Source organism: Oryza sativa, chromosome 1 (genome assembly GCF_034140825.1).
Source record: "Oryza sativa Japonica Group chromosome 1, ASM3414082v1".
NCBI classification, from domain to species: Eukaryota; Viridiplantae; Streptophyta; class Magnoliopsida; order Poales; family Poaceae; genus Oryza; species Oryza sativa.
In genome coordinates this window covers 25,523,593-25,662,004 of record NC_089035.1, presented here as the reverse complement: position 1 = coordinate 25,662,004, position 138,412 = coordinate 25,523,593, and the positions used below count along the sequence as shown (strand labels likewise).

Sequence of the window (138,412 nt, the reverse complement as noted above, 5' to 3'; positions counted from 1 at the left end):
CGGCTATTCGAATAGTTTCAAAGATATTTTATTGCAGCAGATGTACGCTTTACCCGCAGTCCACGACTTGCTGATAATCGTCGGCTTTAGTCATGGCCTAGTATTAAGTCATTAACAATTGTGGCACCTGTTCCATGAACTTATATCCTTATATGCTCTGAACGTATTGTTAACAGCAGCAAGAGGAGTTCTGGCGTTCCCGAGATATTTAAGGGGAACTGATCGTATGACACCACGTCATCTCGATCAGGGTTTAGAAATATACCATATAGTTTATACTCGAGTATCACAAACCATTTACCTGTACATGGTAATGGTTAAAGTTGCCCTTCGCGGCTATAGTTGCCTCTTGCGCGAGGACTTAAAAATAAGAACCACTATACAGAGGTGCCATATTGCTAATTAACATAATAACTAGGTTTGTCCCCATTCTAGAAACTGCGGTCGTACCTGTTCGTTCGACATAAGTACCTGGTAAAACTTATATCGATCGAGACAGTACTAGCCACCCGGAAATCATCCAAATCTTACGTACTGTGCCAATCTAAGTATAAGGTATTTTAACCAGATTGTAAGCAAAGTAGGCAATACTAAAATTATCTGGGTTTCTATGATTGATTTATGCATATAAAATAGAATATTGAATAGAAGGCTATAAATAAATAATTTGTAAAATATAGGTCTAAATGATCAAAAGTTATATGGTAACTTGCCTTGCTCGATGTCCTGAGATTCATTGATATTATCTATTGAGTCAGAAGAATCCTCAAGACCTAGGGTTAGACATATAAAAATTCAAATTTAAAAGAAATTCAAATAAAATCCAAAAATAAGAAAAATGGAGAAAATGAAATAAAATGCAAAAATAGAAAAAAGGGGCTCAAAAGATAGAGAATGATTTTAGAAGAATATTCGTCCAAATTTCACTGGAATTGGATCTATATTTTAAAAGATATGGGCTTCTAAAGTTTTGAAAATCAAATAAATGTGAAATAGCACTGTGTGCGGATCCCACCTGTCAGTCTCTCTCTCTCTCTCTTCTCTTCTTCTACCTCCGGCCATTCCCCAAATCGGGCGATGGAGGGGGAAAGTGGTTGCGGCCGAGGAGGGGAGGGAGCTAGGGTTCTCCGGCGACGGCGAGCGGCGGCGGAGGGGTTAATTTGGTTTGTGGTTGAGCTAACGGCTAGGACGGCAGTGGCATAGTTAAGCCGTGAAGGTGATCGGGGTGATGTGAGTGAGACATGGCTAGGGGAGGGCTCCTAGAGCATCTACGAGGTACTTAGATGGATTCCAGCAGCTTGCCGATCTTTGGCAAGGTACGGAGAATACTTGCTGACGAGCGCCTCCATTGGCAGCGGTCGTGCTCACGTCGGCAGCCCAGAGGGCGACATGATAGTGCAAAGTGATTGCTAAAATAGAATCTAGGGAGTATGTAGATGGTTAAAACGGAAGAACTCACCGAGATCGGTTGAAACGGAGGATTGCGGCCGGAAAAACTTCTCGGGGGCGAAGAACAGAGCAGTGCGAGGGCGGCGGTGCTTGGCTTGGCGCGGCGAGGTAAAACTCGACGCAGGGCTTGGGTTAGGGTCTAATATACTATAACATAGTTGATATAAGGTGTTCTAAGGGGTATTTAGGGCGGAAGATGGATGGAGGGATGTGGAGTCGATCGCGCACAAGGTGTTCGACCGACGGGCGATTGGTGAATCAAAGCTTCGGGGTTGTGGGGCTATGGTTGTTGATGATCGATGATGGACAAGGAAGGGATTGGGGTCCTATTTATAGGGCTAGGAGGAACGGATGAGCTCGGACACCGTCATCGCCATGGATGAGCTCAAGGATTGGATATGGCTGGGGCGGCAGAGGCTGTGAGAGGACGGGCAAGATCAATTTGAGTGGCGGGAGGCCACGTTTGAATACTTACCAGCGAAGGATTGGCTTGACCGCGTGCGAAATCGGCTGGCGACGTGTTGGCGCCAATCCGGGCGCGATGCGCAGTGGCGGCGAGGGTGAAAACGGCCGACTCGGGGGTGAATGGTTTGAATTGTGAGAGGGGATACCACCGTCTATCTTCAATCCAACCGTGCGGCAAGAATTGGCGTGATTCACCATGGGTAGAATCAAAATCGGACTCGGCGGCGGCTTTGGACGGGCGCGCATGGCGTCGAGCGGCGATTTCTTGCGGCTGTCGTCGTCCTGGCTTTGTCGTCGTCAAGATTTGTGCGGCGGCGGCGGTCTGAGGGCGTCGGACGGGCGACGACGCGCCAAGGCGGTCGGGCACGCGCAAGCGGCCCCGAGGCCGATGCGCGGCGACACGGCGCGCGGCTAAGTCGGATGCCCGGGCGGCGCGCCAAGGGGAGGAGAAGGCCAACTAAACCACAGTTTTTGAGTGGGATGTGGGCCCCAAGGATTCAACATAGACTTTGCAAAGGATTGGACAGGGATTGGGCTGAGTTAGTTGGGCTAGGCATTCTGCCGAACACCTTGAAGGCAATGAACAGTGAAATTCAGTAAATTTGAGTATTTTTTTCTAGAAAAGATTGAATTTGAACTATGAATTTGGAAGAGTTTTACTAGGGTTTGGAGTGTAGTGAATCCTCACTAATGTTAAGGTAAACTTAAGGAAATAATCTAAAGTTTGAAATTTGAGAGAATTTGCTCAAATTTACTAAGGTTTGGAATAAAGGGAATATTTAGGGTAAATTAGTAGGGTTATAAGGAAGTAACACTTGAACCAATTAAGAAATCAAATAAATTTTTAAACACACTAATTTAATCAAAAGTCAGCATGATGCAGTCAAATTTTAGTTTAAAATTTGAGGATGTTACACGGGGCCGGGAGGAGAAGTCGGGGAGCGGGGGCGGGGGCGTTCTGGCCCAACCCGTACCTGACCCGCCCCGTTGCCAACCCTATGTCTACGTGAGTGTTCAGTGCTTCCTTTACGGCCCAATTATGGATAATGGGATATGGTCCATCATTAATCATGTTAACTAGTTGGGCCGAGATGGAAAATGTGTCTTTGGTCTTTCGTGGGGGATAAGTCCACTAACCATCTCTCATCTTTACGTTATGTTTAACCGACATACTTAATTGTAAAACTAGAAAGGTTCGTTCAATCTTGGCAAAACAGTCTAAATTAGATCTCATGGAAATATAAATAGTTGGTTTTCATTGATGTGGCATCCTAGTAAAAAAAGATAGATAAACAAAGCATGTGGGGCCACATGTCAGTGTACAATTCTTTCTTCTATCTTTTTCCCCAACTACACACGCAGTTCAAGGGTGGCAGCTATGGACGCAGAGACGGTCGGTGAGCCTGTCCTAGAAAAGAAGGGAGGTGAGGGGCCGACAAGCTTATACTCCTCCTCTGCAGTGCGCATAGCGCGCAAGCCTGACCTTAGTGACCTTGGGTGTCACTGTGGCACCAACACGGGAGGGCCATGTCCTGTGACACGCACAGCCGAGAGGAGGATGCCGAAAAGTACGCCAAGGCCAACGCCCACAAGGCCTCCCGCATCAGCGCCCAAGGTCACCAAAGTTGAGCTCGCATGCCGGCTCCCTCGCCTCCCTCTTCTCCTTCACAGTCGCCCTTGGCCAGCGAAGATAGGGGGGTAGCCAGCGAGCTCGTCCGCGGGAGGTGACAACTGTGGTGGGAGGTTGGCGATATGGGGGCTTCAATGGTCCGTGATGGGGGGCCTCCCTGGCAACGATGAGGTAGCAACACGCCACGTCATCTGGTTGGCAGGACGATGGCTTGGAGGGTGAACCAGTGGAGCATGAAGAAGTCGTCGAGGTGGCGCTTGTGGAGGAACGTGGTGTGGACAGTGGCACATGTGATGGAGGAGGGGGTGGCAGTTGGAGTGGAGCGCGTGGTACATGAGGTCAGCCTCCCGTCCTTGGAGGGGGACATGAATGCAAGGATGTTGTTGTGGAGCACAGAGCGCGAGTGACGGGAGGGGCTCCACAAGGTACACCGTGCTAGGGGGCGGCGACGATGTGGGGTGCACTGCGGCACCGCGCTTGGTGGGAGGCTATCGCCAAGGCGGCGTCGGCTGTTGAATAGTCCCACATTGGTCGTGGAAGGGCAAATGACCTAACATATAAGTGAGGGAGCCCCTTACCTCAATGGCTAGCTTTTGGGGTGGAAAAGACTCTTTACGATCCTACAATTTTGGCATCAGAGCCTAGCTAGTTTAACATCTTTGGTCCGATAGACATAGTGTGTGCAGGCCTGATGGACCGTGGGTGCCTGCGGGGCCCGTATACCTAAGGGACCGTGGTGAAACGGTGAAGGGGCGGTGAAGGGTTGAGGGACACCAATATGTGAAGGGGGAGATTGTTGAATAGTTCCACATTGATCGTGGAAGGGTAAAGGACCTAACATATAAGTGGGGGAGCCCCTCACCTCAATGGCTAGCTTTTGGGGTGGGAAAAGCCCTTTACAATCCTACATCGGCATGCACGAGCGGGAGGAGTGCTGGCACAAGATGGCGTGCTGAGAGTGGCTTGGACAACGGCATCTCTCGTGGCATGAGCCACTTAAATATGTGCTCCCACATAGTACTTTTTTATTTTCTCCTTGATGACTAGGATGCCACATCAATGAAACCAGCCATCCATATTATCATAGGACGTAATTTTTGCAAGTTAGGGGATCAAGATTTCTGGTATTACAGTCTAGGCAACGATTTTAAACTCGATGAAAATGAGGGACATAAAGTGGACTTGTTCCTTCTGTGGGTAGATTTCATTGTTCAATGAGTAAATACTTGGGCCAATCAAAAGCCCATATCTCCTTGAATTTTTATTTCCAACATCCATACAAGTGAAGAAAGCATCATTTCATAGGGCATTTCATAGGTACACCGTACGCAAGTCACAAGAAACAATAAGTATGTTACGTGACCGAATATCACGACCAGATTAGATCATCCTAAGCTTCATCTGCGCGCCGTGCATGGGATGCAACGTCATGACGGTGTGCGGTGCGTGGGTGTAGGACGCAGCGAGCTCGAACTCGAAGCGCTGGAGGATCATGCACAAGGCCATCTTAGCCTCGAGCAGCGCGAAGTTCTGGCCGATGCAGACCCGCGGCCCCCAGCCAAACGGGAGGAACGCGCCGCGGTCGTTGGACGCCCTGGAGATCCCCTCGGCGAACCTCTCCGGCCTGAACTCGTGCACGTCTCTGCCCCAGATTTCGCGGTCGTGGTGGATAAACAGCACAGGCAGTTCGAGGATCACGCCTCTGGGGTACACGACGCCCCCGATCTCCATCTCCTTGTACGTCTTCCGGCTGAAGACGATCGCCGGCGGGTACAACCGAAGAACCTCGTATAAAACCATGGTGACCTGAAAGCATAAATGCAGAGACCGATAAATCGATGTCTGAATTAATTGTCGACACTGACAACATGAAAGGAAATACGATATTCAGTGTAGTGTTATTGTTTCTCCGAGTACTTACCGTCTTGAGTCGGCTGAGGCCTTCGTACTCAGGTTTGTCCCTCCCAAACAGACCAAGAACCTCCTCCCTTGCACGGTCTTGCCATTCCGGGTGCATGCTCAGAACAACCATGGTCCATGTGAGCAGCACTGACGTTGTCTCCATTCCTGCGAAGTAGAACAGCTTGCACTCCTCGATAACATCTTCAGTTGTCATCCCTGGGCTGGATCGTCCATTCTCGTCTGCGTGCCTCATATTGGACTCGAGCAGCAGGCCCAGCAGATCATCGTTGGTGCTTTCGCCTTCCGCGATGGCCTGCATCCTTTTTCCAATTATTCCTCGCAGAATGGATTCAACCTCACTGTTGATCCTCCGCATCCTTCTGTTCTTTTTGGTAGGCAAGTACCTGCAGTATAGAAAATCATTCAACTTGACATTAACAAGTTCGATTTAAGAAGGGAATAGTCAGTGACCAAAATGTAGCCTGCTGTAACAGCAGAGTTAAACAGAGTATGCCCGAGGGGACCATGGAATTTGTTGCTCACATGTAACCCGGAATGACGAACTTCTGAATGGCTCCTATGAAGAGCTCAGCTTGCTCAGTCTGCAGCTGGAAGATCCTCCTTCCTTCACTGTAGCTGCTGCCGAATGCCGTGCGAGAGATGACATCTCCGGTGAGACTCTGCATCTCCGGCCAAACATCCAGCTCGCACGAACCGTCGGGACCAAGGGAATCCATCCATTTCCCGACAAGCTCTTCACAGCACGTAGAAAACGCCGGCAGCATGAGCTACAAATCAACCCATACCGCATTACTATACAATCCTACGATCAACCTAGCGTACGTACGTCTGTACGAGTGAGACGCTTTCACGTGATGTACCTTGAGCTTCTCGAGATGGAACGCAGGGTTCATGATCCTCCTGTGCTTGACCCACTTCTCACCGTCGTGGCTGGTGAGGCCGTCGGCGAGAAGCTTGGTAAGTGCCGGGAGCTTGGGCTTCTCGAAGTGGCCGAGCTTGTTGGACAGCACGTCCCTGACCTGGGCGGGGTCGGTGATGGTGACGCTGGGGATGGGGCCGAACCAGGAGAAGCAGCACGGCCTGCCGTTATCCCGCACGTTGCGGTGCACGAACGGGGTGACCCGGGGCACGATGTCGTGGCAGCCCAGCGGCAGCGGCGCCGACGACCACGCCTCCTCGTTGAGCCGGCCGAACTCCCTGAGGTCGCCGAGGAGGAACCGGTACGCGGTGCCGCGGAGCCCCTGCGCGCGCAGCGCGCGCTCCAGCCGCCGCGGCCGCCACCACAGCCGGTCGAGCAGGCGGCCGGCCTGCCACAGAAGCACCGGCCCGACGAGGCCGTACGCCAGGAGGCTCCATGGTGGTGGCAGTGAGGCTCGGCTGAACAACTCTCCAAAAACCATTGCTGTGGACTCTGAATAGCAAGAAGCTGATGCAACTGGACTAGTACTTAATTTGACCGGAGAAGTGGGGATGGATGAGGTACGGATTTCGCGCCATGTTATATAGAGTTGTCACTGGGTTGCATTAGTCTCCTGTGCTAATTTGTTTATGGTTTCTTGGAGTGTAAACAAGACTAACGAACATTTGGGCCAGCTATGCCCAAATGAACTTGGTGGAGAAGAAATTCCAACCCAGAAATGCCACGATCGGGACGACCATGAGGTGCTGTGAGCCTGTGACTACTAATAAAATAAAAGAACTCATTTACACACCTCAGAAATGTTGAAATTCAGAAAAAAAATATTTATGAGTTGAAAAGAAGATTTGTATCAGAACTAAAGTCCATAGCACCACAAGAATGAAATTTGAAATAAAAAATAACAGAAATGGAAACTTCAATTAATGGGAACTCAGTCCAATTACGACGGTATATTTATTTATAAGAAAAAAAATAAAATGATCGATGGGGAAATTATAATTGAATCAGAATATACTATATTTTTTGAAAACTCTTTTTTCACATACAAGTTGGTAACTATTATTCCGTATGAATAATTACATTTTAAAAAATATTAATTATATAATAGAAAAATTGATTTGGACAAAAAAAATGTATTTCTGCTTATATAAATTAAAAAAATAACTCAAATAAATACATGTGTAAAACTATGTATTTTAAAGTGAAAATTATGAAAGAAAAACTATTAGAATAATCTGTTTTTTAAAGCTAAAACGATTTTGGCCAATACACATTTAAAAATATAAAAGAACAATAATGAAATTTTACGTGCTTCTTTTAAGATATAAAAGAAGTTCTTGAGCTTGAATTAGATTTTTTTTTTGTTGGACTTAATAAGCCGATCGAATTGGCTTCTTAGTTAGGCTTAACAAGCTAAGCCATCTTTGTTGTCAAAACCTAAGCATGTATTAGGTTCGTATAGTTTCCGACAAAAATAAACAATTAATAACCTAATTCTTATGTATTCTCGACAAAAAGGCCTATCCTATACAAATAGGATTGTACAATCTTTTACCAACTTTGTATACACCAGAATAATCTAGACTAATATAAAAAGCACCAGTTTTCTTTTTAGTACACCCACCTATTCTTAATCGTTAGATCCTCTCATCCAACGATCCACATCGTGAGTTGGATTAACACAGGAATTAGAACTCAAACTAGAATTAGATTAACGCTCCCACGCCTCTTCCCGTCGCAAAATCCCCGCCCACGTCGTCAAATCCCACGCCGCGCCCTTCCCTCTCGCTCCAAACCGCCACCGGGCGGCACCCACCCTCCCGAGTGGCCGACTCCCGACGCACCTCCTCGCCGGCGCCCCACCCTCCCGACGCCCCTCCCCGCCGCCGCCGCCGCCGCCGCCAGCGGCGCCTCCCGCTCGGCCCCGGCCGGCGAGTCGCGTAGGAGGGAAGCGCCACCGGCGGCGGCCGGGGCGAGATGAGCGGCAGGGGAGGTGGCGGCGGCGGGGAGCAGGGGACAACGCCATCCTCTGCTCCACGACTGAGCAGGGGACGCCGATGCCCAATGCCCTCGCACGTCGCTGACGAACGCCCAAACTTTTAATCTCCTGCTTTCAACAGGTAAACCTGCTAATTAACAATGTGGTTCATTAATATATGCATGCTTGCTATGTCTTTGACGGAATGCTTGCCTACCAGTCTACCACTGCCAACTTTGAGGTCAATTTATGAGCCTTGCCATATGTATGCTGTGCTATCTAGATATCGTACATTGAGGTTCCCACGTGCAGTGCCAAATAATAATTGTTCTTCTAATTCATTAATAATGGTTCTTCTAATTCAGTGCTTAATAGGATTCTTATAATAATGTTGCAAATTTGGAAGGCAAGAAATGATCTTAAATTTCAGGGGGAAAAAATGGAGCCTCCTCAAGTCTGCATGGCAGCTGAAGCTATGATCAACACTTAAAATAAAATTCTCTTCTTATAATTCAATACAAGAGAATTTGCAGGAAGAACAAAGGGGGAGGGGACCTGGAAGACTGCCAGACGGAACCAGATGTTACATAGATGCAGCATGGGAAAATGGAATCACAGGAATGGAAATTTTCTTTCATATGCCATCTACTCATAATGCCATTTTTCTTAAAGCCTCCTCCGAGGTTCCTTGCTCTTCCTTGCAGGCTGAGTTAATGGCGCTTCAACTTGCTTTGGAGGTGACTGTCTTCTTAACATTGAAGGAGTGACTCTCCTCTCTGATAATTCTACCATTGTGGAAACCCTTAGAAAAGGAAGATTTCAAACGGAGCCAGGTCATTGGAGCTTAAGACCTATTTGGAGTCAGATCGTTGCCACAATTCCTGAATCTCTTTTGCAGGTCATGTGGATTCCTAGGGGCATAAACAAGTTAGCTGACCAACTAGCAAAAGAAACCAAATCCAGTGTTAATACAGCCCCTGTCTATGTTTGTCAAAATATATCGCATTTGGCTTATCCTACCAGAAGATGTCATGCTAATGACATTAGAGACAATTTCAATTCCAGGAACTTTGTAATCCGGCATGTTCTATGCTTCTAAATAAAGTGTTTAAGGTTTTTTAAAAAAAAGGATAGATTAAATCACTTTCCTTCACCTGATTTGCTTATACCATGGCCAACTGAAAGCACTGCTATTTTTCACCTGATTTGTACTGAGGTCACAGCAAACTAGCAGGCAGCAGGCTTGTTTTGTTGGTAACATTTTGCTTCTATGAATTATCATGTATGCATGAAGTATTTAGATCTAATTATATGTTTTTGCCTACTGTTATTAATTTATTATGCTTCTGCTGATGCGGTTTCTGAGGAGGTTGCTCTGGCATCCTTCATGAATTCTCCCTGTTGAATTGTCTGTACAATGCACATATGTATTCCACTTTTACTACCGTGTATTCCCACAATTTGTAGCAACCTTACGAAAATAAAGGGCAAAAAAGATTAAATATGGATGCAGATTTTATAAAAGCTAAATCATATCTAAATATTAATGGCCAGTTCGCCAGGCCAGCAAGCCATACATGCACAGCAAACTAAAGCTTTTTTATAAAGCACCATCACTAATCTCTCTCAATGCACAGCCAAAATGAAATCTACTCCCTTACAGCTAGAATAAACTAAGCATTAATATTTTGTTCATGACTTAAGTGTTATTCCATTCGATATATGCATTTCCTGAAGGTTTTCATACAGTAACATCACTAATCTTTCTCAATGTACGGTCTTTTATACGGTAACATCACTAATCTTTCTCAATGCACAGCCAACATAAAATCTACTCCATTACAACTGGAATAAACAAAGCACCAATATTTTGTTCATGACTTAGTGTCACTCCATTCGATATATGTCGACATGTCTTGCACCTGCACGCTAACTAGTACAATAAAACAGAGGACTGTTATACATCTCTTATCTGTTGTCCAGTTGATGTTTGTGTTCATTAATCCAAAGATCAGCAGCGCAGCCACTCATAGCACTTCTGACCCCCCCCCCCTTTTTTTTTTGAAAGTAATCCAATGTGTTAAAATTCTTATGCTCGACAAGAAATCATTTATAATAGATAGCTTCTAGTTTTATTTCAAAGGTACAAATATCACAACTCATATACAATAGTTGTACTATAATGAATACATGCTGAAACGATCATACAACTACCAGAAAAAAACTATCATATAGCTCTAAGCTTAATCTGTGCACCATGCGTAGGGCGCAAAGTTATTATACTTTGTGGTGCATGAGTGTATGACAGAGCGAGCTCAAGCTCCAAGTGTTGAAGAATCATACACAACGCCATCTTGGTCTCAAGCAATGCGAAGTTTTGGCCAATACAGATTCTCGGGCCCCAACTAAATGGTAGGAACGCGCCTGGATCCTTGGATGCCTTGGAAATCCCCTCAGCGAACCTCTCTGGATTAAACTTGTGCACATCACTTCCCCATATGTCTGGGTCACTGTGGATGAGCAGCAAGGGGAGCTCGATGATCACGCCAGCGGGGTAAGTGACGCCTCCAATCTCAATCTGCTTATATGTTTGCCGAGTCAAGGTCACGGCCGGTGGATACAGCCGAAGAACCTCGTAGAGGATCATTGTCACCTGCACCATATACGTACAGATCAACGAGTTTTAATTTGTAGTAGTTTTACACAGCTACGAAATTGTTGACGTCAACCTCATGGTATTATCGAATCCCACAAGATACTCATGATTTTGAGGCGGCTCAGACCTTCGTATTCAGGTTTGTTTTTCCCAAATAGTCCTAGGATTTCTTCCCTTGCATGGTCTTGCCACTCTGGGTGCATGCTTAGCAGCAGCATGGTCCATGTGAGTAGCACTGATGTTGTCTCCATTCCTGCGAAGTAGAACAGCTTGCATTCCTCGATGACCTCCTCGATCGTCAACCCTTGGCTTGACTGACCATGCTCTGCCGTGTGTCTCATGTTTGACTCGAGCAACAGGCCCAGTAGATCATCCTTGGTGCTTTCACCTTCTCTCATAGCTTGCATTCTTTTCCCAATTAGACCCCGTAGAATCGAATCAATCTCTTTCTTTATTTGATGCATCTTCCGGTTGTTTTTAGTAGGTAAGGACCTGAAATGAAAAATCCATTCACATTTTTACAATGCGAACTGATTAAACAAGGAGGTGATATTTCTTAATGTCATACAGTCATAGATAAATTAACAGTTATTTTCTTGTTTGCAAATGTCATTTGTAAGTAGTAAACTCACATGTAACCCGGAATAATAATCTTCTGAACGCATTTCAAGAGGCGCTCAGCTTGCTCTGCCTGCAGCTGGAAGATCCTTCTCCCTTCAAGGTAGCTGCTTCCGAATGCGGTGCGAGAAATGACATCTCCGGTCAGGCTCTGCATCTCCGGCCAGACATCCACCTCGTACGAGCCTTCAGAACCAAGGGACTCCATCCACCTGCTGATCAGCTCTTCGCAGCACGTGGAAAACGCCGGCAGCATGCGCTGCAGAGTCTCGCACGTTCCAATATTCAGATACAGAAAACAGCAGAGAGAGAGAGAGAGAGAGAGAGAGAGAGAGAGAGAGAGAGAGAGAAGAAGCAAGAGTTTACTAGTGCAGTGTTGTGTGGTTCTGTACTTCTGTGTTGTGTGGTTCACCTTGAGCTTCTCGAGATGGAAAGCCGGGTTGAGGATCCTCCTGTGCTTAACCCACTTCTCGCCCTCGTGGCTGGCGACGCCGTCGGAGAGCAGCTTCGTCAGACCCTGGAACTTGTGCTTCTCCAAGTGACCGAATTTGTTGGACAGCACGTCCTTGGCCAGGTCCGGGTTGGCGATGGTCACCTTGGGGATCGGGCCGAACCATGAGAAGCACGCCTTGCCATGCTCCCTGACGCTGCTGTGGAGGAACGGCGCGACGCGCGGCGCGATGTCGTGGCACCGCAGCGGCAGCGGCCTCGCCCAGGCCTCCCTGTTCAGCCGCCCGTGCTCCCCGAGGTCGCCGGTGAGGAAGCGGTAGCGCGTGCCGCGGAGGCCCTGCGCGCGCAGCGCCAGCTCCAGCCGCCGCGGCCGCCACCACAGCCGGTGCAGCAGCCGGCCGCCCTGCCACAGGAGCACCAGGCCCAGGAGACCGTACGCCAGCGAGCTCCATGGCACGGAGGCTGGACACCTCAACCCGGCTCCAAGAACCATTGCTGGGGTCAGTCCACGAGTGCAAGTGTGCAGATGAGTGGTGTGAAAAGAAGCTTTTGACTACTGGAGATGGATATGGTACGGTGTTGGGCGAGGTTAACAAAAATTTTGACAATTTGGTCCTTTACAAAAACTATTTTTATAAATAAACCACCGCCAAAATTTATTTTAAAAATGACCCTTCTATTTAGTGTCACATCGTGTGGCGCTGAACTTAGACACCTCAGCGCCAAATAGCGTGGCGCTGAATGTGCGTTGCCACGCTGACTTAGCCTCCCATTTGCGGTGGCACGGCATTCAGCGCCAATTGACGTGGCGCTGAGGTGTCTAAGGTCAGCGCTAGATGATTTGGCGTGGAAAAAAAATTATTTTTAAAGTAAGTTTTAGCGGCGGTTCATTTATAAAATTAGTTTTTCCAAAGGGTTAAATTGTCAAAATTTGTGTTAAATAGAGGTGCTACTTGGTTGCATTAGTCACTTGTGTTGATCTGTTCAAGCCGATCCGAGTTGCTAGCATTGGTAGGTAGTACTCCCTCCCTCTTTATAGGGACATTTTAATTGCACTATTTGACCATTTATCTTATTAAAAAATTTTAAAATTATTATTTATTTTATTTGCAACTTACTTATTTTAAACGTAACTTTTCCTTTTATTATATTTATATAAATATTTTAAATAAAATGAGTGGTAAAACATTATAAGAAAGTGAATATCTCGGGAGACGAAGGTAAGGAACTTCGTAGAGAAGAAATTCCAGCGGGAACTGATATTCTGATTAGTCAAAGTGCTCGCGGATGGTGATGAGTGACGCCCCGATGCTACTCCCTCAGGTTGATAACGTCGTTTTGGATAAGGGCACGGTCTCCAAAAAAAATAACTTTGACTATTATTTTCTATTATAATTCGTATAAAAGTGTTAACAAATATATGATCTTATTAAAGTATTTTTTAAGACTAATCTAGATAAATATTTTAAAAATGATTTATAATCAAAGATTCTCAAGTTTAACCTCACCCTTATCAAAACGACAAGTATTATTAGACCGGAGGGAGTATCATTTTAGGATTGTTTCGCGGCTGCTTCGTTTTGCACTTTTGCTTGCTTGGTTACTATTGTGAAGAATATCAGATGAATTGGGCTGCATGAAAATGGGCCACGGGCCATGGGCCACATGCCCATACAGGTAGTCTAAGCAGAATTTTGGAGTCCTTGTCATACTGGCTATATTGGAGTATTTTGTAACTGAACTAATTACTCACCGAGAAAATTCTCACAAAATAAAAACAATACTACCAATTTTTTTAATCATAACAAAGAGACTATACACGCGTCGTCTCACATAGCATTAAGTGTCATATTAGAAAACGAGCGTGCCTGTTAGCACACCAACAAATTTATAGCCCTGTGTGTATTACTATGTGTTTTGCTGTTAAATTATTGATTTCTACCTAGCAATTGGTTTTGGTTTTCTAGAATATAAGATATGAACATGGTAATAGTATTTGTCTTAACTGTATTTATCTCAATATTTTCTTAATATTGTAGGAAAATTCTTGGGGTTACTTGCATAAGTACTTGTAATTACGCTTGATTAGTCTTAATTTTCAATTAAGTCTGTAGTAGATTGTATTTGTTCAAATGATAAATCTGTAAGGCTGTAACTCCTTTGGTTTCACTATTTAATTTATGTTTTATTTTCTATTCATATAGGATGTTACTATCATGGAGTTACTTGCCTGAATTTTGATTTAACATGTATTAATTGCTTTTAAAGAAAAAAAATCATGGGTTAGAAATCCTAATATTTCTCCCGTTTCTCTCCTTTTTTTAAACAAAAAATATGCAGTTTTCTCGATCTCTCTAGATGCAAGCGAGCACTTTCGCATGTTATTTTGCATGGAGACCAATTCCATGAATAAGGACATGCCACATGGCTTATCTCTCCGGCGCTTAATTTGCACATATTTCATGTTATAAGATAAGCTAACTCCAAATTTTGCATGAAAGGAATACAATGTGTCAAAAAAAAGGGAAAACGAGGAGAAATTACAATGGCGTCCTGACCCACCTCAGCAAAAGCAGCACTACTGTGACTCGCTGATTTGGAATTTTTAGGGCCTGAAACATGTTATAGCCAATTGTTTTTGCTGTTCTAATTTCGGATATATCACGGCTGACAGATAACTACACCAAAGAGCGAGTGCAGTGATGTATCTTTGCGCTACGGTTCCCATCATACCACCATGCCGGAGGCTCACACGGGTCATGAGAAATTTGAGCAAACGATGGAAGAAATCAGTGAAAACTGAAAACTGGAAGGAAGGGGGTAAGTTGGAAGAGAAATTGAGTGGTGGTTTTTTTTTTACCTATTGAGTTGTAGAGGGGAGAGTGAAAATACATGTGACTTGTAGAGGGTTATTTGGACTTTTCCCATAAAAATTAAGCTTAAGAAATTTTATTATAGTTAACTCCAAATTTGGTTGTAAATTACAAATATGCCCTCGTAACCAATTGTTGTACTAAAACACATGAATCTGAAATAATCATATAGCTCTAAGCTTAATCTGCGCACCATGCATCGGGCGTAAAGTTACCATACTATATGGTGCATGAGTATACGACGGCATGAGCTCAAGCTTGAAGCACTGTAAGATCATACACAATGCCATCTTGGCCTCAAGCAATGCGAAGTTTTGACCTATGCAAATACGTGGCCCCCAACCGAATGGGAGGAACGCGCCCGGATTCTTGGATGCCTTGGAGATCCCCTCAACGAACCTATCTGGCTTAAACTCGTGGGCATCACTCCCCCAGATGTTTGGGTCATGGTGTATGAGTAACACCGGGAGCTCGACAATCACACCAGCCGGGTAAGTGACACCTCCGATCTCCATTTGCTTGTATGTCTTTCGAGTGAAGGTTACGGCTGGTGGGTACAACCGAAGAACCTCATAGAGGATCATTGTCACCTACACAATGCACATATAAGTGAGTTTTAGTACTACTTCTAGCTGCAAATTGTTTAAGTCATCTCATGAGAACGAAGTGGTATTGTCGAATTCTACAATATACTCACGATTTTCAGGCGGCTCAGGCCTTCGTATTCAGGTTTGTTTTTCCCGAATAGTCCAAGGATCTCTTCCCTTGCACGGTCTTGCCACTCTGGGTGCATGCTTAGGAGCAGGATAGTCCAGGTGAGTAGCACTGACGTTGTCTCCATTCCCGCGAAGTAGAACAACTTGCACTCCTCGATGACCTCCTCGATTGTCAATCCATGGTTTGATTGGCCATCCTCTTCCGTGTGTCTCATGTTTGACTCAAGCAACAAACCCAGTAGATCATCTTTGGTGCATTCACCTTCTTTCATAGCTTGCATTCTTTTGTCAACTAGACCCCGTAAAATCGAATCGGTCTCTTTCTTTATTTGATGCATCTTCCGGTTGTTTTTAGTAGGCAAGGACCTGAGATGAAGAATATATCCCAACACAATCATAAACAGGGAGAATCATCAAAAAGAAGATGACCAAACTAACCCTCAACTCATACTAAATTATTCGGTATATTAAGTGCTGAATTCTCACATGTAACCAGGAATGACAATCTTCTGCATGCATTTCAGGAGACGCTCAGTTTGCTCGGCCTGCAGCTGGAAGATCCTTCTTCCTTCAAGATAGCTACTTCCGAATGCAGTGCGAGAAATGACATCTCCGGTGAGGATCTGCATCTCCGGCCAGACATCCACTTCGTACGAGCCGTCAGAACCAAGGGACTCCATCCACTTACTGACCAGCTCCTCACAGCATGCAGAAAATGCCGGAAGCATGAGCTGCAGAGTATCATTCGTACATTATATTCCAATGCAGAGAGGTGCAGAAAAACAGAAAAAATAAATCTATCTAATACTACTAGTAAAAATAGTCTGGGTAGGTACCTTGAGTTTCTCGAGATGGAAAGCCGGGTTAAGGATCCTCCTGTGCTTGACCCACTTCTCGCCTTCGTGGTTGGCGAGGCTATCCGAAAACAGCTTCGTCAGAGTCGGGAACTTGGGCTTCTCAAAGTGGCCGAACTTGTTGGACAGGACGCCCTTGGCCAGGTCGGGGTCGGTGATTGTCACCTTCGGCGTCGGGCCGAACCAGGTGAAGCACGCGCTGCCGTGCTCCCTGACGGCGTTGTGGAGGAACGGCGCGACGCGCGGCGCGATGTCGTGGCACCGCAGCGGCAGCGGCCTCGCCCAGGCCTCCCTGTTCAGCCGCCCGTGCTCCCCGAGGTCGCCGGTGAGGAAGCGGTAGCGCGTGCCGCGGAGGCCCTGCGCGCGCAGCGCCAGCTCCAGACGCCGCGGCCGCCACCACAGGCTGTGCAGCAGGCGGCCGGCCTGCCACAGGAGCACCAGGCCCAGGACACCGTACGCCAGGAGGCTCCATGGCACGGAGGCTGGACTCATCAACCAGGCTCCAAGAACCATTGCTGGAGTCAGTCTATGAGTGCAAGTGAGTGGAGTGAAAAGGAGTTGATGCAAGTGTGCTTTGACTACTGGAGGTGGATATGGTATGTACGGTGCTGGGGGTGAGGTTAAATAGAGGTGTCACTTGCTTGACGGGGCCAATCAGCATTGCTAGCATAGCATCGATCCTAGGAGGTACCTTGCTGGTAAGGAACTTGGTTGAGAAGAAATTCCAGGGGGAACTGATACTCTGATTGGTCAAAGTCCTCTCGGATGGGCGACGCACTGGACGGCTACCCGCCATGTGAGGAGTGCTTCGCGGCTGCTTCGTTTTGCTTGATTTTTATTTTTCGAGTGGTCGTTTTGCTTGATTAGTGGTTACTGCTACGCATTGGAGAAAAACGAATATGCGGTGAACAGTGATAATTCGAATAGGGATATTTTCTCCCAAATACGAATACGAATATGATATCAGGGTTTCCGACGGGTACGGATATCCGGTGAACAGTGCTATTTAGATATCCGCTAAAGCCATAAGATATACCACATTTCTTTATAACTCTATGTCTTTCAATGTACATTTTTAGAATTTAGTAGTAACATATCTCTTAACACTAGTCAACACTATTAATATTATTTAAACTTTTAAATATGTTTATAAATTATACTATATTTTATATAAAACGAGCTAATTATATATGATGATATTCGTTTCTATTAGAAGTTGAGGTGGTTTTCGTGTTTTGATAAAAAAATATTGCCATATTCATATCTGATTATATTCGATCCTTATTCGTATTTGAGATAATTTGTATTTGTTTCTGTATCCAAGCCATTCGTATTCGTTTTTACACCCGGCAAAAAATATGAAAGCGAATATGGTATGATAATTGTTCGTCCATATCTGCTCTGTTTTTATCCCTGGTTACTATTGTGAACTGAGTCTAATATGACTTGGGCCGCTTGAAAATGGGCCACAGGCCATATGCAGGTAGTCCAACCAGAATTTTGGAGTCCTTGGCTACTACCTCCATCGCATAATGGATTAGGTTGTTTTAGAGAAAGAAAAAAAAAGGAAAAGACTATTATGTCCATAATTAAATGAGGAGTATTTGAAAAGTGGGAGGTAGGTTGGGGTAAAGTGTGGAGAAATTTGAATGAGAGTTGTTGGAGGGAAAAGTAATACTACTTAGGGAAAACATTTGGTAAAGTTGACAAGTGTTAAGCTATGGGGGTTGTTCACTTTGATGCTTAAATCAATATTTACTAAGTTTTTGTGAAAGGAAGATTCTAGAATTATCAAAGTTTAATAGTGGAGGCAAGTTTTTGGTAATGTTTGGATTGTTAACTTGTAAAATTTTGGTAAAGCCAAAACTTGGTAAGGTTTATTTTGGCAATAAACTAAACATCCCCTATGTTTTGTTTCTTTTGTCATGTTTTTGAGGAAGATTATAGAATTACCAAACTTTGGTAGTGGAGGTAAGTTTTGGCAATGTTTGGATTGTTACCTTCCTAAATTTTGAGAAAGCTAAAACTTGGTATGGTTAATTTTGGCTATAAAGTGAACATACCCTTAATCTCTTACATTTTGTGACAAAAATTTGAATTTGAATACCCCAATTCTTTATATTATATTATGAACGGAGGTAGTATAGTGGAGTAATGTGTATACCTGGACTAATTGCTCGCTGAGGAAATGCTCACATAATCACATTAGGGGAAAAAAACATACCCGTCCATCTAGCATATACTCCATCTGTCTCATACAATAGGACATTTTGACTTTTTTAAGTCGATTTTTTAAAATTTGATCAAGTTTAAGGAAAAATATAATAACATTCTCAACATCAAACAAACATATAATATCAAAATATATGTTAGATTCAATGAAACTAATTAAATATTGTAGATGTTGTTAAACTTTTCTATAAACTTAATTAGTCAAACTAAAAGAAGTTTGACAAGGAAAAAATCCAAGTGTAAAACGGAGAGGTATATACCAAGTCATAATGAACGGCAGAGATATAAAATGTGAGTTCCTTGTAAACTATCAAGTAGAATAAAAATTACAAATTCACAACAGGAACAAATAGTAGTAACTTGCCACCTACTTTTTCAAACTCCAATACAATAATTACTCTAAAGTTGAAGTCTTTATAAGAAAAACGAATTGGATAAAGATAAAATTATTTTGAGACAATGGAGTACCGACCAACTTCAGTAAATACAACAAAAGTTGGAAGGAAACATAGAAGATTAAAACAATATTTTTTGTGCAAATTCTAACTACATATCGAGTACAATAGGTTGAATCATTGAATGACACCACATTACCACATCGATGATACTTCACCTAAATTATCTCTAAATTTGGGTTTAGAATAAAAGGAGAATTGTTTAGAAGTTGTCAATCGAAAATCAGTTAGGCCATAATTGAGAGGTTATGAAACAAACCCTTTTTTAGATTAATGTTTTATATGTCCTGTCCTGGAATAGATACTAGGAGGTGTCACAAATGAGTTTGAAAAAAGTTTAAGATTGAAATATGTGATACAATCTCAGGGATTGCAAAATAACCCGAGTGATTAAGTGTACGATTGCATAATAAAACAAAAGAACCAAAATTTGCAAAAATAAAATAAAATTTTGTTGTATATCCTCAACAAACGTAAAAATAAGTGGAGTGATTAAGTGTACAATCGCAAACATATATTCAATTGGCTTTCTCTAGCTCTATAAATTTTCACCTCACCATATTCAATTATTTGTTTGCTTTATTTTTCACGCTCATCAGCACGTACAAGTTCCCCTGACATCCACACATACTATACCGTGTCAACATACGTGCACCTAGTTACATACTAATGTATGTGATTATTGTGAACCATTTTTCTGTGTCGATCCATATATTAGCCTATGGAAAATCGAAAATGACATATATATATATAAGCGGATTCACGGGTGGCCGCTGCTACCAAAACCAGATGATCATAGTCTTGTGAGTATAATTTGTGCACCATGCTGCGGATGTAGCGTGACACTGGCGTAAGGAGCATGGGTGTACGAGGGCGACAACTGAAACTCAAAGTTCTGAAGTATCACGCATAACGCCATCTTGGCCTCAAGCATCGCGAAGTTCTGGCCAATGCAGATCCTCGGGCCCCAACCGAACGGGAAGAACGCCTGCTGATTGGTCTTGGTCGCCTTGGAGATCCCATCCGCGAACCTCTCTGGCTTAAACTCATGGGCATCCTTCCCCCACACATCGGTGTTGTGGTGAATCAGGATTATGGGCAGCTCAAGGCCCACACCAGCCGGGTACGTGATGCCCCCAATCTGAATCTCCTTGAATGTTCTTCGGCTCAACGTGACCGCCGGCGGGTACAGCCTGAGCACCTCATGCAGTATCATCGTCACCTGCAAAAGATAAACAGAGTATCTAGGCATCGTGAGCAAGTTAACATGTGTACTACCACTTGTGATCAAATATGGATGAAGAAATATGTTCAGGTTTTGACAAGCACTTGCCGTTTTCAGTCGGCTCAAGCCGTCGAAGTTGGGTTTGTCGCGGCCGAACGCGCTCAAGACCTCTTCCCTGGCGCGGTGCTGCCATTCGGGGTGCATGGATAGCACGACGAGCGTCCAGGTGAGCAGCACCGACGTGGTCTCCATGCCGGCGAAGTAGAACAGCTTGCACTCCTCGATCACGTCCTCCGTGCTCATCCTCAGGTTGGACGGCTCACCGCTGTCCATGTTGGACTTGAGCATCAGCCCGAGCAGGTCGTCGCCGCTGAGCTCGCCGTTCTCGACGGCGCGGCTCCTCTTCTCGATGATGCCCCTCAGGAGCCCTTCTATCTCTCGGCTGTTCTCCTTCATCCTCCTGTTGTTTTCAGTTGGAAAGTACCTGCATGACACAGGAACAGGATAGCAACAACTAATGTCAGAGATACAGACATACGTATACTGTACGATGACAAGTGACACACAGGGGACGGGAGCATTGGTTAATTAAGCTGGTTCTCACAAGTAGCCTGGGATGTAGATATACTGGATGGTCTTGATGATTCGATCAGCTTGCTCTTCCTGCAGCTGGAAGATCCTTCGCCCTTCCATGAAGCTGCTGCCGAACGCCGTCCGGGAGATCACGTCTCCGGTGAGGTTCTGAAACTCCTGCCAGATGTCTAGCTCGAACGGTCCATCAGAGCCAGCTAGTTTACTGTCCCAACGGTCGATCATCTCGCTGCAGCACGTCGAGAAAGCCGGCAACATGTGCTGAAAACATCAAATTCAGTTCAGTAAGCATACACGCACACACACAGGTATTGAGGTATAAATCACTCCCTGCTAGCTTGTAACAACTAACATATACAGTATGTACCTTGAGCTTTTCGAGATGGAAAGCAGGGTTCAGGATCCTCCTGTGCCTCGCCCATTTCTCGCCTTCGTAGCTCGCGAGCCCGAGGGCGATCAATTTCCCGAGACTTTTGAGGGTGAATTTCTCGAAGTGGCCAAACTTGTTGGATAGGATGTCCTTCACTAGCTCTGGCTCAGCGATGACCACTCTCGGCGTTGTGCCGAACCAGGTGATGCACACGTTGCCTACATTCAGTTCAGTGTTCTGTGCCGTCAGATAGAGCTCGATGAACAGCGTAAACTGAACATAACAGCACGCGCATACTTTCTGAAGTATATATGAACTTGTGTTCACTATTCACGAAACTGGAAAAGTCATAGCAATAGAGGCATGCATGGAGGCATGTCAAGATGGATTCTAATAGCTCGAGTGGACGTCCACCCGTTTATTGCATGTCAACTAGATGGCTACGAAAAGTTTTCAAAACAATTGAGAAGATAGATCAATATGTAATATATCAATCCACAAACATGCAAGTTCAAATTTAACTTCTACAAATTATAACAAAAATAACAAAATGTAGAAGTTGAATTTTAACTTGCATGTTTGTGAATTGATATATTACACATTGATATATCTTATTTATATTTTTTTAATTTTTTTATAACTATTTAGATGATATGCAATAAACGGGTGGACGTCCACTCGATCTGTTAAAACAGTTTCCCTTATGCATGGAGCTTACCGTACTCCTTGACGATGTCCTGAAGGAGCGGGGCCACCCGGGGGACAATGTCGTGGCACGGCGGCATGGGCTTAGCCCGCGCCTCCTTGCTGCGCCGGGCGTTCTCCGGTAGGTCGCCGGCGGGGAACCGGTACGCGGTGCCGCGGAGCCCCTGCCCCTGGAGCGCGCCGGCGACCCGCCGCGGCCCCAGCCAGCACCTCTCCGCCGCCCGGTAGAGCGCGCCTAGCACGAGCAGGGCCGGGACGCCGTAGTAGAGCATGCCCCACGGCGCCGCCGCCGGCTTACCTGCTTCCAGTGAGACTCCCACCTCCATTCCCGTGGCCTCCTCCATTATTACCGGTTCCCTAGCTAGTTGGCTGACTTGTTGAGACTGCGACCACAGCTGCCAAGAGCGCGCAGTGAGTGGTTTCTGTTGGTACGAGTGGCAGACGCGCGAGCGTTTTATAGGCATACGCTTTGCTTGGCGTCACATGTTTTTCTCCGTCTTTGTGAGGTTTCTTGGCGGCCACGGTCATACATACGTGCCTGGATTTTTTTTCAGCTAGCGCGATTGCATCGACAAAGTGTGGCAGATAGCCAGTGTGTGATTTGCTAGTTAGTTGTTTGCTAACTTGCTGCAGAAGCTGCTAGCATTTTGGATTTTTGGTGCTGTAAAGTTAGTAAATAAATGTGGATTTGTTGCTTTCGTTCCTCTGGAGTAAATAAAACGGCCGGAGAGCTCAAAGATGTTCTGACTCTAGCTAGAGTGTACGACATCCTGACGTGCGCAGAAACGTAGGCAGTGCCGGGTAACGGACCGGGGCCCAACGTCCCAGTCCATTACTTTTTTGGCCCATCCGGAGTCCTGTCCTCCTGCCCCTTTAGGCACTGGAATAAGTTCATTTGAGGTCCCTTAATTTGATAACGAGTTTGATTTTCATCCGTCAACCATAATACCAGATACAACGGGTCCCTCAAGTGTCAAAAAGGATACAAACAAGGTCTCTCAATAGTTTGGATAGCGGTTTTGGCTGCCGTGGCACCTACGTGGCTGGTTTCACTTAGTCCTCGTCCTACGTGGTGGTAATGTGGCATTGGAAGCAAAATATAAAAATTAAAACAAGAAATGTGGGGCATATATGTAAGTTAGACAAAAGATAAAAAATAGTGGGACCTCTCTCTCTCCACGGACGAGCATGCACAGAGGCCCAGAGAGGGTGAAGGGTGGCGGTCGATGTGCCGAAGCCAGCCGAGCGCGTGGATAGGGAGGAGGCAGGGAGGCCAAGCGAGTGGGCAGGGGAGGGAGGAGGTTGGCGAGGGGGGGGAGGCTGAGAGAGGTAGGAGTAACCGCCACCGCCCTTCTCAACCTGGCGCCGCTTTCTTGAGTGGCACTTGCAACCCAATGGCAGCCTCTTCCTCGAGAGGTTTAACGCGATGCCAGAGTCATTGGAGTCATCCTTGATGCTCCCACCAATGGCCTGATGATGACCCATGTGCCCCACCGCCTGCTCACCGAGATTGATGGCTGGAGGCTGCGGTCGTGGAGGAGTCCGACCTCGCTGGCCTTCTTCCTCCCCTGCCCTCTCGCCGACCTCCCCTCCTCCTCCCTCTCCACACACTTGGCTAGCTTCGGCTTGCCAGCGGAGAGAGAAGGACGGCGGTCGGCGGAGGGGCGGCGGCCAGCCCTTCTCGCTGTTGAGGTCGCCCCAAGTGAAGGGGAGCGGGAAGGGCAAGCACGCGGCGAGGTGTGGAAGGGGGCTTAGGTTTCAGTCCTCCGGCGGCTAGCGTCGCCCTCGTAGCGAGGTATGTCGCGACGCACGATGGCCGCCACCCCCACCCTCTCCGGCTCTCTGCGCGCGCTCGCCTGTGGAGGTAGAGAGGAGGGTGGAACCATAGGTACCACTATTTTTTTATATTTTGTTTGACTGACATGTGGGCCCCTTTGTTTTTAATTTTTATATTTTGCTTCTAGTGCTACATCATCGCCACGTAGGACGAGGACCAACTCAAACCAGCCACATAGATGTCACGTCAGCTAAAATCGCCATCCACACTACCGAGGGACCTTGTCTGCATTGGTTTTGACAATTGAGGGGCCCGTTGTATTTGGTATTTGCGGTGCAGTAACGAAAATCAAACTCGTTATCAAGTTAAGGGACCTCAGATGAACTTATTTCTATGTTGAACCTTTCCGCTGGCCCGTGAACTGGGAAGTAGATAGGCCTACTAGACTGTTTCACCTTAGGTATGTATTTTAGCCCGACCCATCTCTCTGTTTCACTTACTAATTCCAGTTCACTGAGGCATTGCGTTTGCATAGCATAGCATCAGGGAGAACCTGTATAGTAGAAAAAAAATTGTCACTGTAGTATAGATTCACGGCGATTTGCAATTTGATTTGCATTTTATATAAACATAACTGTGTTTTTATGCTTACAGTTATTATAGTATGCTTGTTGGGGTATATTGGTAAATAATCGCATAAAAAACTAAACTTTTAATTCTAAGTCATAAGATCCATTGTTTTACCCACGCATGAAATAAACAAACAAGTATATCTTTTTTTCTCTAATGGAGGGACGAACAGTATGTACTAGTTACACATGTTAATATAGTGGTTACAAAAATGTTTGACAGATAAAAATAATCACTCATTCATAAGGCACGTACGTAGATGGTCCGAAGTCCCAACTTAACCTCTAATTGTTTTTTTCCCAGAGGAAAACCTTTCCTAATTCTATTACCAGAAATGACGTTTATAACAAAGTCAACATATCCCAACTTACCTTTCAAAAAAAAAAATTTATCCCAACTCATGATAGTTACATTTAAAGTGGGCGAGCCCCAGACATATTCTGAGCTCACACAAACAATAATTCAACACCACATGGTGGGTGCCCCTTCCTTGATTTTCTTCTCCACCAAGTTCCTTCTGATCAAGGTTTAGACCGCCCAAGGCTTTGACCAATAATACACTATCAGAGGCAACCAAGAAAGCTAGCAAGCAACTTCCTTGATTAACATCGATAACCTTAAACAAATGAGCACACGAAGACCAACTGTCCCAGCGACACTCCTATATAATCGGATTCGAATGCGCTGAATTCACATGTACACAACACCGTATACTGTCCCTTCCGGTCAAAGTACACTGCCCGCTGACAGTGACCAGAGATTCTACTCCAGCTTGCTACTCATTTTCGAGGGTGTTGATCATGGATCCGACCTCGGTGCCATGGAGCTCCATGGTGTACGGTCTCCTGGGGCTCGCGCTTCTGTGGCAGGTCCACCGGCTGCTGGTGCGGCTGTGGTGGCAGCCGCGGCGGCTGGAGCGGGCGCTGCGGGCGCAGGGCGTCCGTGGCACGTCCTACCGCTTCCTCACCGGCGACCTCAAGGACTACGGCCGGCTGAGCAAGGAGGCATGGGCGAGGCCGCTGCCGCTGCGGTGCCACGACATCGCGCCGCGCGTGGCGCCGTTCGTGCACCGGACCATCGCGGAGCACGGCAAGGCGTGCCTCTCCTGGTTCGGCCCCATCCCCAAGGTGACCATCGCCGACGCCGAGATAGCCAAGGACGTGCTGTCCAACAAGATGGGCCACTTCGAGAAGCTCAAGTTCCCCGTGCTGTCGAAGCTGCTCGCCGACGGCGTGGCCAACTACGAGGGCGAGAAGTGGGCCAAGCACCGGCGGATCCTCAACCCTGCCTTCCATCTCGAGAAGCTCAAGGTACACGAATTAAATTACAGTACAGTTTTGTGATATCTATATATTACAGCACAAGTATTTACCGTGATAGACTGTGTGACTGTTTCCTTGAGTAATGTATCATGTATGCTTCTGCAGCTCATGCTGCCGGCGTTTTCTGCGTGCTGCGAAGAACTGGTCGGCAGATGGGCGGCGTCTCTTGGTTCTGACGGTTCGAATGAGATCGATGTTTGGCCGGAGATGCAGAGCCTCACCGGAGATGTCATTTCTCGCACCGCATTCGGCAGCAGCTACCTTGAAGGAAGAAGGATTTTCCAGTTGCAGGCTGAGCAACAGGAGCTTTTCATGGGTGCCATTCAGAAGATCTCCATTCCAGGCTACATGTGAGTTTGTTTTTCTCTGTTCATCAACACTGATTTAGTGGTTTATGCTCCACGCCTCTATTGTAACACTAACCAGACCTTACAGTTATACATAATTTCTATCGAAATTAAATGTTTGTTATTCAGTACTCGTAGTTCCTCTCTGTACTGAAAATCTGAAGCGGTGTGCCCTTTCAGGTCCTTGCCTACCAAAAACAACCGAAGGATGTATCAAATTAAGAACGAGGTTGAATCAATTATACGAGATCTGGTCCAGAAAAGGATGCATGCTATGAAAGATGGCGAGAGAACCAAAGATGATTTGCTCGGGATATTACTAGAGTCAAGCACGAGGCATGCAGACGAGAATGGACATTCAGGCCCGGGGATGACCATCGAAGAAGTGATGGAAGAGTGCAAAGTGTTCTATTTTGCAGGGATGGAGACGACAGCGATACTCCTCACATGGACCATGGTTGTGCTAAGCATGCACCCAGAATGGCAGCACCGTGCAAGGGAGGAGGTCCTAAGCCTATTTCAGAAAAACAAACTTGATTATGAAGGCCTGAGCAAACTCAAAACGTGAGTAATAAATGTTGAAATTAAGTAACTTTTTTAGGAAATCCATGTTTAAGTTATCTTTTAGATGTAGAGATGATATTGAAATTACTAAATCACATGGCAACTAGAGGTAATTAACCTTTGGTACATACAGGTGACGATGATACTTTACGAGGTTCTCCGCTTGTACCCGCCGGGAATTGGGTTTGTCCGGCAAACATACAAGGAGATGGAGATCGGTGGCGTCAAGTACCCTGCAGGCGTGATGATCGAGCTACCGTTGTTGTTCATCCACCATGACCCAGACATCTGGGGGAGCGATGTGAACGAGTTCAAATCGGAGAGGTTCGCCGAGGGGATCTCCAGGGCGTCCAACGATCATGGCGCGTTCTTCCCGTTTGGCTGGGGCCCGAGGATCTGCATGGGCCAGAACTTCGCGCTGCTCGAGGCCAAGATGGCGCTGTGTATGATTCTCCAGCGCTTCGAGTTCGAGCTAGCGCCGTCTTACACTCACGCTCCCCATATTGTGTTGATGCTGCGTCCGATGCATGGGGCACCAATTAAGCTTAGGGCAATCTGATCGTCGATCTTGTGATGTTCATATCATGCATTGTAGGCTTTTTTTTTAAAAAAAATGGCATGTTTGGTTTATACCAATCAACCATGCCACCAAAAAATAATTTAGCCATATCAATAAATTAATTCTCCATTTAGTTTGTAAAGAAAAGGTATTGTCAAATATTTGGTTTGATTGAATCGACACTTTAAAAATATAGCAAAACGAATATTTTGCAACTTCATCAAAATTGTACTACCTCCATTCCAGGTTATAAGACTTTCTAGCATATGTGAATGTGGGCAATACCAGAAAGTCTTATAATATTAAACAGATGAAGTATAAATTTTATAGTAAACTAATAATAGCGTGACCAATCTTAATAAAATTCCGAAAACAATCCCAAATAGGGGCGGACCCAGAGAGGTTCCCGGTATGCACCGGCATACCCAAAAATCGCAAAAAAAAAAAAATCAGCAGGTAGTATATGCATCAGTGGGCTGAAACTTGCCTCCATGAACCAAGGCCCAAGATGCCCACTTTTACTGAACTTGCACAGCCCATCAAAAGTGCCAGTGCGCGTGATGCGTTGATGGGGAACTCTAGTCTAAATCTAATCGATTATCTCTTCAGGATAGAAATTTCTAGTAAGGTGAGCCATGGTTGATGACTTGGCTTATCGGTTCCGATTTGTATTGTCTTGTATTGACACCTCAATAGGCTTATGATGGCTTGCCTTGGTTACCCTCCCTCCTAGGAAGTGTTGATTCTAGGGTTGTCTTGTCCAAAAAGAATTAGAGGCCCATTTAGGATATTGTCTTGAGTAGTCCTAAGCTGGCTTTTGAGTTAGTTGTGTATATCCACTTATGGATATAGATGCTAAATTTCTATCCACTATCTTAAAAAAGTCGGCTTCGGGTTGGAAGTCTTCTTTTCTTGTTGGAAACTCCTTCATTATCTGCTTAAGACTATATCCCTATTTTGGGGCTTTTTCCATATAGAACCTAGTATGCAATAGTCCAAATGAGATATTTTCACACCTTTGAGGTACTCAATATTTCGTACATTAATAGGAACAATCATCACAATACATGAACAAAGTCATTAACATCCCAACTACTCAAGGAATAGAATGAATTCAACTCTAATTCCCTATCCATTCCTAACTATATCAAGTTGAGTCTATGAGAACTATCATGGTAAACAATTGCGAGGCACGAGACACCCTCACCTATGTTGAGCGGTGTCGCCCTTAGCTCCACGTTGCTTGCACCCGAGCGTCACCTCCTTCGCCTCCCTACCACACCGACACTGGTACCCAACGCCTTCCTCGACCACCTCAGGTCCCCTCGTTGTCTGAACCCCTACGAGTCTCTGATCGGGTTTTAGGGACCCAGCGGGGCCAAGGCCTATTTTTGCCCTTTCTCATTTCAGTTCTAGGCGGCAGCTCCGTTCTTATCCAACTGTCATCGGCTCCACCTGTTGCCAATCCCAGTTAGCACAGATAAAAACTAAATAAACACATTATCTTCTTTCGTATTCCCTCCATCTCAAAATAAAACAACATAAGATAATATGGGACATAATCTAGTATAATGAATTTAAACATATGCATATGTATGTCTAAATTTGTTGTGGTAGGTTATGTCCTGTTCTATTCTAGATTATTTTATTTTAGGATGGAGATAGTATAAGGCCCAAAGATATCAATATCTTGTATTGCAGACCATTTAGCCCACGGCTTGGACAGCCCATTACCTGGCATTGCTTCTAGAACGTCTAATTACGCCTAGCTTCTAGAATGTATAATTGCATTATTGTGGGGTAATCCAAATCAATGCGGTTCTCCGATGGAGCAGAGCCATACAGTAGTTAGCACGAATGGCGTCTCATGAATACGCTCCCTAAAATGTACCAGGGTGGCAGGGTGCCCATCCATGCGTCACTCCATTGCTGCACAAGCGCCGATTCCCCGCTGTCCGGCGGCTGCATGTCTGCATGTGCGTAGGGATGAAAATGGTTTAGAAAGTTTTAACATTCCGGACATATTTTCGAAAATGGAAGGTATTGGTCAAATTTTTTCGAAAACTTTCAGAAACAAAAACGAATTTAAATTTTTTTTCTCAGAAACAAAAACGAATATGATAAACTACTATCTTCGGAATCTGGAATCCGTTGGAAATATTCTGAAAACGAATTCGGATCTTTTCGGAGTAGTAAATGACAGTTGTTTGGCTTCAGCCTTCTCTGCTCTAGTGTTTACATTTACATTTATATATATTGTGTATTGAGGTGTTTAGTTAAATGGAGATATTTTTTTAGTCCAATGCTTTAGAATTTTTTTGCCTAATGAATATTTTTATTAGGTCATGACATACTACTTATAATTACAATTATAGATAAATATATTTCTTTTTCTCCAAAAAATTTTCTAAGAAAGTAAAGTGTACAACTAATTGTATTGCTATTAATTGATAAAAATTAGCAATATTGATTTATTGTTTTAGAAAAAAAAAAAGAGTTGCATTTCTTCGTTGATTTGAGAAGTTCTGTTTAAAGGATTTTTATATTTTGTTACCGTATTCACTCGTTTTCGTATTTGATGATACAGTATTTGATTATGTTTTCAAACTTTTGGTTTCCAATTCTAATTTCAATTCCAAAAAAAGAATGTGAAAAAGGGAAACGATGGAGATGATTTTCGTTCATTTTTGAGCCGTTTTCATCCTAGATGTGAGCACGTGACAATGTACACGGAAGGAGCCTCTTACGCAAGCGCTTGGGTCATCCTCTCAGCATTGTGGAACGCAGACTTGGAGCCTTCCCTACCTGACGTAATGCATGACACAAACCGCCCATTAAAGCGGAGTAGTATATATGATGCAGGCGAGCGATTCACTTGTTGACAGGGAGTGATTGTGTGAGGCTTTCAACTTGTGAGATTACTGGGTAATTGAAGCTGGCATTATTATATACTCCCTCCATTTCAAAATGTTTGACACAGTTGATTTTTTAAGCACATGTTTGACTGTTCACCTTATTAAAAAAATTGTGAAATATATAAAACTATATGTGTACATGAAAGTATATTTAACAATAAATCAAATGATATGAAAAGAATAAATAACTACTTAAATTTTTTTTTGAATAAGATGAATGGTCAAAGACGTACTAAAAATCAACGGTGTCAAACATTTTAAAACGGAGAGACTATTTCCTTGATTCTTTGCTTGGGCGAAAAGAACACGAGCATGCCATCTTCTCTTGAATAAAACGGGAGAGGACAAGCACGACTAGCACACGTACCAGCTGCGACGCTTTCATTTAATTTAAAGCCCTGACGATGTCATCGTCCGTTGATAGTTCCATTTAGCAAATCAGAGATCCACGTTTTCGAGGGGAAACTGGTAGTAGCCTAGGAGAAATCTTCGTGTGGTTGGCTCATTGGGGTGCATCGCTATCAGGCATAGCGCCTGGTGCCCTCGATCTTGTAGTAGTATTTTTCTCCGATCCACATCTTTACATGTCTCCGCGCGACTTGCACGATTGCGTCCGATTGAGTCTGGAAGAAGCGGCCGCCTGTATAGTATACTTAGAAAATCAGCGTGCCAGATGGCACATCAACCTATTTATAGCCCCATGTGTATTACACTTAAATTAATTATTTCTATCCATTTATTTAATTTTCTAGAAACACATATGATATCAACATGGTAATTAATAAAATATTTGTTTTGATTGCATATCTAGATATTTAAACCTCCAAGCAATGTTCTTGCTACTACTTACTTCTGTATTATTTTTCATAAAAAAACGTTATGCTTGAAAAATACTATCATGATGTTACAAATTTAAATTGATGATGAAAATTCGAAATTCTTTCTGTGGTATATGACGTACCCACTGACAGCAAGTTGACTTTATTTTTTGTTTGACATTACAAGTTGACTTCATTAATCTTCAAATATATCAGCTCATCGTTTTAGAGGTGCTCATAGGAAGGAATAAAGTGTATATATACGTGTGACCTTAATTAGTAGGGGTTAGTGTGGTGAGTGCTTGTGTGTTGTAATGTGTTTTCTAAAGAAAAAATTCAAAAAGTTTTACAACAACTTAATTTAAATGTTTGATATGTCATTTTTTACATGTAGGATGCACGCATTCTACAGACACATCATTGTGCGCGTGCATATTTTTTTTACACACGGCAAGAAAGAGATCAGATATAACCAAGCTTGTAATTGGACATGCACGCATTAGTCATGTACTTCCGTGCTAATGTAGGGCATGTTCATTTTGATGCCAAAATAAATTTTATCAAATTTTGGCAATATTTAAGTACATTTGCTAGATTTTTGTGAGTGAAAGATTTTAGAATTGTCGAACTTTAATAGGGGAGCTAAGTTTTGTCAGATTGTTATCTTGCTAAATTTTAGTCAAGCCAAAACATGGTTAGGTTAATTTGGTAATGAAGTGAAAAACCCTGTAGAATTAGCGTTTGGTGGAAACTCTTGTGCGCAGCGAGTATGATGTTGCAGCTCCATCACCCGAACCAGTGCTCAGTCACTTAATTAGGGTGTGTTCTATGCTCCATCTCCCTATCTTCTCATCTTATTTTTCATGTGCACGTTTCCCAAACTCATCTCATACTCTCTTATTTTTCACATGCACGTTTCCCGAACTGTTAAACCGTGCATTTTTTTAAAAAAAAGTTCTACAGAAAAGTAGTTGTAAAAAGTATTAATCCATTTTAAAGCTTTTTAGCTAATGATTAATTAATCATATGCTAATAAGTTATTCCGTTTCTCGTGTATGTGTCACTAACTTGTGGGGTTTATATCAGTATTAATATATTTTGTTTACAATGACATAATCAAATTAAATTTACAATGACATAATCAAATGACAAAAAGTTTATACTGTAATGTATTTCTAGGAGACTGATTCAATCTATGAAAATCTATAAAATTTTAGTCGACGAGATTCTTGGAAGGAAATCTAAGCAATTCAAAATTCATAATTAATACAATGAAGTGATTAAAAGAGAACATTTTCCTCTATTTTAGTTTTTCTAAAGAATCTAGAAACGGCTATATTTTGAAAAAAAAAGGACCGTCTCTGTTTTTTTTAAGTATATAACATGATTAACTATTTTTATCAAACCTCGACTAACAACATTTATTAATTACTTATAGTTAAATAAACATAAAAACACCACTAGATTTATCGTCAAAATAATTTAAGCATAACTAGTAGCATGTTTGTCTATTTCTTGAAGAGATGAATAAAAAAATCAACTGCGTTTCTAATAAACGCAATAGTAGTACAGTAGTAGTAGCAGCTCTTTTTTTCACCCTGAGAGGAAAAAAGGTTTGTAAGTACATACAGCCCGGATAAGTTTTCAATTATTTTTTTACTTTTTTACCTTTTATTTTAAAAGCAAAACTTCTAAAATTTATTTTCAAAGTCTGAACCTTTTGGTGGCGTTAGCTAGCTTGACGTGGTAAAATAACACTATTACGTAAACATAGCAACAACTATTATGTAAACATAGCAACAGTTTTATCCTCCCACACCAGCTAGGATAGCATGGCAAGACAACACTACCATGCCAGCAAGATCGGCTAATAAAATAACATTATCACACCATTCTGACATACATGACAATGTTGTTTTGTAAGGCAACCTAGCTAGTGTGACCAAAAGGTTCAGATTTTAAAAATAAGTCTTTAAAAAGTTTGTTTTAAAATAAAAAAAGACTTAAAAAAAGAAAAAAAAAGTTCTGTGGACCATTAGTTTGGCTCTCCGTAAAGCTACGGATTATAAGTTTTAACAATTTTGGATTTTTAGTTTTGATTTTAAAGAGTAACTTATCTTTTTTACTCTCTTTGTCTAAAAGAATAATTTTTTAAGCTTATCTAGGTACATAGTTAAAAAGTATTATGTTTAGGTTTAGTTAAAGATACTCTTTTAAACAGCAAAAGCAAGATAATGTTGGATGAAAAGTGGAGTAGATAAGAAAATTACATAATGAAGGATTGTAATAGGTAGGAAAGAGTATATTGGTGGAGCTGTTTATATTTTAGGACAAATCTTAAAGGTAAAAAATGTTATATTTTGATAATAACTTATACTGATATTGATTACTCCCTCCATCCCTAAATATAAAGGATTTTAATTAGATGTGACACATCCTAGTACAACGTCATATCTAACCTAAATCTTTTATATTTAGAGACGGAGGGAGTACAAAAATGGTGTTAATCCTTTTCTATGCACGAATGCTTTACTTAGAGCCTAAGCATCTTGATTTCGGCTCTATGCTTGATACTACTACGGAGAAAACAACGCATGTTTAAACTAGGGTTTGCAAAACTGTAGGATTATCATGCGGTTATCACCGTTATTATATGTAGTAACCTTATCAACTTCTGAAACCATAGTAAATCTGGCGGTAACCGTGTAGTCTAAAACAGTAAAACCTGGTGTAGACTCTAGTACCAGATGTCGTGGGAGATTTTTTTTTTCTTGTGTAATCTTGGAACGTGTCATCCCACCTATCCTACATATTTAAAGGCCACACATCACCGTCGAGATCATCAACAATATCGGCTATACGGTTTCGCGGATCACCTGTGGTCCTGTGCAGCCGTACCGTACGCCTCTGCTTTCCTCTCACCCCACCGCGCCACCGGCGAGCGGCCCGCGAGGGAGGAGGCGCTGCCGCCGCCTCTGCTGATGCTGATGATGCTAGGGGCGGCCTCCCAGTGGATCCTGGCCGCCGCCGCGGCGGCGGCCGTGGCGGCGCTGCTGTGGCTGGCCGTGTCGACGCTGGAGTGGGCCTGGTGGACGCCGCGGCGGCTGGAGCGCGCCCTCCGGGCGCAGGGCATCCGGGGCAACCGGTACCGCCTCTTCACCGGCGACGTGCCGGAGAACGTCCGGCTCAACCGGGAGGCCCGGAAGAAGCCGCTGCCGCTCGGCTGCCACGACATCATCCCGCGCGTGCTGCCGATGTTCAGCAAAGCCGTTGAGGAGCACGGTATAGTCCTCTCCCTCCAGCGAATTTCCAGTTTTAATACGAAACAGTACTGAGCTAACATCTGATGGTACATAAAAGGCTAATCGGAGTTGAGATCGTGCTTGCAGATTAGCTTCGGATTTTACCCTTTTAGGAAACAGTAAAGTTCTTCTAATTTTCAAAAAGAGATCTTACCGCTTCTTGTTCCAATATACTCCCTTCGTTTCGAAATGTTTGACACCGTTGACTTTTTAGCACATGTTTGACCGTTCGTCTTATTCAAAAATTTTTGTGAGATATGTAAAATTATATGCCTACATAAAAATATATTTAACAATGAATTAAATGATAGAAAAATAATTAATAATTACTTAAATTTTTTGAATAAGACGAACGGTCAAACATATGATAAAAAGTCAACGGCGTCAAACATTTCGAAACGGAGGGAGTATGTTCTTAATATTTTGGGGGAAAAACATTTGAAGTTGATGTAAAACAAAATGTTGAGGATGTATGTTCATGTGGAATAATCATGTGCATATGGTTGACAAGAGCTACTGTCTAATTGGAATGTGCGCTTTGATTAAGATTGTCACCTACACATGTTGGGTATAGTTTTCAGTCTCCTTGCACCTTTTAATGGGATTGAAAACGTAACTGCAGGGAAACCATCATTCACTTGGTTTGGCCCAACGCCAAGAGTGATGATTTCAGACCCTGAATCAATAAGGGAAGTTATGTCTAATAAGTTTGGCCACTATGGCAAACCAAAGCCTACCCGTCTCGGAAAGTTGCTAGCCTCCGGAGTTGTAAGCTATGAAGGCGAGAAATGGGCAAAGCACCGGAGAATTCTGAATCCTGCCTTTCACCACGAGAAAATAAAGGTGAAATTCATTTTATCACTTTTAGATTGCAGCATTCCATATTTCTTATTGGGTAATGTACCAAAGTTGGCTAACAATGTTGTCTCGTTCACAGCGGATGCTGCCAGTTTTTTCTAACTGCTGCACGGAAATGGTTACAAGATGGGAGAATTCAATGTCTATTGAAGGAATGTCAGAGGTAGATGTTTGGCCTGAGTTCCAAAATCTTACAGGAGATGTCATATCAAAGACAGCATTCGGTAGCAGCTATGAGGAAGGAAGGAGAATTTTTCAGCTGCAAGCAGAGTCAGCCGAACGCATAATACAAGCCTTTCGGACAATTTTTATACCAGGATATTGGTTTGTTCTTTCTTCTTACACTATAAAAGAAATCATTTGGACATGCATATCAAATATCTTACGAACAATCCTATGAGTTATATAATATCTTTATTTAGTACTTATGTGATATATTACAGTTGCCGAAAACCGTTGTCAAAAATGCCCCTCTGAGGATTGTGAAATTAAAGTATAACCTTCAGTCATGTTTTTAGATACAGGGGAAAACAATAATATGCTGAAAAATCATTCAGAATATGGCAGTCATTGCCAGTTGACATGTGAGCCAAGAGTCAGACAAAAAGATATATTCGATCTTTGGTTTAGAAGAAAATTTTGCAGTCTGAGCACATGCAAGTTTTCAGATAATAGAAAACACACACTGATGAGAACAAAATGCAGTTTTTCATTTCTTTTGTTTGATGAATTAGTTCTTTAACAGTCCTTTTATAAATGTATCAATGGTACGACAATTATGACTTGGAATATACCAAAATATGGTACATCCTCTAAGTACTTCGGTACTACTTCGGAAGGTAGAACTAATAATACATATCAGTGCAATTTGAATGATTGCAAGAAGAGTCTACGTATACATTTTTTTAGACTAAGCTAAATTTATACAGTAGCAATTGAGAGTTTACTCTTGCATGATTGAAAATTTTACAGGTTCTTACCAACTAAAAACAACAGAAGGTTGAGAGAAATTGAAAGAGAGGTCAGCAAACTTCTACGAGGAATAATTGGAAAGAGAGAGCGGGCTATTAAAAATGGTGAAACCAGTAATGGTGACTTGTTGGGCTTATTGGTGGAGTCAAATATGAGGGAGTCAAATGGGAAAGCAGAACTAGGAATGACTACGGACGAAATTATTGAGGAATGCAAGCTATTTTATTTTGCAGGAATGGAGACAACATCAGTATTGCTCACTTGGACATTAATTGTGCTAAGTATGCACCCAGAGTGGCAAGAGCGAGCAAGAGAAGAAGTGCTACACCACTTTGGAAGAACCACACCAGACTATGATAGCTTAAGTCGTCTGAAGATTGTAAGTATAAGATGAACACTGTTCTCTTATTTTGCCAAATATGCAAAATGCAGTCTATTAATTAAGACACTAAGTTTGTACTGGATTTGTTTTGATCAGTTACTTATATAAAATCTGAAAATATTGCGTTGAAATGATAACTATTTGTCACCAAAAGTAACAGGAGCTTATGCCATGTATTTTCCATATGCTTCTAGAATGTTTTTTTTTTCCATACAGTTCAGATGATGTTATTTTAAAGCTTTATCAGTTATCACCGGTAATAAAATTGAGGGGGGTTGAATTGCCAATATATGTAAGTGAATAAAAGATTCTGATTGTTAGATTAAGCAAGGATTTATTTGAAGCAAATGCGTTTTAATTTCAGATTAATTAACAACAGTCATGATCTCTGTTTTGTTACTGCAGGTAACAATGATTCTGTACGAGGTTCTTAGGTTGTATCCGCCAGTGGTGTTCTTGACCAGACGAACATACAAGGAAATGGAGCTCGGCGGCATCAAATATCCCGCTGAAGTGACCCTTATGTTGCCCATTTTATTTATTCACCATGATCCCGATATTTGGGGAAAAGATGCAGGTGAATTCAATCCAGGGAGGTTTGCTGATGGCATCTCCAACGCAACGAAGTATCAGACCTCTTTCTTTCCATTTGGATGGGGTCCCCGAATCTGCATCGGCCAGAACTTTGCACTATTGGAAGCCAAGATGGCTATCTGTACAATCCTTCAGCGGTTCTCCTTTGAGCTTTCACCATCGTACATCCACGCACCATTCACTGTGATAACTCTCCACCCACAGCATGGTGCACAAATTAAGCTGAAGAAAATCTAACCATGCTGCTCACTTGCTCGGATTGGTCAAGGAGAAACAAGTCAGTTTGATAAGTTATATATCTTTCTCTTTTGTAAACAGAGGTAGTCTACAGGTTTCGTATTCGAACTAGAAAGATTTTACTTATTGATATACTAGCTTTTATGCAGATAAAAACATGGTGAGTGAAATAATATTCCGAGTTTTTAATACAATACAAGAGTGATTTTTAGGCTCTTGAGGATGTATCATATTTTATAGTGTAAAATTTAATCTCTCTAATACAATGACATATGAAAAATTTGCATTAAAAATTTTAATACCTTTTGATACCTCTCGAAAACAGTAAAATATATCACAACACAATCATTACATAGTGACACCAGCCATTGTGAAAACAGAGCAGGTCTTCTAGGCACCGGCAGGTACGTCCCACAGGATTTCCACCAAATCTGCGGTTCGCAAGAACAAAACCCCTTCTTTGTGATTGCTTCAAGTCTTCAACCAACTCCGCTGGGCTTCGACAGACGACTCAAAGGTGCGAGTGTTTCGGTCTTTCAAGGTCATCCAACTACCGAGACTACGAGCTGATCATTGTTCGTTACCCATTGTAATGACACAGCTTATCAGCTGTAGGGCAGGCTCCTCTCTTATGGCCAATAACATGAAGAGTTTGCATCTCGCTGGTGCATTATTGTACACCGTTCCCACTCGGGGCCATGAAGAAAATGGAATAAGTAGATGAAGCAGAGTAAAGTCCCCTTCCCTAACAACACAATCCGTTGTGCCACCCTAAAGGCCTAAAGTACCCTTTTGAATTAGTACTTGGCCCTTTTGAATTAGTACTTGGCAAATCATTTTATATTTTTTTGGAATACGCAAGCAGCACATCATTGTATTAAAAAGAGTAAAGTTTATATAAAAGGAAAACCGAAAAAAAAAACAGGAAGGGGACAGGGTACATGAGATACAAAGAGATTAGGGCCTAATCTCCAATCAGATTCTGCGAGCGGGGGAACATGCTAGGCGTGGTTAGTTCTGTCATCACCGCATTTGTTAGGCGTCATAGCTCAGCATCAGCAGCCATACCCTTTGCCACTTCGACCCAGGGCTTGTGATGCTGATTGAAAACCCTGTTATTCCTCTCCTTCCAAATCGTCCAGGCAACCAGGGCTGCGATGGTGTCGAATCCCCGTCGGTGAGCCTTGTCAACCTTCATGCGGTTATCACAAAGCCACAAGTGGAAGGATGCTTCATTGAATGGCAGGAAATTGGGCAATCTAATTGCTCTGAGGGCAAACCACCACCATTGCCATGATTCCGGACAAGCGACCAGAAGATTATTGATAGTCTCGTTGCATTGATCACAAAAGACACATCGATCAAGGTGTGGCAAGCCGCGATTGTGGAGCTGATCGGCCATCCAACATCTATTGAGATCCACCAACCACATGAAGTAACGACATCGAGGAGGCGCCAACGACCTCCAAATCGGCTTGTCCTAGAACTGCACCCTTTCCAGTTCCCACAAACAGAGACAGGTAGGCGGAATATGACGAGTATTCCCCTGAAGACTCCCACCACCAGATGAGGGAATCGGGCTCCTTGGAGAGGTCATCCAAGGAGTGGATTGCAGGCCACAGATTGAGATATTCGAGGATTGCCTAGACCCCTAAGGCACTGGTGATGTCCTTGATCCATCTTCTATCTTGTAGTGGCAAATCATTTTCTGGTAGGTTTGGGAGTGTTGTCTTGCCTGAATGGAATACTAAATAGCCTAATAATTCGAGGTACAAACAAATGTATTAAGTAAAAGAATGGTTTAAATGTAATATTTTAAATAACTTATATGTAACTTTTAAAAAAAATCACACCAATAGAGAACATGTATATTCTTATTCTATTTTATTCTCGGGGAAAGAACACACCTTAACAGTTTAGGATTTAAGAAGACCAGCTGAATACCCGTGATATGGAGTACGGATACTCATACACTTCAACTATGCAAGGAACTGCAGCAGCGGTTGTCAGCAAATAGTGTTCTGCTTTCATATCAGAGATTGAGATTTCAGAGTGCCGGATGCCCGGAACATGGAGCTTCCAGTGTTTATCAGCAAATGTGTTCTGCTTTGATATCAGAGATTCAGAATGCCGGATGCACGGATCTATACAGACGATTTCATTTCATTTCATCTTTTTTTCTTTCCCTAACCCGACGATCAGAGTCGGCGCAGCCTAACCGGAACGCCGTGCTGCGGGTGCAGCGTCAGCACGGTGTAGGGCGCGTGCGCGTACGCCGGCGACAGCTCGAACGCGAAGCGCTGCAGGATCATGCCGAGCGCCACCTTGGCCTCCAGCAGCGCGAAGTTCTGGCCGATGCAGATGCGCGGGCCCCAGCTGAACGGGAAGAACGCGCCGGCGCCGGGGTCCTTGCACGCCCTGGCCACGCCCTCCGCGAACCTCCCCGGGTCGAACTCGCCGGCGTCGTGCCCCCACGCGGCGGCGTCGCGGTGGATGAACAGCACGGGCAGCGACAGCATCACGCCCGCCGGGTACCTGACGCCGCCGAGCTCGATCTCCTTGTACGTGCGGCGGTTCATCATCACCACCGGCGGGTACAGGCGCAGCACCTCGTGCAGCACCATGGTCACCTGCCAAAGATCGGCTCCATCGATCATCAAATCGTGAACATCTTTTGCAGAAAACGGTGCAAAAATTGCGTTACGGGGCAGAGTGCACAACTCACGACTTTCAGGCGGCTAACGCCATTGATATCAGGTTTGTTTCGCCCAAAGACCTGCAGAATCTCCTCCCTGGCGCGATCCTGCCACTCCGGGTGCATGCTCAGGGCAACCATTGTCCAGGTGAGCAACACGGCGGTTGTCTCCATCCCGGCGAAGTAGAACAGCTTGCATTCGTCGATGATCTCCTCGACGGTCATCCCCTTGCTGGATTTGCCGTCCTCGTCGCTGTAATAATCCATGTTGGATTGTAGGAGCAAGCCGAGCAGATCGTCCTTGCTGGCTTCGCCGTTCTTCGTGGCCTTCTGCCTCTTTTCTATTATGCCTCTTAGAATACTCTTTATCTCTCTGTCTATTGCCTTCATCCTTCTGTTGTTTTCTGTCGGTAAAAGACTGGAGGGAGAGTATTATGTTAGTTCTATCATCTATGGATGAAACGAATAAGTGGATACAAAATGAATTTAGTTTTTTTCTCTACATAAAAGTTGGATATATTCCCGAAACAATGAAAGTTGGACACAAATAATGGCAAATGTAAGGAGCACTTTTTGGTCTTTGGTGGTCCATCCATGTTTTTCTCACAACTATTATGTTGTCCTGTATGTACTTAATTTTCTCTTGATATTGATAAATTCGGCAAAACAAAAACAAAACAAAGAAAGATTAGGAGCACTCTGAACTTTAGGTAGTGTTTTAAATATATACTATGCAGGTAAAAGTTGATGGATGATCCACTCGTTTGTAAAGATAAACTACATATTATATATTATAAAACTAACAAATAACTTAGAATAAGTGGTGTCAACAATGCAGTAAAAGAAAGTTTATTAAGAGCATTTTTAGAAGTGTGAAACAAATAATCCAGTTATAAATTACTACTTCTTTCAGGTTATAAGGCTTTCTAGCATTAACATCTATATGAATGTGGGCAATGCTAGAAAGTCTTATGTAGTAATATGAAACGGAGGAAGTATAATCCAACAGATGAGTTGAAAAAAGAAAACGGGGACTGAAACTAAAGATGTTGGGACAGTGATGAGAACCATACGATAAGCCTGGGATGTAATTACTCCGGAAAGATTGAACAAGGCGTTCAGCTTGCTCGGCCTGAAGTAGGAAAATTTGTCTGCCTTCGTGGTGTCTGACACCAAATGCTGCTCTTGAAATAACATCTCCTGATAAATTCTGAAAATCTGGCCAAATGTCCAGCTCGGCTTTTCCAACAGAAGCAGCAACCGCATTCTCCCATCTGCCAATTAGTTCGCTACAAGATGCGGAGAATGCTGGCAACATCCGCTGCAATTAGTTCCAAGGGAATATATAAGTCAGGGAAAGGGGAAAAATACCAGGAAAGTAAGTGTAACCAAATTGATCTCCAGTTCTAATATGTTTAGTTCGACCTGTTTAGTGACTGCAAAGAATGCAGGCATTCATCAGATTAATTTAACTTCTGATCAAATAGCTAGGCTAAACGATCGTCTTACTAAATGATAATTCTTACACATGAAATCCTGAATACTAAATACAGTAGTCAGGTCTCATATTCACGAATTCTTTCAGTAAATCCTAGTAATAATACCTTTAGCTTTTCTGCATGAAAGGCTGGATTCATAATCCTCCTATGTTTGACCCATTTTTCACCATGAAGGATCACAAGCCCACCAACGAGTAACTTAGAAAGCCGAGTGGCCAGCTTTGTCTTCTCAAAGTGACCAAATTTGTTCGATAGAACTTCACGGACCAAGTCCGGATCAGTGATTGTAACCCTTGGCATTGGCCCGAACCATGTAAAAGAAACCCTACCTGTATTTTCATGCGCACAGAGATCAGAACATGGTACAAAGACACTGAAAAAAACAAGATAATTGATGATCAAATAGTGGCATTTCTAGATCAACTGTACGATGAACTTAAAGTTGCATAACAACAATCAAATCTTGGATGTGTTCGCCGAAAAACAAAACAAAAGAAAACAAATATTGCAGAAGTAGAGCGAGTACAGTACCGTGTTCCTCCAAGGCACGGTGAAGCAGAGGCGCGACGCGCGGGATGAAGTCGTGGGGCCGGTCCATGGGCACGGGCTTGGAGCGGGCCGCCGTGACGAGCCGCAGGTCCTCGGTGAGGTCGCCATGGAGGAAGCGGTACTGGGTGCCCCTCAGGCCCTGGGCCCTGAGGGCCCGTTCCATCCGCCGCGGGGCCAGCCAGGCCCACTCCAGCATCTGCGCGGCCCAGACCAGCAGCAGCGCGGCCACCGCGCCGCCGAGCAGGCTCCACGGCGAGGCCTCGCCGAATGGTAGCGCCGCGCCGGTGCCGGTGCCGATGCCGATGCCGATGCCGATGCCGATGCCGATGCCCATTGCTTCTTTTTCTCTCTGCATGTACCGAGCAAAGCAAATGTGTTGTTGAAGCAAACGGGACGGAGAGATCAGTACGTGTGTGCAGAGTGCAGTGCAGATATACTAACCAATTACTAACAAAGTAACAATCAATGATTGCCTTCTCCTGTTCTCCAACACTAAAAAGAAAATGATATCCTAAAACCAAAACCGGAAATTAGTGACCATCCTGTCCCACAGAATAACTCCGAAATCCTATCTGATACTACTGACGTCACTGATTACGGTAGTGAATCACTCCACGTGACGGCGCCACGTAGCCGGAGGTGAGGTGAGGTCACAGCGCGACCTCCGCCGCATTGCCACGGTGGAGGAATTCAGCAAGACACGTGTGTGCAGTATGCATGCAGATGCAGTACCTGGTACCTTGTACGCGGGCGAGGCGTCGCCGGCGTCGGCGTGGTCGACGGTGCTCAGGTTGGAGATCAACGAAGGGGGAGGCCGAGACCGGCCGAACGAGCAGGCGGGGAGGCTGGGGGCTGCCAGCCGGTGAGCGTTTGGGAGAAAAGGCGAATGGCGCCGGCGCCGCCGGAGAGATGGGAAGAAATTAAGATGGGGGGAGGATTTGGAAGGATCTCAAACAGAAAAGACGTGGCTAACATAGGTGTATCTCTTGCAGGAGCGGGACAACGACATGGGGAGCATGGGCGCCGCTGCGCATGTCGACGCGACGCAAGCGGGGGTTCACGCATCTTGGCGTGGTTCTACGTGCCTCGGGCGGTGGTACACGACTGGCGCTTTGAATGGAGGAGAGGATGTATGGTTGCAAATCCCGGAGATACCGCACCGCGCGATAGGGCCGGAGGAAGGAGAAGCTGATCCAAAGACAGACCCCCCAAAATGTTCAGTCATCAGTGGGCCTGGAACGGAAAACATCTTCCGGCCCATCAAACACCCCATGTTGATGCACACAGGCTATAACCAACGAGGCCCATGGATGCGTAAGGTTTAGCTGAAGTTTTGATTTCTGGGCTAAACCTTCTGCTTCAGACGTTCTGATTTCTCAAGCTGACGCTCGAACATTGTGTTTTTTTCTTTTAAGAAAAGAACATTTGTGTCATTTTACTTTTTTTTAAAAAAAATACATACAGAGATGGGCATGTCGCCTACGTGGCACCGTCCCACCACCATTACACTGTCCTCCACCTCACTCATTGCACTCACAGTCGTCGTCCATCTGACCCTTCCCTCCAAAAAAAGGTCGGCTATGACCCTATCCAAGAGCTACTGGTGCCGTCCTCGAAAAGCCAACAAGAGAGTGGAGGTAGCGGCACCCCCAAGAAGAGTGCATGAGGAAGACGAGGCTATGTCTTTTCTAGGAGTTCACCGCCTATGCCTATTCATAATCTTGTGTTCTTTGGTTGTTTCTTCAACTTCATGCTTAGGTTAATGGATGGATGGGGCAACTGGCAGAGGAGGCACAATGTGTGGGGACAGGAAGAATATGACTTGCTTGGTTCTATGCGATACCTTCATGTACATTTTTTTTGTTGGTACCAGACTTGATATGCAACAACTGGCCTCGATACCTTGTGGGTATTAGGTATGATACCAGTATCATAGGTACCAGGTCTGGTACCCAAAGCATCAAATCTGATACCTCAGGTATCAACTTTGGCTCCTGACAAGCGTGGTGATCAGATACGGACATGCGGTAGGCATGAGATAATGCATGGTAAGAAATGCGAACACGTGGGTGTGTAGGGGAGCAGTTGATGGGGGTAAAGACTCGTCATGATAATCTATCCCATTAAGAAACATGATATCAGGGGCTAGCACTCTTTTTTTTAATTGAGAAACACAGTTTATATGAGCACCCATGAAAGTCTAGACCTACATATTTTGATATTAATAAAGTTATCATGAGCGACTCGCTACCAACGTGTGCATTACCTACGACTAAAACAATAATAACCGTAAGTACACTTGTGGACATTACTTCACCTTTAGAAGACTTGATGTTTGTCGGAGTGCGAAACTCCTCTAGAGGAGAAGCAAGGCACTCCCCCTATATGAATTCGTCTAGGATACAAGTTTTGAGCTCGGGTCCTGATCACACGTGAGAATGAGCACAAACAAGTATATAGGTTCCTAGTTCAAAAATCAACCTCAGGGGCAAATTCGATGCTTTTTTAAACAAAAACAAATTTAAAACAGTAAGTTCGATCGAAATTTCGTTGAAATCTCAGTTTTCAACGTTTCGCGGGGTTCCAAATTAATCAATGATAGCGTGAACCGATCAGAGCACCCCAAAGCATCTTTACCAGTAATCAGGCCTCCAAAACCTATTCACGCATATGCTCTCCCTGCAGCCTCCAAGGGCGATTGATATGGATTTATCTGGACTGTTAATCACAAAAGTCTGCATCATCAGCATGCGCATCGCCTATATACGCACCTACTGACCTGACCTGCAACCTAGGCATGCCCGGGCCTCATTTTTCTATCCGCGACGAATCGCGCATGCGTTCCCTGCAGATGACAGCGATCTCCCCTCTCCTCCTCCTTGACGAAAAAACACCGCGGCCGGGGGCGAGACCGGGAGAGGGGGGGTTTTCAGTTCACCGGAGTCAAACACCGGATCAGCAAAGGAAATAAAGTTTGGTGCCATGTCGCTCTCGGCAAAGGAAACGCTTGCCTCCTGGAAGGCACGCCTGCCACTTCGAGATCAATTTTTAAAAAAGGTGTTAGACTACGACTTATACGCTGTCTACGCATGTCATGTATGAACAGGTTAATTTTTCTTCATAGAAATTTTACAACAAAGTCGCCTCGCGTACTCTCACCGGTAAAAGAGAAGACCAGCTCTAGCAGGGTAAGCGTGTTTTCTGTGTTATTAATGGACTTGCTCTAGATCAATCTCAACTTTAAGAGGACAAAAAAAAGCATATGGCTGCGGTAATATCATAGTATCATATAGGAGTATTACATCATGCAGGTGTCTTAGCTTTCTTATTTGTTGTTACATGACCTTGCTTATGTCGACACTTCAGTCTGTTATGTCGACACTTTGGTCTAAACACATCCTGTGTACTGTACAGCGGCGACCGTCCTCCCCCCTTATATGTCAATAACACCTTAAATAACAGTACATGTGAAAAAAGAAAGTTTACAACATAAAAGAAAAGAAAAACAAATACTCCATTTGTTTGCAAATATTTGTTTGTTTGGACTAAAACCAGCATTTTTTAAGTTTAAGATAAAAAGTCGGCAGGAAAATTAAAAGGGGTGAGCTCCTATATAACAAATGTATTTTTAACTATTATATTTGAAGTAAATAGCTTTAAAAGTATATTGCAGACTATTAAGAAAGTAATTTTGGTTACATAATTATATAACCTAAAAATTTTTGTTGAGTACAGTAATCAGTTTAAGTCAAACTAAAAAAATATTTACGAGGAAGGGAGTACAAATCAAAATAAAATATGCAGCAATAAAGATGAAAGCCCCAAAAAGAAAGTCTTGAAAAAATGTCTCAAATCAAACTTTAAAGCTCTGAACATCAATATCTTATAAACATCTAGGCTATGGTCAGTGAAAATATGGATGACAATGTTAGAAATCTAGTTATTATTTAGCATATTTTAATCCAAAAATTATAGCATAATAAATATGACATAATAAATATGACATGTATGCAGGCGAGTGATCCAAAGCTGGTGCTAACATTAACATGCTAACAGAGACAATAGCATCTAGACATATGTTTAACACCAGAGTGAGGAGAACATACCCGCAGAACGCTCTGGATTCAGAGGTTGTGGTGTTGATGTTGTCGTTCCCGATTGAGCCGTTGCCGTTCCCTCCATTGCTATTCCTGTCGCAGTTGTCGTTGACGTCGTTTTCGATACTGATCGACATGATCCGGAGGTTGATGTAGAGGAAGCATATATGACTTGATGCCGAGGAAGTAGTGCTGATGTGAAGCAGAGGAAGAAGTAGAGCAGTCGCGCGAAGAACACGCTCCCAAAAATTTTATCGCCCACCTAACCGTGCATGTACTCTGGTGGACGGAATTCTGGAGGTCTACTCGTCCCAAATACCCGTATGCGCAAGTACTCAGAACTAGGAAACAACCATAGGAGCACATAAGCAGAGGAGGTGTCTACACAAGAAGAACCAAAAACTGAGGTAGATAGAACCGAGAGAGAGCTCTCTATCTACCTAGAGGTGGAAGATAACGCAAGAGAAACATTACTACGTTAATCTCGATTGATTGCACTATAGGCCTCGTCTGTTACCGGAGTAATGAATCATGCCGGTTATGCTTTTACTCATAAAAACAAAACGGCTGAAAACGAGCAGCCCGTCCGAACCCGCCGCTTTGACGCCCTGGCTGGCTTGGCTTGGCTCGAGCGCACGCGTGTGACATTCCCACCACCATCTCAACCGCTCAGTAGGTATTCTCTAGTAGTCTATTTAAGTTAAGATCATTTTTCATTGGTTTTTAATGTGGTATTAATCTCTTAACATTAATTGTGAGCCCTTGAAATTACAAGAATTAATTTGGGCCTATCCCATTTAATTCTAATAGATAAGACGGAGATACATAAATAAAGAAAAAACAATTTATATGTAAAACATTTTATATGTGTATTATCAGTTTAAAAGTCAAGGCTAAAAACTATAATATGGTGAAAATAATTCAAAAATCCTATTGTAGAATTGTGTTTTATATTAAATATTTAGTTGTGTCCGATAAGTAAGGCTTAGATTGGATGTGCAAAAATTATATGCGTAGATTTATCTTGAATAGTACTTTTATGGTGCTATAAATTATATGTAGATTTTAAATAGTTTGTAATAATAATATGTGGTGAAAGTTTTATTTTAAATACCATGGAATGTTTATTCTTTCATGAACGGATGGAGCAACTGGCTAGATAATATTTTTATATAAGTATCAAAAAAGGAGTTGAAAAATGTGTGGTAAGGCTCATGCTCGTAACTTGGCTAGATAACTGTTCCAAGTGTTTGATACTTTGATTGCTCCTAGTATTAATCTAATACACTCCTCACCACCTGCAAAATACAGTCAAAACGCTAGTGATGATCTCCTAATGGCCCGATTAGTCGTCACAGGTCAACCATTTGGTACCTTATTATGTAACAAGCATAGTGGCCCGCGCAGATTGCGCGGCTAGCATCATTATATTTTCTCTCATATAATAGCATATATGTTTTCTCATTATATTATTCAAATATATTAAAATGACAACATAATTTTAAATTTTGCAATAACTTTACAAAACTACTAATGTGTAATATTTATATTATATTTTATATACGTGTTAGTTATTAATTATTTTTAATATTAAATTTTAGTTATTTGTAAATTATATATATTCCTATATGGACTCTAGACTCGTCTTTTAATATTTCTTTTTTTAATTCCGAATTTTCTGTAAATTGTATTTTTATATAGAGTCTATGCTCTTCTTCCAATATTATTTATTTTTATTTATGAATTTTTATTATTTCTAATTGTATTTCTATGTGGACTCTAAACTCATCTTTCAATATTCTTTAATTTTTAATTTCGAATTTCAGTTGCTTCTAAATTATATTCCAATATTTGTATTCCTATATTGACCTTAAATTCTTCTTCCAATGTTTTTCTTAATTTTGAATTTTAGTTATTTGTAAATTGTATTTTTATACAGACTCTAAACTCTACTTTTAATTTTATTATGTTTATTCCAAATTTTAGTTAGTTTGAAATTCCTATATGGACTCTATACTCTACTTCTAATATTCCTTATTTTTTTAATTCCGAATTTCTATTTTTTTTTCTAAATTGTATTTCTATATATACTCTATACTTTACTTCTAATATTCCTTATTTTTAATTCCGAATTTATATTATTTCCTAATTGTATTTCTATATGTACTCTATATTCTACTTCTAATATTCCTTATTTTTAATTCCGAATTTCAGTTATTTCCTAATTGTATTTCTATATGAACTCTATACTCTACTTCTAATATTTCTTTTTTTTAATTCTGAATTTCAGTTATTTCCTAATTGTATTTCTATATGGACTCTAGTCTCCTCTTCTAATATTCCTTTTTTTCATTCCGAATTTCAGTTATTTCCTAATTGTATTTCTATATAGACAGACTCTAGTCTCCTCTTCTAATATTCCTTTTTTTAATTCTGAATTTCAACTATTTCTAAATTGTATTTCTATATGGACTCTAGTCTCCTCTTCTAATATTCCTTATTTTTTAATTCCGAATTTCAGCTATATTTAAATTGTATTTCTATATGGACTCTGTCTTTTCTTTTTCTCCGATTAATGTGAGAATTTCTAGGCCATGAGAGCGAACTTGGAGGTTCCTTTTTCTATTCCTTTAATTATATATTTAATTCCAAATTTCTTTCTAAATTGTATTTCTATATGGACTCTAGTCTCCTCTTCTAATATTTCTTATTTTTAATTCCGAATTTCAGCTATTTTTAAATTGTATTTCTATATGGACTCTGTATTTTCTTTTTCTCCGATTAATGTGAGAATTTCTAGGCCATGAGAGCGAACGTGGAGGCTCCTTTTTCTATTCCTTAAATTATATATTTAATTCTGAATTTCTATTTTTTCCTAATTGTATTTCTATATGGACTATATAGTCTACTTCTAATATTCCTTATTTTTAATTCCGAATTTCAGTTATTTCCTAATTGTATTTCTATATGGAGTCTATACTCTACTTCTAATATTTCTTATTTTTAATTCCGAATTTCAGGTATTTTCTAATTGTATTTCTATATGGACTCTAGTCCCCTCTTCTAATATTCCTTATTTTTTAATTCCGAATTTCAGCTATTTGTAAATTGTATTTCTATATGGACTCTAGTCCCCTCTTCTAATATTCCTTATTTTTTAATTCCGAATTTCAGCTATTTGTAAATTGTATTTCTATATGGACTCTGCTTTTTCTTTTTCTCTGATTAATGTGAGAATTTCTAGGCCATGAGAGCGAACGTGGAGGCTCCTTTTTCTATTCCTTAAATTATATATTTAATTCCGAATTTCTATTTTTTCCTAATTGTATTTCTATATGGACTCTATAGTCTACTTCTAATATTCCTTATTTTTAATTCCGAATTTCAGTTATTTCCTAATTGTATTTTTATATGGACTCTAGTCCCCTCTTCTAATATTCCTTATTTTTTAATTCCGAATTTCAGCTATTTGTAAATTGTATTTCTATATGGACTCTGTTTTTTCTTTTTCTCCGATTAATGTGAGAATTTCTAGGCCATGAGAGCGAACGTGGAGGCTCCTTTTTCTATTCCTTTAATTATATAATAGATTTCCAGATATTCTTTTACCCCCAAATTCCAAGTAGTAACAGAGAAAGAGGGGCAAAGCTAGTACAAATTACAAAAGCAATAGCACTTGAGAGAAAAAGAAGGGGAGAAAAAGTAAACACACATCCACCCAGCTAGTGCTTAACCCCATTGTGTGTATGGATTCAGTGCAGCAGCTGCAGGCCAAGCAGGCAGCACAGCACTACACATACAAGGCACACACATCCCATGCTACTAGTGCTGTTGCCCTTTTGCTCCTGTTGTCTTCTCCGCTCCTGTCGTCTCCTCTCCTCCCCCCCAAATCCCCCTCCTTTTTCTTGGTGCTGCTGCTGCTGCACGAAGCCACGAGCGCCTCGCCACCTCGGGATCGCCTCCAAGATCCGATTTTGATCTCCCCGCCGCCGACGAATTCGTCGAGACCCGCCCTCGCCGTACCTGCCCAACGGTGCTCGATTTGGTTGTAGCCTTCTGGTTCTGGTACTTGGCTCCATGGACCTATCTTTGATCTTATTATGATTCTTATTACGGTTTTAATCTTCTATATATATCGGTTGTGGCTTGTAATTGGGGGAATAGGGGGATCGTATTAGAACAGTGAAAGTTTGGAAAAATTTTCCATGGTTTGTGTGTGCTTACCAATCAAGGAGGCAGTTGGAGGCAAGCCTGTTGTTTTCTTGATTGGACACTAAAAGCCGGTTCTTGCTTTTAACTGTGTTGGAGTTTTATTAAGGATGTTTTCTGTTGGTATTTAATGAAGTCGATTTGGTATTCAACAGTAACTTAAACACTAATCACGATCCACTTATCTAATCTCGTGTAGAACTCTGCTCCCCGGCTCTGGGAATTAGTTTTCCCACGAGAACAAATATATAGTTGAAGGTAGCACGAATGGATTGGGTCTACCACTACCACCAAACAGATGACATGCTTGAAGTTGTATATACTAGTTAGCACTGTATTTTCTCTATCCTTCTGTTGGTATTTTTACGTGTTGATAACAAATTCACAATCAGCAGGATTGCAGGAATATAACAAAACTTAAGCACTGAGCAGCAGTATGCCTTGGACCCCTTTGTACTCGACTTATTACAGCAGCCGAAAGTCTGTTCACCTTGCTGTGTTTTTCCGTGTGATTGTGTATGTCTCTTGATCTCCTGAAACCTTTCATATTCATGATAATAGAATCTCATAATTCTCACTGAATTTTTAATTTTCCATGCATTGCAGGTGAGGCGGTCACATTTACAGGAGAATCCTTTTCCTTTGTGGTTCTTTGTTCTTGACGACATTGGGTGTGTAAAAATTGAGAATGTATGTTAAGGTTGAACTTAAGAGATTCCGCATTGTGAAGGAGGTGGGAACAATAGTAATGAATGTTAGGATCTTTGCTTATTACCAGTTGATGCAAGTGTGCCAGGTGAGATATTTATTTGTTGACCTAAAGAATCCTGTTTCCAAAATGATTCATAGCTGTTGCTAAACAAAAAATGAGAATCAGGTGTCATTTTTCATGGAAACATTCTTGGTACTTTGTTTGGGATTTTCACAATAATCTCGTATAGTGAAAAGTACCACCCATCAACTATCTACACCTATGTAACTGTTTGAGATCTTTCTATTATAGCATAGCTAATTAATTTAGTTGGGTTTTGGAATGCATATTGTATAGGTGATCTGGTCATGTTCTCATTGTTAACCTGTAATCCTGGACCATGTAGTGCTATTGCAGATGAAATTTAAAATGATGTGGGGTTTCAGTCTCTTCCCTTCCCTGTCCCTCCCCCAGTGACCCTGATATTCTTGAGTTATGCTAGAAAGTTTTGATTGATCAATCATTATTTCTTTTCATGAAATTGAACGGTGTTATCGATAAATGATTATTTGATTACCATAAATAGATATTTTGTTGTTTTGTCCTCAAGACTTTTTACATGATTTGCTAATGCATACCTGAATCAAATAATACATATACTTATCAGTTCACTTTATTTTTTAGTATAAATTTATTAAGTTATTCAGGCATCTTTGTATACCTTATTTTACTATGTGTCTCTTCTGTATTTTAACAAAATATTCTAAATTGCAGGCTGAGTACTTCCGTCAATTGCTTAAGCCTGTCACGTAGTCCAAATACAGGAGTCGAGATTAGTCACTTTATCTGCTATTTATCTTTCGTCTGGTATAAAGTCGCAACAACAAAAGCAGTGCATTCATGATGGCTACCTTGTGGTAGGGTGTTTAGTCTCTTGTTGTTGCGAGTCGCAAACATATTGTAGAATTCTCGTTGTTTTTGGGTAGTGTAGCTACTACATCAGATCAGGTAGAGGTCTGTACTTAAGTGCGTTCTGTCCAGTATCAGCCATTGACTCATGCAGAGGGATCCAACAGCATTCACTGGAAACCCTTCCTTTGCTTATGGACATGAAGCAGATGGTTATATCGCAAATGGACCCTTGGGTGGTCAGTGCAACTACAGGGTTCCTGTTTCACCTGCCTTTGGTGCCCCTTCAGGCATGACCAGTCCTCAACTCCGAACCTCACTCGGTGGATTTGAGTTTCAGCCTTCCAAGGTATGCCCCAGAAACTTCATCATCTTTGATCAAACTGATGACAAAGGGCGCATCATGTGTCATCCTGCATTGGTGAGCAAGCTAAACCCTTCAGCCACCAATGCTTTCCCTTCCTATCCCGAGCCAATTTGCAGAAGTTCCGGCCAAGATAACGGAAACCTGGAAGAAGTTTCCTCATCTTTCAAGGAGGATACAAGAGAGATTGATGCACTGCTAAGCTCTGATGAAGAAAGCGATGAAGATGATGTCAAGAGTACTGGGCGTACTCCGGACTGCTTCGAGAGTGATTCCCTTGATTCATCTTCACCACCAAGGTCTAGGAAAATGCATCATTCTTCTAGCCAGAGTTCAGTCTTCCATGGATCCATGGACACTGTTACTCATGAGAGGATGAGAAATATGGTCACAGTTCTTAGGGGAATAATCCCTGGTGGAGACCAATTGGATACAGCCTCTGTCATTGAAGAAGCTGTTAGATACCTGAAGTTTCTCAAGATGGAGGCGAAGAAACTTGGCGTGGAGGTTTCGGATAACTAGAACTGGCAACTGGTACAGTGGCGATACTAAAGCTCACACATAAATAAAATCTGAAGGCATCAATGTGTGTATATATGGTCTTTGGTAAGGCCCTTATCATCATTGTTACTTGATTGACTTTGTGTGGGTGTGGAAGGTAAGGCAGGCAGCCAGCTTTTGCTTCTTTCTGCAGGCCTCAAAAGAGGTATTGTTTGTGGGATTCTGATGCTTGATGTCTGGTAGCATGGTGTTGCTGCGCTGTGAGCTTTCCCTCCCTCATCATGGTGTGGCACTATGGTTAGATCGTCAGACGAAGTTCTGGATGATGCATTATGTTTTCAGGCTTACCTTTGCCTTTTGTGACTTAAGCACCTCAGCTCTACCTATCCTATGGTCAGATCACCGTGCTTTGCTCTTTTTCAAGCTCTGCTTATATTTGTTGCACTACTTAAATAATGTACATACTTGGCTTGTTAAATTGTAGTATTGTGTACCGAACAAGATCATGTCATTGTGAACTAAATTACGATATGAAATAATGTACTTTGGATTTATCATACTATTTGTCAAGAGGAATCTGTCTCATTTTATTTGCTTTGGAAATGATGATGATGATGGTTCTCACCATCGAATTAAGCAAAGGGAGATGATTGTGATGATGGTGTCCAAGAGATAGCACGACATTTGTGCATTCATTTATTCCCTGTGCTTTTTTCTGAAAGCTATGAAAGCGAATCGGGCATTGGCACAAACGTGCAATCTTTTGCAAAGGCCAATTATGTTGAACTAAAGGTTGGTGTTTCCCATGCTTTTGCCTTCAGTTGGCTTGGCTATTGAAGTGGAAGAAGTTTGTTCAACATTGCCATGCAGAAAATATTCTTATAGTATATCAGTATATGTATGCGTGTTGTGTGTATGCATATATAGTGGCATATGTTCAGTAATCGAAAAAAGAAAGATGTGTGTTCCTAAAATAGTGGACATAGCCCCTATCAAGAAAAAAAAGAAGTGGATATAGCTTTCATATGAATGTCTTCTTTTTTCAATTTTGAACTTTTTGTCGAGTAAGCGTGCATAATATTTTTTTTCCTTAAAATGAGGCTTGAATTTTTGTTAAGGTTATTTATCATAGAAGGAAGCCATTGTTACCATATACCAGTGGTTCTAATTCAAAGTTTTACAAACTGAGGGATGGACTATTAGAAAAGAGAAAATTCCTTATATATCTCTAAAATATTTAGCCGATATATTCCAGAGTTTTGCTCACTCTTGTATGCCTTTCACTTTTGACTTTATTCTTTTTCATACCATTTCTATCAATTAACTATTAGTTGACCGTTTAATGTGTGAACAAGTTGGTTATACCATTGGACATGAAGGAACGTGGAAATTTATTGGCATCCATCGTTGGAAATATTTATGGTAATTTGTTGTGTGACTAATATTCTTTAACTTTGTTGTATAACGGATTATTATATGTGGAAAGAATATTATGTATTAAAAAAATGCATGTGTGGCATTTTTCAATATGTAAACGTAACAGTTAGTTTCTATTCGAAAATATATAATAAGTAGAATAATAAATATTGAAATTTTTTTGCCATTATATAAAAGATAAAAAAAACTTGCCACTAATAAAACCCTACACAAAAACGCGAATATTAGGGAATAACCTAATATCCAATAATTAGAAAAGGTGAGACTTCAAACCCAAATCGACTAGCGCAAGAGCTGCCTGAAGGCCCTAGATGTTTCTCAATAAAACCCCACACAACAAAATCATAAATATAGTAGTCTCATAGAACAAACTCCTGCACACTTCCAATAATATACTTTACAGATTTCTATATTCATTTCATAACTATGGACAAATTTAGCCTTTTCATAGCTATTACCTAGTCAGCTAATAGACAACTGGTGAAATGGGCATAAAGTAGATCAAAACCAAATTCGAGGCCATAAAGTGAGCGAGCAAAACTCAGAAATATATAAGAGATCTTCTGGAATTTAGGAGCCATAAAAGAAATTTTCTCATCAGAAAATGAGGTCACACCATGTTCTTGGTTTGTACGCCCTGCTTGGAGTTCCCTGAGAAACATGTTCCCTTTTTCATCACTTCCTCATCTTTCTTTACCCATTTCATTTCGGTTTATTACTATATCTCACAAGGGCTTAAGGTCGCTGCAAACTCATGATTGACGTTGACATTTGTAATCTTGAGTTGGTGTCGGGCCCAGCTGGCCTACTCTTCAGCTTCCTATAGACTTCTACACGACGAGCAAGCCTAACATCCTAATTCGTTTTACAGCTTACAAGCCCGTTTATCGGCCCACAAGTTTTGTCACGTTGCTTACTGGCTTAACCTGCCACATTTAGGAAAAAGTACACCGAAGGTCCCTCAACTTATCATCGGGATAAAAAACGTCCTCGAACCGCAAAACCTGATATGCGAGGTCCCTTAACTATACAAAACCGGTCACCCGAGGTCCTTCGGCGGTTTTGACCCTAGTTTTGGTCTACGTGGCGGCGGAGGCAGTGTGGGACCCACGTGGGCCCCACATTTCAGGTGTCCACGTCACCTCTCTCTTTCCCCTTTCTTTTTTCTCTTATTTTTTTACTTCTCGTTCCTTGCTAATCACCCGCCCGCGCGCTCGCCCGCCTGCCACCACCGCTGCTCCGCGCGCTCGCACGCCGCCTTCGCCGGCCGCCGCTCGCTCGTTCGCCGTGACCAGCGCGAAGCTGATGTCACCGCCACCGCGTACGCGCGGCCGCGCCACCGTAGCGTGTTCCCCTCGGCCACGCACACCATCACCTTCTCGCATACCAGGTTCTCCAGACCCGGCGCCCCCGCCGCGGTCGGGTTCATCTGGGGGTCATCCGCGCCGTCCGCCGCGTCGGGGCACACGAACTCCCATAGCCCCTTCTGCTCCCCATGTCGCCGCCTTGCCGCCGATGGGCTCCTTGCCCCAGAACCACGGGTGGATCATCACGATGCCCTTTAGGCGGCACGAGAGGTGTTGGCTGGTCAGGCCGTGGCACATGACAAGGTGATGGTAGATGTTGTCGCTGGCGCTGTCGCCCGCGAGGAAGACACGGGAGAGGGGGCCGTGCGCAGCGAGCCACGGGTCGGCGACGGAGAGCACCCAGGCGAGTGCTGCGGTGGAGTCCTCGTACGCGGCCGGGAGCGGGTGCTCCAGGGTGAGGCGGTAGCAACGGAGACGGTGACGGCAGGGCAGGCGGCGGCAAGGTCGTTGAGGCAGCGGCGATATCCGGGCGACGCAGCCGACCCGATCACGAACCCCCCGCCATGGAAGTAGACCACCACGGGGAGTCTCTTGTCTCCGGCAGCGGGCGGCGGGAGGTAGAGCCGCACGAAGGAGGAGGCGGAGAGGTGCACGTCCCTGGACACCATCACTCTTGCAGCATGCAATCCATATGGCTCGCGAGGAGGTGCTTGGCATGGTGGTCGAGATCCAGGAGCGGCACGACGCGCCTCCACCTCCAGATGTCGACGTTGACCGCCGCCCGCCGCCTCCATTGCCTCTCCACCCGCGGCTCTGCCCTCACCACCCCACGTATCCTCGCTCACCTCACCGCCGCCAGAGTCCATGCCGGTGAGCTCGCAAAAGCACCGCCTTCTTCCTTTGCACCCTCGGTCGGAGCAGCCGCCACAGCACCGGCCATCGCAGGCAACCGGACCTCCTCTCCCGACTCGCCCCACCGGCCTCCTCCGCACCTGTCGGTCGACCGTCGGCCTGCTGAGAGTCCCTGACAAGAAAGTGTTGGAGAGGAGAAAGGGAGAGAAGATGGGAAAGAGAGAGATGACATGACCAGTCTGACATGTGGGGCCCACGTGGGTCCCACGTTGACTCAGCCGCCACGTAGACTAAAACCGGGGTCGAAACTACCGAAGGACCTCGGGTGACCGGTTTTGTATAGTTAAGGGACACCGTATATCTAGTTTTGCGGTTCGAGGACGTTTTTATATCCCGATAACAAATTGAGGGACCTTCGGTGTACTTTTTCCCCACATTTATGGCCTATTTTCGTATCAGAAAAGAAGTTCAGAAAGGGCCGCCCGGTCCACATTGAAGAGCATGAACTTTTACCAAGAAGAAGAAGAAGAAGAAGGAGGAGGAGGAGGAGGAGGAGGAGGAGGAAAGCTGCGTCTACAAATAGGTTTCCTGTAGTCAATTAGATCAAACATTTTGTGGGTAACATTTCCCTGTAATTTTCTCTCTCTGGATAAAAACACACCTTGGTCGCTGGGACACCTTTGCTTGGCGAAATAGCAGATATTGAAGAACATGCACCTCGTCTCGACGTTGGTAGCTTCTTAGCTTCTCTAGTCCAAAGTCAAGGGGATTTACCAAGAATTTGTAAGAACACAGTGTGATGTAGATGGACTTAAAGCATGAGGCTGTTATGACATGACGCCAGGATCATGTTCGTGTTACAATCAGGACCATGATATCATCCGTCCGGCCACGCCACACCATGTTACATACAGTATGTGTTTGTTCAAAACCCCTCAATATTTAGTAGCTCCCAACATCAATAACCAACGTACCTTTTTATTAATGGAGTGAAATACATTACACGTTACATTATATTATCATTTAGATCTGTGAATGCAAAATACACATTTAAATTCATTATCTTGATTTGATCAAAGCGTATCGACTTGCACCTCCACGTTGGCAAATGTTTTGCGTTTGGCCCCCTTCACAGCTAACCATGGCAGAAAAAATAAATTCACACCCTTCCTGCTACAGTTTAGCTTTTTTCCTTCTCCTTTTCGCTCATTGTTCCTTTCTTTTCTTTCTCTTTTTTTTTGTCTTCTTCCACTGTAACAACCGTCGTCGAGGTCGTAGTGTCCACTACCACGCACTCGAGAGGAAAGGGACGCTGACGAATGGCTTAGGTCTTCGCCACCTCCTTCGCAAGAAGGGAATAATGCCTGGTGTTGCCAAAGCGTGGACAACAGAGGCATATGGACCTGGAGGCCACTGGAGCCACGCTCTAGGAATACATTCCTACTCCACCCGTTGACTGCTTTACCCAGTATCTCGACCCCATTCTAGCACCTCCAACACACCTGCTCTATTTATTTCGCCACCTCTTCTATTGCTCCTCGAAGTCCAGCTGGCAACGTGCTTGCATAGACCCATATGGAACGAGCCAACGGCAGGTATTGGTGGTGATGGGGATTTACTGCATCCGCGCTGCGGCTTGGCGAATGTTTCGTAACTAACTAGTGGAGGCTTAAAAGGTGAGAGAAGGGGTAGTGTACAGAAGATGCTCGATAAAATGCGCAAAATAACTCAAGCTTGGTATCGTGCGTATTCAAGCAACAGTGCCAGGGTGCCTCCATCGACAGCGTGGTCTTCTCCTTGACCTTCGGTGCCACCTCATTGTCGCATCATGCCTCCGCAACCTTCAACACCACAGTATCCCAAGGCTTTACATGTGAAAGGAGCTGCAGGAGGAGGCTAATCGCCGTCAGGATTGAGCTCCCCCTTCACCATCCCCTTTGCTCCACCATTGTTGCCGTCAGGGTCAAGCTCCACCATCCCCATACCGCTCTGCTCCACCACCAATGTGTGAAGGGGAAGTTGCTGCCGGAGTTCCATGACAGTGGTGAGCTCGGTCTAATTGCAATGTCAGTGTTTGCTACGCGTTGAGCTCTCCCGCACCTTTATGAAGGAATTAGAGAAAATAAAAGGAATATCAAATAGAAGAAAGAAGAAAAGGAATAGGGTGAAAAAAAAAGAACGCAAAATACATTTACTTCCCATTGCACTGTAGTGGGAAGGGGGCAAATGCATTTTTTTCTGCCACGGTGTGTTGTGGAGAGGGTTGAACGTAAAATGCTTGCCAACATGGAGCGCCATGTCGCCAATCATATCCGGTCAACTGAGATTTAGACCTATTGTGATACATTAAACTAACATAATAGACCTAAATGTGCATTTTGTAGATTCATGAACCTAAGTGACAGCACCGTAACTTGAATGACCTTAGAATATATACTTGCCTTGCTTGCCTTCCTATCAGTACCTCCGAGAGACTGACGATAGTATTGATTGAATAATTATAGACAACTTACTGTTGATCAACAACACATTGTCTAAGATTGAATGAAACACTCGTGGCTTGCTAGCTCGTTTGACCTCTTGGGATTTGTTGACTAGCAAAGATAAAGTTTTAACCTGTTAAGTAGATACCAAAATGAACGAAAGAAAGCAGCCCAAGGAGAAGAAAAAGACATCTCTAACCCTAAAACTCCTCTCCCTATTCCATGGAAACGTCTCCCCACTCCCCAGCTCCCCTCTCCTCTCGTTGTCTCGCTCTCGCACGGCTAACGGGTATTGGCCAAGTCAAGGAGTCACGACACTGCCCTAGGCCACAGTTGGCTACCCCACTCCCAGCCTCTATCTCGCCACTTACTACTTTCCATCCCCTTCTCCACATATTTGCCATTAACAACACCAGATACTAGCAGTGTCACGGGCTCGCGACAAAAGCCCTAGCTGGACGCCTACTCCGCCTCAGCCTCACCAATCACCAGTCACTATCATCTTCGTTGGTCGCCACCCATAGAATTATAGTAGCACTAGTCACTTGCTAGATTTGTGGGCTCATGACACCACCCAGCCCACTGCCAGTAGTCAGACTCCACACTTTACCTTGCTGTCTCTAGTCGCCATCCCCTACAACACTTCACTCAATATTTTATTGCTCTTGCTCACAAGCTAATTGACCTAAAAAATGAGCCAAGCAAGCTTAGCTTGTTAGGATAAACAGTCAAACCGAGGCAGACCAAGCTAAGCTGGCTCGATATCTAACCTTATCATTGTCCGTCACTAAATAGTTATAAATCTGAGCATCCACATGAGTCAAAGACTTAAACTCGAGCAGACAGATTAGAAATCTAATCAACTTATAGCTACACCAAGTTTGCCTCTTTGCGATCTTCATCTTACCGAGATAAAATAGTATCCTAGAGTTTTCACTCAGTATTGGAAGGTTCTATAAATACCCTTGAGTTCTATATATATTGCCTATCCAAATAAAAACAGAAACGCAACAGTTTGAATTATAATTGCTACAACAAAGTTAGTATAGTACATATGTGTGTACAGTACGTAGCAAAATCTTGCACACATCCTTCCGGTGAAATTTAACACTGCAGTACAGAGGCCAAGCAAGCAAATCCCCAGTTATTAATTACGGGAGAAAATTTTCTTGTTCGTACTAATTTCCATCGCTCGCTACTGCTACCGTCCAAAGTCCAAACACGATACATATACACCGAATCTCTGAAAGGGAGGTGCCACCTATAAATGTGCAAAACCGTTGCTATCAAAAGGAGAAATTCGCAAAGCGGTAACTCTCAAGGAGTCGCATTCTCGAACCACAATATCCAGCAGGGTAAATGTTTGGTAATTGGTACTGGTCACTTCAAGGGATTCTAGTTAACCACATGTGCTTAAATATTGTTGCAGCTTCCAGGAAACATCACGTCCGACCACATTATCCTCAAAAGTTTGGTTCGCAAGATCTTGTCTTCCCCCTTTTTCCGTTCACTGATCCTGAAACAGAGCATGAAAGTCTACTTCAGGACCTGCAAAAACACGGTTATTCATTTTTCTCCCTTTAATAAGCACAAACAGAAAACCATCTTAACCAATTATATTTATATGTCCCGAACTGCCCAAAACATCGAACAGAGTTATCATGGAGATATGATTATTGAACCATATGTGATGAAGCTTTAGGCTGAGTTCTTTCTCGATTATTCGTCGGACGGACTATTTGCTACATTTTTTGTAATATATATATATATATATATATATATATATATATATATATATATATATATATATATATATATATATATATATATATATATATATATATATATATATATATGCTAAAGATAATTTGCTTCCACTTAAATGCATAGGCAACTTATTTTAAGCTATTTGCTACTTTATTTCTTAAATAATTAACTTATCTATATAATATATTAGACAATCCGTAGCAACAATCCGCTCAATAATCTGTGATTATTCAGGAAACAGTAGCAGGTGTGTTGGCTTGATTTCTTCTTTTTTCTAATTTTCATATGGCTATTGGTTTTACTCCTTCCGGTCCTTCCGGTTCCATATTAATTGATATTTTAGACAAGGCTAAGATCAAACTTTTATAACTTTGACCATCAATAACTTTAAAAATATTTAGTTTAAAGGAACTAGAGCAACATATATAGATTTGTCTTTTAAAGCACTATAATAAAAATAAACATGTATTTATTTATTATATATATTATAATAAAAAAATAAGGTCAAAGATATATCTGGTAGACTGTGTCCATTGTTTAAAACGTCAATTAAAATAAAATCAGAGATAGCAGTTACTTTTGTAAGGTATATCGGTTATATTAAAACCTACTGGGAATTTGCGAGCTGAGTGCGCTTCGGAGCGGCGTGTTCGCACGCGGAGGCATCCACGTCGCCCGCGAGCGCTGGGAGGCGGGTGGATTCCGCGCCCCCTCGAGCGTCCGCGCGAGCGGCTCCCGCGCCGTCCGATCCCTCACAGCAACGGCTGAGATCGCACGTGGTTCCTAGCGTGGGTGGACATTTTTCAAAAAGACCCATTCTTAATAGATAATTTGTTTTATATCCCTCACCGTACGATCCAACGTTCCGATTTCTTACGTATATACTCTCCAAAACTAGGAAAATCCTATGCGACGAAGAGAAAAACACGAAATAGGATTGCGCTCTAAAAAAGAAAAGTCAAGGGGCTTTTCTGAAACAACATAAATCCCTACCCCTTTCGGCCCTTCCTCCCCGAAACCCTAGCCGCCACCACTCCCGTGACGGTGCGTCGCTTCCCCCTCCTCGCGCCGCCTCTCCCCGCCACACCGACACCCTGCGCAGTTGCGCCGCCGCTCCATCCTCCAGCACCTAACCTCGCCCCGACACCGCCACATGCTTCGCCGCATGTCCTCCACTTCCTCTCTCTTCTTGCTGCCGATGCCGCTGGGCTCGAGCTAGCGAGTAGGTCGATCTGGCTTTCAATCAGGTTAGGTCTCCGTCCTTAGCACCACCTCGTCGGCGATTTACCTTCGCCACAATCCAAGCCCCACGCTGCCTTCAGATCTGGTGGCATCTACCTTGCAGCGGCCAGATCTGGCGAAGAGAGGAGGAGCGCATGGCGGAGCGGGCCTGAAGTGTGTAGCTGGCAACGTCCCCGGTGTGGTGGTGGTTCACTGGTTCAGGTGGACAATGCCTCGAGCTTGCTAGAAATGGCGTTGGCATGGAGTTCTCCAAGGTGAGGTGGCGAGGTATATGTCTGGCGGTGCATGGCTTGATTTTCGAGTGATGTGGGTGCTCCATAAGCAGTGGCAAAGCTCCTATTTTTTTCTGGCCACCAGATGGAGGAGGAGTTGTCTCCCATCGCCTAGCCGTTCTCTGGATGCAGCAAGCCATCTCCCATTAGTATCTGATTTTTGCCGTTCTCTGGATGCAGCAAGCCATCTTCCATTGGTATCTGATTTTCGTTTGTATTCCCCACAAAAATTTGAGGTGTTTGTTTTGTGTGGTGTCCTGCCTACAAGGTGTTCGTTGTTTTCCCTACAAGCATGGGAATGTGGCAATCTTACATGACCTGTTAGTGTGTAAGCCTGAATGGTTTGTTGGGCTTTAGATTTGGATCCTAGCTTCCACTTAATTTGCCCTAAACATTTGAACCTACCTTAATGTTAGCAGTTAAAATATCTAATGAAATGCATCATTGAAAATATTCATTTGTAGTTAGCTCTGTAGATGCATGCATTTCATATAGATAATGATTGCTGATAACTGCTTCTTTTGCTAGAATATTTATGTGACTACCTAAATAGCTAACAAACTTCTCCAATTATAATCAGTCATTGCTTGTCCCTGTGATTCATAAATCTGTATGGTTCTTGTGATTCCTGATTGAGTTTTCAAGGAAAATACTAACATTAGGTGGGGAATACTGTGCAAATGATTCTGTCACAGCTGAAAGACACTCTAAAAAACCTCTCATGTATTTCACATTTGAATGCACCATTCAGGTGGGAAGGAGATTACACATTGGTGATGGCACAAAGCCACGGGCAGAACAACTCTCTTGCGTGCTCGAGAAAAAAGCCAGCGGCAGAAATGCCATCTTTGTTCATTTTATTTTCCTTTTTTTAGTTAGTTTGATTAGATTAAGGTGCTTAACGAGCTGGATTTGCTGTTAAATTTTAAATGATTTAAACAGCGGGCCATGGGTTCACTATTTGCTAGAGGTGTTCGCATCGTTTAATTCTTACATGCATTCCTTGGGGTCCTACATCTACAATCCTGGTTGCCTTTCTAATTTGAGATAATACAAAGCATGTACAGCCTATATGGCTCTATCGGTTTTCTGATCACAAAATTTGTCTGTATACATCTATTAGTTTTCTGATCACAAAATTTTTGTTACAACATTGAAAATGCTGGTCTATCTATGATTAGAAACTTTGCTGGTTATTTCTGTGTATAACTGCAATATGATGTTATCTATATTTGCGATACAATTCTGCAAATTGCTGATTACAGAAGTTGTCTTGCAAGAGTTGAAAAGGACATGTTTATGTGCTTAGATGTTATTCTGGTTGCTTGATCTGGCATCCTGTCATAATTTGTTTCTAACACTATCAGAACAAAAGGATAGAATATATGTTGCCTAAATGCTGTAATTTTCATGGAAAGAAGCTTGATGATATTGCCACCTCATCCCACAACTATCATGTAAGCTATATTGGTTGTATAGAAAACCAAGCATTTGAGAATTTTTTTTATTGTCAAAGATTCAAAAGCCTTGCCAACCCTTGGTATTGTTTGTATTTTCTGTATTTGGTCTATTTGGTAGTTAAGAAATTCCCTACAAGTCTGATTTGATACTTTATAAATTCATTCTCTTGCAGTCCTGGAGCATTGTTCTGCTTGACGGGTGGACAGGGATAAGTGTGGCCTTTTGTTCTGTAGCTGAAAAAGTGGAAGCTATGTAAGGAATGTTAGCTAGCATATGATCAGAGTGATCTAAGGTTTCAGTCTGTTGGATAGGATTGTGTTGGCTTAATGTTTAAGCTTTTGGGTATAGGTGGAGATCTCTTAGTAGCTTTCTTTTAAGCTGGTAACCCCCAAGCCTTTTGTCTTCTGAAAACATCTCTATGAAAATATTTACAGTTTGTAGTTCAGTAAAGCAATTGATCAACATGAGTATTATATTTTGATATGCGAATGTTGTTCTCACAAAAGAAAAGTGTTAATTTTGTCGTTCTAATTCTATAGTTAAAACGACTGCAATTCATGAATTAATTGGTTGTACCCAATTACTACACAAAATTGATCTTCGATAGGGCGCACAACGTGCGCCAAAATGTCTAGTACTATGTAACTATTCCATGGTTGTATGCAAAGACGAGGGACGGTAGCAGAAGCACCGATGATCAAGATGACAATGGGAAATCCCTCGCCAAACAATACATCCCCGTCGCCGCCAACTACAGTGATGGGGAACTTTTTTGTTATCCCCGCCTCCACACGGAAAATTAATCACCGCAGATCGCCCATCCCCATTTTTAAAATCATTTACATATCAATAGCATATTCTTTTAACATGAAAAGTGTCCGTCCACTGATCATGTTACGATTAAACCTTTGGACATACATAATTTGCATTGGATTTAGACCCTTATACCCGCTAATCAGGTCTTCACAGGGAACGGGGACGACGAGGGACAAAGGATCATCCCCACCGTACCCCTCGCCACACCCAACAGGGACAACCCCTAGACCCGACGGGGACATATTTCCACCATTCCGTGTTCTCTAATAAGAGAATTCCCTACAGAAAAAAGGGAAGAGAGCCCCATTTCGATACCTATATACCGACGGTAGTGTGATGAAGTTATATGGGTATAACTATATTCACCGGGGCTCAAATTCTGATACCTACCGATATTACATACATACACATATACACACACGTAGGTATACTTTCAATGGGATCTTAGTGAGCTCGGCGATTTGCCGGCCATTTACATCTATCTATTTGAGCTCGTGTTAGGGAGACACGTTCGTAAATATGTAAGTATGGTATGTATGTTATCTTTTACGTAATAAAAAAAGTCCAATGAAGGATAAAAGAAAAGTAAATATATTACTAGTCGTAAAAAGTAATTATCATTCAAAGATCTGTAAAATTATATACATATGTGCGCATGTGACAAGCTGCCTTTTTTTTTGAATGTTTCATTACTCAGCCACTTCTTATAAGAGTGAGGATATGACAATTTTGGAATCAAAATTAGCTTGGTTAATAATTTAAAATACTGCCAAAGCAGTGTAAAACCTGGCCTCTTAACCAATTCATGTGAAGTGAATTAGAGGTCTATAAGTGTTACGTACTTGCTTTGCAGGAGAAATATACAAGTAAAACACAAGAACTTGCTATAGCCAACTGTCCTTTCAGTCTTTCACCATGAAAATGAGTGTTCACCCAATCACCCATATATTCTCTAGTACATGTCATTAGTTTTTTATATCTTCAGAGGGATCTTCACGGACACTTAATGATGCGGTGAGGCCACTAATCTTCAATTAGAAGATCCAGTCATCCAATGCATGCATGCTTAATGCATTCCAAGCTAGGTAAGTTCTAGCATTCATACCCCGAGCCGCACGCAAATGTAAGTAATATAAGACATCTCTAACCCAGAAACTATCAAATAGTTTCTATAGTTGTCATATCGATCGTATAAACACTATATATAGAGACTATATATCCAATGAATTATATCTTCAAAATTAAATTATCATCCTATCACAACTCTTCTCTATCCTTTTATCTATATATCCCCTTATTTTCTTTCTTGCTTCTTGTGTAGAGATGGTTTTCTTACCTGAGAAATGTTTTCTTCATCTTTTTACCTCTTTCCTCATTATTTTTCTTGTCACATCAGATTTTTTTTACTTATGTGGCAATGTATTAAATGTTATGGACACTAGATGACATAGGGTTGATGATGGTCTAATATGTTGTCTTATGATAGAAAATTAATGTGTCATTTGGTGTCAAAACAAAAGTTTCAATTAAAATATTTATAATTCTAGGACAATCTATCTATCTATTAACTTATTAAGGTAATAGAAAAAAGCGCTTCCAAATTCACTCTCATGACCTAAAATTTCTTATAGTAATCAGAAAAAAAAGGAAAAAAATAGAGTCCATATAAAATATAATTTAAAAATAGATTAAATTTGGGATTTTAAAAATAATACTCAATTTATTCCAAAATATAAGGCACAACCACCCTTAACTCAAAGACCACGAAATAATTATTATCATCTTGTAGTTTGGATCATCCTCATAAATATAATGCATGCATCCAATAGAATTAGAGATAACATAAGAGTGGAGGATTTTAAAAGGTTATAATTTAATGAAGAAGATGTCATAGTTAATTGCATGCTTGCTTCCATGCCTTATATTATGGAACATCTAAGAAAAGTGGTTATGCCTTATATTATGGAATGGAGGGAGTAAAATATTGAAAGAGGAGACTAGAGTCCATACATATATACAATTATAGAGCTAATTGAAATTTGGAATTTAAAAAAAAAATAGAAAATTAAAACTAGATGTTAGAGTCCATACATAAGTACAAAATACCTAAAATTCGAAATTAAAAAAATAAAGAATATTGGAAAAAAATTATATAGTCCAGAATAAAATTTAGAAATAACTGAAATTTTGAATTAAAAATATGGATGATGGAAAGAAGAGTGTTGAAATTCGGAATTAGAAAATAAGAAAATTAAAAGTAGATTTTAGAGTAGACAGGAGTTTTACGTGATAATAATAGAGATAACATATAAGATAGCTAGGTAACAAAACTCAGATTTGACAATTTTCGTCCTAGAGTCTGCAGTCAAAAGCTTAAGTTATAGAGGTGCATTTGACAATTTCCGTCCAACGACCAAGTATCACAATTCGATGGCTGACTAAAACCGCGCGCGCTTCCTCCACGAATCACGACCAGCAGTAATTTCTATTGCAGTAGGCCACCGTACCATGCACAGCACATGTAGGAATTATAGCGTTTTACTTCCACATATGCATGAGACAGACTCTCCTCTCAGTTCTTGGAGAATCCTCCCACAGTGGCTGCACGATCAGAAGATCCAACTTTTCTAGAAAACGCCCAAAATTGCGTGCAAATGGCTACTTGCAACCTTTTGTTGGTCCTAGGAAGAACGTCCTTCTTGGTGCATGCGTGACAAAATGATTGATTGATTTGTTCACGCCCACGTACTGGCCGTAGCTACTAGAGTAGCAGCTAGCTAGCCGCGGACCTCCCTTTTCACGAACTAATTTCCTTGTCCTTAGAGTCGGCAAGAAATCGATCAGATCATCCACACTAGCTGGGCGGTAATGAGAATCTCATCGATCGCACGTTCAGCCAGCACCAAGGCCTTGTAGGTTGTAGCCACTCAAGTTAATTAGCTGAAACGGAGCAGAGTCAAAATTTGACTCTCTGGCTCGTGTAGCTTTTGATAAGGAGGTTTTACTTTCTAATTCCAAGCCTTGATCATCAGTTCATCACAACCATAAAATGAGTGAACGCTTATATGGCTGCTATTTATGGTATACTAATGAAAGATAAGCCCTTCTGCGTGTGCCCGCAGTGTTATGTTGTGTAACCGAATTGCTTTCTTCTAATTGAATGATGTGCAATTGTTCTGTGTGTTCGAAAAAAATAATCAAAGGTAATGGCAGAAGGAAGACGGAACAATAACACCACATATGAACATCTAATAGTGTGCCGCCTAAAAAATATAATTTACACGGAAGGCCATCTAAGATACGTCCCCATGTAAATATAGATATTTTTCTAGTCGGCACTTCAATGAAACCGTCTGCGTGCGGGTGGCTGCTTAAGGTAGCCGCTCGGGTAAATTGAAACAATCTTCACGTGCGGCGGTTGTCAGTGGTCACCCGCGTTTTTATGTTTACACGAATGGCTCTCTGACCCTTTGACACAAGAGATATCATCATTCGTAACCATAAAACATGCATTTTGTATTTTCATCCACTTGGGAAATTAATCGTGAGGGACCTGCAAAAACTTTTTTTTGAAGTAGTGGGAGCTAGCACACTGGTGTTGAGAGGTGTCCTAGGAGAAACTGGAGCTCGAGCTAGTAACAATCAACAAGCCTATGTTAGATATGAATATAATCAAAACTGAATTACGGAATAATCAAAACCGAATTGAAAGTCGATTATATGGAGATTTGAGATAGATATATATTTGCAAACATCGAAAAAGGCAAGATACTAAAGCACTTTCAATATCTAAGAACCTGAAAGATGAAGCTATCCCTGAAGTGACCTGAAAGATGAACATGAAAGACGAATTACCTCCTTGACAAATAAAAAATAGAGGGGTCCACTTGTTAGTTCTATCTCTTCTTTCGGTCACCATATGGCAGTTCAATCAGCACTAAAAAAAGTACAAAAAGGTAGAGCCCACATGTGGTGATTGAGAGAAGAGGCAGAACTAACAAGTGGGCCCCCACTATTTTTTATTTTGTTGACTACCACGTGTGTGCTACATAGAATCAAAACCGTTCTGGATTCGGTCAAGGGGTAATTCGTCCGGTATGAAAAGTTAAGAGTGAAGAATATCTATTTTTAAATTGAGGGGGATAATACGTACTGTTACAATAGTTTGAGAGGTAGAGAGAGGGGTAATTCAGATTTGTTTTTTTCCCTTAATTAATCTCTACATTTAATTTGTGACTTGTCATTCCTGGATCAAGTTCTAGAGTTACAATGTTCCATGAAGATATTATAGGCTTAAGGGAAAATTAACATGTACTCCCTTCGTCCCAAAATATAGTAACCTAGGATGGGATGAAATCTATCCTAGGACAACGAATCTGGATATGTCTTATCCCATTCTAGGTTGTTATATTTTTAGGACGGAGAGAGCAACAAGGTATTTGTACTTCTATATCTTGTATTGCACTTTATTATGTATTAGTGTGCCACTATCGAGGAGTTTGAGGATAACAACTGGACTTGACCAGGGCTTGAGAAAATACTAGGTCCGTTAACGCAGACATACACAAAGGCTGATAGCTACTTAAGGCCATTTACAACCCAATAACTAGGATGGTGTCCATAACATTAAATAAGCTGCCACCTAGGATGAAAAATGATGTGGCAAGTGAATAAATGAGGAAAGAGAAGGAAACTATATCTTGCATGAGACATGACTTCTACACAATATCCAAAACATCATGTGAGATAAGTAGCATTAAATTTAAATATAGGATAATTATGTTTACATTGGAAGAGTAGTGTCTAGTAGGAGTAGTAGTTTCTTAATGATGTGGAGTTTATGAAAACTATGTCTAGTGTCTTGGGTTGAGAATGGCCTTAGTGATCCTGTCCTTGCTATATATTATAGGATTGGCAATAATTAACAGCCATTCTTTTTCCTCTCTTCTTCTTTTAGATATTTTCTTTTTTTATTTCAAGAACGTTAGTTGAGCTAGCATGCGTCCTTTTTTTAAAAAAAAATAATCAAGATCTTCTCTCTTGCATGCTGTCCTTAATTAAGAGAAGAAAATAATTGAGCATATGAATTGACTTGTTAGTTTTAATTTACTTGATTCTCCAAAGCTACCTACCAATTCTATTTCTACACCTGACCGTCAACAGTATTGATAGTCGTCAGCAACTAACTACTAATTTGCCCCATATATATATATTTATATATATGCTTGCACGAGGGATAACCGGAAAAGAAGAGTTTGGTCAAATATGACGGCAGAGGGAATAAAAATGATGGCACTAGACTGTCAAAACTAAGGAATTATTCAGCTATATCGAGAGGAAACCGAGACATGCTCGTATCTGCAATCCGTTTAAAAGGTGCAACTTTTGCGTGGCAAAGATACAAAATACATGTGTGTGCTGAAGGAGATCGAGCCTTTTTATCATTCCATGCATGCATGCGTGAAAGGATTAGAAAATACACCATCTGTGCACTCCCAAAGCATGTCGTGAGGGCAAGTATTTTGCACGTCTCCTTCACATTTTGTGCAGATAAAATTTCGTAAATAAACTTATAATCAAAGTGGATTCACTCATAAAGAGAAAACGTATGCACGCTAGTAAAGACTAATCTTGAAGAAGTATTTATGCTTGCCCTCCGTCCTGTAACTGAAAACTTACTGGTACTCCGGCACTTGCAATATTAATTAATACTAGTATATATGCGGATTTATCGTGTACATCTAAAAACTTGCGGTCACAACCATATCCATCAGACCACCGTACGTACACATATATTATCTCAGTTTTATAATATATGATGTCGTTCATTTTTTTAACTAACATTTAATCATTAATCGTTTTAATCAAAATTTTTGTGTAAATATAAAAAAATTAAGTCATACATACGTAAAGAATTTTTAACGATAAATCAAGTCAAAGTAAAATAAATAATAGTTATATATTTTTTAATAAGATAAATGATCAAGCATACGTTAAAAAAATTCAACGGCACCATATCTTAGAAAAACGAAGGGGGTACATCTTGGGGAATTAATATATCGATCATGATCATTCATAGAACATATAAGGCCAGATAAAACATCAGATTCAACACATGTTTTGATTAGATACCATACAAGAATGTGAAAAAAGAAGAAATAATAAATGTGTTATGTTGAACTGAATAACAAATAGCTAGCGATAGACATAGATCTAACGCAAAACCGGCCTGCTGCAGGTACTAGCTAGCTAATCGAATATGAGAACAACAGTATTAATTATCATTTACTTATTCTTGTGTCAAAATCCCAATATTACGGCCATCTGCTACCAAACAAAACAAGCAAACCATGCATCATGATAAGGCTATCTTATGGACACTACCACAAGAAACCGGCCAGTTCAGTGTATCAATGTCCAAAGCAATCAGAACTCTCTCTTTTGCACCGTCATTGTGTATTAATTCCAGATTTATACATATATGTAGGCACAAAAGAAACTACACACCCGTCATTAATTTGTACAATCTAACAACCAAAAGCGGGTCGATCATGTATAATAAGTTGGCATCTTCTTTGATTGTCAAAAGCGAAAATGTGAGACGAAATATTAATTAATTTGCTCTCTCCGAAAATGAGTCAATGAGGTACACATGATATACACTAGTACATGCATGTACAATAAGTCTAGAGGTGCAGAACAGTAAAGGGCTATGCTGAAGAATCAAGTGGAATGCAGCCGTTCTAGTTATAAAGTTGTAGCTTCCATCTCTACTGATCCGTTCAATTTGCAACCAGGGAAATGTTGACAAATGGAAGAGAGAAAAAAGCATGAAGTGCACAACACACACAAGTTACGTTCAAGATGAAAAGCTTGCAGAAAATCAATTAATTAATAACAATTATATATTCTCACCAAGACCAAGCTGATCATCAAGCACTCCCTAGCCATCACATTTTTGGCGCAACGACTCCAATGTTTGAAAAGCATCTTGATAAATTCCGGGTGCTAGTTAAATATTGAGTAGTATATATTTGTGCAGAATCAGTTAGATCAGTCATCATCATGGGTTGCTGCTGGGCATTGTGGAAGGGAAAAGGTCTTGCAGCAGGGCGTAGTCAGTGAAGTGATGCTGCTGAAGAGGAGGATGATCGTTGGGCGGCATTGCACCGCCGCCAGCCACAGCAGGAGGCGGCGGAGCAGAAGCAGCTACGCCCGGGAAGTACATGCTAGGGTTTGCGGCGGCGGCGGCCATGGCCGGGTGGTGGTGCATGAGGCCCATCAGCTCAGGGTGGAACCCCGCCGGCATGAGGTGCGACGGCGGCAGGCCATGCACGCCGGGCATGAAGAGGTGGTGGTGGTGGTGCCCTCCGACGATGCCGACGCCGCCGCCGCCGCCGCGGAGGCTCGCCGGGCTGTGGTGCGTGTGCTGCCCTTCGTACGTGGTGATCACCGTGGAGGGGTCCTGGTACGACCGCTCCACCCGCTTCTTCACACCGCACTTGGGCGTCGTGCACCGGTAGTAGCTCCTGCAATATTCGAATTCGAATTGAATTGCATTTTGAAATTGGAGTACTTGAACACCATCGTGCCATGCAATTGTATGGCACAGTAACATGGTATACTACGATATATGTATGTGCTACAACAACTGGGTGAAATTAAGGTTTGTACATGTATATAGATGTGTACCTCGGGTATGGGCTGTTCTTGACTGCCTTCTGGCCGTACTTGCGCCACCGGTAGCCGTCCTCGAGGTGATCAACCTCGCTCTTGGTGAGGAACGCCACGCGAGGCTGCCGCTGCCTCTTCTCAGCTTTCTTCTTGGGCTTGTTCCTGTGTAGATGCATGGTACAAAATATCAAAAATAAGGTCAGGTGGATTAGCTAGAAACAGAGAGATGATATGGATTCAGAAGATCAGTTGATATTTCTGCGGTGACAAGCTCAATCAGGCCTAATTATTAATTAGTTTGGGCTTTTTCAGAGCACCAACAATCAAACTAGCTAACTAGCTTGCTAGATAGGTAGGATCATGGTGGACTATGGGAATAGCTAGCTATTTCATGTTAGATTAGCACCAGGTTTTGCTAGAAATAGTTGTTATTTTGATATATAGTATTAATTAGGGTCTAATAAGTTAGCTAGCTAGCTAGATATCTGTTGGATTGCATGTTATGGGGCAAGATCAGCGTTAATTTTGCAAAAGTACTGAGGAACTATTGTAGATTTAGGTGGTTGGTGGTGATACGAAAATATATCTTAATTTGAATCATTTCTAAAAGGGGAAATCATAATATAATCTTCAAAGACCTAGCAAGTCAAAAATTGAAGCTATAACTCGTAAAATTGATTCATTCTACGCAAGATCTATTATGGAGCATAGGTTGGTTGTCTATTAAATTAAATCGAATAGTAGTAGCCCCATCGTCTGAAAGATCATATTGGAAATTGGGTCAAAACGGAATCAGAAGAAAAGGGGAACAAGAGGATAGACGGATCTACTAAAAAGAACCCTAAGGAACCAAAATTCTAGCAAACCCTAATGTTCACACCATGCATGCAGTAGAGAGAAAGCATAAACGAAAGAAAATTTCAGGTCAAATTTTGCAACTCCGCAACAGTATGACCAACCAGATCTAGCCCCAAGAAAGTATCCCCATCTCAAGACACGCATCAAAAAAGAATTAATCAAGCAAGAAATCAAGACAAGAATCAGACAAAGTATAGAGTAGAATCAATGGAAATTTAACATACGGTTTCTTGGAGTTCTCTCCATCCTCCTCATCCTTGTCGTCCTCCTCCTCCGCCTTCGCCTGACCCTTCTTGCACCGGCGTGACGATTTGCCGCCCTCCGCCTCTCCGTCGCTGGACGAGAAGGACGCCGACGAGTTCGGCGTGGCCTGCGCGACGCCTTCTCCGGCGACGCCGCCGGTGCCCTGGCTGTCGTGGCTCGTCACATCCACCGACAGCTCCTGCTTGACCACCGTGTCCTGAGACGACGGGCACGCCACGTCGAGGTGCCGAGCTAGCCCGGAGGGGTCCAATAACCCCTGCAGGTAGTCCGTGATGCTGGAGTACGGCATGATCTCGTCGGCACCGCCGGCGCCGACGACGCCACCACCACCCCCGCCGATGCCGACGCCCCCGGGTTGGCTGAAGAAGAAGCTCTCCATGTCGCTGCTGCTGTACACGTAATCAGCGCCTTCGCCGCGGCCGAGGTGCCCGTGCTGGTGGTAGGGGCCATGGCGATCTCCTCCTCCTCCTCCTCCTCCTCCAGAAGACATGGGGTGTGAGAGTATGGGGAGCTAGCTTATGTGTGGAAAGGAAAGAGAGGCGTGGAAGTGAGGAGGGTTTCAGCTTTCAACCGGTCTCACCTCCCTTTTGATTTGTTTTTTCTTTCTTTTCCTTCGCTGGAAAAGGATAGGCGCAAGATACGACTTTTTGTGATGGAATATGTAAATCTGTCTCGGTGCGGCGTCTAGTGATCTTCGTTTATATATATATAATACTCCATAATTCCAGCAGTACTATTAATATATATACACACATATATACTAGCTAGCTAGTCGTCAATTCTTAATGGTAGAGACGTTTTATTAATGAAATCAGCGTGCTTAATTTAGATTCTTTTCGCATCTGTTGGTCAGGGAGGTATTAGGTATAAGACCGGCCAGTGTCAACGTAATTAAATTGTGTAGGGCCTGCCGTACTATGAATAGTTGAATCCATACAGTTCAGCTTACTGTATGCTGAATTAAGATACTATTTCCCGGTTGGAGTTGGTATATATTGGGCATAGCATGCATATACTATGTACATGTTTTGTGTCCATTAATTTGAGCAATGTAACTCACTTACATCCACCGCGTTTTAACGGACATCTACGGGGATCCAGCCAAGAGTTCGAAACTGTGCATGTGAATTTCGATTCAAATGTTTATGCATGATCAGGCATGCTTCAAGATTTTAAATGATTTGCACAGTACACTACAGCTCTTTCTTGACATACACGTGCCACACAAGTACCGTTTTGAAGGATGACATGTATCCATACGTATATACAGCTGTACATATTTATAGTTGGATATTGGACGTACGGCTGTCACAGTACCCTTGCACAGTGCACAGCTACCAAACTACTCTCATCTTATTAAGGACAAATATTTCATTCGGTTAAAAATTAGAGAAGAAAGACGTCAAAAAAAAATTCGAGAAGAAAGACGTACGTCTAAAAAAAATCGAGAAGAATGTTCATTGCAATTGCCTTCTGATCTACACAATCTAGCATTGACCTCATGGTCCAATTGAATAACATGGCAAAAAATATAGTAGTATATGCGTGTGTATCTGTGAGATGTGTCTACATCGAACATGTACGTCTACAAGTTTTTAATTTCTGTTGATTTCGTGGAGGGTTGACTTAACTCATCACTGATATTTTTTGTCTTGCTTTTCATATAGTGAAATAATGATCACTTCTTTTGCCGAAGTTAATCGTCGGCATATATATTTAGAGAAAGTTTAGGGATGAATATCCTGAAAACTGTATTTTTCTAGAGGAAGATGGACACGGATGATTCTATGAGCTGTGGTTCGTCTATCTAATTAATTTTCTAGTCGATTGATTTTCACGTGGAAATACTGTTTTTTTATGGGTTGGTTATTTTCGAGTTAGGATGTTTTTTTTTAGTGGAAAAGGAGCGATGGTCTGGCAGGAGGATGGCACCGCTCTTACGGTACGTAGTAGAGATAATGGATTCGAGTATGTGCTGATCAAATGAAATTAATCTGTAGGTGATCCCTCCTTTTTTCGCCATTTTTATGATAATGAGGAAACACAGAGATAAATGATAACGTAATTAGTTCCTAGATTAATTATAGAAATACCCCACTATATCAATTAAGGTTTATATTATGGCTGCTTTTTTCCAAGACTGTTGATTGATGAGTTGTCTGAAGATCAAACAATATAAAGAAGTATAGCACCTTCATTATTCAAAATTATATACTCCCTCCTTTCTAAAGTATAAAGTATAAGGTGATTTAGATTTTTACGTGGTGATCTCCTATGTTATAGCTTGACCATTAATTTTTTGCATGATATAACATCGGCAGCTACGAAATTAACATCATATAAAAATCTTATCAAATATGAATATAATAGTACTACATGTAACTAATAAACTCTCACGTATTGTAAATTTAATTATTAGTAGTACAATTTAAAATTTTTGATTTTTATAAAAGACGGGTGCATTATATTTTACGGATGGAGTAACATACTTGACGCTGGCATAGTGATCTATAGATACGGGAATTGATGCCAGCGAAACTTATTACATCACATATAGATCAACATTTTTTACAAGAAAAATGATGTTATGATTTTCAGCTGATCAACTCTTTACAGTACTGTGTTTGGTATATTTTCTGGTAAAAGTGAAAAAAAAAACTATATCATTCAACATATATATTATACTTTTTATATACTGGAAGTATTACAAATTAAAGATATAGTTATTCCTTATTTGCCTCAACTCAGCGTCCCACGTTTTTTTACTGTTATATCAGTCGCATGCATATTTGGTCACGGCTAGCTGTGATTTGGGATGCGAAGTATGTATGCTGACCATGAAACTATTTTAATCCCTTGAAAAAAATATCTAGCTCCTTTATTTAAAAACAATAAATAAAAACAATCCGAAGTTATAGAAAAATCTTACAAAATTTGACAACACTCACATGACATATATATATTAGTTAACAAAATTTTTGGTATAAATAAACTCAACTCACTTATCGAGATATAATAAAATAATAAACTTATATAAATAGTAGGGTACTGTTAACATTTGAATTCATTTATTTTTCAATATGTAGGTCAAGTTTAAACTTAATTTTAGGGGATTGATAGTTGTCACTATACTCTGTATTACCAAGTTATTTTTTAAAAATATTTCACAACTAATTACGTTAAATTAAAAAGAAAAAGTTACACGATGAGTATTTCCCTCGAGGGATTATGCTAACCCAGCGCGTGTTATTTGGTCTAGCTAATTTGGGAGTCATAAACGATACTGGAGATCGAGCTGGTACTTAGCTTAGAGAATTACTACCTTTCTTGAACATTTTTATATTTTAAAGGACCGTCGTTTGATTCCATTCAAATCAAAATCCAACTAAAACATTATAAGATAGGAAAATATCTCCCTATTAGTAAAAAAAAATCTCCAGAATATAGCAACGAAATAAGCAGAGACCCGCTTATAAAAAAACGGCCGGCGCACGTTGCCCCACGGCTACTGGCTGGTCTCGGTTGTTAGAGAGATCACGACTCTCTCATGTTTTCCTCCCATGCCACGAGTCACGGCCGGCCGGCCAGCGCCGCGGGCGTCGCGTCACACCACGAGCGCGCGCACAGTACACGGAATACAAGACGCCCGTACGTACAGCCGCGCAGCTACAGTCCCCCGTCACGTTGGGCTCGCTCGCTCGCGCGCGGCCTGTGCACTAACGGCGTACGTCGACTCTGGTGTACGTACGTGGTGGAGAGGCCGGCCACCGGGCACGTCTCGCCGTAAGCTAGCGTATACCGGTATACGTCGATCGATCGGCGCGCTGCGCGGCGCAGCGCGCGTGGAGTCAAACTTCCCCGCGCCTGCACGTGCGCCATTAGCTATCTAAGCCGGTCAAGCGCGCTCGCCCAAATCGGCAAACAACCCGGCGGAACCCGATCGACGTCGACGCGCGCTTGTCACCGAGCCGTGTACCGCTCCGCCGGCCACACGTGGCGTGGCCCGTCGGCCATCGCACCGTACGTGGAGGCGAAGCATCGATCGCCGTCTACAGAGACTCCTCCGGCCGGGGCCGCGCGCGAGCGATGGGTCCCGGGTCCCGGGCATGCATCGATCGGGGCCGTAATTCATTCGCCGGCGTGCGTGCGTGCGTGCGTGCGCGCGCGACCGTGTGAACGGCCCGGCGCCGCGATAGTACGATGGCTGGTAGGCGGCATCAGTGGGCGCGGGACCGGGTGGGTTATTCCAGGCCCTCTCCCGATCGAGTTCCGTGATTCCGTCTGGTTTCCTCCGCTGATCTCCAGGGATTTCCGAGCGTGCGTGCGTGCGCGCGGATCGGACGAGATCGACCCGGGGCCGGGCCGGGGAGCGGCTGCGCGTGTCGGCAGGCAGGTCAATTGAGTTGAGGTGATATGCTGTTGGCGTGGTGGGTCGTGGACGCGCGGGGGGATCTCGGATCGATCTTGTGCGTGTTCGTGCAGCGCGCGGCGCGGGGTGGCCGGTGGACGCGAACGCGACGTATATAGGTGGTGTAGCGCGCGCGGGTGGGGTTGGGTTACGTGGTGGAGCTGAGCCCGGCGGCGCGCGGTTTGTTCCGCCGCGTGCGCGTTTCAGCTCCTTTTTCGGCTTCTTTTTTGGCGATTTGATTTTGATGCCTGCTCCCCGATGTGTCCATCGGGTGTCGGTTCTACCAGAGACAGCGGGGCCGGGCCGTGACTCGGACAGGTTTGGAGTTTTTCGCGGGACCGGTAACGTACGTAGGTGCTGCTTCCTTCAAAAGGTGGGGGTGAGCCGGCCGGCGAATATGCACGCGCGTGTACCCGCTCGAATACTCGGTCAGCTAATGAGATGATTTGGGCGTCCGTGGCTCGGTGGCGGCTACGTTCAGATTCAGCTTCATATGCATACCGTACGACTGTCAATTGTCATGATACCGACGGTTACCTTTTTCGTCGGGTTGAAATATAAATGCTAATAAGATGCGGCAATGGTGTTAGCGTAGCAAGGCGAGGTATCTGTGTGAAAATGAGGAGGAATTCATGACAGAGATGCTGATTGCTGAGCGGTACATATGGGCTGGCATTGCCGACCAACCGGTGACTAGACTACCATACTGGTACAGTGCTACTCATTTCTGAGCGACTGTTGTTTTGTCCCATGCAGGCTGCAGGCTGACCTGATCAATTGGGCTGTCAAAAATGTCCAGCCCAAACTCTATGGTAACGCAGCCCAATATAACTACGCTCTTTTGGGCCCATCAGGTCTCTCCTCAAGTTAGAGTCGAAGAGGCCCACGAACAAGCCAATATTACCCCCCAAATCACCGAACCGGAAGGGATCATCAAACCCCAGAACGACACTTCCGCACAGCCCTAGGGTTTCTGTTCAGCGACCCCCCGAATCGAATCAAGAGGGAGGTGCCATGGCGTCGCGGCCGTCGCTGAAGCCGAAGCCCAAGGTCAAGGGCGCGAGGAAGGGATCCCCGGCGGCCGACGAGGAGCAGTCCACGGCTGCGGCGGCGGTGCGGTTCGTCAAGGAGTGGACCACGTGGACCATGAAGAAGACCAAGGTGGCGGCGCACTACGGCTTCATCCCGCTCATCATCGTCGTCGGCATGAGATCCGAGCCGAGGCCCTCCCTCGCCCAGCTCCTCAGCCCGGTCTGATCTGACGATCGCCTTCAAGCCCTAGATGCGATCGATCTGCCCCCCTTTACTACCGCTTTAGTAGTGACTTTAGTAATAGTTCTTTCTTAGATCGTGCCTTCTGAGCAGTTGATGCTGCTGTGCGGATTTAGAGGTTTTTGCTATATGAATCTAATAATGTTATATGGGTGGATGCTTCTTTGGATTAAACTCTTGCTATTATTGTGCGGGTCATGGATCTGCTATTAATACTTCGGTATGGTATGGAGAAATTTTCTGTGTTATTTGTATATTCCTACTCCTTCCGGTTCCATTTTAATTGACGTTTTGGACAATGACACGGTCTAAAAGATATTTTTAATCTTACTTTTCTATTATAATATATGTTGTTCTAGTTCCTTTAAACTAAATATTTTTTAAAGTTATTAATGGTCAAGTTATAAAAGTTTGGCCTCAAACCGGAGGGAGTACATGTTTATGCTTCTGTGTGACCTATTTAGCTTTCCGATCCGTTCTGATTGAAGTATTGAACTACTCAGAAAGTAAGCATTTGCTTTCCTTTGCAGCGTTTTGTGTGATGATCTGGTTTTCAGTATTTGCCTGAAAAGTGACATCACACAACGTTGCAAAGGAAAGCAAATGCTTACTACTAATCACTTATAATTAGTGACATAAAACTGGGACAATTATTGTGTGTTTTTGTGGATGTGGATAACTTGATTTGCAAAACAGCAAGCTCGTGGTGGCGAGGAAAGATTCAGAACTCCCATTGCCTAATGAATTGTGGACTATGCTAGCAGCGAAGTGGATGCGACCAGGGTTTTCGATTTGACGAAAGCCGATCGAATACCGTGAAAATTTGAGGTTTTGACATGGGATGCAAGTAGATTTTGGATGAAATTTCAAATGGTTCTTTAGAATTCAAATTTGAAACAATAATTCAACCAGAATTTGATCAAAACAACCATCCTCAATTTGATCTTACTGCGTTTTTCTATTGATTTTTATTTATAGGAAAAAAAACCTGCCAAACACGGGCAGATCCAATTTACAATAAACTTGTCCGTGAGCATTGCAAGCTAAGTTTCACAAGTGCAAGTAAGAAATCAGTCGATTTACTTCACAATGTAAAGGGGCTTAATATGTGTCACTTCATATTGGTAGAATGAACAGCTTTATTGCTCTGTGCAAGTAAGAAATACGGAGTACTAACATACAGAAGCAGCGCTGTATCTATATTGTCTCTACATCGACAAAACAGGTGACATTCACCTTCAGAAACACAAGAAGCCACAACAACTCACTTCTCCAGATGAAATATACGACAATGCTAATTTTTCTCCACCGAGCCACCATAAATACATCCTTAAAAAACTCCAGCCTGTGCTCTCCCTGCTGTATATGCTGTTGAGGATGTTCAAACTCATGCTTCAACATTCCCATTAAAGATGTACCAAAAATCTTTAGGACGTTCAAGGATGTGGTAGGACAAGCAGAGAAACTGACAGGCTCATCACCAATATAAAATGCTCAGGATCAAGAAAGCCCAAATTTGGACAAAGCTGACTGAAACAACGTTGAAAATGCCTCTGCAGCGGTCCCATCATCAGCCTTCACTTTGATCTGTGCCTTCGCTGATGCTGTGTTGACGATACATTCTACAAGGAAGAAAGCGGTAGCACCATCCTTTTGAGCATAGAAAAAGAACTTGTAGTTTGGGGGCTGGCCACCTGAAGCAATACACTGAATGTAGTTGTTTTGCATATGTCGAATGAGTGATTGAGGATTCATCAATGATGCTGCTCCTTGTGGACTTAATGAACATTCCTGACAACATAAAAAAGCGCACAACGAAAGAAAATTTAAATTGTATAAGGGTCATAAGGCGAAGCAATTAGAACATGTAACTATTAACTTAAGGCTTCCCGATTGACAATGAATTTATTTCATTAGAATTAAGGATTGCTATCATAAGAAAACAATAGCACTTTAACAAGGCCAATCATTACTCAGAACATATAACTGCTGATTTCAAACACCTCATCAGAGTGACTTTCATGGGAAGACACTTAGTATTTAGATTTAGACAATAGCAGCACCCCATAATTTCATGCTAAAATAGTTCAAATTTGAGTGAGCAACTACAAAAAGGCTACATGAGCATGTTGCTGTACAAATAATCACAAAATGCATGGGAAAGAACTCAGAAGCAACATACCTGAGACAAGGATAAGGCCAGCTGGCCCCATTTCTTCTGGAAAGTACCAGGATCCAGCACAGGTTTTGAGTTGAGGGTCAATGCTGGAGCTGGTGGAGGTGCAGAGGATTGTGGAACACCAAGCCCAAGAAGGTCATCAAGACTGAAGTTGGACTGTGACGAATATGTAGGTGCACCAGGATTTATTAGTGAAGTTTCAGACGGTATTTGTGAACTAAGCAATGAAGGACCACTCAAGTCTGAAGGAGCATTGTAGGTAGAGGCAGAAGAACCATTGCTGGTAGCTGTTGCATTGTCCTCTTTATCCGAAGTACTTAGCAAAAGATCATTATCACTTTCTTGATATCTTTGGGCTGAGATGGTGTTTTCCGTCGTTTCTGCCCCGACAGCCAAATTCGTAAGATCCTCCGAGTACTCAAATGGTCCACGATGCTCCTTGTCAGTAAACATGTAAGATGGCTGCCAAATGCAAAGATAATGTCATATTGATACTTCACATGTATTTGTTCAATAGTAGCATGAGTAATTATATTAGAGTAGCTAACACCAAGAGAAGTACATAATGGACTTATACAGAACTAATAAAGTAATAATACTGATAAAAGTATCCAGTAAATGCATTATCAATATTTAATTTTGTTAGCAATGGTTGAATATAAAAAAAATATATACCTTCTGATATACCACTGATAGGCTGTTGAATTCATCAAATATCCGATCTTTGATTTCACTGCTCTGCGTATCTGCAAATACAGAGACAGCTTGCTTGGGAGGGTTTACAACACGTTCAGCAACAGCAGGATCATACTGCAAAAGCCTATAGTAGAAAAGTGCTCGGTCATGAACATCCTGCAATCAATTCTTGGCAGTTAAGCTAGAGCTCATAGAAATGTTACAGTAATCAAATTATTATCAGAAAAGATCTTGACCTGGTGAGTGTCAGATAGACCAGCGGTTAATGTAGCTCCTAGTGCCATTTGTGTCTCTGGTGGCCTCTTAAAGAAACATTTCATCACCGCAGTCAGGAGATGCAAGCGAACCTGCAAAGTACAATATTACAGGAATAATGAAATAGAATTCAAAAACAAGTAGCTACAGGCATATGATGGTCTAAAGAAAGGGATAGAATTTTACAATAATGTCCAATGACTCACTAGGTATAAGATAGCAATTCAAAAGAAAAAAAACAATAGAATCACCCTTAGTTTTTGGTGCCATAATATGTGAATTTCAGTCTGGAACTTCTATTTTGACACCCTTCATTCCACTGACCAGTGGACACTGTGCCATTCAGCTAATCTGTAACAGGCCAGGCTCTACTCTCCACACATGGGAGTCAGCAAATGTCAAACCCTGCAATAGTTAGTATTTATGCCAGTTCTGACTGATTCACTACTTTAGCCATTATCTCAGATACTCCATGAAAAAAAATGAGAATATAAAGAAGCACCCACTTTTCTTATGACAAGGTAATTTCTTATGACAAGGTAATTTCAGTTGGATAACATGAAAGAAAACACAATGGTGAAGAGAAGAACATTACTACTACCTCAGGAGAGTGCTCTTCCTCCCAATTTTCAACGAGACTCTCAAGAATGTATGGAGCATCATGCATGTCTTGTGAATATTCTCCTAACATCCATATAAGAGCTGCTTTGCCTTTTGGCTCCTGAATATTTTTGCTACTGATGTTTCCAACAACTGCTATACAATCATGGCTCCATTGAGGATATTTCCTCAAAAGATCTTTCACCAAGACCTACATTTAAGTTTTTACTCAGGAACAAAGACACCCAGAGTTGAATGTACTTCATCCTTAGTGAATGATGAACAGTTAAAATACTATCAAAAAAACTTACAAGAGTTTCAGCCGTCACATATTCCTTGTCCATTTCAAGGAATTGCAGAAGCCTGTCAACAATAGCATTCACATCATACTGCTGCAGCGCTATTTTCCCAACTGCTCGAATAGACTCACGTGCGATTGGTACATCAACATTTCCAGCATATTCACACAACTCAGTTACTGGAACGAAAGAAGGCCACAAAATTTTATAAACATAATGAAAATCATGGAGTTAAAAATATATCACATATGTTGTGAGATATGCCGATGTATAATCAATGGAAACAGATATCTGCTGTACCAATTTCATAGGTGTTGCTCTCGTTTGCTATAGCAGTCAGCATCTCAAGTTTAAGCTTCTTGACATATGAAGGATCACTGAACTGGCAGTAGAAACTTTTGTAGTCGGAGGAAAATAGCATTGGAGCACGCATCACCAAAAGATGCAAATGGCATAGCACAGAATATGATTGTTCAGGACTCCCAGCTCCTACAAGAGTAAGCAGTGGTGCTTTTATACGCTCATAAACCTACAATGGAGTATGCAAACAATGATTACAAAGATCATCAGTCATGTCTCTTCTTTCATACTATAAAGTGCACAAAACCAATGTCACAAATGAAATCCATACAACAAAAAGGTATAAAAATCCAAACAGTCCAGGTGATCTCAGATCAGAGTGAAGAAATTATCAGACCATATAAACTTCCAAAGCATTTATGTGGGGCTTTAGTTATGCAAAATGGAATTTCAGTATATCTGTATGCATAACAGTGACAAACTTCCACTAGCGTAAGTATCAAAACTATGCTGCAAGAGTAAGACCTGCTGGTGAACATCAGTCATTGACATTGTCAAGTGGAGAAAAACTTTGATTGTTGCCAAAACAACAGCTCCATTTGCATGCTGAAGTCTGTCCTCAAGAAGGTTCATGATGTCAAAAATTTCGTTGTTATCAGATGGTAGGAAGTTTGACACTAATTCTAGAACGAGGCACTGTGCCCACTCACTGAACTCTTTGATCCTGCAATGACAAATAAAACAATAAGTATGCACGGAATAGAGTTATTGAGTATTCCCTCCGTCCCTAAAAGAGTGTAGTTTTAGCTAGTCAAAGACATATTAAGCACAAGGTTAAAACTTAAAAGACTACTATGCCCATTAATTCAAAGAGAAAACGAGGGGGAGAAAACAATGAGGGAGGAGGAGGGAATAATATTGGTTCAGTGGCTAAAAATGACAAGAAAAGGATATAGTAGTATTAAAGAAGTCCAGTGGACCACTCTAAAACTACACTCTTTTAGGGAAAAATCTTAGGCTAAAACTACACTCTTCTAGGGAAAAATATTAGGCTAAAACTACACTCTTCTAGAGACTGAGAGAGTAGTTAACAGAAAAAAAAAAGTAGGTGGTAATCTACCTGTTAAGAAGGTAAAATACTACTTAGAGACTGAGAGAGTAGTTAACAGAAAAAAAAAGTAGGTGGTAATCTACCTGTTAAGAAGGTAAAATACTACTGGCTTGCTATATAGTGTCTCAATCTCCCTTGCAGCTTCCTCTGACTTAGCTGCTTCTAGGGTCCAGATCTCCTGTAATGCATGCATGCAATTCGCAACTACCTGCAAATTCACAAGTGTAATCACTAACCAGCCACCTAAAAGGATAATGTAACTCTCTCAAGTCAACAGATACTAGCAATTCAGTTAAGCTTTTCACAAAGTAACAAACAAGCATAGTACAAAAAGTCATGGGCAAACCGTGTCACTCTACCTGGTATAACCACAGTCTATACAGTGAACAGGCGGGTTGGATAATATTATATTACAATGTATTTTGGATTGGATCTGAGATTACACATATGAGTGAATGTGCAAGATCACTTACAAATCAGAGGTAAAACCCACTTGGTTAGAAGCCTCAGGCAGGAAGAGGCCAGATGTCCCTGGTTTGATCCCGCTCAGCTCCAAACTTTAACAAAAATATATTTTTACTTGGATTTTTGGACTGCCAGTCTAGTCCGGTTTTTGCTTACTATGTTAATGAGTACTCCCTCCGTCCCCAAAAAAAAAAACAACTTCTGGCTATGTATCTAGACATAGGCTATGTCTAGATACATAGCCAGAAGTTGGCTTTTTTTGGGATGGAGGGAGTAGTCGGTAAACTCAGTGAAGTCAAATCAAGTACTCTGTGGATAGCTTCTATTGTAAACATCAAGAAAAGTGGAACTGGTCAATTTCTCGGTTTTCTCATTAACATTCTTTTAAAGTTGGTCAAAAATGCCCTGTGAAAATAAGTGATCGACACTAGATAAACATAAAAACATCTGGCCGTTCTATCCAGCAGGTCTTAGCAACAAATCCTTCAGATTTCAAGTCCACTGTGTGCGTCTTTACTAGTTATATAGGAAGCAAGGAATTGGTGGTGGAGTTGATGTTGATCTAATGTGAATTAGGCATGAGGTAAATTATTTTTATTTAGACATGAGGTAAATTATTTTTATTTGTGTAATGATTGAATTCATGTTTTTCTTTCTTTTTCTTTTTTGAGAATTGAGATAATGCATGGACAAATATGCTAGTATACCAAGAGGTCCGACCACCTAGGAGCTGTGGAAGTTGCCAACCATGGCTTATTGTCCTGGGCTCCTGGCTACTCTCCTATTAGTATTATATATAACATGAGTTTACCACTCACTTGACCACCAATGACCGATTTAAATAGTGAACCAGCTGTTGGCCAGCAAACTAGCAAGCCAAACACCTGGGCAGTTCAACACCTACTGTGGTTTCAATTACTTTGGGTAGAACACCAATATTACTCGTGGAACAAAAAGAATTACAATATGTTCTAGTGATAAATCATAAATGGCAAAATTGAGATGTCTTTAAACATTAAATATAACTAAAAAACTGCAATATAATTCTTGGTAAATACTATCTCTGAAGTACCCTATCTAGTTTGGCTAGTGAACACTATGTAAACCTATTATGTTGTATTATACTGTTGAAGGCATTGTGAGAAAACAAGAACCCAAGGGTACAAGCAAAATGCTGTTGAATCTAGAATAATTGCACAAACTGCAGTGTTTAGTGTGTGTGAATATGTATATTCAGGTCAGGATTTCCTTCTTGACCATGTGTACTTTGTTTTTTCCTCCTTAATGAAATAACATGCAGCTCTCCTGTGTTGTTCCAAAAACAAATTGCAGTGTTTAGTATTTCTCCTATATGTTCATGTGAGAAAATCCATAGCCAATCGTGCATTTGGAGTGGAAAGGCGGAGTATTTGTTAGATATAAAACAGCATACGGCTGAGACGACTGACACTACTCTCACAAGGTACAATCATTTGAGACTTAAAGTGTGTGACCAATTTCTTAAGTTGTACACATCTGAATAATATTAAGAGTTGTGTAACTTTATTCAAAAGGTGTATAGAAGAATAGCATCTTATACAGGCAGTCAGGAACAATACTGAATGTAGGGCTGCAATCTTGTAAAATGTGGCCATGTATGGGTTTTTCACATCCTATATAATGTTTCTTTCAGTTTGGGATATGGATTCGTATAATATCAAATACAAATTACATGCAGATAGATTTAATATGAATATGGTCATGAATACATGTGGATATTATGCATGAACATTCCAGAAATGTTAAGCACATAATAGAAATATACATCAATAGTATTGTAGGAATTTATGTTGGCAAATACTGAAACAATTGTTCCAAAATTTATAAATCATACGCATGTAAAATGTAGCAGACAAACAGAATATCAAAAGTACACTTCAAAGGTGTGGCGGCATGGTGAGGCAGGGACTCTCAAGGTGGCAACAGCATGCAACAATGAAAAATGGACAAGAGCGGTAGAAAATGGGGATAGCGAGTTAGAAACAGAACCAATAAAGGCAGCCAAGGTATCTATCCTCTCAGTACCATTTTTACCTGTGTTCAGACTCTTATTCTTGCAAGGTTATATTTGAGTACCATGGTATCTATTTTCCCAGAACCACATTCATATGTTGAGCCCTGCTTGCTTCAGCTAATTCGCTGGCTTATAAACCAAAAATTCTAAGCCTTAAGTAACAGACAGCTTTACCACAGGGACTTTTAAAAGCCAAAAATCATGATAGAACTAATAACCAGAAGAAAATTATGACTCTACCCTTCAACTTGTGGCTGAAATCTTAAAAGCCTAAGCCAAAACAAGAATGTTTTGAGCAAAAATATATGAATTCACCTAATAGCCTCCAAATCCTTCCCAGAAATCAAACCCACATAGATGCATGATCAGATTGGTTCAGAGTTGATTTCTTCCATTATGTAACCTTAAAAGAATAGGGTGTATCTAGGTTCAGTAGTTTTGTCTTGACTAGCATTGTGGTTTCACTTCAAGGCTTCAAGCTACTTCAGCAATGTTAAGTCACTATACTTTCCATCACAAAATATGTCGGTCCAAGTAATTACCAACAACCTATATGATCAATCAGATCAAAATCAAACTATTATCAATGAAGATTAATATCACTAGCATGCAGCTTCATTAGGCATTTCCCTCCACCTGTTCTATTAGACAAACTGCAAAGTAGAAAACGATTGGCCGGCTGCATGCTGAACCAAATTTCAAGTTACAGCTCACATTGGCATGCAAGAAGTATTAAATCCTTACTGATTGTCTACCAGTTCCAACTTTAAATCAGCACTACAGATGTCATAGACTTTTCGGTGGTAATTAAACGGTATTGTGAGCACTATAATCTACAGATAATGAATCATTGCAACAGGTAGCAGCATCATAGTTGCATGATAATCACAACATTGTTTGTGGAATGGCAACTCACCTGTGCATCAGGATCAGAGAGCATAAGCGCTTTGAGCGCCGCAGGCAAGTCAGCATCAAGGCAGGCGGTGGCAGATATGTGATACAGCTTCGCAGCACCAACAGCAGCGATCATCCGGACGTAAGCACTGGGGTCCTTGAGCCCAGTGGCGAGCGGCGAGACAAGGTACTCGACGAGGTTGGGAACGCGGAGGGAGCAGAGGCTGCGGAGTGCCAGGCCGCGTATGGTGGGGTCCTGGTCGTGGCAGTCGCGCTGGAGGAAGTTGATGGTGAGGAGCGCGAGGTCCGGGTGGTTGCGCGCGTGGACGCCGACGTAGAGGTAGCACATCTTCTTCAGCACGACGTCGGAGGTGGCGGAGCAGAGCACCATCTCCCCGAACGCCGCCGACACGTCGATGCCGGCCGTCATGCAGGAGATCACCCGCTTGAAGACGTCCCTCCGCTGGTCGTCGGCGTCGGGCGCGCGGCTCCCCGCCAGCTGCCGCAGCTGCTGCTTCAGATCCGCCACCTCGCTCTTCCTGCACACCTCAACTCACAAGTCCCCCCAAAATTGGTCAGTTTAGGGTTCAGGTTGGGGATGAAAGAGATGCCGTCAGGAGTGAAGGAGCAGGAGGGTGGCGCACCCGGATGGCTGGGACGGGGAGGCGGACTTCGCCGCCGTGGGCGCCGTCGGAGCCATGGCGGATGCGGCCGCGGCGATGGACGCTTGGATCTGGGTGCGCCGTGCGCGTGAAGAAGACGACTACGATGCAGTGGTGGAGCTTCTGTTTTTCTGTTTGGTGGGAACCTGGATCTGGTTCACGGGAGGCTGACAAGTGGGCCCATTATCCAGAATACGCCTTCCTGTGTCGTTAGCGGAAATCAACGTTGGTGTCGCTGTAATGAAGAAGAGACGGGGAAACGGCTCTTCAGCTTTTCTTCTCCGCGCGGAACGCGAAAAAACCCACTTAGCCGCCGCCGCCGCCGCCTATGGCGATGGACGGGAAGGGCGGCGCGCCGCCAGTCCGCCGGAGGTGGATGCGGCGCAGCTTCTCGCAATGGATACGACGAAGAGACCTCTCCGGCTAACCGCGCCTTCGTACGTTTTCTTTGTCGCTTTCTTCGTGCTCGGTAACTAACCCCTTCCTCAGGAACCAGTCTGATACAGTGAATGGTTCTAGTTTACTGCCGTATCTTCTCGCTGATTGGGGAGCGACCGATGGAACTGTGTTGGTGAACTCATTACTGTTATTATTGGACTGTTCTGCGATTGCAATGGTCGGTTGCTCTACATGATCTCTAATTCATGTCTTACAGTGAAAATTGAAAATTTGATATTGCATATCGTCATTACTGGTTCTATCTATTGCACGGCTTCTCGAGTGACATTTTTAGATGGTGCTATTTCCTCCGTCATCTTTTTACTGTTGAGTGATGCCAATTGCCAAATGGATGTCTCTTCATGGAGTATCAGTGCATCAAATCTTCCAATTCATGGTTTGGTCATGTATTATGTAGCGATGCATAAGCAAACAATCATCGGCAAAATTTGCCTTTAACTGGGCCCTGGGTGGAATACATGAACGTTGTGAGACATACCATCATTGGTTTTGAATTGCCTTAAATGTGAGCATCATAGTAATGTCTAGTGCAGTCTCATAGCAGTGCAAAACCGCCCATACACCTGGTTGAACAACAGTCTCATTTTTCCAAGACTAGCAAAATACCTACGCAAAACCAACAATTTTCCCTGATTTCTTGCTATGTTTGGCTTACAGGAACAAAATCTTGTTTATATTACCACAAGAAAATAAAATAAGGTGATTCTTCTATGCTTACAAAGCAGATGGTCATAGCCAGTAATTTACGACTGTGTCAAAATAAAGTACTAATCTAGAGTTCTAGACTATATGCAACAAGGGTACTGAATGGTGCTAATACAAATTAATTTGCTAGTGAGTTCATGGTTTTGGAAGATAGCAAAGTTTTAATGTGATACTTATCTGTATTCACTCCTATTCTCTTCTCTAATCCGCGTTGTATCGTTCCATCTTAGCATGTGTCTATAGGACACGCATGACCTACTTTACAACCAAATTTGTTATTTCCAAGTTTGTCTTAGTGCCTAAATTCTACTATCTAGAGGACCGTTCTAATTTTTTTAAAGAAATGTCAATTCAGATGTTGGTTTTTTTGTATTGTTATCACCTCTGTACATTTGGGGTGTTGGTTAATTTCCAGCTAGTTTGTATGGAAAATAAAATTTAGAATGATGTGTTAGTATCTCACTTAAAATGCTATTGACTTCACTAGGGAAGATGCTATTGGCAGTACAGGAATGAGTGAAGAATTTGTATATGTGTTTATCAAGACCACTCAATAAGTGAATCTACAGCAGAATAAGTACTCATTAGTCATTTTCAATAAGCTAAGGAATTCTTAGAAGCTGCTGCAGTAGCAGCATATTATTTTTCTCAAAGCATTTCAATTCTCAAAAGTTTATAGGTCCTAAGTAGCTAGTACTCCCTCTGGTCTCAAAAACAAGTTATTTAAGAATGCGTGCAGTCACACAAGTTAATTTTGACCATAAAAATCATTCAAAGTATAGATTTTGGGTATATAAAAATGATATTCAAGTTTGTTATAACAAGAGCTTTCATAATATTACACTTGTGTAACCTTTTTTTTAATATGTGCTAAAGAACTAGGTAGTCGAAGTTGTATATATTTGACCATGGAAAGTCCAAAACAACTTGGTTTTGAGATCAGAGGGAGTAAAGTACTCCTGGCAATATAGATTCTGAATCTTTTATAAGCTTGCAGTGTTAAGAATTCATGTATGTTTTCTTGACCTTCTCCTTGTTTTCCTGACTTCTATATGATGATAAGTCCAGTTAGCGGAATTTGAACATAATGAATAATACTTGTGATGAATGGATTGTAATGTAAATTCGTTCTCTCCAGGGTGGAGGCTGGATCAGGAAAGTTAATTACTAATTAGGCTCCAGCTTTTAAGCCTAATATTACATGCAAAGGCAACTTTTATAGTTTACAGTATCTGAGTCTGCAAATGTCTTTAAAACATTGGTCCGTCAAGCATTGTGGTTAGCTGAGCAGATACTGCAATTACCAATGGAAGACATACTTGTATTGACTGGTTAGCTTGTTGAGAATTTTAATATGGCTTCTAAGTTTGGTTTGAAGAAACAATTAGGTAGCGGATATGGATCAGGAATAGTATAATGGCCTGGCAGCTGACCCCTTTTTCTTAAAAAGATCATCCTGCTTAAACTTCAAGGTTAAAATTCTGCTGCCATCTTCTGGTAATAGAAAGAATGCAGACAATAGTTATATATCAAGAACATTGCATTTTCCATATGTGTTGATGAAGACAAAATTTCTTACCAGCATGAACTGCTAGAGTGAGATCATGCCTGAGAATGCTGTTTTGTTTCTTTTATTCTCACAACGTACAGTTGTGCCGAATGGATTAATTTGCATGACAAGCACACTCTCTAATAAATGACAAATATTCTAATTTGCAGAACGATGGCATGTCCATTTAGTTGAAAAAGAACAGTTGGGAGGCCCTTCTGTAAACTGTAGTTGAAATAAATAGCATATGTACTGTAAAATTTATTATCAGTCTTCTGTTTGACCAATCACTGTTTATTTTCACTGGAGCTTGCTTCATTCGTGAATCGTGATAATGGAAAGTTCCCACTTTCCGCATAGATGCCCTGCAATAGCAAGAAATTTGATGTAGCTGACTGCCTCACTTTCTCGGTCGTCTTTCCTGCTTCCTTCCTGTTTTGCACAGTTCTTATCTTCTTCAAGTGTGTTGGGGCAGATCACAGTGAAACTGTGAAGGCTTATCTTACCCTACCTAAATCACCATACATAGTAGACTGAAAGAGAGTGCTTCCTGGTATAGTAAATCACAGTAGCTCCATAGGTCTTCTCTTTTCTATATGCCCATCTGGGGATGGAAGTGTGTTGGGTGATGCCAACTCATTGACATGTCCCACTCCCAACTTCTTGTGCTTACTATTACCATTGTACACAAGTGAACCACCAATTTTGTGGGGGACTGAACTAGTATCTGATAAGTGGAATGGGTCAGGATCTGATCTGCCCAGTTACATCGCACACACTACTGCAGTGTTAGTGCTTGATTGTGGACACGTGAAAGTTTTTCCAATGGGTGTCTGTCTTTTCTTCCTTTTCGTCCGAATCTTTCTGATATTGTATTGGCATAATCATGTCTGGTATTCTGTGTTACTCGTAAATTGTGCTTTATGTCTGGTTAGCCCACTTGCTTGCTACCAGTTTGCGTGATCTCCCTGTGTCATACTGCTGTAAGTTTTGGTTACGTCCATGCTGAATGGAACAAAGCCTTCTATTGTTCATCATGCTACAATTTTCAATTTTTTTCTTACTTATTTGGCAACATTTGGAGCAAGACTCATGGAACTCTTTTGTGGTGTTTCTCAGGACAAACTAGCAGACAGGACAGGGGACCAATATGGATCATTGTCATTAACCATGCCTCCCCTGTTTATTCAAGAGGTATTGATCATTCTTCTCCCAAGTATCCTAACTAGTAGCTTTTAGAATGTCTGGTAGTAACATTAGTACATGACTACATGTGATGGCTATTGCTGTGAGAAACCTTTTTAGCTACTGCCATGATTGATCATTTGTTAGTGCCATTAATTATATTCGCATCCATCCATAACCGAAACATCATGACGATTTCAGCTATATTGACACTTGATCACCAATCGACATAGATTGTCTCATATACGACTAGTATTGCAATTAGTACATGTTTGGATGTCGCTATTTATGGCTATTGTAGTATAGGAAGATGACAGGATGTTTCTGAGCCAACGACGCGATCTCTACAGCTGGGACCTGGATCCTACAAGTCGCGTGTATATGGCCGTGCACTCAGCGGCGGAGACGTTGATTTCAGAACCAGGGTTTTGTTAGCGTTCATTAATTGCGCCCGGTAAGCATGCAGGGCCTTGCGAGATCACATGCGTCTATCAATCTGGCAAATCTCGTAGGCTCTCAAATGCATCCATCTATTCCTTTCCATCCATTGATTATACTCAATTATACTCAAACCAGTGGCAAGTGATACTCCAGTTGGATTTGGAAGCGAACGGTGAACTGTGCGTCTGTGTGCCTGACTGACTGGCTGGCGTCTTTGCAGCGGCCGGACCGCGGGAGCCGCGCATCATGAGAAGTTCAGCAACCCACGTTGCCGGGCACCCATGGGACTTCAGGCAGGCGTACCGCCTTGCAGCGACTGTCAGTCATCCGCTGCTGTTGCTTGCTACAGTGCTACTGCTCGACGCAGATCCACGCCTACATATGCCGCAGCAGAAGAGAAGAAAAGGGTCGTAAACTGCGTCAGCATCCAAAGGCCCCCAATCGAGGACATTATTCACGGTAAAGCAAGTCACTGCTCAGGTCAGGACTCAGGAGTGGTCTCGGAAGGGGGAGAGCGTCTCGTACAGTCTATAACGTGGTTTTAGGTTGTGTTTGGTTCTCGCATTCTCGGCTATACTCTACAACTCTTTATCAACAAATATTGTTATACTTATCTAAGTTGAGATGATCAAATTCTTAGCTACATCTTAAAGATCAAATTCCAAGTTTAAGGAAATCTTTGCCAACACTTTTTGAGCCAATGATGTGTGAGACCCAATTTATTGAAAGAGAATTTTGTCACAACTACAGTTGCCAATGTGATCAAACTTGCTTAACCTTAGGTATGGCAAACTATGACAAAGTTTGGCTGGTAACCAAACAATCCCTTAGGCCCGTTCTTTTATGATTTCACCTCGTGTTCGATAACACGTTTTTTAAACTGCTAAACCAAAGTATTTTGTGTGAAAGTTTTATATATATATAAAAGCTATTTTAAAATATTAGATAGATCCATTTTTAAAAGTTTGTAGTAATTCAAATTTAATTAATTACACGATAATGGTTTTTTATTTTGTATGTTCTAACTTTATATTAGTTTTACGGGGAAAAGGGGATTTCATTAATCATGAATCTCAGACTGATCCTGAATGATCATCTGTTTGGTGAGGGTACAATCATGATCCAGCTAGAAGTTTGACATCTTCTGGGTTCAAGCAATACTTGTTAATTCATGACTAACTCTATTTTGATCCCTATGAATCTTCTTAATTGTGAAATTCCTCATTCCGAACAGGAGCTCCTTCGTCTATCTGATCACAAAAGCAAGAGATCTGTCCATTTTGCCATTTAGCAATATTTGAATTACCGAGAGGCAATCAGTGTATAGTAGTATCACCGATAGCTAGGATTGTCCATTGCAGTGCCATTAGTATAGAAATGAACATCATCTTACTCGATCATCAGCTCTCCACGGTGGAGGCACCGTGAAGGTGGATGACGGCAACCACAAAGCGGCAAGCACAAAGGTGGATGACTAGCCAAGGCCCGGCCAGAAGGCACGTACGACTGTTCGGATTGTTCGTTCGTTGAACCTTTCCAAGACTCACCCTCGGCCGTACAGACGTGCGCCGTATATGGATAACCTTCTTTTTGTCGCTCGGATTCGTTTGAGCAGTGACTCACCTATCATGCGCCTGCATGCTCATCTGGATCGGCACCAGAACAGTGGTAGCTAGGCCGGAATTGGTAGCCCCCCATCTGCACCGGATCCGTTACGCGACACAGTCTACTGGAGTAGCTCTCCCCTTGTGTTTGTGTGTGACCACAGCCAGCGCGTACATTGGCCCCGTTCAGTTGTGTTTCCACGTGCATGGTACACCTGCCGGAATCGCAGAGATATCTCTGCGTGACACTACTCTAGCTCCGATTGATGATCAAGACGTCAAGGGGCACTTTGGCTCAGGTGAAGAAGGTAGTCAGCAGTACTGACCCCTGATTTGCTATGGTATGGTGGTAGAAGTATGTCACTGACCAATGACGTAGCTAGATATGCGTGTCAGATAACAGAGATTTTTAGAAGACAAGTTGTGAATTCCAACGTGGTATACATGGAGCAGAAGTACGGAAGAGGGCCTCTGGGCGTTTATACAATCAAAGCTCAAATTAAGAAGGTGCGTTTTACGACTGCTCGCAATCATGTCAGCCAGATCGCTCTTATCTTTGTTCACATGCCAATGTCAGAAGCTAAACACAACGTGATGGCAAGTTGGAATTTAGGAGATGCATGAGTAGGTTGATGCAGAGATGAGAGACTCCAGGAGGAGCATCTCTAGCATGCACCACTGCACCTAAGTTCAGCCTGTGACATAACAAGACAAGTGAGAAAGGAACAAAACCCTCTCCCTTCTCTTTCATAATATAATCGCTGTGTTAGAGCCTTTTCCAAGACTGATCACCACTCCAGCGTAGTACTACATAATTAGCCACTATCCCTTCATCCCCTTACCTACCATAGTACTCATAATAAGTTAATACCATTTCTCCTGTAACTGGCACAGCAAGCTTACGCTGCAAAACACAACGCTTGTTTTGCATCACCTGTCCCTTTGTTCTTGGCCATTACACACATCAAGTCCAAAGGCATTTGAAATCTACGAAGACCTTTTGGTTTCTTTTTCATTGTACTTCAGTCCACGGGGTCAAGATTCAAGGACCGTGCAGCCTTTAACTGTTCTTTCGTTACCTGATCTTTAATTTCTCCACCTTGGACTTAGCCTTGTACGTGTATGAGATTATATGCATATGGTTGCTTTAATTTGCAGTAGATCTGTACATGCCTAACCTTTCGTCGTGTTACGGTAGAGGAGGACGCGTACACTGACGATGCTGTAATTAGGCTGCCTCCTACTGCATTGGGAGGATGAAACATTCCGCTACATCCTAATCATGTGGTTACAAACTTTGTGGTGGAAGGATCACCTAGGTGAGAGCGAAATTAGGCCGTTGGTTTTGTACTGATTATTAGTTAAACCCGTACTTTGGTTTGAAATCGAAGTGAGGGAGTAGTACTGAATATATATAGCTGGCTAGAAGGCAGAATGTTTGTTTGTGTTTGGTGCCGTCTACTCTGTTGAAACATTGCACATTGAGGTCAGAATGTCTTCTCGGCCTCAGTGGAACATCAATCAGAGAGAATAAGCCGTGAAATGTGTATGCTTATCCTGCACCTTAAGATGCCTCGTGAGTCGTGATACCGAGCAAGTCCAGACATTAGCGACGAAGTAGGGGTATCTCGTAAATTATATTAAACCCGATCAACGTACTCCTAATCCTATGTATTGTAAATTTGTAATGCCTTCACAATCGTTCTTCACGGCTTGAGAATTCAACTTTTTCGACGGCTATTGGGAACTGTACAGTATAAGACGCGGTTACCGCTAACTGTTTGTAAGAAAACAAAATGAAAGAAAAAAAATGAAAAGCAGTAAAAAATTAAGGGGAAATTCAGGATAATTACAAAAGTATGTAGGGGACATTTAGAACATGTAGAAATGCCATATATTAATGTAACATAGGAAAACTCGGTATGACTTTTGCTTTATTTTTAACATTCAAGCAATTAAAAATCTCGTTTGTTCTTTGTCATTTTTGAATTATCACTTTGGCTCAAAAATATGATGTTAACTTCCTTTTTTCACGAAATTTTTTCACTAGATAACACTACAATTTAAATACTACTTACATCAAATTTTCTAAATGTTTATCCTCTTTTCTTTTTTGGAAATTTTGAATTCTCAAATAAAATTTACCAAACCCTAGTGCTAGGTAAAACCCGTTGTAGAGTCAGTAGCAGCAATAGACTAGAAAAGAAGGATCATACAATATAGTGAAATTCAATCGGCACAATTATTACCCGCTGATTTCGGAGTTTCTGTTTTATAGATTGAGGAAAACAAAAACGACATGTAACTTAAGCCACTATAGTTCCGCGTAGATGGAGGTTCGTTACGACTCTCTTTAGACTAGTGTTTCAAAATTTTTTCTTGTTTTAATTAAATTGTTTTTGTAGTTCGTCCGATTTCAACCTACAACTTTGTATAGTACTCCTATAGTTTCTATGAAACAAATGCCACAATGAATTCTCTATCATTTTAAGAGAGAGATGAGCGAAATGGCTGGGATATATATGATCCATCGCTGTACCAGGGCGGAATATGCGGCAAGTGGCCGTGGCGCGGCGCGAGGTGGGCCAGATCACGCTCTGCTTGCGCGTGGTGATGAACCGGTACGTACGACGACCACCATGCACGCGCCGGATCACGGGGACGATCGCGAGAGCCACCGACCGAACCACCGAACCCCGCGTGCCCGCGGCTGCCGCGCATGAGGACATCTTATTCTCCTCCACTTCCGCGACGCGCGGCTCCGACCGCTGGTCCGTCCGGCCGGCGCGCGCAGAGAGGTCAACGGGAGCGAGTCACGCACAGGCACAGCCACCCGACACCTACACGGGCGGCGGGCGCGCTCGGCGCTCGCTACCACCACCAGCGCGGCCGGCAGCCAGCATGTTCGACTGCCTCGACCAGCCGCCTGGCACGTACGGGGCGTCGTCGGGCCCGCCACATTCTTGCTGGTTTTTGTGATTGTGCTCTGAACGACGTGCGCGGCACTGCAGTGCTGCCTGTGACTGCGAGTGTGCATCCGTCATCCATCCGCATGACCGCATGGTCCGCACCGCATCCCATAATCCCATCCGGACGCCGGTGGCCAAGGCCAAAACGCGGCAGTCCGGCAGCTACCAATGGACAATAGAGATGGCAGGGCATATATACATGATACTTAATATATAAAGGATTGGGAAAGAAAATAAAAACTTGGAAGCCTTCTTTGAAATAGTCCTCAGTTCCTCACGTCCTAAAGGAAACTTTCAATAAGTTCATAATGTCACCTGCTCCCTCTGTTCCATATTTTAACAAGTTTTGGTGTTTTATTTTTTTTTTGAAAGTTTGACAAATTTCATAAAAACATTATAGTAACATCCACAAACTCCACCAGTGACATTTCTTTGACAATTCTATTTCATTCAGTACTTCACTTAAGTAGCTTCTTTTGGGAAATTCACATTTTTACCACACCAAAGTGCTTAATTAGAGATATAACACTAAAAAGAATGTTACTTGGTATTTTAGGCTGAGTTTAAATCGGTTGTATGGCTGTAGTTGTAGGCCGCTGGGATGGATCATTAACGTATACTATAATCTTGAAAATGAATTTATTTGATTTTTTAAGAGCTTCTATATAGAAAACTTTTACATAATATACACCGTTCAGTGGTTGAGAAAACATGCTAATGGATAACGAGAAAGTTGATGAAGGAAACATTCCAAACAAACATGTTCTTAGTCATTTGCCATCACTTATAATAGAAGTGGAGCCCGCCAACATCTCTCCTTGCAGCACAGTTTTACTAATGACTTATTTGGTACAGCTTCAACTCCTAAATTTAGCTACAGGAGTTGGGTCTGAAGCAGAGTTGTGGGGTTGCTTAAACCCAGCTGCACAACTCTAGTTCATTTTGTGATAGAGCTCCACCCAACTCTACTCCCATATTTGGTGGAACTGAAATTGTTTGGCTGAGAGGTGGAGTTGGAGCTGGAGCTGTGCCAAATAGGCCCTAAGCTAGTTGGAGTTGGCCCGATGTTGCACTTGTTCTAGAACTTCCTCAATCTTATTAAAAATCGGTCGGAGCCCTTTTTTTTCCACCGGCCGGATAAAAAAAGACAAAATTTGCTACATGACACTTAAAGCTTGTGGCCTTTGCTGTGAAAAAAAGTATATCTTCTCGTGGGCACTGTAAAAATATGGTAATTAGCTGCTGGACACCGAGACATTATTTTATTATTTCCGGTGAAAATAGAGAGAGAAAGAGCGTTGAAAGTTCATGTCTCTTTTCTCCTCTTTTCTTTCTTTTCCTCTCTTTTCTTCTCTTTTCTTCTTCTGCGAGCGAGCGCGGCAGAGGGTGGCGATGGTCGCCGGCCTCCTCGGCGACGCCACCGGCCTGTGGGGCGACCTCACCGTCCGCGGGTCATAGCTCCTCCTCTGCAACTGGCCCCCAGGCCCTAGTGGCGGCCACTCTCCTCCCCCGCGCGCGGCAATGGCCACCAGCCTCCTCCTCAGCGACGCCACTAGCCAAATTCGCGCAGTCACTACTGGCGGCGTTCGCGCTGCTGCTGGCGCTGCTCCTCGCGCTGTCCAGGGGAGCGGCCGCAGGGGTGGTCGAGGAGGTGCTGCTCACCTGGGAGCTCGGGGTCACTGGCGGCGATGACGACGGCTTCGGGTTTTTCTTCTCCCCGCGACTGCTCTGCGACTCTTCTCCCCGCGACTGCTCTGCGACTCTGCCGCTATCGCGGCTAACCAGCTCCACCACCACCTGCTGCCGAGGGAGAAGAGGAATAGAGAAGGAGATATGAGATTGACGAGTGGGCCCGACTTATAAAATGTTAACTAAGAAGTTAATGACATCAATTATACAGATGGCCCGTGGGCAAACTTGTCTGTTATGAAAGTTTCTCTCTCTGTTTCCATCGGAAATAATAAAATAATACGGTGGGTGTCCAGTAACTAATTACCACATTTTTACAATATCAACAAGAAGATACACGTTCTTTGGGTGTCATATATCAAATTTTGCAAAAAAAAAAAAAAGAAGAGGAATATATTTTTCATGCGAGAGACTGGAATGGAGGTTTTAGGATTGAAGGATTGAGGATAACACCAAGTCAAGGAAACAAAAGGACATTGTTGCCTTTCCTCGTATAAATTGTTTTGACAGCTAACATCATCCCGTCATGCAAAATGGTGGAGCAGCAAATATCTACAACTATAAAAGCACAATCGTCGTTGTCCTTAGGGGCGGACATTCGATCTAACCGAAAATTTTGGTTTCAGTCTTTGAAAAGAGTGAAGACCGAATTTCAGCGAAAAAAATGTTAGGACCGACAAATTCGGTCTCGGTCTCGACCGAAATTCAACAACATTTCCATATATGCAAAGAAATAATGGAAATTTTCAACACAAAAATCACAAAAAAAATTCGTAAGTACTTATGAGTAAAGACTCTTATTAGGTTGCATGCCTAGAAGAAGTAGGTACGTGAAAATTAGAGTTTAATCCTATTAAACATAGTGGATTGTAGGTTGCATTTAGACATTTTTTTGATAATTCGGTCTTTTCTGTCTATTTGGTTAACCGAAGAGACTAACCGAATTGACCGAATAAAATTTCATCTTTCACTATCTATGACCGAATTGATGACCGAATTTCTCGGTCTCGGTCTCTTGGTTCGGTCTTTTTCTATCACCCTAGCTGTCCTTCCCACTTCTCCCCCTGGCACGTAGCGCACGCTAAGAAAAAAAAAACGAATGGTGCGCTCCGAAAAAAAAATCGTGAAAGAAAAGCAGAAAAAGAAATGTCTGGATAAAAAAAATCCTCTTTTTATGTTAAATCCACGTATCACCCACTCTCCTTTTAATGTTATTAGCATTGACCCATTGACCATTGTAATGCAAGTACATACTCCTCATTATCTAAAAAAAGTACATACTCCTACTTAGTACTCTATGTCATATATTCATGAATATATGAAACCTGATTGCAAATGTGCAAATCAACCTTCTCTTATCACATCTCTTGCCTAACCCCACCACTCCACCGCATCACTACACGTGCGTACATAGCCGAGAAATTTCGATGTACACTTTGTACACTTCTACCCCCTCCCCTTCTACCGGCTTCCTACTGCATTCTCTGTCTCATGCAATCTCCATTAGACATTTCACACGATGCAAACCACACTCCCGAGAAGCTTATAAGGAGGCGCAAACCAAGCCGCGACGTGAGATAAACCAAAAAAAAACTCCACTCTCCCCTCCTCAACCCATTTCCAAACACCCAAAGAATACCGCGATGCACACGCCTTTCGTGGACAAGAGCCCCCACCGCCGCCTCGACGGCTTGGGCGCCGGTGGCTGGCTGAAGCAGAGGCTGGCTCAGATCCTAGTGCGATCTACTTGCACCACCAACACCACCACCACGACAACGACCACCTCGTCCACGGCCTTCGTCAGCCTCGACAAGACCAATGCCGACACGCACCAAGAACCGCCGCCGCCGCCCTCGCCGTACTTCTGCACCCCCTGCACCTACCAGAGGCCCAAGCTTGATGCCCCCGGCCGTCCCCGCCGACGCCGACGCAGCGCGTCGCTGGTCCACATCTCCATCGACTGCACCGGCGGGGCCGGGGCCACCTCCGGCCGCCGCTCCGTCCACTCCGACGCGCCCCTCCTGCCGTACTCGTCGTCGTTGCCGACGAAGGATGGCAGGAAACAGAGCAGGGCGAGGAGAAAGGCGCGCTCTTCGCCGTCGACATCCAGGCGGCATTGCCCGTCGTCCTCCTGGGGCCGCGCGCGGCTCCCGAGGGGGGCACCGGGGCAGTACAGCTCCTCGTCGTCCACGGTGACCGACGACGAGCTCGCGCCGTTCAGCACCGACGAGGAGGGCGGCGAGGAGGCCGACACGAGGACGCTCTTCTCGTCCCTCAGCTTCTCCTCCGACTCCACCTCGGAGTTCTACCACACCAACAGCAGCAGCAGCCTCGCCAGGAAGGGCCACAAGAACGCGCCGGCGCGCCGCCCGCCGGCGCGGCGCGCGTCGGCGAGGATCACCAGCGACCCGGCCGACGCCTTCCGGCCGGTGGTATCCGTGGCGGCGACGAAGAAGCAGCACAACGACATGAAGAAGAAGGAGGAGACGGCGATCAAGAGGCAGCTGGGCACGGACGACGACACCGCCGCCGGCGCGGGCATGGCGGTGGTGAAGCGGTCGAGCAACCCGTACGCCGACTTCCGGAGCTCGATGGTGGAGATGGTCGTGGAGCGGCGCATCTGCAGCGTGCCGGAGATGGAGGAGCTCCTGGGGTCGTACCTCTCGCTCAACTCGCCGCAGCACCACCCGGCCATCCTCGCCGCCTTCGAGGACGTATGGGAGGCCGTCTTCGGCGAGGAGTGAGTGAGCGATCACTGATCAGTGACAGTGGCCAACCAACCGATCGACCAAAGCCTTGTTTGATTAGCCAACCAAGCTATAACTCGTTCGTTGTGAGGCCAGTAGAGCAGAGGTGTACGTAGTTAGGAGATGCAGCGAGCGATCGGCATTAATGCGTGTTATCTTGGTTTGCAGTTAAGTCTACTTTGTATTTACATGAAGAATTGGCATATCGATCGTGCCATCAAATGCATATGTGCTCGTGTTATGAATAACTGTAGTGTCAGGAAGTCAGGAAGAAACCGTTGAACGATCGATCAATCCTAGGTTCTAAAAATTGTTCTTCCATTTCGATGCTCATGATCACAAACGGCCCGGCGGGCAACAAATTTCTGAAATCCAATCAGGGGGGCAAGGCGCTGGTTTTGCGCATGTTAAAATTGGGAGTTCATAATTGTGTTTGGAATATCTGATCCCAAAGGGGAACACGGTTGCTGCAATTGTATACACCATGCAACCTTTGCAAGCGAACCCGTGGTTTGGATCCATAGTGCCAAAGGACGCCTGCAGGTCTGCGTGCGCGAGACTGTAACATCACATCAATGTTTTAACGATAGCTTTCAGAGAAGTAGAAAGTTTGACCCAAACAATATCCAGGCCAAATTTGCATGTGCTAGATGCTGTTATTTGTATGGCCAACCACACCACAGCTTTATGCTGATTGATCGCTTAGGCATCTTGGTGAATTTGAACCACCCTGAATTGGATGTGGTCGCTCACACGCTCACATCACATCCTAGTCTACTCATCAGATCAGAAGCACTGTAGTACCAAGTAGCAACAGGAGCGCCAACTTTTAGGATTACATAAAATGGTAGGAGTAGGAGTATTAGCTAGGAGGAGGCAGTGAAACCAGAGGAGCATATATGCTCTCCATCTTGACAACAAACAAACAAGCCAAGATGGTTTAGCTAGCAAGTGCGTCATCCAATAATTAATCATCCCAAATCCCCAGGAGAGAAGCAATACGCAGCGACTGGCACGTAGGGCCCACCAGAGGACCGCTTGGGAGTGGGCCCACGCGTCAGCCCTACAGTAGAACTTTCTTTGACCGCGGTCGGTAATTCGGTAATCGGTGACGTAGCTCGCCGCGCGTGCAGGAACAAGCATAAGCCGCCGCCGCGCTTGTCCGCACGCGGCGAGCGGGTCTTCAGATTCCCGCCCCCGCGCGAACGCCGCGAGAGCAACGGTGGGTGGTGCCGACTCCGCGCGCGCTAAGCTCTTCTATCGTCTACTTGTGGTGTTTTTTTGGGTGGGAATTTCCTATACGGCCTCGAGTTCGGTTGCCCGTGTTCGTGCGTGCGTGCGTGCGCGCATGTGCGGAGCTGGGCGCGCGGCGCGGCGCGCTGCCCCTGTTCCCGATGGCGTCGCGCGCGGCGCGGCCCGTTGCTGCTCACTGACGTCGACGCGCGCGTTCTTCACCGAGTATTTTTGTTTTCGTCGCTGGCGTGGAGTTCGGCGATTCCACCGGTGGTCTGGTGGTTCTCGGTGTGGTGGTTTCGGAGAACCTCCTTGGTCAGCTCGTACTTGGGCTCCGACGAACCGGTTTATCAGTTATCAACTCACATGCCTCGTGAGCCATGCGTGGGAACGTCCGGGCGTGTTCCCAAAAATGCGGACGAGGAGGTTGCGAGGGAGAATCAGAGAAGGAAATCCGAGGGGCTTTTGCGGGCCAAAATATAGCGAAGCGTTACGGGAACAAGTTCATCCGAGGTCCCTTAACTTGTCAACGAATCCGATTTTCATCCTTCAACCGCAAAACCAGATACAACGGGTCCCTCAACTATCAAAACCAGTGCATATGAGATCCCTCGGTGGTTTACATGGTGGTTTTGGCCAATGTGGCGTCTACGTGGCTAATTTGACTCGGTCTTCAACTGACGTGGCACCGACGTGGCGCGTACGTGTCAATTCGATCCGAAAAAATAATAAAACCCGTGAGACCCACGTGTCAGTTTCACACACACAAAATAAAAAATGGTGGGACCTACGTGGGCCCCACATGTCATCCTCACTGCCCTCCTCTTCTTCCCATTATCCTCTCTCTTCTTCGGACACTGACTGCGGCCAGCGACCTCGGCGAGGCGGCGCCCTCGCCGCCGCCTTCACTCTCCGACGGGTCGTCGTCTTCCGCGGCCTCGTGGTGGTGACCGTGGCTGCTCACGCGACAGCTGGACCAGTAGCCGCAGGAGTCGGAGCGCTCGACCGCGGGCTCCGACGACGAGGATGACCACTCCGGCGCCATCGCCGTCACGCTCGAGAAGGATATGGAGTTCGACAGCGGCGGCAGCGGTACTGAGGGCGGGGATGCGGCCGGCGCAAGACCCCGCGGCGGCGCCGACCACCACGCCGCCGGTCGGGAAGGGGTCGCCAAGGCATATACTGGCATGGCGAGGCGGCCGGTCGTAGCGGGGATTGTGGATTCGCAAAGAAAAGTACTTGTTGTGAATTGAACGTGTGCCTGATGATCTATGAACTGGCCGCATAGCAATGGTTTTGTCAACAAAAGAAAATTAAGATATGGAGAAAAAAATAGCTATAGCTTAACTGTCAGTGATATGTTATCTAGCTCAACTCTTCCAATAGCAGGGATCGACTCCTCAATTCTTCCAATAGCAAGCAATCCGGAAAGCAGAGTCTGCATCATGCTGGAGATGCAGCAGCAGCTTCTCTCCGCCGCCGCGCCAACCACCACCTCACCCGCCGCAGTGCCGACCACCCCGGCTCCGGCTACCGCGGCGCCTCCTCTCCCCCGGTCGAGGCTCCCGTCGCCGGCGCCGTTGCCCACCGCCGGAGCTCGGACAGCCCGCCTCGCTCGCCTGCTCCGCCGCCCACCCGCCCCGTCCGCTCCGGCACTCCCCGGGAAGAAGAAGAAGAAGAGAGAGAGGGGAGAGGGAAGAAGAGGGGAGTGAGGATGAGGAAGAACAGAGAGAGAAGAGAGAGGGATGGAGGAGTGAGACTGATATGTGAGCCCACGGTTTCTATTATTTTTCTGGGATAGAATTGCCACATAAGCGTCACGTCAATGCCACGTGGGATGAAGACCTAGTCAAACCAGCTACGTAGGCGCCACGTCAGTCAAAACCGCCTTACAAACCGTCGAGGGACTTTGTTTGCACTGGTTTTGATAGTTAAGGGACCAGTTGTATCTGGTTTTGGGGTTTAAGGTCGAAAATAGGATTTAGTGTAAAGTTAAGGGACCTTAGATGAACTTATTCCAAGTGTTACGTTATCCTCGTCACAAGTGAGCCCAAGTTGGACGGCCCAACGATCCAGTTGAACATACGTGACTTACTTCTTTGGGCATTCAATTCCATATGACTCGAGGGAATAAGTCTATTTTACATCTTTCTGTCTTGCCCTTGATCCAAAAATGCATCCGTCAACCATAAAATAGGATATAACGCATCTCTCAACTTCAAAAACCAGTGCAAATCAGCTCTTTCATTGGTTAGGAAGCGTTTTTTGCTGAGTCAGCAGTACAAGCTTTAAAAAAATAATAGTGGGATCCATATGTCACCCCCCTCTCATTCCTTCTTCTCTCTCCCCCTTTCACCACCTCCCCACCGCTGACATTCTTCTTCGTCCCCATCCTCATCCACTTCCTCTCGCCCGCTCCTACTCTTACTCTTCCTCGCGCTCCTCATTGACCTCACCTTTCTCCTCTACCCCTTCGCATCTGTCGTCTGTGTGGCCGAGCTCCACCTCAACCGCTTGTGTGTCAACCCGTCCCTGTTCCCGACCCAATAACCTCAAGGTTGTGTCGGAGGAAGCCGATGCTCCCGTGTCAACTTGTCCACATTCCCGGCTATTGACTTCAAGGTAGTGAGGGTGGCAGCCGGCGAGGAAGGCGGTCTATAGCAGTGGAGGAGGAGAGGAGGGAAGCGAGGGAGCCGGCGATGCGCCATTCCATACACCGTCTTCCTCCCCTAACGTGGCATCACATTCGCTGTCCCGTTGCGTCTTCGTTGTCCATCGCCCAGATACACATCCCGTCCGTCCTCTTCTTTCTCCGATGCATCATCCTCTAATGGCCAGTGGCAGTGACGATGGCGGTTCTACGCTTAGGGGATGAGGGAGGGTCTTGGGCACCGTGCATGGTGAAGGAAGTGGAGGAGAAGCTCGGTGGCATCTACGATGGAAAGTTTGAGCAGCGCCTGATACGTAACACCAACGGGCTCCGCGGGGAGCAGCTCATCCATGGATAGCTTCAGTGATCGAAACCTGTTGCCCCGGTGCAGCTTCCTCCCCTAGTCGGTGGCTCCGTTGTCGGTGGGAGCATAGCGCCAGCATAGTGTAAGCTGGCAAATACGTAGTTGTGCCCAACCCCTTCGAATATGCATCTGCACCTTCTCCCAACCCTCCCGTGCCTCCACGCTGTTGGCTCCTCCCCCAGCCGGCTGCTTCGTTGCCGACGGCAAAGTGCCCGCATGGTGTATGCTGATGTAGAGGTTATCGTGCCCAGCATCCTCCAATACGTGTGCACCGCCTGCCTTCAGTACGGGAGGAGTTCGTGGTGCAGTTCTCCTAGGCGCCCCGTCGGTGGTCGGTGGGAGGAGCTCGCAGCGTGGGTCTCCGACAACCACCATGCCATCTGCAAAGGAGGAGGAGGAGGACGAGGCGGCAAGGGGCACGAGTGAGCAATATCAACGGAACTGGGTGTTGAAGTAGTGTTGTTGCGCACATCCATGGCTGCATTCTCGCACACACGGCCGCTACTGCCACTGTCAAGTAGGGCCCACCGCATATGTTTTGTCATGTCTCACTGACATGTGGGCCCCACATGAAGAAACTGCTTCCTAAACCAATGAATGAGCTGATTTGCACCTGTTTTTTAAGTTAAGGGAAGCATTATACCTGATTTTGTAATCGAGGGATGTGACTCAATCAAGAGCAAAAGATGAGGGAGATGAAACGGACTTATTACTAACTCGATTGGGCCAAACAGAGAGGCCTTTCAACCGAGGTTCATTAATTCATTATTTCTCCTTCCGTGCTTGCATTAATAATACTCCACATCTACGTATGTCATGGGGTCTCTCTCTCAACCTTATCCTTTCTCTCCCGTTGGCGGTAAAAAGTGAACAGCCAGACTCCTCCTTTCCACTTCGCTGAAACCCCTCTCCCCTACGCTTGTGGTGGCAGCTAGTCGCCGTTGACGCGTGGGGGGGGGGGGTGGGGGTTCAGGGAGCTATTGTGTTCATCCCGTGGTCAGATTTATCCCGTTATGTATCGAGTTTATCTCGTTCTAGGTTTTCTTCTTCCTCTTTTGTGTACAGCTCGAAGGCGATGTCAACACCCATCTTCTTCATCCCAGATGCTCCCTTCCATGCTCAGCTTGAGTTCAATCCGGGATTTCTCAGCTTCATGCGGTTCAGAGGGTTGCTATGGAGGTTTCTGTTGGTGTTAGATCCACAAGTGCAACAGATATTCCCTGTGGTGGGAACACTTCTTCCTCCACAACGATGAGGTGGTGCTGGTCTTTCAAATCATCTCCAGTGAGGTTGTCGCTGCTGGTCTGGTGTCCTTCCTTGTCTTCGATGGGGTATCTCCAAGGTTTGACTGAAACTTCTCTTGTTCATCGCACTACTACAGGAAGGGTTTTTCCGTGCAGTCAAAAAATATTTTCGCATGCGAATGAATGGCCCGCACGCAACTACTCGTCTGCGAAAATCGTGATTTTTGAGTGCGGGAGGCGCCCCCGCACGCGAAAATTGGATTTTTCCGTGCGGGTGCTTATGTCGCCCGCACGAAAAATAAAAACCTGAAAAAAAAATAAAATTCACAAATTACCGAAACCCTAACCCTAGATCCACCGCTCCCTGCTGCCGCCGCTAGATCTAGCCGGAGGGCAGCCGCCACCGCCGGATCCTGGCGTGGGAAGGGCGGTGCCGCTCCTAGCAGCCTCCTCATCATCATCGTCGGCGGCCGCATGAGGTGGGGACGGTGGCGCCGCTCCCGGCCGCCTCCTCCTCGTCGTCATCGGCAGCGGCGCCGCTCCCGACTGTCGCCTCCTCCTCCTCGACGTCGGCGGCGGCCACCGCGCTGCCTCCACCAGCAGCCGCGACAGGCGCCTCCTCGTCGGCGGCCTGATCAGGCCGGCGGCGCCGCTCCCGACCGCCTCCTCCTCGTTGTCGTCGCTCGAGGCCAGAGATTGAGGGAACTGCGCCACCCGCCGCTCGCTCGCTCGCTCGAGGCCACCGCCTCCTCGTCGTCGTCGGCTACAGGGGCGGCGTTGATTCGGCCGGCTGCGCCGCTCCCGGCCGCCTCCTCGTCATCATTGTAGCTCCCGGCCGGAGGGCGAGGGAGCCGGTCGCCTCCTCCTCGTCGTCGTAGCTCCCGGCTGGAGGGCAAGGGAGCCGCCGCCGGAGGGCGAGGAAGCTGGCCGCCTCCTCGTCGTCATCGTCCCGATGCAGTTGATCAGTGCGCCAACCGAGGTGAGGATGTGAGGATGCAATCCCGAGGCGAGGAGATAAGGATGTGAAGGAGAGGTGAGAGTGAGAGAGGAGAGATATTTTGAAGATAAGGAAGAGTGGTGGATAAGGATGAAATTTTGAAGTATCGAGGAGGGATAAGGGGAGGAATGATAGACTTATAGACAGGCCTTTAAGAGGCCCACATGCGAAAATCGATTTTCCTGTGTGGGCCTCTTAAGGATCCGCATGGGAAAATAATTCTATTTTCGCGTGCGGTTGGCTTAAGCCGCCCACACGGGATAATTCGTTTTCCCGTGCGGGCGACGGCTTGGCGCCGGTCTTCCTATTTTCCCGTGCGGTTCCACTTACAGATCGCATGGAAATAAAAGGGGGCGGCGTCCACAAAAATCTATCCTGCAGTAGTGTCGAGTTCATTTCAACCTCTACTTTACGAGGCCCCTGTTGGGTTTGTGGCTGGATGTCATCTTTTGCAGTCAACCTTGTTTTCACCATAGCCGTTGTCGGCTTCATCATCTAGGTCACCGGTGAGGGAGAAAAAGCGAAGCAAGGACTGGAATGCTTTTCTATTTTCTTTTCGTGTCCTTCTTTACATATTTCAAGGACCTTTGTATAACTTGTCCTTTTTCAAGGATCCTTTTGCATGTTGTGTTGTACTTCTACCAGCTGCTTGTTCTACTGAGAGCTAGCAACTCAATCTCTCTTTTTCTGAGAGATGTCCAAATGGCACATGTAATCTGTTTGCATGTGAGAACTCCTATATCGAATAAATACATGAGTTTTCAGAAGAAAAAAAACCATCTACATATGTCGTCTCTCTCTAGCAAAATATAATAACACCAGCGAAATAACGTTTTCCCATTTTCCTTTTGTTTTCTTAGAGCCTTAGCAGTTGAGCCAGAATATGCAATAGCAACGTAAAGGCATGCCCATGGAATATCCGCTGAATTGATATAACGCCTAGGGTTACAAGCAGCAAGATTTCTAGAAGGTATGGGATCCTTAATTAATTTAGACATATCAATGTCCATATCTTAATTACCATTTCTCGTTGCAGAAAAATGGCTAAATAAGGGCAAGTACAAAGGTAGAGATCGGTGTGGTCTCTACGTTAATTAGAGGCTATCACGTTACAATAGTTAAGCCAGTACAGTCTCTAACCATTAATGTACCAAAATACTTTCTTACTAGTCATCTTTCCTTTATTAGACTCAATGCAACAAAAAAATTTTCTAATAAATGCTAAGAGTCGACTCTACACCGTTGTCATGCGTAGCAACCATCTTTCTCTTTCCTACTTCCTCTCTCTTCCACGTCACCAAATATGCTTGCATGACAATAAAGAGAGACCGCTAATAAAGACCATTGTACATGTCCTAAGAGATGCCAGTCCACTGACAATAGAGCAAGGGCCTAACTTAATGGATATATACCAGGAAGGCAGGAACATAATAGTGCTGTATACCATAATGTTTATGAATAAGAACAATTCGATCATAGTGTAGATATCGTATATTTGAATCTATGATAGAATAATCGATCGATCGGTGCCCCATAAGCCATAATATGCGTCCAATATCCCGCACACAGTATGCCATGCGGCATTGCAAGGGAACACAAACCATTCGCGCACACGTGCAAGGGGGGACTACTCGACACCCTTCGCATGCATCCATGCGTGCAAACATGCATATGCTGCTGTTGTTACCCCCCGTCCCGCATCACAAAAACTTCTTCCTCTGTCCACGGATATACGGAATCATAGTTTTTTTTAATAAAAAATAAGAGTTTTTTTATTTGAGGGAAAAATATACTGTAGGAATTTTCAAGACGATTTTTTCCAACATCATTATTTTATTTTTCCAGATAGACTATAAAATTACCATTTACAAAAATAAGTAAAGGTAAAAAAAATTACCATTTTCAAAAATAAGTAAAGGTACAATAAAACTAGTCTTGCCTATAAAATTAAAACTAGTCGATTTTTACAGGTATGGTCTTAAGAGGTAAGAATTATTTTTACAGACGGACCTCTTTAGATCACACATGTAAAAATCGATTTTCACACACGAGACGTAAAAATATCGGCTTACAAAAAGTTAGATACCTTATAAAATCTGCCTCCAACCATTCATCTCGGCTAAGTCCCTCACTTCCTACCCTCATCCTCCACCCCTCTCCTTCACTTCCTTGATTCCCTCCCCTCCCTCTCCCTCTCCCTCCCAGATCAGGCAGAGGGGTGATGGCGGCAGAGGAGTTTACCACGTAAATATTCCTTTTCCTCCATGTCTACTCTATATACTCCCTGTATCTCAAAATATAAAAGTTTTTGGGTGAATGCTGGGACACATTCTATAACTACGAATCTGAATAAGAGTATGTTTATAACCGTAGTACTAGGATGTATTCATCCATCTAAAAACTCTTATATTTAGGACGAAGGAAGTATCAATATAACTCCACGATATAATATTTCCATCCCAATATCCGTCGACAAACCCTAAAATCGGGCATATATACCACGTACTAAGTTTGTAACTCGTCACACACATGAAGTCATGAACTCGGTCTCATGCACATACGGAGTATGAAACAGCGAGATCGATGGATAACATTGAACGGCCATGCACGATGATGTACTTCCTCGTTACATAAAAATAAACTATTACCAAATGTGACATATCCTATAGTGCTACAAATCTGAACATAAATATATCCAGATTCATAGTGTTAAGATGTGTCACATCCAATTCTATATTCGTTTTTTATGGTACAGAGGGAGTATGTACTAAACTGGAAATATAATTAACTTAAGTCACCGACATATGGGTTTTACTCCATCTATCGCATTTTAAGCGTAGTTATGGGTTTGTGTCCAACGTTTGACCTTTTTTATTTAAAAATATGGGCCGTGTTTAGTTCCTCCTCAAATTTTTTTTGGACGTATACGGACGCACATTTGAAGTATTAAACGTAGACTAATAACAAAAACCCATAACTACGAGATTCCGCATGTAAGCTACGAAACGAATTTATTAAGCTTAATTAATCCGTCTTTAGTAAATATTTATTGTAGCACCATATTGTCAAATCATGGCGTAATTAGGCTCAAACGATTCATCTCGCAATTTACATGCAAACTGTGTAATTGATTTTTTTCGTCCATATTTAATGTTTTATTCATGTGTCTAAACATTTAATGTGATGGAATTTTTAAAAGTTTAAATAAACTAAATATAGCCATAATGTGTTTTATCCATTCAAAATTTCTTATTTTTAGGACGGAGCTAGGGAGCAAGAAATCCACTTCCGTACTACTCAGCCAGCTTGCTTGATTTCTGCTAGCAGCAGCCTAGCCTAGCAGCTAAGCAGGTGCATAGATAACATATTTTATGCCTGACATGGTGAGCCCCGCACCGGCTAACATGCGATTGAATGCGCAACAGTGCGATCAAGTTGGCTATAGCTAGCTAGAGAACCGCCTGCATGCATGACCTCCCAGGCAATCCTACAGTCACAGTCACACAGTGGCATGTCACGCCTGCACACACGCTGCCTTTGCCTCCTTTCTCACATGGTTTGAGATGAGAGGTCGATCGATAGATAGGTAGGCAGATACATGTCGCCTTTGCCTTTAGCTATCCTGCATTCTTTGCTTGCGCGCGTGCTGTAAATAGTAGAAGTATATACTCTACAGTTGCATGCATGTGGGTTTACACCGTGTATTATCAACTCGTTAACTGACCGCCAGAACGTTGTTAGTTAATTAGCCCGTCGATTGATAATGAGTATCGATTGTTTTTAACTTTGTTGTCACGCGGCTTAATTAAATAGTGTAGCAGCTGGTCGTATATCGCCTGTCGTCGCGCGACGGTTGGAGATGCGGCTCACAGTAACCGTAACTGTACGTGTATGGGCACCTTTAAGGCCGGCGTGATCAAGGTGGGCTCCTACGGTCGCCAACGTAACACAGTACACCCGCGAGACATAATTCCATCGGTGCTTCACACAGTAAACACAGACAAAGGATATGTTTGGGGAGTTTTAAATTCTGAGAAGCAGCTATTTGATAGTCAGCTTATGAGAATCTGAAAAAACTCTGAAACCCAACTTCTCCAGTTTCTGGCTTTTTATTTCATTTTTAGAATCTGTAACTATTTGAGGCAGCTTCTAACAGAAACAATTTTTGAAAAAAACTGCAGCTAAGAGGAGAAGCTCCCCTAAACATGGCCAAAGTCATCTTTGTGCCCGATGGAGACCTGCCAACTGGGGGCCACCTGCTGCTGAATATATATCGCGGGGCCCACCCTGTTTTGGACACATCCGTTTACTTTGCCCATATGCCCTCTCGCTATAATCTCAACGCGCGACGGGTCAAAACAATTAAGAGAGTGATCATTGTTCATCCGATCTTGTACGCAGTCCTACAGCCACTTGCGTCGTCGTACAGTGACATGACATCGATCACTCCGATATATAGAAAACAATGATAAAAAAATCATTTTATATCCCGTTCCATAATGGCATTCCCTTAATTACCATCGATATCACGGTATTTATATATTTCAATTAATTCTTTTATGAATTACGAAATACAGTAATGTATGTAGAGCTAGCGCGTCAGTGTCTGGCTACCTGACCATGGAGACCAGCGTAATTATACGAGCCGTCATATCATTTGCATATAAGCATATTCCGGCCGAGGGGGACATGGACCATATCATGTCACGTGGGTGGTGGATGGATATTGGCTAGTGGCCATGCATCGCGCTATACATTCTACTGCATCCGTCCCAAAATAAATGCAGTCGTGAATATCTGTGTCTAACGGTTTACCGTTCGTCTTATTTGAAAAAATTTATAAAAAATTTGAAAATATTTAGTCGTATATAAAATATTATTAATATTTTATCATCTAATAGCAATAAAAATGCTAATCATAAAAAAATTTCAAATAAGACGAACGGTCAAATGTTAAACGTGAATAGTGTAAAACTACACTTATTTTAAGACGGAGTACTATACTGGTACTACTATATATATACCACCTAGAGTACTTAATTAGCTCAGCCTTTAGTTAGTGATTTACCGTACGCCCATAAATATACATATATATCTCCTCACAGCTATAGCTCAGCCAGTAGCTAGCTAGCACGTAGTACCACTCGATCGATATATCGATCGACGATCAAGCTGGCGGACAGCCAAATCTTTGTAAATATCGATCGATCTACACCTGCCGGCAGGTTGGAATAATAATCCCGCAAAGCAAATTACTACTGGTAGATTACTAGTAGGATTATATATCATATATCAATCGGAGTGTCACACCTTGCGCGCCACCGAAGTTAACAGCTGGGGGCAGGACCAGCTTAGTGGTGTAATTAAACAAAGATTTCGCGATGCTTAGCCACGATTAAGCCACGCGATCGATCGATCTCAGTCCAAACTAAAGGAGTCAAGTACACTCCTATACCTGCAAACTCCTGCATATCCGCGGGGCGCGTAATTAAGAAGTGGACTCGATCGAAGGCGCGGCGCCCGCGAGAGCGACGGGGGAGAGAGGAAGAGAGGAGAAAATCACAGGGGAAAATCACGTCAAAAATCGCCAAATCGCTGGTCGCGCCGCGCGCCCTCTCGTGAGCTCTAAGAGCCTTTCATTTCTTCTTCTGCTTCCCTTAGCTAGCTAGCTAGCTAGCTTCCGGCATCGACGTCCAAATCCAAACTTTAATTAACATCATCACTACAGAAAATGCTAATGGAAGCAGACACCTGGACCATTAACACAGCACAGCGATCGGCAATTCGTCACCACCCCTAGCTTCTTATTGGCTGTGTGCAGTGGGCCCTGGAGAAATTAAAGAGTCTGAAAGCAAAAGCCACTTCTCACAAAAGTCACAAACCACTCAATAAACTAAGTGTATTGCTGAAGTTAACATCAGGGTAGATGGGCAATCACAGGAAGCCAAATGCATGTTTCCAGCAAAAGTTATGCAGCAGAGATTAATATAAGCACTTTGATGAAATCATGAACCCTACAAACTTGGAGGGCAAGAAGAAATGTCCATGCATCCACCTAATGAAAACACTACTTACTAATAATAGTAGTACTAATTAACTATCAGCTAGCAATCAAAAAAGTACTAGTAATCAACACCGTACCACTATTGTTTGATGCGTTGTACATAAGTACACAGTAGTAATTAAGGTTTTACACCATCGTCTGTAATCTAATCTGTACCCTGTAAGAATAATCAGATCAACACGTACTGATCGATGCTGGTGTTACTGCATGCATTGCACTAGAACTAACATCTGTTTTTTTTTTTCTTGGCAGTGTGTACGTAGGATCGAGTGACTGAATCAGTAAGTGGAATGGAAGAATTACTACGTGCATGGGCATGATTCGGCAGGTTAATTAAAAGAAAGCTTGACCAAGTAGACAGAATGGGAATGGCGGCTCCACCTTGGCCTCACCGTCCGTCGTTAAGCCCATCACGCCGCCACCCCCGAGCTCCGGCACTTGGTGCACGCCGCAGCTAGCGGTGGGCGGCTCCAAGGATGGCAACACCGTCATGGGCTTCATCTGATGATGATGATGATGATGATGCTCCGTCGTCCACCAGTAGGTGCCGTCCATGGCCGCGGCGCCGGCGAGAGCCAGGAGCGGCTGCGGAGGTTGTGGCGGCGGCGCCGGCGGGAGGGGACAGACGGTGGGCTCGTGGGAAGGGAGGTGCTGGCGCCGGCGCTTCCTCTCGGCGGCCTGCTCGAGGAGGTGGCCCGTGACGGCGTTGGGGTCGTCGGCGAGCTTGGCGAGGAAGGACATGAGCTGGTCGGGCCGCCGCTCCGTCGCCTGCAGCCGCTGGCTCATCCGCGCCAGCTCCTCCCCGATGGCCGTCTGCTCGTGCCGCAGCCTCTGCACCTCCTCGAACAGCGCGGCCTCCTTGGCCAGCACGTCCTCCGCCGCATCCTCCTCCTCTCCCGACATTCCCACGCTGGCCGCAGCAGCAGCCACCTGGTGCTCGCCGGCGCCGCCACCGAAAGAGCAGGACGCGCCGCCACCGCCACCGCCGCCCTCGCCACGCTTCTTGCGGCGCACGATGCGCGGCAGCAGGTGCGTCTGGCCGCGCAGGAACGACTCGTGCGCGAACTCCCACCGGTCAGGGTGAACCTTCCGGAATCCCTGCACGTACCACAAGACGGAAAAAGCGTTAATCATCGGGAGTACGGCGGACCGGCGCCGGCGATTGAATGATACTGACGTAGGTGTTGAGTTGGCGAACGAAGCTGGAGAAGTTGCCGTGCTTGAAGAAGCAGGGGAGGAGGAGCTGCGAGAAGGCGGCGGGGTCGACGACGACGAAGCTGTTGTTGTCCCTCCCCCACCGGACGAGCGCGTCCGTCCGCGGGTCGCACACCATCTGGTACGTCTTCGCCACGAACGGCGCCGTCTGCTGCTGCCCGTCGCCGCCGCAGCACCCGATCAGCCCCAGCGCGAGCTCCGTGTGCAGCCCGTCCATCTCTCGATCGATCGACCGAGCAGCAAGCCAAGCCAAGCCAAGCCACTCCACTGCTCCGAGCTATAGCTTTTGCCTACACGTCAAATCCCTCAAAAGGCAAAGCCACGCACGGTGGCTAGCTCGCTCGATCGTGGTTAACCCTTATACTGCGATGACAGGACATGATCTAAAGTAAACAAGTGATGATATGAGCGGCATATACTACTATTGGGGCGTTGGGGGGGTTGTTCATATAGAAGTGTCCGGGAGGCCGGAGCGCGACAAGTGTCGGGCTCCTGACCCTTCCCGCTGTGGCGTACGTCGCCATCGCGTGAGATTTGAGGCCATGACACTAAACAGTGCCGCCTTTTGGACCAACAGCGTGATCCGGGGCACCCGGCAACGCCAAAGCGGGCGCGGGCGTGCATGCCTCTCGATCTAATCCCAACTAACCGCATGCCTAATCTACTTGCCAGATCCGTCATATCGCCCCTGGATATACCCGGCCGGCCCGGCTTGGCTCGATCTCTTGACAGTACTTCAGTAGCTAGTACTAGGTGTTGACCGCTTTGTGAGCGCCGAGATCAGCGGACACCTGTGCGAAGGCGAACAAACGATGGCCACCGACTTCGACCGCTAGCTACGCGAGATTTGATATGATCCGTGACACCGGTCGGCGAGCGCGCGCGATCGTCCCGGCACGGCCGGGAGTGAACGATCGAGATCGCGGGCGGTGCGCGCCACCAGAAAGGAGGCGGAGGCGGCCGGGGTTTGGTCGTGATCGACAAGACGGTGTACGTGCACGGCGGATTTCAGCGACCGGATGGATGGGGATGAGATGGGCGGTAGGGCAGAGTGGGACGGATGGAGGGGCCTCCTGGTGGCCTACACGAGGATTGGATTGGATTGATTGGAGAATCGGGGGAAAAGAAGTGCTCCTAATACTATACTGTAGCGCGCACTGTGCTAGCTAGGGCCTAGGTGTGCTCTCTTCGAAAATATCTTGTCTCCTTGAAGGCTTGGAATGGATGGGGATCGGTCGGTCATGCCTCCTTGCCTTTGGTCCCCAAACAGCTGAATGGCTCTGCTCCCCGTTTCCAAAATTGGGGTTGTTCTATTCCATGCCCTTTTTAGGAATGAAAGGATACTCCACTTTCTGTGTCCATATGGTCTTACTATCAGCTACCAGTAGTACCATTACTCCATTTTAGTAGTAGTGGGTTTGGTGTTGGTGGGTGGTTTTGTGAGGTTATCCTGCCTAATTCGTTTGGGCCTCCTAGCTTAGATCCATCAGTGGAATTAGTTAGTGACAAAGTCATTCTTACTACAAGAGGAAAGTCCCTTCTTATACCTTCTATAAATAAATTAATAATGTCCTCGCAGATGATATCTTTTGCGGCTAATTGAAATCATGGACTACGTACTGCTTTGCTAAAAAAGAAAATACGTGAAATGTTTTATGTTCAACACCTGTCTCCATTGGTCTAATGGATTAGGTTTTCTATATTGTTTATTTAACTAGGAAGATAGCCCGCGCATTTACGCGGGCTGCGCATTAGTTTGTTTCGAAAATAGTTCTAACAAATCAAATTAAAATTAAAGTAACGTATTTTCTATTTTGAATTGAGTGTTCTTTATATATCTCTTTCGTGAAGAAATATCAACAAACTTTCATTGGTTTTTTTTACCATCCTGCTAGCCCTCTCTTTAATTACTTCTCATATATGTGCAATTAGTTATGCATGTGAATCAATATAGATAGAAAAATTATTTTAAAAAATATTTATTGTAGTAGATATAATTTTTGGGTTCACCTATTTAAAGGAAAATCAATGGTTTGTTTTTTATCATAATTTTTAGGAATCTTAATTTGTTTGAGTACCATATGGCATCTTAGGAGCGTTTGTAGCACACCACGCATGTGACAGATTGAAAGCGTTTGTACGGAGTTTATTTGATTTGTACTATATAATAGATAGTTAATATAGCATTTCTTATTGTTATGTACTGAGCTGCTATCTAGAAAATTTGGATAAAGAAGTGAGCAGGTGAGATAATAGGAGATAAAATGATGGGTCTACCATGTTAAGTGAAAATCAATGATATAATGTTTTCCTTTTTTTTCTCAAAATTTTTTAGATTTCTCTAATTTAATTATTAGAGCGCCACGTGATGGCTTAGTAGCGTTTGTAGGAGTCATGTGACAGCTTAAAAGCGTTTGTAGAAAGTTTAGTGGACTTTTATATATAATTTGGTTTTTTCGCTTTATGCTTTTTAATTTCCGATCGTACGATCTTACATTACGTTCATATAAACGTATATCATGTAATTTTTTTTAGGTAGTACATACGTACATTCCTCTCCTTCCATATGCATCGCATAGGATTTTTTTTTACTGTTTACGAATAGTACATCGTACCTTCCTCTCCACGCATCGTATCTATATTAGAAGAAGGAATGATTTTAATAGATTTAATTTAATGGCCTGAAATATTGGGTCACCAATTTAAGTGAAAACTAAGGGCTAGATGTTTTGCTTTTTTCTCAGAATTTGTAGGATTTTCTCTAATTTATTAGAGTGCCACGTGACGGCTTGAGAACGTTTTTAGAAAGCCACGTGGCTCCTTGAGAGTGTTTGTAGGAAGATTAATGGACTTTTAGTATATAATAATAGATAGATTTATCTATCTATTTACTCCGTGCCAAAGTATAGTTATTCGTACCTTTGTAGTATTATGTTATTTGAACCACCTCTGCCCTCAATTTTGAAATACTTCAAACAAAGGGAGTATCATGTTAAGGTCTTGTTTGGATCATTTAGTCTCTAAACTAAAAACTTTAAACTTTAGTCTCCTACTATTTAGATCCAGAGACTAAAAGGGACTAAAGGTATGTGGATAGAGGGAGAGAGAAGAGAGAGGCTGCCACTTTCTTCCTTACAAATATCTCCATAAGGGATTAATGGATTTTAATCCTAACATACACTTTTAGTTAATTTTAGTCATCTTGTTTAAATTCTTAGAGACTAAAACAGATTAAAATGAAGGGACTAATGGATTAGACCCATGAACGAAACAGGACGTAAGACAGGAGATTGTTCGTTCTGTGGGCCTATCAGTAGTATGTGTTGATAGGAAAAATAAAGACGTATACCGTTGATCATAGTGAATGCAACCTATAATGAAGTAGATCGACGATTATTATAGTTGTATATAATTATATAAAGTATATATAACTATATCGAGTGTATTTGTGGTCTCGTGAAAGAGAAGAAATGATTTATTATCAAATTCAATTCTATTATCTCCAAAAAAAAACTTGCTAATGTAGTCAAATCTAAACAAATACAGTACATATATCTACCAGACTATCCGTGCAGGCGTGCATGACTACATGTCTTGGAAGTAGGAAGTGCATATAGTGCAATCCCATTTCAACTCCGGTTGGAGAAAATCACTTATATATCTCTAAAATTTTAGCTAATCCTTTTTATGCCTCTGAATTTTACTTGCTTTCTTTGTATACTCCTAAAATTTTATTTTGGTCCCTTCCATATCCCTCCCGTCAGTCGACCATCTAATTTCTATAAAATTGACCATTTTACCCTTTGGATGAACATAGAAATTTTTATAAATTACATTATTGAAAATATAAAAGTTTATCGCATAAGACTATTAATAATTATCATTTTGTTGCACGATACATTATTTATGACAATTTATTTTTAGGTAATAAAATAAAAAATATGTTTTATTTTATTTTTAAAAATTCATAAAAATGAGGAGCATTCATACAAAGATATGACTACCAATGCTCACGATATTTTTTTAAGAACGCTCTTGATAAAAAAATATTTCATCCTATTAAATTTCAAATAAAAAATTTATTTTCTTACATTTGTTTTATTTTTAAAATTAATGTCAAAATTTTCCGCACTAATTATTTAGTCTCATTAGTTACATAAAATGCACATGTTGTGCACTCAATCAAAATTTTCAATTGTTTTTCAAGATTATATTCAAACCTAAATCATCAAGTGCATTAAAGACATTTGCCACCAAACCTAACAATGAAATGAAGGAAAATGTAACGGCAAGGGTATGGAATGGATCAATTTAAAATTTTAGGTGTATATAAAGGATCAGATAAATTTTAGGGGTATAAAAAAGATTAAGTGAGTTTTACAGGATATACAGCGATTTTACACTTTCCGTTGATATTAGGCAGATCAACGTTACCAGCAAATCACTCAGCTAGAGATAAGCACGTAACCCCGATCAATTTGAATCAGGTCCAACTGATATCACATTGGTAGTCCAAGGCCCAGCATAGCCCAAGGCCCATCCATCTCGGATCGTTAGTTGTGAATTCGGCCCACTGTATGATCACTTAACCAAGCCTGCAGTTTAGCTACTCCATGAGCTAACACTAACTCCATTCTTTTTTTAGAATATTTGGTCACCTATAAATACTCCGTATTCTCTAATAATTATATTTCCAATCATATATTTATTACACAACAAATTGAAAATACAACTACATGGAAATAATTCCGCATATCGAATGCTAATATTTTCGTTTGATTATATTGAGTTACGCCAGAGCACATAGCATAATACGTCACGTGGCCTACAGAGCGGAGGGCGTACAGATGGCCACAAGTTTTGATACAAAGCTATGTCAACCACAGAATCAGCTTCGTTTGGGTGCAAAATGGATTATCACAAAACTCTGAATTCATCATACATCAGACAAAAAAAAGTGTATTTGTTGAGCAACAAATAACAGGACAATCCTGTGACGACACGATTTGCACGATATACACAAGGATGTAACAGAAGGACACAACTGGCGCAACTCGGGTACAAATAGCTTACGAAGTCGGCCGATCCCAAAGTGCAGTAAACTAGCCATCTAGTTCTGCGTTTGTCTTGCGTCTATGGGTTCTGAACTGCAGCTGTATTGGCCAGGCAAGGCCGCATCTCTACGGAGCATACCAGCAAACAGTGGCACAGCCAACTTTTCTGATTAGCCTCGTAGTGAAGACAAATAGGCAACTCCTCTGATCAAGGGCTCTGGTATACAGATATACTGCACGTTATTCTCATCACAAATAGGTACTTCCTTTGATCAAGGGCATTGGGCATATAGCAGCACATTATTCTCGTTTAAGCGCCTCTGGAACTGCGCAAGACGTGCCTGTAAGTCGACAATTCCGGCAGCTTTCTGAGAGAGTATACCGCTTAGTCTTGTGATGTAGTCGTCTAGTTGGTTGCCAGGTTGATCCGCTTCAACTAATAAATTCATCTCCTAATCAAGAGTTCAAGACAGTAATCTCAGTTGTTATGGAAAAAAACGATAATAGAAACCACTTGACAATTTACCATTTCAGGGATCTAACCTCTTTGATCATGTCTAGGGTCTCTTCCACCTGCTTCCGATGAGCAGACACCAAATCTTCCTCTTCCTGAAGCAATTATTCAGATTCAATATGTAATTCAGATAATCTCGTATCAAAAAAATGCTGCACAATCCTCACAAAATTGAAAAGAAACAAAATGTTGCAGAATAAACACCACCATACCTGGAGGAGTTCGTTCAGATGCTCATCTTCATCTGGTACAACCCTTCTAATAATTGGATAAGCAATGGAATTTCTCATATTATTGTCTGAAGTTAAATCACGAGCCTTCCTAGTTGGTTGCCTTCCCTGCTGGTACACTGTATCAGGTACTTCAGCTATGCCCACTGGCACACTACCCTTTGTTCTTTGTTCCTTGAAATAACCACCATTTGACAGACTAAATTCGGTATCTTCTTTCACCTTTTGCATTCTATCCACAAATGTTGGTGCTTGGTGCTCTTTGACATACTGTTGCTTGGTCCAACCAAAGTTGCTCCTTTCAGTGATATCATTCATCACCTCGGCTGATGAGAAAGAGGGCACAGCTGAAGCCAATAGGGAAGGACTTGACTCCCTTAAAGGTGCAGCAGCCAAAGACAAATCTTTCTTGGTGTTGCTTCCTTTCGACAGACTCTTCACCCTGAAGACCAGGAGAAGCTGGTTATATTATATGTGGGCATAAGCAGAAAGTGCAACAGAAAGAAATGAGGATATAGATAATCACCTATCAGCATATCTCAATGTGTTCAGAGTATGTTCACAAGAACCAGAGCTGGGAGAAATGCATGATATCATGACAGTGCGTGAGTCCCCAATGAAGGAATCCCGCAAAACTTCAGTTAATTTGCTTCCTCGAAATGGAATGTGGGTCTGGTCATTATCTAGTGCTCTGATGCATTCCTTTAAAGCAAGCAAACTTTTATTGATCTCAGCTCCTTCAATTCTGCATCAAGTTTCATAATAGGCAGTTCAGTACAGCAGACCTCAACATAATAGGCAGTTTCATAATATTCATGGCATTCCTATAACAAGATAGAAGAGAAAAGTTGTGAGATAACCTTGTTTGTTTGTCGTTGTCCGTTGTATCAGCACCACGCTCACTGCCAGCAAGGTCAATAAACGACAACTTGCCAGCCAATCTGGGTGGTTTTGAGTCATTGCCATCAACACGCTTTTTAATAGCAAGCTGAAGAATGGCATGGGATCTTGATGACTCTTCATTTGCACCAGTAGTACCGGTACTTCTGGTGGCATTGCCTTTCTCAATCAACTCCTTTATGGTTTCAACATCAGACACCCGATACTCTTGTAAACCAACAATGCAAACTTTCTGTTTCCCATCCTCCCTCATGCAAAGTTTACTGCATGAAGTCAAAAATGTTTCGAACAAGAAGATGTAACAGGCTTCCTGAATATATACTGTCTATAAGCATAATTGATTGGGGGCTACTTACCTCCTTTCATTGAGAAGATCAAATAATTTCCCACCATATATTTCAAAGAAGCTCACGAATAACTGATAGCCTTGATTGCGATATGTATGATGCATCAATCTCAGAATGTCTTGGGAGGCCTTGAGAGGCAGTGGACGCATGGTGTAGGTCTTTCCACTACCTGAGTGGACAGAATGAGATTGAATATAGCGTTAAGGATTCTGTACACACACATGCACTATAGGCAACAAAATAGGTGCAACCCACCCTCACTGGTTGCATGCTAAGGGTGGTTGCAGCTCAGATGTTGCCCTGAGTCTACAGAAGATTAGACATATACCAGTTTGTCCATAAGCAAAACAGGTAGCTTTCGTACGATTAAAAATAGCAGGAACAACAGGTTCCACTGTTTCTCGATAAACCTGTGAATTAAATGAGTAAAGGCTGTTGAGAATGGATCTACAAAACTTAATGATATGAATTACTAAGCGTAGGTGGTTTATACTTTACACTCACCTCATCATTCGAAACGTCTTCATCTAGGACAGCATCAAACACAAATTCATGTTTCTCAACATATTCAGTGAGGTCAACCTGCACAAAAATACCCCAAGACATTGATAAATGAGTATAGACTGATAGTAGGGAGCAAAGAATATAAAGAACATTCGTCATAACAATGCAGATGAATGTAAATAGCTAGCTTGGAATGAACCTTGAGTTTGGTCTCATGAACAGTCAAGGAGTTCGACTGTTGTTCAATGTCTATGATATCTTCTTCTTTCTTTGATATCTCCTTCTTATTAAGTGGTCTTTTGCGGACCTGCATTCACATTTCACATCAAATCTATTAGAAGTTTGCAGGTTATCTTAAGCTCAGCTTTTCTATGAAGGAATAATTATCAAAGATTATGGACAAAACCAAGAAACATACCACCACTTTGATTTTCGCAACAGGAGCTGCCTTCTCTTTCTCAGGGAAGGCCTTGAGGAAATTACTTTCAGCAAAAACAGTGGATTTGCTCATCTGTTTATTTGGAGCGAAGGTTGGGTCTGAATCATCAAAGCCTCCATTGCCATAGCCAAATTTTTGGGCACCATCATACATGCCAATCCCTGGCACTTGAAACTGCATATGAATTTGAGCTCCAGTTAATAGAATGATTTCAGTATGGTAAAAGATTGGATAGTAGATAATCCTTGATCCTCACTGCAACAACACAAGGTTCGTGCAAACATTTAGGTTTAAAATGCACCATCAATCAACAAACCTAGTACACTGCATCATGTAAACTCAACAACGAAACTTAAACAAACCAACAACTGGACCATATAGTCAGTATTGATGCGGTGCCACATCTCAACAACCGTCCACGATTCCACCAAAGTATTATTTGTTTAACATCTTGACATTCCAATCCCCAAAAGAATTGCGCATCCAACCTAGCATTCCTAAAAGAAGACCAAAAGCACCAAAGCAGTGCACTTCTCCATTTCCTTTCCAAATTCCAACTCACTGATTAACTGAAAAGAAAAAAAAACACCCTTAAAAAAGCGACAGTTCTGACTGCCCAAGCGGCCATGCCATCGCATTGGGATTCAGAGCATCAGATCCACAACGTCGGCGTCAATTTGGAAACGCGGCGATTTAACCCCCAACCATGCGAGACAATCGAAACAGAAGGGTGGGCACTAACTAGAAATGCAGCTGGTCTTACATCGCTGATAAGCTCGGTGTCGAAGGCGTGGAGATCGAGCAGCCCGGGGCTGAGCTGCTGCCTCTGCCCCGGCGACTCCCCCGCCGCCGCAGCCGCCGCCTCCCCTCCCCGCAGCCGCGCCGGCGTCGTCGGCTCCACCGACACGAAGATCTCCCCATCCCCGCGCCGCACCCCACCGCGCTGCACACACACGCACACACAAACACAAACGAGACACACCCATTAGCTCATCCCGGTGATCCCGCACGGCCGCACCCCCACGCGTAGATCTCGAAGAACCCCGCACGCCGTACCTGGCCCCACTTGCCGGCGCCGCCCCCGGCATTGGCGGGGACGTCGAACATGAGCTGCTCCGAGGAGTATCGCCGGCGACCGCCCCCGTTCATCGTCGCCGGCGAGGCTGGGGTGGGGATTCAGGGGCTCCTTCCGAGGAGAGGGAGGAAGAGAGAGTGGAGGGGGGAGAGAGGGGGGCGACAAGGGGAGGCGTGGTGGTGGAGTAGAGTAAAGGCCACCCGTTTTTGCGGCTTCCACCCTGGGACTCGCGTGCCGTTGCGGAGACGCCCTCCGGTTTGAATTTTGGAGTGGAGTTCAAGGCAGCACGCAGCAAGCAGGGGTGCAGGTAGGAATGGGGGAAAAAAACTCGAAAAGTGGGGCGCGTTTTGAAGCGGAGGGGGACCTTTTTTCGTACGAGCTCTGCTCCCTTTGCTTTTTTTGGGGGGGGGGGGGGGGGGGGGGGGGGGGGTTTGTGTTAGGTGGACGCCGTCTAAAACCCGCGGAGGGGGTTAGTGCGGATTTCGTTTTCATCCTTTTCAGTCAGGATTTGTTGCCCTGTCCTTAAGCCGGTTTAAATAGAGAGTTACGTCGATAGGGCCATTCGATTATCATTGTTTTTCTACTAAGTCATTGTCGAAATGATTTTTTATTTACTACTTATAGGCAAATGTGGGTTTTGTTTTTCATTTGCGATGAATAATTTGTACAAGTAAAGCTTGTAACCATGTTTCTTCGATAAGTTTAGTAGGTAGGAGTATATGTTAAGGATAAATCTGTGAGAATGAGATCATAGAAAAAGTGCTAGAGTATATATTATAGTTAGAGTTATATTAGGATATGCTTGATTTGTGTTGGACTCCTTCCATATTTGTAATTATTCCTTATCTCTACTCTATGTATCTCCTATATATACTGGCTCATGAGCCCCAATAAAAATATGTCCAATATTCACTATATTCTTATCTCCCTATACTATTCAACATGATATTAGAGCGGACGAACTAGGGCCGACCTTCTCACGCTTTTGCGTCGTCACACTCACACCCGGGAGTAAGGATCTCCCGGGGGCGGCCACCATTTCATTCTAGTTGTCACCAAGACGCCAAGTCGTTAGCCTAGGAGAAATCGATCTCCCTGGGTGTTTTTCTTCGTCGTCATGCTTCGACGCAGAGATCGATATTGATCTCCTCGGCATGTCTCCTGCTTCGTCGGAGTCTTCATCGTTGAATTCTAGTCTTCGTGTCGTCAAGTCAAGCACAGCAACAACTCCCTCCATGCCACCATCCTCGGTCTACCGCGCTCTTCCTGCTGACGGCTAGCCGTCGGTCTTGGCGTGCCCCATCCAAAGCACGCGACGGCTTCCCCACCTCCGTATGTTTGCCTCCTCACTGTGTGCTAGAGCCTCACTGTCGTCGGCCACCGAGTCCCACTACCACGCCGCTCCCGATCGCACCCCCTCCGCCTTCGTCGACCTCCTCTACCGCTGGCACCGCTCCGGGGTGACAACCACCTCTCCACCACCTTTTCACCACCCCACCAGTCTACCGTTGACAAGGACCACTCCTCCGCTGCCTCTATCTAACTACCCCATCCCAGGTCGGCGCCCCATGGGCCTCCACCACCGCCGACATCATGGAGCTCGCGGACGCTCGCTTGGTCGTCGCTCGTCATCGACCTTTGCTAGAGCAGCCTTGCCATTGATCTCCAGATGCTCGTCTCTAGCTTCTATCTGTCTACACATGTGTGTTATATTATATAATAGTTAGAGTCATATTAAGATGAGATTGATTTGTGTTGACTCTTTCCATATCTATAACTTTTTTCTTATCTCTATCCCCATGCTCCTATATATATTGGCCCTTGAGCCTCAATACAGTGTGTCTAATATTCGTAGTATTCTCTTATCCTTATACTATTCAACAAAGAGTTACATTCTCACTATGTCTTTAGCTCCACCAAGTCCAAAGCTCAACAATTTTATTTCATCAATTGTCTTGTTTACGAACTCCTGAACCCAAGTTCTTCATTCTTGAAGACTCGTCTATTACACTCACTCCATATTTCCCATGTAAGAGCATCTCCAACAACATATCTAAATTTGACTCTCCAAACATCCATTTGCCCAGCTTGCCAAAAATTTGGATAGTCGAATTTGCCTTTCACTCCAACAGACTCTCTATTACAGTTCTCCAATCTGTCAGTGGGTCCCACATGTCAGCCTCCTTATTTATTTTTCACCCCTTCTTATCCTCTTCTTCTCTTTCTCTTCTTGTTATTCCTTTTTCTCCGCTATCTTGTCTTCTCCACAGTCGAATCCTGGCGGCGGCGGAGGATGCGGTGATGGCGGCGAGGAGGAGATGACAAGGTTCCGCCGCCGCTAGAGATGTGGGGGAGATAAAAGGAGACAAGAGAGCGGAGACAAGGAGGATGTTGGTCGATATAGCGACAAAGGCGGCAGCCGGAGCTCAAGACAGCGGATCCGGCGGCGACACTCCTCCCTCGACGGATGGTGGCTGTGGCAGGGAGGGGCGAAGTGTAGCAGCAAGAGTAAGGAGGGCCGCCGCACAGGAGGAAGTCGCCTTCGTGGCTGCCGCCACCAATCTAGAAGAACTCAATGGCACAGTGGAAGAGGTCGACGGCGCGGAGGAGCTTGTGGCGCCGGAAAAAGGAAGGCGGTTGATGGCCAACGCCGAGAAGGAAAGGCAACGGTCGAGGGAGGCGAGCGGCCGGCACTGTGGAGAGTGAGAAGCGGTTGATGGCCGACGCTGGAGCACAAGAGATGAGGGGGACATTCGTGGGGAGGAGGAATAGCATGTGGGCCCATCGTTTGGTGAGGCATATTGGCTGGCAATTCAAGCCACATCGTTTTTTTTCGCTCGAATGGCTAAAAACTGGTTTGGAGAGGCTAATAGAGAGGTTGTTAGAGCATCACCAACAGTCCACCAATAATCTATCCCCAAAAATTAATTTTTGGGTTTCCTAAACTAAAAATAGGTGGTGAAAAAACCCCTTCCTCCAAAAGATAGCCTAAATTCAATCCCCAAAAACTAAAAGTGGGCCCTTCTGTTAAACTATCAATAGAAATTCTAGTTTTTTTTCCTTTCTCGTGCGTAGAAGGAGATCGCCCCGACACGGGAAGGAGAGGAGAAACGTGGAAGGAGGGGAGAAACGCGCGGAAGGAGTGGATTGGGAGTCGTTCTCTCTCCCTCAAATACACCTCCCGAGAAAATTGGAGATGGGAACTCCAAAACGTTCAGAGCTCTTTTGGGAATCTGTTAGACCAGTTTTTTTAACCAAAATCTCAAAAAAATAGGATTAGGAATGGAATAGATAGACTGTTGGTGATGCTCTTAGAGATGTTATAACGGATGAGAACATGTTTCATTTCTCTTGAATTGTGTTTATCTTATACTTCCTCCGTTTCACAATGTAAGTCATTCTAGCATTTCCCACATTCATATTGATATCAATGAATATATATATATATATATATATATATATTCATTAGCATCAATATGAATATAAGAAATGCTAGAATGACTTATATTGTGAAATAGAGGGAATAAAAGCTATGCACCTTAAAAGCAAGTACCTTTAGTAATCCTAAAGCTAGAGCTAATTAGTGCAGTACTACCACGAAAATTATCATGCCAGATTTACTGCCCGCACGTACAGTCACGGTTCCCCCCGAAGAAATGAACATGAAGTGATACCGTGATAAGTGGCGCACGACTGCACGCTAAGTAAATACTTCTTCCGTTCTAAAATGTTGCTATCTAGGATTTGATTTGACCCATCATGTCCAGATTCGTTGTTCTAGGATGGGTCAAATTCTATTCTAGGTAGCAACATTTTGGGACAGAGGAAGTACTTCCTCAGTCCCCTAATATAAGGGATTTTGACTTTTTATTTGCACTGTTTGACCATTCGTCTTATTTAAAAAAATTGGAATTATTATTTTTTTGACTTACTTTATTATCCAATGTACTTTAAGCACAACTTTTTATTTTTTATATTTGTACAATTTTTTTAAATAAAATAAGTGGTCAAATAATACAAGTAAAATGTTAAAATCTATCATAGTATGGGACAAAGGGAGTATTTCATGCAGGAAAAGAGGAGTATCATCTCTGTCCTCAAAGTTTAAACAGCTGGCGTGATAAACCTTTCTCGCCAGGAAAATTTTCAAAAAGCACAAGGACTCGACGGCAAGAAACTCTCGCAAAATGAGCGAGGGCCACACAGGCCACTTCGGTTTTGAATAGCGCCCCCCTCGGGTAGGCGATCGCCTTTCACCGGCACGTGGCGGCCCTCCTCCGCGCCGGGCTCGGCCGGTGACGCGTCGAACGCGACCGAAAGCGGCCCGGCGCGGACGGCGCTCCCCCCGCAGGCCACCCGCCGGTTCTGCCCAGGCGCCGGACGTGGGGCCCACGACGCAGGACCCTCTCCCTGTCAAGCGGGCCCCACCCCGCACAGCGTCCCTGGCTGATTTAGACGTTTAATTAAAACACAAGTGTTTTGCTGGTTAGAGCAAGTTTAATAGTTTAATAGTATAGCCCACTACTAACTCTAAATCATCTATAGCTAATGTAATAGCTAATTCATATAATAGTTGCTTATTAATATCTGGTTCCACCTATCATACACATATTACGTCTTAAAATCCGTGCTGCAGCTAGTTACAGGTCTATAGCCCGCTGCTTTTTTTTTTCTCTTTTTTTATCTTTTTAAAATATATTTATAGCTGGCTTATAGCCTGCTATTGTAAGTGCTCTTAGTGGGCGCGATTATTTATTAGCAAGGACTACTAAACAAATCAACGCGGCTGATAGCGTTGCGGCCCATGTTTGTGGCGCTTTGCTCGCGAAAAGGTCAAAAATTGCTTGAACCCTAGCGCCGGAGCCATGCACCGCGGCTGTGGTGCGTGTCACAGACTCACAGGTGGGCCTGGTTTCCCGATTCAAACAATTCCAAGGTAGGTCTGCAAAGCAGCTGTGCTCGAGTTTGAACGCAGCAAGCGAGACGGGTATATGGCGTACGTACACGAGAACCCTAATCGGCGACCAGTCGCGGGGGAACCAGTCGCGCGCAACCTCCCCCGCGCGGAGAGGTGGCGTGGGCGGCGCGGTTTTTATTTTTTCCGAACGATTTTTCTTTCTTTTTTTTTTCGGATGGTTTTCTTTCTTTTTGTTTTTTCTGTTTTTTTTTTCTTTCTGTATCTTTGCCGTGCGGTTTTTTTTGTTACGCACGTTTCTTTTTTCTGTTTTTATTTCTTTCCATATCTTTTTTAGTTTTTTCGGTTTTTTAATATGTACATATACAAATTTTGTATATACGTATACAAACTTTATATGCATGTATACAAACTTTGTATGCGTGTATTTTTTGGGTTTTATACCTACGCATACCAATTTTGTATACACGTATACAAAGTTTGTATACACATATATAAAGTTTGTATACGTGTATTTTTTGGACTTTTTTACGTACGTATATCAATTTTGTATATACGTATATAAAGTTTGTATACACATATATAAAGTTTATATACACGTATTTTTTTAAGTTCTTTATTCATACGCACCTAAACTTTATATACATGTATATATACAAAGTTTATACGTATGTATAGATAGTATATACACTTGCATATACATGTAATATTATAGACTAGAGGATATAGTAGTATATATACTCTAGTATGGGCAACTCATCAGTTTCCCCCGTACGTACACGCCTGGTATCCCTAATCTCGACGCTTTCTTCGTTCTGCCTCAGTTTCAAGACGATACGCTAATATCTCTCCCCGACGTTTAATATTAGCGAGCCCCGAAAGCAAAGCATATAGATTAGTACCACCATGTTTGGGCAAGGGGACGCAGGAGGAGTACGTGAAAACACGAGAACACGTGACAGGAGAAGCAATTTGGCTAAAAATTTTGCAAGCAGCCACGCTGGGCGTGTATCCTGTATGAGCATGGGCATTGGCGCATTGCACGCATTCCAGAGCTCAAACCTGAGAGGGGCCGAAAACGTTCGGGATTTCCTCGTTTCAGGCCCATGCGGTAGTCTAGGTCTACGAAAATAAACTACGACGGGCCAAGGCCGACGAAAATATTGGGATTAAGTTCACTGGAGGTCCCTCAACTTAACAGCGAGATTTTTTAAGGTCCCTTAACCACAGAATCAGAAATGTGTACCCTTAAACTCACATAAACCGTGCACTCAAGGTCCTATAGCAGTATATATGTGTGGTTTCACTGACGTGGCATCATAATCAGCAAAAAATAATAATAAAACAAGTGCGTGGGGTCCACATGTCATCCTTCTTCTCTTTTCTTCCCCAGCCTGGGAGAGAGGGGGAGGCAGCCTGACGCCGGCGGGAGAAGGGGTGGCCGACGCGGGAAAGGGAGGGGGAGGTGGTCGGTGCAACTGGCGGGAGAGGGGAAGAGGTGGCCAGCCGCGCCGACGGCGGGAGAGGGAGGAGAGACGGCCGTAGTTCCAGCCTGCGGAGAAGCGCGCCCCGTGACCGCCCATGCTACCATGTTCTCGGAGCCGTCGGACGTGTCGTCGTCGGCTGGGTGTGGCGCCGACTTCCCGCTCGTGTGCGACTGCAACTCGGCGGCCACTGGCTCGCCGGCCTCCTCTTCCCCCTCTCCCGCCGCCGTAGTTGCCGCACCCATGCTTCCCCCCGACCACGATGCCGCCACCTCCGCCATGGCGTCCTCCGAGGCCCCCGCGCCGCAGGAGCAGAGGAGGAGGGTAAGTCGTCGGACGCGTAGTCGGCGGCGGGGGGCCGGCGTCGAGCTCCTGTCCGCGTGCTGCTGCGACTCGGCAACAACCGGCTCGCCGACCTCCTTTTCCCCCTCCCGCCGGCACAGCCGGCCATTGTGGTATCCTCCTCCTCCTCCTCCGCGGCGGCGGCAGGGGGCGGCATCGAGCTCCCGTCCATGTGCGGCTGTGACTTGGCGACAACCGGCTTGCTGGCCTCCTCTTCCCTCCTCCCGCCAGCACAGCCGGCTGCCGTGATGTCCTCCTCCTCTTCCGTGGCGGCGGCGGAGGCCTCCTCCGCTGTGACAACCACAGGTTGAGATAAGAAGCAAGGAGAGAAGAGAGAAGAAAGAAAGAACGAAAAAAATAATAGATGTGGGGCTCACGTCATTTTCTCTTACACGTGGGTCTCACATATTTTATTTTTATTTTTTCTGACTAGGATGTCACATCAGTGAAACCGGACATCTATACTTCTACGGAATTTAAATTACATGCCTTTATATAGTTTAGGAGTGAATTTAAAGTCGAGGACCGGTAGGTGAATTTATTCCAAAATATTGGCCTACCTGTTGTTTTCAAGGTTTCGACGAAACGGAGGCCCAGAAACGGCCCAGTGTACTGGCCCAGGACAAGCCGAAGACGGACGCACGCAGCAGGCACAAGTGCAGAACGGCGAAAGTTCACTAGCCCGACCAACTGATAAGAGCTGCCGTTTTTTCATGGCAGCATCACAGGCCTGTTGATCCATGCATATACTGTACTACGCAGTAGTGCTCATCGAATAAAGACGGAGTTTTTAGGTTTGATCTATTGCCCGGTCTACGGAAGTGAAAAGAGTACTGGTACAAATACAAGTGGGTTTCTCTTTTATTGTTTTCTGGCATGATCGTGCATTCGTGCGTGCTCACACTGTCACACATCAGCTATATATTCTCCTCGAAAGGCAGGCATCGGCTATATTCTCGAATTATCAAATTCTAAGACCCACACTTGTTCTCTAAACTAACAATAAACACTACGAGGTCTTATGCTTATTAACTGCTAGTCCTAGTTGGTTGTTTTAGCCGAGATAATGAGATTTAGAGAGAGAGAGAGAGAGGGAGAGAGAGAGAGAGAGAGAGAGAGAGAGAGTATAAAAGGTGTGGCGTGTACACGACCGATTCCTTTTCGCTTCGAGGGTAGGCAGCTAGCAGCACATGGCCGGCAAAACAGTTTTGCAGCAGGAGAGATTCATCCGTTCAATTCGCTGCACCCTCTCATTACCTTTCTGAAACTTTTTCTTAAGTCCAGATGATGACGGTAATGACGTGTGGATTCCCTGAAAAGAGGGAGGGGTACATGATGATGATGATGATGATGGGCAATAGGAATACGAGTTGCTATCTCACAAGCGAACTCGTCGCCGCGAGCAACGGCCGATCGAGCAGGGCAAGGCATGCGGAGGGAGTGGAGGAGAGGACCCTTGGCAAGCTCGATCGGGCGCTTCTTCCGCTCCAAAATCCACGAGGTTCAGGCCGTCCGGCAACAGGGATGGCTCCTCCGTTCGTTATTCCCCTCCTGCAAGGGCCGCATCTAATTGATCTGACCAACTTGCAAGGATAGTCATTAGTCATTGATTACTCGTTAGGTGCTCAGGTATCTGTATATATTTCGGCTTCGTTGCAAAGAGACAGCTGACAGCCGTCGGCCCAAGAGCCCACACTTTGAGTGGCGATATAAAGCAAATATTTCAGGGTGGGAATTGTCCTGATTCATGTGAGATTGCATTTCGTTTTGTTTATGTGAAAAACCTGAAATATACTTGTGAATAGTACTTTAAATCTAATAGATTGTGCCCCCCTTTTTTTAATATGCAGATTTTACCTAGGTTTCCGTTAGTATATATGTTTTTCAAACTGCTAAACGGTACACTTTTACAAAATCTTTTTATATAGAAGTTGATTTAAAATATAAAATATTTTTTAAAGTTTGTAACAATTAAAACTTAATTAATTATACGCTAATGTCTTCTCGTTTTATATGCGCTAACTTTGACATCTATCTCAGTAGTCCAATATTTATGTTGAGAAATTTCTTACATCCTCCCGAATTTTCGCTCGATCCTTCCATTCCATGCCTATGAACTTTAGCTTATCCCCTACATATTTTTCATTTTGATTCCCTGTTGTGATAATTATATATCAAAACCTTTGTTTTTATGAAATTTAATCTTTGAAAAATATATAATGGGAATAGGTGGGGTGAAAGATTTACTGTCACCACTATCTTTTTTCAAAATAGTATAGATATTAGGTTAGAATATGCAATGCTGATCTAACCTATTAAGACGAATTTCTGTTCTATAATCTCAGGGGAGGGTGACTGGATTAGCAACCCTGAAACACTAGCCACCTTTGATGCTCTGTGCCTCTGGCTAAAGGGGGGCAGAGACTAGGTTGACCCTTTTTACTCATTAGTAACATGTATTAATGTTATAGGGTATGTTTGGTTCTCTACTTTGCTAAATCTTTGGTGCCAAAATTTAGTAAGTTTTAACTCTACCAATTTTTTTGGTAGGGTAAAGTTATGATACATATATTTGGATTGTTACCAATGTGAAGCCAAAATTTGATGATATAGTGAAGAAAGTTTTAGAATAATGCTAAACTGTTCAAAGGCATTGCCAACAATTTGGTTTTGATACAAAACATTCACTAGTACTATCCAAACTACCAATGAATTGGTCCGACACATTTGGCATCAATCCGAAATAACCCATATTGCTTATTACGGAGTAGTGAACCTCCTTATTTTAATGCGTGATTTTTTAGATATGTTTGATAATTAGTCTTATTTTTTTAAAAAAAATGCAATAGTTGTTATATATTAAAAACGGAGATAGTACTGGTCAATCTTTAGCTTTAGCTGCGCATTGCAAAATCCTAACAAACAAGCACGAGCAGAACGGCAGGACGACGTACCACTCCAACCTTATCTCTACTTTATACTGTTATAAAATTGAAAATGTTTTTACCAGTACTTTGGTACATCGTCCGTGCATGAGTCAGTTTTTAAGTTTGTTCGCTTTTGGAAATACAAATATGTATTTGAGTCGGTTTTTAAGTTCGTTCGCTTTTGAAAATACAGAAGGAATCATATAAGAAATATTTTTAAAAAACTCACATGCTAACATGAGACAACTGGACTCCTAATTGTAGCTCATAATTTTCTAAAAAATATATATATCCAAACAAGTTCTCATAGTAGATTTTATCTTAACTAAAACGTATAATAACAATAATAAAATTAAAATAACATTCTTCCGTAGCAATGCATGGGTATTTTTTTTATATTAGTAAAGGATGATGGCAGTGAAAGTACTTAAACACATTCACGTGTTGGCCATCAACGAGAAAAAAAAAGCACCCCAAACCACAAACATAACCACTGTAGCACGTAGTGGCGACCGGCCGACCAGCCGGTAGCGGAGATAACGTCAAACCGCGCGCTCCGTGTCATCGCTCACCGAAACCTAAACACCCACGCCCTCTCTTATCCAAATCAATCGCACTCACCAAGCCCGCACCACCACGTACACGAGACATCGCTAGCATTGCACTCCCCGTGCGCCGCGCCCGCGCACGTATCGCTCCTGCAGCGATCGAAATCCCCCCCGTGAATCCGTGATCCGCAGCCACCACGCGCGCGGCGCCCGGCGCCCGGCAACGGCAAGCAGGTCAGCAGCAGGGGCCGCGCGCGCGGCCGGGCGCTGCGATCCTGTCGGGTCGTTTTCGCGGCCAAAAGCGGCGCACTCCACCGTCGCTTTGGCACGTACCGGCGCGCCGGTTGGCCGGGGCTCGGCGGCCCCACGCCATAAACTACGAGGCATCTGGAGATATGATGCATATGGCCAAGATCTCGTGCTGACAACATATATACGTGCTCGATCGTACCACGGGGGGGATCTCGCTCTCTCTGCCCTTTGACATTTGCACAAAGTCAGTGAGATGAAAAGGGGAGGACAATGGACACGGGAGGGAATAATAGCCGGCGCCTGATGGCTCTAGCAGTCAAGGTGCAGGCAATAATAGGGGCGGTAGTATTAAAAAAAAAGGGCCAAGTGTAAAAGTTTAATTCCCCCCACACTCGCGTCTTTTATGGCGCGAGAGGCGAGAGAGAGCTCGAAGATTCCAGCCCTTTTGGTTCTCCTCTCTCTCTCTCTCTCCCTTTTGACATTTGGACAAGTCAAAGAAAACAATACGGGAGCCTATCGCCCTAGCCTAGCAAGCAAAAGAGGCGAGGCGACGACGATCGATGGGGTCCCTCTTGACAAGTGTACATAGCAACAACTGATAGAAGAATCCCTTTCCAAACACCAGCAAGCTGCTGTCCCATTTGGCGACTAGTTTATCACCAATTACGACTTGTTTATCGCCAATTATCGGCATATCTCTTTTTTCCTAATCGCTTGCTCCCGCCGTGCCCACCACTAGTAGCGTGGCGTTTGACTCTACTCCCGCTAGTCGCTAGCTAAGCCAGTGGTACTAGTAGCTAGCTAGTGACACTTCAGAATCCTCTCGGAATACGCGTCTATGTACAGGGATACGCGTGTATATATGGCGCGGCCCGGCCAAAAGTCAACCCCCCGCCTCCGGCGCGAGCTCGCAGCAGCACGCGTCCTTTTAGCTGCTAGCTCACCTCGTCAAACTCTCGCCTCTCCCCCCACAACGCGAGAGCTTGCCGACGTCGGCGTTCATGCGCGGCCCGCTGCTGCTGCGCGCCGTCGTCGTCGTCGCCATGGAGCACTTCAACGACTGGGACCTGCAGGCCGTCGTGCGGAGCTGCAGCTTCCCGCAATCGGAGCCTCCTCGCGTCGGCGTCGGCGTCCCCGCGGCGCCGGGAGCGGGCGGGGCTCCGGTGGTGGTGGCGCCGCCCGCGCGCGCACCGGATGGTCCGGATCAGATGGCGCGGGCGTCGGCGTCGGCGCTGTACGACCTCGAGTACCTGGATTTGGATCATAAGCCGTTCTTGCTGCCCGGGTCGTCGTCTTCGTCGTCGTCGTCCCGAGCGGTGGCGCGGGCGCGAGGGGAGGATGACGGCAAAGGCAGACACGAGGTGATGATCTCTTTCCCCGCGGCGGCGGCGGCCTCCACGTCCGGTGCGCAGCCGCGGTCGCCGTCCGGTCGGAAGCCGGGCATACGCACCCCGCGGCCTAAGAGAAGGTAGTACACACTACTAGTTTGCAACCGTTTTACGTACCAGCGCATTGGCAGCCTGATCGCTCCAAGAAAATTCTCAGCTTATTTCGAAGTGATCGATTATTGTGATTTCCATGGTGTGAGGAGCAGCAAGAAGAGCCAGCTGAAGAAGGTGGTGTACGAGGTGCCGGTGGCGGACGGCGGCGTCTCCTCCGACCTGTGGGCGTGGCGCAAGTACGGCCAAAAGCCCATCAAGGGCTCGCCTTATCCACGGTAACTAATTATTACCAACACTTTCTTTGACCCTGCCGTCCCCTTTCCACGCGTCACTACTCACTAGCTACTCCTGCATATCACCATAATCATAGCGTTGGGAAACCTAAAATTGAAGGAAATGAGCACATAAATTTGATATTTTTATTACATAATGGCATATAAATAACCTGCTGCACATTGAGATCTTGAGATTATGGCCACAACAATCGAATGCAATGCCTTGCGTTTCCAATTGGACATCATGGCTTTGGTCACGCTCCACGTGACATGTACTTCCGGTGTAGTACAAGGCAATTCCCTGTACTTAGCAGTACAATCGGCTGTAAGCATGTATACTTTGCAGTTGACCTAATGACCTGTGCGCTCGGCTCAACTAACTTGGCGATACGATGGTTCGTTGGGTGGTTGTGATGGATACAGGGGATACTACAAGTGCAGCAGCATGAAGGGGTGCATGGCCAGGAAGATGGTGGAGCGCAGCCCGGCCAAGCCCGGGATGCTCGTCGTCACCTACATGGCCGAGCACTGCCACCCCGTGCCGACCCAGCTCAACGCGCTCGCCGGCACCACCCGCCACAAGTCCGCCCCTACCGGCGACGACGACAAGCCGACGTCGCCGGGCCCTGCAGCCGGCAGAGCGGCCGCCGGCGAGGGAGTGGTCAAGTGCGAGGACGTCGACGGCAACGAGCTGTCGGCGATGGCCGCGGATGGCGGCGCAGAGGACACGGCGGCGGCGGCGGATGACGACGGTGAGTTGTGGCCGGAGGGGATGGGGCTGGAGCTGGACGAGTTCTTGGGTCCCATGGATGACGACGTGTTCGAGTTCGACCATGTCTTGGAGGACGACGGCGTGCTGGGGCGACGGCTCTCGCTATAGCTGCAAGAGAAAAGCTGTACTAGCTAGCTTTGACGAGCCTTTTAGGACAGTTGACTGTCAGCTCCAACCTCTTCAGGAGATCCAAGCCATGTATAGGCGGTTTTTATTCGTGCGTGTTTGTGGCATGATCTCTCTCAAGTCAAGGTTCCAAGTTTCAAGTTTGCACAAGTGTATATACTTGTAATATTCGCAGGGATGTCAGTGCGCATTGACACTTTTGCATTCCTGTACATAATTCTCGTGGTTGGTGACTTTGTCCCAACACGTGGACCGGGCTCAAAGGGAAGTGACAGCTTCAGTGCAGTTTGCCTGCTTGCCAGATTGCTATTGTAACATCCAAGGGACAGTGCAGATAAGAGCATCCCCAGCGGCTCCTCTATCCAGACATCGATACTGTGTTTGGTGTATGGAGGTGAAAAATTGCACTCCAGCAGAATCTCCATCACACACGCCATTTTTATAGGTCCTCCAAACCGGGGAGTGGATTTTAATCCCTCAAGGGGATATCCCCTCGTATACCTTTTTCTTTCAAATTCGATGCAAATAGTTGTGAAAAATTCTGAAAAAAATTGACAATGTAGAGTATAATGATACCTACTAGTCCACCAAAATTTATGTTCAAATTCGATCTACACATCGAGA

The 138,412-nt window shown here is 43.8% G+C and overlaps 17 protein-coding genes, 2 long non-coding RNA genes and 1 other non-coding gene across 30 annotated transcripts; 10 read left to right on the top strand and 10 right to left on the bottom strand.

Moving 5' to 3' along the window:
* Positions 1-4,751: 4,751 nt before the first annotated feature.
* LOC4326661 (cytochrome P450 CYP72A616) lies at positions 4,752-6,939 on the bottom strand. Its single transcript, XM_015776094.3, has 4 exons — positions 6,328-6,939; positions 5,990-6,234; positions 5,466-5,850; positions 4,752-5,350 (listed from the first exon to the last, which is right to left on the bottom strand). Exons 1-4 carry the CDS (start codon positions 6,865-6,867, stop codon positions 4,925-4,927), a joined length of 1,596 nt encoding a protein of 531 aa, XP_015631580.1. The 5' UTR covers positions 6,868-6,939; the 3' UTR covers positions 4,752-4,924.
* Positions 6,940-10,473: 3,534 nt separating this feature from the next.
* LOC9272564 (cytochrome P450 CYP72A616) lies at positions 10,474-12,650 on the bottom strand. Of its 5 annotated transcripts, none has more exons than XM_066304968.1 (4): positions 12,051-12,649; positions 11,653-11,897; positions 11,094-11,512; positions 10,474-11,017 (listed from the first exon to the last, which is right to left on the bottom strand). In XM_066304968.1, exons 1-3 carry the CDS (start codon positions 12,579-12,581, stop codon positions 11,095-11,097), a joined length of 1,194 nt encoding a protein of 397 aa, XP_066161065.1. In that variant the 5' UTR covers positions 12,582-12,649; the 3' UTR covers positions 10,474-11,017; position 11,094. The 5 variants fall into 5 exon arrangements, with proteins under 5 accessions (XP_066161065.1, XP_066161067.1, XP_015622504.1 ...); XM_066304970.1 differs by having other exon boundaries at positions 11,128-11,512; positions 12,051-12,648; XM_015767018.3 differs by having other exon boundaries at positions 11,148-11,512; positions 12,051-12,648.
* A 2,365-nt stretch (positions 12,651-15,015) lies between these two features.
* On the bottom strand, positions 15,016-17,126 carry LOC4326660 (cytochrome P450 CYP72A616). Its single transcript, XM_015767015.3, has 4 exons — positions 16,514-17,126; positions 16,164-16,408; positions 15,659-16,043; positions 15,016-15,551 (listed from the first exon to the last, which is right to left on the bottom strand). Exons 1-4 carry the CDS (start codon positions 17,042-17,044, stop codon positions 15,126-15,128), a joined length of 1,587 nt encoding a protein of 528 aa, XP_015622501.1. The 5' UTR covers positions 17,045-17,126; the 3' UTR covers positions 15,016-15,125.
* A 2,651-nt stretch (positions 17,127-19,777) lies between these two features.
* On the bottom strand, positions 19,778-22,536 carry LOC4326659 (cytochrome P450 CYP72A616). Its single transcript, XM_015778656.3, has 5 exons — positions 22,123-22,536; positions 21,402-21,622; positions 21,048-21,295; positions 20,552-20,927; positions 19,778-20,440 (listed from the first exon to the last, which is right to left on the bottom strand). The coding sequence occupies exons 1-5, from the start codon at positions 22,451-22,453 to the stop codon at positions 20,012-20,014; spliced, it is 1,605 nt and encodes a 534-aa protein (XP_015634142.1). The 5' UTR covers positions 22,454-22,536; the 3' UTR covers positions 19,778-20,011.
* Positions 22,537-25,212: 2,676 nt separating this feature from the next.
* Positions 25,213-27,441, top strand: LOC9271449 (cytochrome P450 CYP72A616-like). 2 transcript variants are annotated; one of them, XM_066306863.1, is made up of 4 exons: positions 25,213-25,826; positions 25,944-26,188; positions 26,366-26,749; positions 26,883-27,441. In XM_066306863.1, exons 1-4 carry the CDS (start codon positions 25,317-25,319, stop codon positions 26,884-26,886), a joined length of 1,143 nt encoding a protein of 380 aa, XP_066162960.1. In that variant the 5' UTR covers positions 25,213-25,316; the 3' UTR covers positions 26,887-27,441. The 2 variants fall into 2 exon arrangements, with proteins under 2 accessions (XP_066162960.1, XP_066162961.1); XM_066306864.1 differs by having other exon boundaries at positions 26,366-26,753.
* LOC136355445 (cytochrome P450 CYP72A616-like) lies at positions 26,889-27,308 on the top strand. The gene has a single exon (XM_066308010.1). The coding sequence runs from the start codon at positions 26,889-26,891 to the stop codon at positions 27,306-27,308; it is 420 nt and encodes a 139-aa protein (XP_066164107.1).
* A 6,441-nt stretch (positions 27,442-33,882) lies between the features above and the next one.
* LOC4326657 (cytochrome P450 CYP72A616) lies at positions 33,883-37,601 on the top strand. Its single transcript, XM_015760381.3, has 5 exons — positions 33,883-34,323; positions 34,966-35,186; positions 35,281-35,525; positions 36,174-36,552; positions 36,961-37,601. The coding sequence occupies exons 1-5, from the start codon at positions 34,023-34,025 to the stop codon at positions 37,384-37,386; spliced, it is 1,572 nt and encodes a 523-aa protein (XP_015615867.1). The 5' UTR covers positions 33,883-34,022; the 3' UTR covers positions 37,387-37,601.
* Positions 37,602-39,389: 1,788 nt separating this feature from the next.
* LOC4326694 (cytochrome P450 CYP72A616) lies at positions 39,390-43,080 on the bottom strand. 5 transcript variants are annotated; one of them, XM_066311547.1, is made up of 7 exons: positions 42,862-43,080; positions 42,571-42,640; positions 42,112-42,478; positions 41,686-41,909; positions 41,155-41,402; positions 40,112-40,499; positions 39,390-40,016 (listed from the first exon to the last, which is right to left on the bottom strand). In XM_066311547.1, exons 3-7 carry the CDS (start codon positions 42,461-42,463, stop codon positions 39,585-39,587), a joined length of 1,644 nt encoding a protein of 547 aa, XP_066167644.1. In that variant the 5' UTR covers positions 42,464-42,478; positions 42,571-42,640; positions 42,862-43,080; the 3' UTR covers positions 39,390-39,584. The 5 variants fall into 5 exon arrangements, with proteins under 5 accessions (XP_066167644.1, XP_066167645.1, XP_015615885.1 ...); XM_066311548.1 differs by having other exon boundaries at positions 42,869-43,080; XM_015760399.3 differs by lacking the exon at positions 42,571-42,640.
* Positions 43,081-49,983: 6,903 nt separating this feature from the next.
* On the top strand, positions 49,984-53,457 carry LOC4326692 (transcription factor bHLH144). Its single transcript, XM_015765871.3, has 4 exons — positions 49,984-50,291; positions 50,831-50,951; positions 51,042-51,231; positions 51,901-53,457. The coding sequence occupies exon 4, from the start codon at positions 52,184-52,186 to the stop codon at positions 52,919-52,921; it is 738 nt and encodes a 245-aa protein (XP_015621357.1). The 5' UTR covers positions 49,984-50,291; positions 50,831-50,951; positions 51,042-51,231; positions 51,901-52,183; the 3' UTR covers positions 52,922-53,457.
* Positions 53,458-55,535: 2,078 nt separating this feature from the next.
* On the bottom strand, positions 55,536-56,438 carry LOC107281005 (probable carboxylesterase 2). Its single transcript, XM_066308009.1, has 2 exons — positions 56,044-56,438; positions 55,536-55,860 (listed from the first exon to the last, which is right to left on the bottom strand). Exons 1-2 carry the CDS (start codon positions 56,436-56,438, stop codon positions 55,536-55,538), a joined length of 720 nt encoding a protein of 239 aa, XP_066164106.1.
* A 5,322-nt stretch (positions 56,439-61,760) lies between these two features.
* LOC4326691 (uncharacterized) lies at positions 61,761-62,579 on the top strand. Of its 2 annotated transcripts, none has more exons than XR_001542744.3 (2): positions 61,761-61,993; positions 62,092-62,579. It is a non-coding gene; the product is annotated as an uncharacterized lncRNA (long non-coding RNA). The 2 variants fall into 2 exon arrangements; XR_001542743.3 differs by having other exon boundaries at positions 62,069-62,579.
* Positions 62,580-62,919: 340 nt separating this feature from the next.
* LOC136353676 (uncharacterized) lies at positions 62,920-64,204 on the top strand. Its single transcript, XR_010737068.1, has 2 exons — positions 62,920-63,717; positions 63,894-64,204. It is a non-coding gene; the product is annotated as an uncharacterized lncRNA (long non-coding RNA).
* Positions 64,205-71,146: 6,942 nt separating this feature from the next.
* LOC4326690 (WRKY transcription factor 71) lies at positions 71,147-73,894 on the bottom strand. Its single transcript, XM_015770821.3, has 3 exons — positions 73,294-73,894; positions 72,230-72,373; positions 71,147-72,066 (listed from the first exon to the last, which is right to left on the bottom strand). The coding sequence occupies exons 1-3, from the start codon at positions 73,821-73,823 to the stop codon at positions 71,601-71,603; spliced, it is 1,140 nt and encodes a 379-aa protein (XP_015626307.1). The 5' UTR covers positions 73,824-73,894; the 3' UTR covers positions 71,147-71,600.
* Positions 73,895-78,673: 4,779 nt separating this feature from the next.
* Positions 78,674-79,267, top strand: LOC4326689 (mitochondrial import receptor subunit TOM7-1). The gene has a single exon (XM_015771572.3). The coding sequence runs from the start codon at positions 78,756-78,758 to the stop codon at positions 78,996-78,998; it is 243 nt and encodes an 80-aa protein (XP_015627058.1). The 5' UTR covers positions 78,674-78,755; the 3' UTR covers positions 78,999-79,267.
* Positions 79,268-80,134: 867 nt separating this feature from the next.
* Positions 80,135-88,630, bottom strand: LOC4326687 (beta-adaptin-like protein A). Its single transcript, XM_015758508.3, has 11 exons — positions 88,510-88,630; positions 87,888-88,404; positions 84,537-84,661; positions 83,868-84,066; positions 83,343-83,571; positions 83,055-83,221; positions 82,745-82,954; positions 82,125-82,235; positions 81,868-82,044; positions 81,196-81,654; positions 80,135-80,804 (listed from the first exon to the last, which is right to left on the bottom strand). The coding sequence occupies exons 1-11, from the start codon at positions 88,563-88,565 to the stop codon at positions 80,514-80,516; spliced, it is 2,541 nt and encodes an 846-aa protein (XP_015613994.1). The 5' UTR covers positions 88,566-88,630; the 3' UTR covers positions 80,135-80,513.
* Positions 88,631-88,796: 166 nt separating this feature from the next.
* Positions 88,797-93,567, top strand: LOC107279176 (uncharacterized). The gene is made up of 4 exons (XR_010741974.1): positions 88,797-88,964; positions 89,047-89,143; positions 92,360-92,434; positions 93,087-93,567. It is a non-coding gene; the product is annotated as an uncharacterized protein (transcript).
* A 7,117-nt stretch (positions 93,568-100,684) lies between these two features.
* Positions 100,685-102,123, top strand: LOC4326686 (transcription repressor OFP1). The gene has a single exon (XM_015758499.3). It carries the CDS (start codon positions 100,772-100,774, stop codon positions 101,870-101,872), a length of 1,101 nt encoding a protein of 366 aa, XP_015613985.3. The 5' UTR covers positions 100,685-100,771; the 3' UTR covers positions 101,873-102,123.
* Positions 102,124-114,321: 12,198 nt separating this feature from the next.
* On the bottom strand, positions 114,322-115,971 carry LOC4326685 (heat stress transcription factor C-1a-like). The gene is made up of 2 exons (NM_001398289.1): positions 115,605-115,971; positions 114,322-115,525 (listed from the first exon to the last, which is right to left on the bottom strand). The coding sequence occupies exons 1-2, from the start codon at positions 115,857-115,859 to the stop codon at positions 114,761-114,763; spliced, it is 1,020 nt and encodes a 339-aa protein (NP_001385218.1). The 5' UTR covers positions 115,860-115,971; the 3' UTR covers positions 114,322-114,760.
* Positions 115,972-120,539: 4,568 nt separating this feature from the next.
* LOC4326684 (kinesin-like protein KIN-13B) lies at positions 120,540-124,844 on the bottom strand. Its single transcript, NM_001398288.1, has 12 exons — positions 124,687-124,844; positions 124,394-124,573; positions 123,610-123,804; positions 123,391-123,498; positions 123,192-123,269; positions 123,016-123,097; positions 122,697-122,856; positions 122,301-122,603; positions 121,967-122,185; positions 121,423-121,882; positions 121,240-121,305; positions 120,540-121,148 (listed from the first exon to the last, which is right to left on the bottom strand). Exons 1-12 carry the CDS (start codon positions 124,777-124,779, stop codon positions 120,969-120,971), a joined length of 2,124 nt encoding a protein of 707 aa, NP_001385217.1. The 5' UTR covers positions 124,780-124,844; the 3' UTR covers positions 120,540-120,968.
* An 11,220-nt stretch (positions 124,845-136,064) lies between these two features.
* Positions 136,065-138,089, top strand: LOC4326683 (WRKY transcription factor 22). The gene is made up of 3 exons (XM_015785114.3): positions 136,065-136,641; positions 136,768-136,890; positions 137,314-138,089. The coding sequence occupies exons 1-3, from the start codon at positions 136,175-136,177 to the stop codon at positions 137,768-137,770; spliced, it is 1,047 nt and encodes a 348-aa protein (XP_015640600.1). The 5' UTR covers positions 136,065-136,174; the 3' UTR covers positions 137,771-138,089.
* The last annotated feature ends 323 nt before the right edge of the window (positions 138,090-138,412 follow it).

Bases quoted from the DNA above. Each gene is read 5' to 3' on its own strand.
- LOC4326685 (NM_001398289.1), bottom strand. From the start codon at position 115,859: ATGGACGGGCTGCACACGGAGCTCGCGCTGGGGCTGATCGGGTGCTGC. The intron at 115,526-115,604 runs GTCAGTATCATT...TGGTACGTGCAG, and splicing joins TTCGCCAACTCAACACCTAC to GGATTCCGGAAGGTTCACCC.
- LOC107281005 (XM_066308009.1), bottom strand. From the start codon at position 56,438: ATGGAGGCGGCGGGCGGCGGTCAACGTCGACATCTGGAGGTGGAGGCG. The intron at 55,861-56,043 runs GTGCTCTCCGTC...TTCTGGGGCAAG, and splicing joins CCACCGCAGCACTCGCCTGG to GAGCCCATCGGCGGCAAGGC.
- LOC4326684 (NM_001398288.1), bottom strand. From the start codon at position 124,779: ATGAACGGGGGCGGTCGCCGGCGATACTCCTCGGAGCAGCTCATGTTC. The intron at 122,604-122,696 runs GTAAGTAGCCCC...GACTTCATGCAG, and splicing joins GATCTTCTCAATGAAAGGAG to TAAACTTTGCATGAGGGAGG. The intron at 121,883-121,966 runs GTGATTATCTAT...CCTGGTCTTCAG, and splicing joins ACATTGAGATATGCTGATAG to GGTGAAGAGTCTGTCGAAAG.
- LOC4326694 (XM_015760392.3), bottom strand. From the start codon at position 42,484: ATGCAGAGAGAAAAAGAAGCAATGGGCATCGGCATCGGCATCGGCATC. The intron at 41,403-41,685 runs GTATTATTACTA...AACTAATTGCAG, and splicing joins TTCATGCAGAAAAGCTAAAG to CGGATGTTGCCAGCATTCTC. The intron at 40,017-40,111 runs GTGAGTTGTGCA...GATCTTTGGCAG, and splicing joins GCGTTAGCCGCCTGAAAGTC to GTGACCATGGTGCTGCACGA.
- LOC4326657 (XM_015760381.3), top strand. From the start codon at position 34,023: ATGCTGATGATGCTAGGGGCGGCCTCCCAGTGGATCCTGGCCGCCGCC. The intron at 34,324-34,965 runs GTATAGTCCTCT...ACGTAACTGCAG, and splicing joins CAAAGCCGTTGAGGAGCACG to GGAAACCATCATTCACTTGG. The intron at 35,187-35,280 runs GTGAAATTCATT...TCTCGTTCACAG, and splicing joins TTCACCACGAGAAAATAAAG to CGGATGCTGCCAGTTTTTTC.
- LOC4326686 (XM_015758499.3), top strand. From the start codon at position 100,772: ATGCACACGCCTTTCGTGGACAAGAGCCCCCACCGCCGCCTCGACGGC.
- LOC4326660 (XM_015767015.3), bottom strand. From the start codon at position 17,044: ATGGTTCTTGGAGCCTGGTTGATGAGTCCAGCCTCCGTGCCATGGAGC. The intron at 16,409-16,513 runs GTACCTACCCAG...GATACTCTGCAG, and splicing joins TCCATCTCGAGAAACTCAAG to CTCATGCTTCCGGCATTTTC. The intron at 16,044-16,163 runs GTGAGAATTCAG...TCTTCATCTCAG, and splicing joins ATTGTCATTCCTGGTTACAT to GTCCTTGCCTACTAAAAACA.
- LOC4326689 (XM_015771572.3), top strand. From the start codon at position 78,756: ATGGCGTCGCGGCCGTCGCTGAAGCCGAAGCCCAAGGTCAAGGGCGCG.
- LOC9271449 (XM_066306863.1), top strand. From the start codon at position 25,317: ATGGATCCGACCTCGGTGCCATGGAGCTCCATGGTGTACGGTCTCCTG. The intron at 25,827-25,943 runs GTACACGAATTA...ATGCTTCTGCAG, and splicing joins TCCATCTCGAGAAGCTCAAG to CTCATGCTGCCGGCGTTTTC. The intron at 26,189-26,365 runs GTGAGTTTGTTT...GTGCCCTTTCAG, and splicing joins ATCTCCATTCCAGGCTACAT to GTCCTTGCCTACCAAAAACA.
- LOC4326659 (XM_015778656.3), bottom strand. From the start codon at position 22,453: ATGGAGGAGGCCACGGGAATGGAGGTGGGAGTCTCACTGGAAGCAGGT. The intron at 21,296-21,401 runs GTACATACTGTA...TGATGTTTTCAG, and splicing joins TCCATCTCGAAAAGCTCAAG to CACATGTTGCCGGCTTTCTC. The intron at 20,928-21,047 runs GTGAGAACCAGC...TGTGTCATGCAG, and splicing joins ATCTACATCCCAGGCTACTT to GTACTTTCCAACTGAAAACA.
- LOC136355445 (XM_066308010.1), top strand. From the start codon at position 26,889: ATGATACTTTACGAGGTTCTCCGCTTGTACCCGCCGGGAATTGGGTTT.
- LOC4326692 (XM_015765871.3), top strand. From the start codon at position 52,184: ATGCAGAGGGATCCAACAGCATTCACTGGAAACCCTTCCTTTGCTTAT.
- LOC4326683 (XM_015785114.3), top strand. From the start codon at position 136,175: ATGCGCGGCCCGCTGCTGCTGCGCGCCGTCGTCGTCGTCGCCATGGAG. The intron at 136,642-136,767 runs GTAGTACACACT...TGTGAGGAGCAG, and splicing joins ACCCCGCGGCCTAAGAGAAG to CAAGAAGAGCCAGCTGAAGA. The intron at 136,891-137,313 runs GTAACTAATTAT...TGATGGATACAG, and splicing joins AAGGGCTCGCCTTATCCACG to GGGATACTACAAGTGCAGCA.
- LOC9272564 (XM_066304970.1), bottom strand. From the start codon at position 12,581: ATGGTTCTTGGAGCCGGGTTGAGGTGTCCAGCCTCCGTGCCATGGAGC. The intron at 11,898-12,050 runs GTGAACCACACA...GAGACTCTGCAG, and splicing joins TCCATCTCGAGAAGCTCAAG to CGCATGCTGCCGGCGTTTTC. The intron at 11,513-11,652 runs GTGAGTTTACTA...TTTTCATTTCAG, and splicing joins ATTATTATTCCGGGTTACAT to GTCCTTACCTACTAAAAACA.
- LOC4326661 (XM_015776094.3), bottom strand. From the start codon at position 6,867: ATGGTTTTTGGAGAGTTGTTCAGCCGAGCCTCACTGCCACCACCATGG. The intron at 6,235-6,327 runs GTACATCACGTG...GTTGATTTGTAG, and splicing joins TCCATCTCGAGAAGCTCAAG to CTCATGCTGCCGGCGTTTTC. The intron at 5,851-5,989 runs GTGAGCAACAAA...TCTATACTGCAG, and splicing joins TTCGTCATTCCGGGTTACAT to GTACTTGCCTACCAAAAAGA.
- LOC4326690 (XM_015770821.3), bottom strand. From the start codon at position 73,823: ATGTCTTCTGGAGGAGGAGGAGGAGGAGGAGGAGATCGCCATGGCCCC. The intron at 72,374-73,293 runs GTATGTTAAATT...GCATCTACACAG, and splicing joins GGAGAGAACTCCAAGAAACC to GAACAAGCCCAAGAAGAAAG. The intron at 72,067-72,229 runs GTACACATCTAT...CGAATATTGCAG, and splicing joins AAGAACAGCCCATACCCGAG to GAGCTACTACCGGTGCACGA.
- LOC4326687 (XM_015758508.3), bottom strand. From the start codon at position 88,565: ATGGCTCCGACGGCGCCCACGGCGGCGAAGTCCGCCTCCCCGTCCCAG. The intron at 88,405-88,509 runs GTGCGCCACCCT...TGAGGTGTGCAG, and splicing joins TCCCCGTCCCAGCCATCCGG to GAAGAGCGAGGTGGCGGATC. The intron at 83,572-83,867 runs GTCTTACTCTTG...ACTCCATTGTAG, and splicing joins TGACTGATGTTCACCAGCAG to GTTTATGAGCGTATAAAAGC.